The 133,033-nt window shown below is 41.1% G+C and overlaps 5 protein-coding genes across 9 annotated transcripts; 2 read left to right on the top strand and 3 right to left on the bottom strand.

Moving 5' to 3' along the window:
* Positions 1-6,411: 6,411 nt before the first annotated feature.
* LOC134621350 (semaphorin-5B-like) lies at positions 6,412-55,358 on the bottom strand. 3 transcript variants are annotated; one of them, XM_063467805.1, is made up of 23 exons: positions 55,257-55,358; positions 45,094-45,154; positions 32,428-32,616; positions 25,678-25,777; positions 25,176-25,221; positions 24,982-25,044; positions 24,728-24,826; positions 24,026-24,239; positions 23,648-23,933; positions 22,100-22,235; positions 20,497-20,704; positions 20,192-20,399; positions 19,518-19,635; positions 19,172-19,356; positions 18,814-18,957; positions 18,562-18,709; positions 17,525-17,750; positions 16,330-16,551; positions 13,517-13,687; positions 12,420-12,569; positions 12,065-12,100; positions 10,177-10,388; positions 6,412-10,076 (listed from the first exon to the last, which is right to left on the bottom strand). In XM_063467805.1, the coding sequence occupies exons 3-23, from the start codon at positions 32,570-32,572 to the stop codon at positions 9,915-9,917; spliced, it is 3,279 nt and encodes a 1,092-aa protein (XP_063323875.1). In that variant the 5' UTR covers positions 32,573-32,616; positions 45,094-45,154; positions 55,257-55,358; the 3' UTR covers positions 6,412-9,914. The 3 variants fall into 3 exon arrangements, with proteins under 3 accessions (XP_063323875.1, XP_063323877.1, XP_063323876.1); XM_063467807.1 differs by lacking the exon at positions 13,517-13,687; XM_063467806.1 differs by lacking the exon at positions 55,257-55,358 and having other exon boundaries at positions 45,094-45,182.
* A 2,229-nt stretch (positions 55,359-57,587) lies between these two features.
* Positions 57,588-68,685, top strand: kpnb3 (karyopherin (importin) beta 3). Its single transcript, XM_063467804.1, has 26 exons — positions 57,588-57,737; positions 59,900-59,980; positions 61,213-61,405; positions 61,619-61,721; positions 61,810-61,906; positions 62,041-62,145; positions 62,680-62,802; positions 62,893-63,013; positions 63,099-63,186; positions 63,325-63,431; positions 63,566-63,690; positions 63,819-63,908; positions 63,990-64,163; positions 64,254-64,472; positions 64,585-64,668; positions 64,756-64,888; positions 65,251-65,372; positions 65,458-65,554; positions 65,833-66,005; positions 66,109-66,220; positions 66,343-66,398; positions 66,501-66,623; positions 66,711-66,930; positions 67,020-67,248; positions 67,333-67,474; positions 67,561-68,685. The coding sequence occupies exons 1-26, from the start codon at positions 57,660-57,662 to the stop codon at positions 67,645-67,647; spliced, it is 3,282 nt and encodes a 1,093-aa protein (XP_063323874.1). The 5' UTR covers positions 57,588-57,659; the 3' UTR covers positions 67,648-68,685.
* Positions 68,686-69,342: 657 nt separating this feature from the next.
* Positions 69,343-78,419, bottom strand: atg13 (ATG13 autophagy related 13 homolog (S. cerevisiae)). Of its 2 annotated transcripts, XM_063467826.1 has the most exons (18): positions 78,266-78,419; positions 77,150-77,230; positions 76,800-76,880; positions 76,575-76,694; positions 76,347-76,393; positions 75,208-75,348; positions 75,066-75,106; positions 73,993-74,089; positions 73,777-73,884; positions 73,353-73,446; positions 73,047-73,145; positions 72,607-72,690; positions 71,694-71,794; positions 71,413-71,554; positions 71,252-71,329; positions 71,020-71,127; positions 70,750-70,878; positions 69,343-70,635 (listed from the first exon to the last, which is right to left on the bottom strand). In XM_063467826.1, the coding sequence occupies exons 2-18, from the start codon at positions 77,216-77,218 to the stop codon at positions 70,558-70,560; spliced, it is 1,617 nt and encodes a 538-aa protein (XP_063323896.1). In that variant the 5' UTR covers positions 77,219-77,230; positions 78,266-78,419; the 3' UTR covers positions 69,343-70,557. The 2 variants fall into 2 exon arrangements, with proteins under 2 accessions (XP_063323896.1, XP_063323897.1); XM_063467827.1 differs by lacking the exon at positions 73,047-73,145.
* A 208-nt stretch (positions 78,420-78,627) lies between these two features.
* Positions 78,628-81,142, top strand: harbi1 (harbinger transposase derived 1). Its single transcript, XM_063467839.1, has 7 exons — positions 78,628-78,698; positions 79,208-79,373; positions 79,458-79,660; positions 79,809-79,896; positions 80,014-80,221; positions 80,303-80,478; positions 80,925-81,142. The coding sequence occupies exons 2-7, from the start codon at positions 79,209-79,211 to the stop codon at positions 81,123-81,125; spliced, it is 1,041 nt and encodes a 346-aa protein (XP_063323909.1). The 5' UTR covers positions 78,628-78,698; position 79,208; the 3' UTR covers positions 81,126-81,142.
* Positions 81,143-84,232: 3,090 nt separating this feature from the next.
* On the bottom strand, positions 84,233-119,541 carry creb3l1 (cAMP responsive element binding protein 3-like 1). 2 transcript variants are annotated; one of them, XM_063467833.1, is made up of 13 exons: positions 119,203-119,541; positions 106,472-106,604; positions 103,436-103,522; positions 93,971-94,125; positions 93,793-93,874; positions 93,036-93,232; positions 92,228-92,374; positions 91,948-92,006; positions 88,360-88,428; positions 86,379-86,481; positions 85,674-85,839; positions 84,429-84,597; positions 84,233-84,340 (listed from the first exon to the last, which is right to left on the bottom strand). In XM_063467833.1, the coding sequence occupies exons 1-13, from the start codon at positions 119,311-119,313 to the stop codon at positions 84,304-84,306; spliced, it is 1,515 nt and encodes a 504-aa protein (XP_063323903.1). In that variant the 5' UTR covers positions 119,314-119,541; the 3' UTR covers positions 84,233-84,303. The 2 variants fall into 2 exon arrangements, with proteins under 2 accessions (XP_063323903.1, XP_063323904.1); XM_063467834.1 differs by lacking the exon at positions 103,436-103,522.
* Between the last annotated feature and the right edge of the window lie 13,492 nt (positions 119,542-133,033).

A 133,033-nucleotide genomic window follows, 5' to 3' on the forward strand; every position in this document is an offset into this window, starting at 1 on the left:
CCCAAGAAAGACTTGGGATTGTGAGAACTTAGAAAGGAACTGATATTTACACACTGTGTATGTTATCGACATATTAATGTTGAGCTAATACCAACTATTCATATTCTCTGCAAACCCCACTTTCATGTTGTTTCACGTTTTGCTCAGCAGATGGCAGTATAATCAAAGGGACCGTAACAAGGAACGAACACTGTTTATTGGACCCACCAGTAGGTTCAGGGGCCAACCCGTTCTCACTCCCAAATCGTAACATTTTACGCTAGGTGACAAATCGTCAACATATTACGTTTTCGGGCACCCAAGGCGTTCCTACGTCACGACATCGGAAAACTGCGGACACATGAGAACCGTTTGGATGCTTATTTTATTTTAATTTGCACACAGAAACAAAATAATTTCACAAAAATCAAAAACTACCAGGATCAAAATTATTATTAACCCCCCTGATGCTAACGGTTAGCTGTGTAATGTGTTGTCTCAGACAGAACTCCTGAGCAATCTCAGCCCATTCTCTTTCTCCTTGTTGTATATCTTTGCATACTTCAATCTGGCTTGAAGGTTTTTCTTGGTCTGAAACCTCACAGTCCACTCCTGTACAGGGTTCTAGTGATTTTTTTTATTTCTTCAAGACTATAATTCCCAACTTTGCTAAGTCATTCGCTGGTGTCCTGACACTTGTTCTGTCTTTAGACACATCTCTCACCAGTTTTCTTTTCAGTCTTTGAAATCATTTGTTTCCTACCTATTCCAGGCTTGTTCTGAACTGTGTCACTCTCTCAGCTTTTGCAATCAAAATCCTGATCATTTATACTTTTCTTTAAAGATTTAAGTTATTTCACTGGTACTCACAGTGTTTTAAATGCTGATGCTTAGCATCACTTGTGCTAGTTTTACATGAACAGGGTGTATGATCAAATATCATGCCACCATTTTTGTGCCAGAAATTTTACTAATGTCTAAATATCCAAGAGAAACAACAACATTTCGACATTTAGAACAACTATCGAACACACTGCATTGGTCTCATCAATTTACCATGATTAGTTTCAATGTTATGAGCACAAGTGTGGGAGCAGGTGAGGTGGAAAAACTTGAATTCTGGGATAACACAGAAGTTTGACATTGTTCAAGCCACTGCTGATTGGTCAAAAGCAGTAATATTACTATCTGTCACATAACCCGATCTTTGGGAGAAATCCGTGTGGTTCTATAACGTCACAGTGAGTCAGTAAATTACAGCACACATCAGTTATAGGTCAATGAAGTGGTCACAATCAATTTGATAGACTGTCCTGCATCTGAAACTGCAAAAACACAGATACATTTTAATTTACTAGAAGAGCTCTTGGTTCAGTTTGTCTAACTGCAAATAAAGATCACAGTTTTCCAACTGAGAATTGTGCCAAACGCTTTTTGGCTGTAAAATTTTGAGAGTAGATCTGCAACATTTTTGTTTCATAAGATAATTGAGTTTATGTTGTTATTAGATCATTTTAAATAATTTTCTAGCAAAATGTCACAACAGATGCATACAGTATGTTTTACTTGTATCTTCAGAGAAGCTTCAGCTTCAACAAAGAACATGTTATAGCGCAAGCGAGCTCCTCCATTAGTCAGCCCTCTGAGACACTGAGTGGTTCTTATCTGTTGTTTGGTTTTTTTTCCTCCAAGGTACCTGAATGCCTCTGCACTCACCTGGTCAATAACACAGTTATTGTATAGCCTGAGAATATCTTAGTCACTGTGCTTTTACAGCCATCTCTTCTCTCACGCGATCTCTTGTACCTGCAGGCATGCACCGCATGAAGCCTGGATGAAAACATAACGGTCCGCTGGCAAGGATAACAAAATCTAAGCAGAAACTTTATTTTTGGCTTCTGCAGAGGAAGCATGTGATGTATAGTGTCCCGGAGGGAAAAAAAAGGTATTGCTAATGTTCCTCTGTGTGTCAGTGAGTGGCACTTGTTTTTCATATACTGAAAAAAACAAAAAATACTTTGATACACTGATTTATGTTCTTTGATCAGAGAAACCTTCGAACAAGTGAACATAGCAGATTAACTGGCTTTAAAGTGGACAGATTACGTTGTTTTTGCTTCAATTTGGGATAATATGGATTGTATTATGGGATGTTAAGACAACCAGCTCTCTTATAGAGACTCAATCGCAGTTAAATATTTATGTATTTATGTAAGATTGGGGAAAAGCTCCATGAGTAAATGTCAAAGGTGGATTTCACACTTTAAATTATTAAACTGCTTGCATATGTCTGTGACTGAAACTATGGGTTAGGGTCTGCTACTGCTTATTAACTAAATGAGCAAACAAGAAATGATATCTGGCAACAAAAAAACCCTTCAAAGTCATTAAATCAGGGACCAACTAAGTGCAAACAGTGAATAACAACACCTTTATGAATAAATACTGCACAGCTACTTTATTAGTTACACCTTCTTAGTACTGGGTTGGGCCCCTGTTGCATTCAGAACTACCTTAATTCTTCACATTATAGATTCAACAAGGTGCTGGAAACATTTCTCCGAGATTTTGGTCCATGTCGACGTGATACCGTCACACAGTTGCTGGAGATTTGTTGGCTGCACATCCATCATGCAAATCTCCTGTTGCAGCACATCCTAAAGATGCTTTATTAGACCGAGATTGTGGTTAGTTTAAGAAACATGACCACGATTACTGAGATTATTTGAGTTGTGTGACTTGATGTGTTATCCTGCTGGAAGTAGCCATCAGAAAATGAGTACATTGTGGTCATGAAGGGACGAACATGGTTAGTAACAATACTCAGGTAGGTTTAAATCATTATCATTTGGGATTAAAGGACCCTAAAGGACCCAAAATGTGCCAAGAAAAGTTGCTTTCACATTGTTTATTGAACTTTTTTCGAGTCTTTATTGTTCAGTTTTGGTGAGATTGTGTAAAGAGACTGATTAGACAAACAGCTGTACCTAATAAAGTGACTAGTGAGCGCAGTTCATCTTCTTTGTACTGTGTAATATTTATGGACTCTACACTCCTCTTTTCCCGCTCCTAAATGGGAAGGGGTGGAAAAAGAAATTCACATGAATAAATAAATTAATATGCTGCGTGAGGGTTGACTATTTTGGTGACCCGGCGTTTTTTTAGCAGCAGATTAAACTCTCAGACAGCAGAGCAGAACTGTTCACTGGACTGTGAACAACAAACACTGGAGTGCCATCTATTCGGGGCAGTGATGTGAAGTAAAGCATTTGGGACTTGATGGGTAGACGCTGGTCTTTTATTAAAAATGTGAGCTAATCAGTGGTTGGTGCCTTTTGTAAATAGTTATTAAATGATTTAATATATTTAATAAAAACAGCGTATGTAAGTGCAAGTATGTATTCAAACAGGCAGGTGTTTATCCTGGCAAGCATAGAAACACCATGAATTTATTTAATGTGCACAAAAAGCACGCACATGTAGAAAACATCGTTGCGTATTACGTGTTTTAAAGATTTTTCTTTCCACACTTTTAATCATGTGTCATGTACTTTGGGGCAGGAAGGTGTGGCTGCTCCAACAGCACACATAGCTGTTACTGCAATGATCCAGCAGCACTGCTCTTACAGTGGGAAGCACAAACAGGATTACAGCCTCAGTCACAGAAAGCAGGATTTCTAAGAACTCGGCCTTGCGGCGCCTTTTATCTTACAGAAGCAATAATCCCACAAAGACCGCGGTAAATTAGCGGTGGGTAAGCAACAGACCTGACTGCAGCTTTGAAATTTTAGCTTTTGAAATTTGTCACTAATCAAGAGCTCTTCAGCGGTGACTATCCCAAGACCACATTCTGCATAAATCAACATTATGAAGGCATGCAGAGAGTGGTGCATACTGCTTACTGAGTTAACGCTACTTTTTTTGACATTGCATATTCTAATTGTTCACATGAGTACCAAAGGATGCCCAAGTACATTTCACACTGTCTGCCTGTGTACATTTACAGCAAAAGTATGCCATAAAAATAACGTTCAAGTGCTCGAAGTAAAGGTAGTAATAATAGTACTATTTACAGAAGTGCTAGGTAGGTAACAATGTCACACTATTAAGCATTATTAAGGTATTATAAAGTGCTCATCACTTATATATCATTACTCCTCCTTAGTATGCCATTTGTAAATACAGATATATTTATAAACATATCTGTATTTATAAAACAAACACACAGGAGGCGTAATAACATATAAATGATAAATTAAGCACCTGCTAATGCTTAATAATGTGACATTATTATACAGCAGTACTGAAATGGGTAATGCCACCAATTTACCACATTAAATGAAATTATGTCACTGAAGTTATTAACAGTCAGATTAACAGTGGTAGTTACTGGTTAATTACCAATGGCTAATACATCAGTATGTCCAGTTTTTTGACTCACAAAGATTTTTTTAATGCTAAAATTTATTAATTGTTATCCATGAAATTACAAATCTACTGTTTTAAGTAAAAGGTAAAGCACATTATTATTATTTTTTTTTTTATTTACTTGCCAAATTACAGTCATTTACTTGCATTCATGAACAGAAGAATTACTTTCAGTGATGAAACGTTATGCTTGATTAGTCCAGTAACATGCCCGAAACTGTAGATCCGGTTAAGCTGCACTGTGAATATACTGGTGCCAGATATTTAATCAAAGCTTTAGTCAAAAGCTTAGATGATTTCAAATTGCCCATTGTGAATTTTTTCAAAGTAAAAGTCTGCTTCTTTAACAGATTAGTAACGTGAGTAAGTAAACAAACGGAGGACATAGTGCAGATAACGTTTTCAGCTTTACTGGCACCTGCACCTTCCCTCCCTTCTCCACCTGCTCCTGTTGTTTGTATTATTTATCAGTTATACTCTGTTGACCTGCAAAGATAGAAACATATTCACCCTGGTATACAAAATGGTAAAGTTACCATTTTGACTTACCTGTAAGCTCGTCTGCTCTCAAACAACGTCAAATATTAAAGACATGAGGGAAGTGGAGGCAGTGAAGTCGCTAAAAGAAGAACACCTTGTGACCCTTTGCAGTCAAACGACTTGCAGGGAATAACACCTGAGTGCACAGAAAAGCTATATCAGCAATTATTTTTATGCCTTTGAGCCCATTTGTTTTATTTCTAGTCTATTTTGGGGGCTGGATAGTGATGTCACACTGTTTTCATGACTGTTCCTCTCTTATTTAAGCTTATATTTATTTGCCCAAGCCCATGCTTGGAGTTGGAGTGATTTTGTGTGACATCAGAAAGAAAACAAAGTAGCTGTGCTTGCTCATCACTTAGTCTTACCTCTAACTGTGCAGGGCTGTGGCCCCAGTTTGTCCCTACAAATGAGGTAAAGTGTGAGGGGGCGGCCGGGGGTGCATGACTCTTTTTAGGTACCAAAATTTACCAAAATCAACCACTTCAGAGGGTCTAATACAGGGGGACACATAGAGACTGCCTGGTTCTGCTTTCTCAGCGTTTGGCCTGGCACTCTGACAGCAGCATTTTTCCTAATAACATTCACAGCTGAAGAAACAATCATTTTTAGAAACCAAAGTGCTGACATTTCAGTGGTTCTCCACACCTCAGCTGGGAATATTGATTTTGGTTTAATACACAAAATAAATGTTATTACAGTTAAATCCTTTGTGCAGTTTTTTTCCCCCCAAATTCCAATATCTGTGATTTGAAATTGCAAAATGTGTCATCATCATGGTCAGTTTCTCCAGTTTGATCTCGTATCCTCGGGTACTACTGCCTGGACGTAATCTTACTCAGAAGCAAGGCTAAGGCTAGTGTGGGCATCATATTTCTTCTGATCTGTTGGGCATTCAGCAAATCCTCTAACCTCTAAACTTAAAGCTCCAGCCTATGTTGCCTTGTGCTCTATTCAACTTTGCTGTATCAGCTCAGTCTTCTTTAGTCTATTTGCAGACAGCTGTAAAGTCAGCATACTGTAGAGTGGTGTAGAAACATCCAAGATATTAAATCAATCAGAAAGATCGATTGAATAAAATAGTTCATTTGATCTTTTTGAACTGAATAGAACGGCATAAAGAGTCTTAAAACTGCACATTCCTGATCTTGTCGTCTGCAAGGCATACTAGGCATTTGCAATTTTTACTTCCTCATCCTTAAAAATCCTAAAATCCATTGTCTCCGTTTTAAAAGAAGACATTTGTAGTCCAAAATGAGCAGATTTTATCATGAATTTGAAATATTTTTTGCACTTATTTGATATATTTTTCAATAAATGGTGTGGTCGTTACCATATAGCAGTACTGTTATTCAATTTTTACCTGCTGGTGATGTGTGTGTGTGTGTGTGTGTGTGGGGGGGGGGGGGGGGGGGGGGAGCAATGACAATCAAACTATTGGCACCAAAGTGTATTTTTGTCATCTTCATTGTTTTTTTCAGTGTACATTATAGAAAAATATAGAGTAGCAAAAGTTCACAGTGTCCAAAAGGCAGTGTTAAGTCACATCAATCATATTTAACACAAGCATTTTTGGGAGCAAAACAAATCCATTTCGGGGATTTTTCTTAAAATATGAGGATAAATTGTGTCCAGTGTGAATCAGATTTGACACCAAAGCGGCCTTTAAATACAAAACTCACTTTCTCTGCCGCATACAGGGTAGGAACACCGTTTTTAAAAAGACATTTCCATTTTCTTGGTTAAATACATTCAAACATTTGTACACTTTACACAAACATGGACTGTATATTCATGAAAGAATGTCAGTACATGCAGTTACTTGTATATAAACACACTTATTGTACTATCGGGGCTTTTTGTTTCATGCTGTGTAAAAATGCTGAGAAACTGGTGCATTCACTTCTTGGTATTTACAAATTAGAGACACAAAATATGCAATATACGTTTTATCATTAACAACACAGTGCTTGGATTTAACACCAAAAAAAAATCACTTTACTTTATAGTAAAGTTTATTTGTTTTAAAATAAAAATATACAATTCGGTTCAAATTTGTTATGATTTAGAGGTTAAGGGTGCAAAGTGTTTTTGGTATTACTAGAAGCCAACACATTTTTTAATTTCCTCTCACAGTGACTTTTATGTGGGAAATTTTCAGCAGTAGAGTTTGAGGTTGGGCTTTAACTGAAATGTTTTCGGCAAATCAAAACAGAATCTGGCACAAATCATCAGGAAACTAGAGCCAGTGATCAACCAGTGCACCTCCAATCCAGTTACGTTAACAGCTTTTTCAGCTAAAAGCAACGATTTTGTTTCCATGTTCCTTTCCGATAACAGTGGAAAATTAACCGAGCAACCGTGCCAAAGATGCCCCTATTTATTTACCTAATAATTTCCCCAGGAAATGTATTACATTATATTTTATATTATGTAAAAAATGGCACATTGTAAGAAAAATTACCCACCATTTAAAGAAATAAGCAACAAATAGCTGAAAAACACATTTATACAAGTGTGTGCAATGTTGTCCAAGTAATGAGACACGCCATCACGAGACGAAACTTAAGTTACACTCACCAGCCACTTCATTAGATACACCTTACTTGTAATAAGTTCGACTCCCTTTTGCCTTTATAACTGTCTTAATTCCTTGTGGCATAGACTCACAAAGGAGCTGGAAGCATTCTTCAGAGATTGATGGGTACAGTGTAGCGATGAAGGGATGAACATGGTCAGCAACATTACTCAGGTTATGGAGTTTAAGCGAAAGACTATATTAAGGGGTCCAAAGTGTGACAAAAAATGTTCCCCACACAATTCTGCTACCTGCTGAGGTTTGATTAAAGGTAAATTCTGACCCTGCCATCTGAATGTTACAATACAAATTGAGATTCGTCAGATCAGGCAACATTTTTCCCATCTATTGCCCAATTTTGGTGAGCTTGTGTTAATTGTAGCCTCAGTTTTCTGTTCTTAGCTGACAGGACTGACATCCAGTGTGGTATTCTGCTGCTGTAGCCTATGCTCATCTGCATACTTGGTTTGAGTTACTGTTGCCTTCATCGTTCTTCCTCATCCTGTTGCTCAGTTTGAACTTCAGCAGCCTCACAATTTGATCAATATGGTTTGAATTAAGAGACGTGTAGGGAGAAACCAGTTATTTTCTACGTTGTCTTCCTCAATGGAAAACACCAACGTTTAAGCACATTTTATCATCTTAAAGTTTTACATTTTAAATTTGTGCAGAACCAAAACATAAACCAAAACATTTTTGTATTTTTGGGGGGCAGCAGTTGTTTCCCAGTCACTTCAGTATGTGCTATTAAATAAAAACAAAAATTGTAGCCACCATAAGCAAGTTAATCACAAAAAAGTTACATTTTGTTGCATGAAATTAATATTCATTTGAAAAGTCTAACACTGACTAATGAATTATTCACATTCTGTTGAAATATACATGAACAGCTGTATTGTTTTTGGTGATTTCTGAACAGTAGCCTTGTAAAATCGGGGCGGTACGCCCCCATATGTTTCCATAGCTGAATCAGCAGACAGAGACACCAGTACAAACAGTGACATCTGTGAACACCCCTAAAATAATTTGCTCATTCTGCTGATAGAAAAGTTGGCAAACATGCATTTTCTCTTTTTAACCAATGTACAGTACGAAGTCAAGCGTGTCAAAATGTCCTCTTCAGGATTGCTGTCCATCGTTTTGCCAGCTAAGTATGAAAATTAAAGCGAATAAGCTGTGAGTCTGTTAATTTCTTAGCTTTATTCAGAGTGGAGATGTTCCTTAATACCCATCATTTCATGGACCTGTTTTTTATCATGGAAATCAGTCTTTGCAAACTTAGTGTCCAAGCCGTCTAGAGAAGGTACTGGCCAAAATTGCATAAAGGCCTCATAACCAGCGTAAGAGTCCAGTGGATCCAGTTACACACAATATCAGCGGAGTTCAAGCCCTGGAGGTTTGGGTTCTGCTTTCTGGCACCCTGAGCACAACCAGGGCACTTCAGGGAGGGTGAAGTAAGTAGACGGGGGAGATCCCTGTAGATGGTGGTTTTATCAGAGAACAAACGAGCCTTAAAAAAAACAAAAAAACAAAACAAGTCCTCCTCTGGGAGGTAAAAGTTGATGCACTGTGGCTCACGAACAGATGCACGCACAACATCTGAAACAAGGGCCGGATCGATCGGACCACCCACAGCTCGTTCTTGGTTACTGGCTCATAGTCTCTGCAATCAGTAAACCAGTCACCTCTCATTCTGGCTCTAAGAAAACAGGCAGCTGCATGGTGAAGAAAAGGCGGAAACGAAAAGGTTGCCGGCTTTTGTGGGATACTGAAAGTACCGTCAAAATATAAGAATTTAAAGAACTTCCTATAGATGCGGAAAACTAAAAAGACACTCAAGATGTGCTCTCAGTAGCGCTTCTTTATATGTGAACTGTAATTTGGGATCACCTTTGTTTTGCTTCTTCCTTTATATTTACACAATTGACCTTATTTTGAAGATTATTAGTCCCCAAATCTGGGATTAATAAATTAAATCTTCCCTAGTTACAGCACCACACAGTCCACGTTGACTGACTGCGGGGTTTTTGGGCTGGCAGACATTTATTCTTGTTAGGGTAAAATGACAAATCGTGTAGGGAGATGGTGTGCAGACAGGTCAGATTTTTAACAGGAATTTTACATCTGAGTGATTTATACTCGAAATCTTTATAATCTCAGTGCTGTGGTCAAAAATGATATTGAGTTGTGACACACAGCTGGAACTGCTTTAAAGCAAAGAAATAGTCCAAAACCAAAATGACTTGCATGGCCAAATATTTGGGTATTTCATGAATAACTCTAATAGAAATCATTTTGGTGTTTACCTTAAGACTATTTAAGACTTTGCTCTGATTTCTGAATGATAAGCACATCATGGTGGATGAGTTTGTTGGCTGAAGGCCTCCTCTCAGCTGTGCATGTAGGTCCTGCAGGGCGAGTCTGGATGGAAGTCGTACTTGCTCAAACTGGAAGGGTAGTAGGTGGTGGCAAACATATTGCCTGAGGGCACCGGAGAGGGGAAATGGTTGCATGTCTCATCGTTCACATGAATGTTGTTCTTGTTCAGCATCTACAAAATGGCAAACCGTGTTTTATAAAAATCCTCACTTAAAAACCTTTAGAGTCTATAAACCATTTAGAAATGTATTTAAAGTAATGTACAAGCCTACCTTGAACTCCATGGGGATGTACTTCTCATTCTTTGGCGTGGCGTTGCCCTGCTTGTTGTAGGTGAGGTGGTTTGGTGTGCTCGGGTGGATAACCGCTGACTCTGCCGATGGTCGGTTCAGGTGGTGACAGTATGTGAAGGCCAGAGCTGACAGGAGGGCTGCTGCAAAGAAACTGGCTAAGCCCACAGCTGCCAGCTGGAACAAGGTAAAGGCTGTACACAGAGAGGCGGGGAGGGAAGAGTGCAGAAACAGAGCCATTGTTAAACCAGTGAGAAATGTAGCCTTGTAAGGGGATGGGTAATGATAGGCTGAGATGGCAAACAATCGAGGACACTAAATAACACTGATGAAGTTTTAAGTGAAGTTTGCCTCAAAATGTTACAAATGCACACAATATGATCCGCAAGCATAAACTAAGTTTACGAATGTGTGCAATTTGTGTGTAACTATTTGTGTGCACAGCTTATTTGCGTCTGAATCAGACGCAAATAAGCTGTTTGACCACACAGGATCAAACAGCTGTGTATCATTTTCTCTTGTAAAAAAGCTTCCTTCCTTCCAAATTCAAGAACACATTGACCTGGATTATATTGATATTCAAAATATACAGAATTTATATTTCCTAGTTTTCCACTTGAACGCAGCTTACATTTGTGGATCTGTGAAGAGCTGGCAGTGTGAAATTTTTCTCAAAAACCCAAGTGGGCATGTTGCGTGATCTGTGCGTATCGGGCGATTTGTATTTGTTCATGAATTTAAGGTTTCGTAAGCGTGTAATAAAAGTCACAAATATTTTTAAAGATTTGTACAAACAGGAAGGTTTTTGAAAGCGAAAATGATCAGATTTGTGAAGCTGAACTTAAATTCATTGTGTATAAATGATTGCGAAATGTGCGGCGGCCCTGAAAGGTCAAATGCATTGCAAGATAACCAAACAACAGCAAGTAGAAAAATGCTGCAAAAGCACACAAAACACAACAGAACAGAAATAGAAAAAAATAAATAAAATAAAGGAAGTTGAATAAAATAAAACAGGTTCGAAACAGAAAAAAAATTCTGATTCTAAAAAAAGAAAATGACAAAAAACTGTGACAGAACAGCTGCGGAAGCGAAAGCTAACAGTAAACAGCTAATAGCTAACATGTATGTACAGTTTTATATGAATCGTATGATTAAAACATTTTTTAATATTTTGCTTTTGCAGCTTTTTTTTTTTTTTAATTTGACAGTGTTTTCTTCAGTTGCATTTGACCTCTCAAGGCCACCATATCTTTATACTCCTTTGGGTATAAGCATTTGTAAAATAGTTTTACATGAGAACAAACTGCATTTGTGTGTGGCTCATTTATGAGTACACTGTACACATTTGCAAATCTTACTTTACGCTCGTGGGTCATGTCGTATGCATTTGCAACACTTTTGAGGTAAATTTTTCACTGTAATAGGAAATAGTCTGTCTAGAAGGTGGTGTAAAAAATTTGAGCTTTTGTTAGAAGGGAAAGAAAGCGAGGAACTAAAAGCAACTGATAGTTGATGTCACTACCTGAATGGGATCAATATCGATTCCACATTTTCGGCCAATCCCGTGCAACGAGGGGCCGAAGTCACAAACAAAAGTCAATATTGGTACCAACTGTGTGGTACACACCAGGAGAAGAAGAAAGCCAATAACTTTTACAAGAATGGCTAGTTGTTGCTACATCCTCCAATTAAACCGAGGAGATACTGATTTGGTTTGGATGCAACGCTGGAAGAAAGGCAGGAAACCCTGCAGATATTTCATGCTGGGAATTGAAGAGCGCAGGAGGTGTGTATGTGTGTAAGCTGGGAACAATGTGTAATTATTTGGGGGAGAGTGAACAGAAAGACATCAGTTGTTTTCACTCACTTCCACAGCTCTGGTCCTCCTGACCGGGCAAAATGACTGCAGAGAGACAGAAATGAAAAAAAAAAAAAAAAAGCCATCAATGTAGAGAAGAAGAAAAAAGAAAATCACAGCAGCTCCGAGAGATCAAACAAGACAAAAGTAGTTAATTTCTCACAAAGCCTTCCCTGTTCTCGAGGTAGGCACGCTGCTGACATCTCTGCTAATTCATCTTTTTAATTTTCTCCAAATGCAGAGTGAACAAGTCAGCATTTAGCGTGCCTGATTAAACTTTTCATGCGCACGCAAGTTAATTTTTCCAGCTTATATCTGCAACAGTCTGCAGCGGTCCTGTTTACATGTACGATCATGCGCTTACCCGGGACCTCGTGAGGCTGGCACGGCCTAGACTGGGTGACGTTGCCCTGGCAGAGACTGACCTCAGTCTCTTGGTTCTCATCGCAGTGGCGGGTGCGATGCTGCAGGCCCTCGTCGTCACAGTCCCCCCACTCTGTCCATTCACCCCAACCTGCAAACACAGGAATCAGGGAAAACAACAAACGTCCAAATGAGAAATGGGAAAATAAATGGGCATTTTTCCAATCACCAACAAACTCAACCTCCTCTGCAAGGAGAGGAACTGTGTGGTAAGTCACCAAGAGTGCAGCCTGAGGAGTTCTGGCCACAGTGCATCAGTGCAATGGTCATCATCATCAGTCAGCAACCTTGTGTGCCTCCCGGGATCGCTTTGTTTCCCGAACAAAAGCCTAAAATGGACGAGGAGTTGATTACACCGATTTGCCTCCCGTGTCTCTGCATTTTTTTCTTCTTTTCAAAGTCCAAGGGAATAAAGATATACAAGAAGCTGCTCCCATCCAAATTCAGGTCGATAGGGAAATTTGGGGCTATTTCATTAACTGTTTTTCCGTTCCTTCTCCGACCTTCAGACGACGCATGCTGGGAGAGGCTCCAACGGCCACATTGTTTTCCTTCTCATCATAAATATCGATTGGCCTGTGTGGCGGAGATTTCCCATCAGTGGCCAAAGAAGAAGCAGTTATTTAATCTAGGTAGACTGAGAGAATCTAGAGAGTATTTTTAATGGTGTAATAATTGTAATGAATTTTTAAAAATTTAGAAATTTGGATAAAGGGGTTGTTTGTAAGAAAGTTATAAGCTGACTTTTATCTTTAACTTCACAACATTAATGTTCAAATCAGATTAACTCAGCAGAAACTGTAGTCCTTTGTAGTGAATCCCCCCCCTAAGACACAGAAATTCATATTATAACTGCTGATAATATCTGTACCATAATTTACTCATCTTCACTTCAGTTAGAAAGCTTTTATCTTCAAACCTAGACACAGACAAAATCTGCTAGTGATGTAATATGTTCAACTGATCCATCTGTGACCATTACACATCTTTGGTTTGTCTGAAACCTTCCATAGTGCGGCTTCACATATCCCTTCATACCCTCACAGGCGTGTATATTACAAAGGGCCTCTTCAGTATGCAGGCCTATGCAGATATCTCCTCCGTTGGCAGGGGGTGGGCTGCTGCATGTCCGAGTCCTCTGGTAGTGCCCGCCTCCACAGCTGGACGTGCACTGGGACCAGGCAGACCAGCAAGACCAGGCTCCATTCACTAGATTTAGAAGAAAACCCCATAATAATGTAACACAATGTAATGCAAGCTAATGATGGTATATAAAAGTTTCATGTAGCTGTGACCTCAGTGCACAAGTGTTTTTAATTGGCATTTTTTCCACTGGCCACCAGGGGGAGATTCATATAGTAGCAAAAAGGCAGAGGTCTATAGGAAAGGACACTATTGCGGAGGGCCATGAGTACCAAAACGAATTAAATAAATATATCATTAAATAATAAATCAAATGTGCCATTAATAAATTAAAATTGGAAAAAAATATTTATTAAATGTTTTAAATTAAATGAATGCATATTCAATTATTTATATACTGAATTAATTAATGATTTAATGATTGATTATTTAATGAAACACAACAATAAATGAGACATACAACATACATTCATCTTGTAAACGATCGTCCCCACTAGAATAAAGACAGACAGGAAATCAATGTATGCAAGCTTTAGGATGTGGGTACCTAATGATTGTTAGCCGCTAACACATGAGCATGCAGTGACCACAGTTCTGCAGTCAGATCCACCACCCAATCAACATACATGCTCAGCTCTAGGCTTAATGCAATTGAACTTTATGTAAATAACTCTATTGTTAGAGAGCCTCTATCTATTGCCAGTAACTTAAACACTTTCTTTATTTCATCTGTTAAGGAGATCAGTCAGAGCTTTGACTCAGTCGTATGCTCTGATAATGTGAATGATGTTGGTCAAAATTTGTTCACCATCACTCATATGGTGAACACTGAAGTTGCTAAACTAATTACAGGTTTAAAACAATCAAAAGCACTTGATGTATATGGTATTAACACAAATTTCCTAAAGGAACATATGGATTTGCTTGTACGTCCAACAACTCATGTTTTGAATATGTCTTTCGAGCACTCCATTGTTCCAACAGATTGGAAAATTGCTGCAGTTACACCAATTTTCAAAGCAGGTGTGAAGACTGACATGGCTAATTATCACCCCATAAGCATACTCCCTGTCGTATCTAAAATAGCTGAGAAGTGGGTGGTTAAACTCCTCACTGCTCACCTAGAAAACACCCAACCCTCATTACATCCATTGCAGTTTGGCTTTCGGGCACATCACTCCACAGATACTGCCCTGTGTATGTTAGTGGAGAACTTGAAGAGCTTGCTGGACAAGAGTCCCTGTATTGGAGCTGTATTTTTAGATCTGAAGAAGGCTTTCGACTCTGTAAACCATCAGATATTGTTGTCCAGATTGACTCAGTTTAATATCTCCAGTCAGGCTCTTCAATGGTTTGCCTCATATCTCTCACACAGGAAACAGTGTGTGGTGTTGGATGGGGTTAAATCTCCATATTTAGACTGTGATACAGGGGTTCCTCAAGGATCTGTTCTTGGGCCCTTATTGTTCTCTCTCTTTATCAATAACTTACCTGAAGTCTGTCCAAATATATTTGCTCAAATGTATGCGGATGATGCAGTTATATATACGCAAGCAAATAGTGTCCAGCAGGTGGCAAAAGATCTTACAGCTGCTTTAGCATTAATGCATAGCTGGCTGGAGGACTCATGCCTAATGTTGAACACCTCAAAAACTGTCTGCATGTATTTTTCAAAACGCCCCTTAAACTTGAAGCAGTCAAACATATTCCTGGATGGAGTAGAGCTTGAATTAGCTCCAGAATTTAAATATCTTGGGGTCATTCTAGACCCAACATTATCCTTCAAAAGTCACATAAATAAAGTGTCCCAGGTACTTAAATTTAATAATTGAAATTTTAATCATATACGTAATAATTTAAATATGAATGTTGCAAAAACTTATTTTTACTCAATGATCATCTCTCATATGGACTATTGTTTGACGTCCTGGTCACTTGCTTGTCCAACAACACTTAAAACTATTGAAAACATTTATAAAAGAAGTTTAAAACTACTTGACAAAAAACTGACTCCCCACCACCACTGTCATGTGTTAAAAAAACATAAATTACTGAACTTCAATAACTTAGTGAAACTTAAAAGAGTGTGTTTAATATATAAAGTCTTACACTCCCTTGCTCCACCACCACTAAAGCAGTTCATTAGGCATAAAGAAAGCTCAGACAGGACCACTCGAGCTACAATCCGAGGAGACTTGTTTATACCCCACAGACGGACAGCATTTGGGCAGAACGTCCTTTCTGTCAAGGGTGGCCATCTGTGGAACAGTCTTCCTCAACCCATTAGAGAATGCTCTACATTCAATTCGTTTAAGGCAAAGGTTAAAAACTGGTTATGGACAAATCAAGTGTGTGATTATGTATAAGTTGTATAGTTTTAATGTTTTATTTGGGAACAGAATGGTGTGTATGTGTAAGTTTGGTGATGGAGTTTTTATTATGAATGAATGATGAATTTTTATGAATTATTATGTCTATTTTTTTATGCTTAAGGACAACAGATGGAAATTAGCCCTTGGCTATAATCTGGTATGTTTACATTCATGTAATTTTTTTTACATTTATGTTCATTAACATGCACTGTCCTAAATAAATAAATTAAATTATATTAAATGGGACCTCAGTGTCCAGCTGGTAATGTCACTGTGGTTGTGTCCACCATTTATATACAGTCTGTGAGGTACAGTGCACTAGAAGCTCTCTGTTACCTGGACACGGTTGAGTGTTGCAGTCCTGATACTCCACCGGCGATCCCACACAGGCGCTGGGGTTGATCCTCCCCTCTATCGTCAAGCAGCTGCGTTTCCGAGTTCGGAAGCCTCTGGAGCACTGCTGGGAACAGCTGGACCACGTTTCCCAGGATCCCCATCGGGCACCTTGTGGCTGGGATGAAGTTCGGACACTTGTCTTCATTAAGTCTTCAACCAAAGCTGGCAACAAATATAAAACACATTTTGTTCTCTATCTTAGAATCCAAACAAGGGAAACAAATTACACTAAAAAAATATACAAGCCGATCACAACATCTGCCACAATCTGCTGAACAAGTCAGAAATTTTCTCTGAATTCAAATCGGAGACACGCTATTGTATGGTTTTATTGCTAAGCTCAGCAGCCAGCCTGTTATGAAACAACAATTAGCGAGGTACAATGCAGGCACAAAATGAGCTAGATTTCCCTGTACGCTGACACACACATACAGCTGGTATACCCACAATTGCAAATTATTTACATATGAATCAGAAGCGCTTCCTGAGGCTTTTAAATGAGGCCACCAGAAACATTTCATTAAGACTTTCTTTTCTGAGGATGACAACTTGAGAGCAGTCACACAAGCTACGAAAAACAATGACATTTCCCACTTCCTCAGCTTTACTTATTTTGGAGTAAATACCCAAAGGGTGATACAATCCAGATTCTATGAGAGAGAAGAGAGAGAAGAGAAAAAAAAGAAAAGCTTAGATGACTCTGAGGGATGAAGGAAGAGGACATCTGCTTCCCCACAACAGTTCAATGATGTTTAATCAATCTGCTGACTGATGTCCACAGACAGGAAACCAGCTGTGTTTAGCGTGGCATACTGGGAGATATGCCACCAGCAGTGCTGATAAAAGCTCAGACAGATACAGCTCTAGGCAGATAGCGTGTGTACGACTGCTGTATGGAGTCGAAAAACTTCACAAAAATGATTCAAACCTTAAAAAATTTACCCCCGCTTACCCTCCCTGTGGAATCCAGGTACACCTGCATTCTAGCAGGTAATCACAGCAACAGCTGTGTTTGCACATTTACAATCAAGCACATCTGCTGTGACTTACAAACAGAAAATATGGCAACATTTCTAGTTTCCCTAAGTTGTTAAACTCGTTTTTCCACATCTCCCAGCTTATTTCCAGTACTCACAGTCAGTCTGGCAAGCTCCAGACCCGTCGTTGGGGCAGAAACGGGTCTCCACCTTCTTCCTGCCCAGCTGGAGCTGCTGGGGGTCCGGCAGAAGTGCCCGGCAGGTGTACCTGAATCTCTGCTCCTGCCGTGACCCGTCTTGGCTTACATTGACGGGCATCCACTGGGTCCAGGGGGTGTTACGACGAACTTCAGGGCAAGCCTCCAGGTTACAGGCTTTGTACTCCTGCAGAACAGGATGGAAACAGCTCATCAACTTTAAAGCTAATGAAAAGGCAAATCCCAGCAGGCTACAGCTACTGCTGTCTATCCTATCACAGCTACATCTCCCAATTGATAGCAGAGAGAGCCTGCTGCCTTATTATATCCTGCCAAACAACACAAACATTACAGTTTTCCTGGGAGGGGGCTCTATCATGCAGCAACTTACTGTATTTAATAGGACATAAACTTGAGCTTTATTGAATGCAATGAAGAACAAAACCCTTTTTAGACATGAGATTTCCCCAGTTGCAGACATTAAAGTTTAATGCAGAAGGACTTCCAGCCCTTTAATTGGGTAGTGCTCGGAAAGTTTTTCTCTGCACCAGCTAACTTTGACTAGCACTATTTTTTTTAATTTTGCCCTCAAAAAAGTAAATAAATAAATAATTCTGACAATACAAAATGAAAAAAAATGTAGAAGCTTTGTAGAAATAGAATAGCAGAGCAGATAGACTGGGTTGGATCAGATTTCCCAAGTGTTTCCAAAAAATGGCGGGGCTTCCACCTATCAGAGTTCAAATGTATACCTAATAAAGTGGCCTATGATGTGGACAGATAGACAGATGTTTTCCCCCAAGTCTAGCAGACTGAGACTGAGCAGAAAGAGCGGGGACTGTGTGTACCTGCCGTACAATCTGAGGTACTTGTGGGGAAAACAAACGTCCTTTATCTTGTTGTGTAATAAAAACAGACAAGAAGGTCACTCACGTCTGCAAATCAACTTGGATATTATTTTGCCTACTCGCTTCTCTTCACATATAGAGCAAAAATACCGTGGCACATCCAGGACAGCTGTTTCCGTTCTCACAGGTTCTGGTCCTGGAGTGGATCCCCCCACCACAGTCAGCACTGCAGTGAGCCCAGGGTCCCCACGCAGTCCACACTATGGGAAGTGGGCATGGCTTTTTCTCATTGCACAGCCTGGAAATACAAAGAGGAATGCGCACATGCACACTCACTCACACACAGAGCTTTGTAATGCAGTAATCGGGCCTGATCGCTAAATTCTGAAGTAACCTCCTCACCTCTCCTCCCGTCCCTGGCCGACACAGACTCTACCGCCGTGGCGAGGTGCGGGGTTATTGCAGGAGCGCTGCCTCACCTCAAACCCAATGCCGCAGCTGCTGCTACACTGGCCCCACGACGACCAGGGAGTCCAGCCACCATTCCTGAGAAAGAGAACGTAAGAAGGGCCTGATGTTTTAAAACGAATGTCTCCGTTTCTTAAGCAAACTCTCCTTTTATGAGTGTATTAGTTGTTAGAATATAGTTGAACATAAAGGACTATTTTTAGATTTACTTACATAACAGTGCATTTTGTCAAAGATTGATTTCAAAGGATTAATATGGGAATAATGGATGTCTGCATGAAAAGAAATATACCTGGAGCAGTTTGCCACCTGGATCGTCGGGCCCTTGCATTCAATCCCTCCACATCTGGCCACCGGTCCATCGCAAAAGCGCGACCGACACAAACAGCTGCTGATGGAGCCATCACCATCATCGTGGTTACAAGGCTGCCAAGGCTTCCACGGACCAAAACCACCATCCTGAGTCAGGTTCCTCACCTCCAGAGAGGATTAGAGAATCACATATGATAATTAGCATGTGATATTAGGCTAGTGATAATGAGTTTTTGTTTTTATTATCAAACAGGGAACTTGTGATGAAATTCTTATTAGAGGTGAGACAGTAAAGATCTATACAACAGACAAACCCAGTGTCTTACAGGGCATTCAGTGATGTTCTGCGTCCACTGGTTCATGTTGGAGCTCTCCTCGATGGTGGTGCACCGCTTCTGTTTATGATCCCAGCCACAGTAAGGGTCCCGGGCCTCCATGCAGGAGCTAACAGGTATTCAGATAGACTATCAGTGTCTGTAGATGCCTTTCTTTAGCAGTGTGCAGATTTTTAAGCGGACACAAAGTCGGACGATCTTCTGATTGTTGTGTTTCTGCTCATAAAAGATCTCCTGTTGTGTTTTGAGTGAGAAAGCTGTCAACTATTCCAGCAGTGTACTTATTGTCAACAAAATTCATAAAAGCCTGCTTGATATGTCTGCTCTGAGTCTTGCAGAACTGTACCCTGACAGTTCAAAATGTGTCTCTTTGTAGAGAAGATAAATAGGGCTCTTAACATAATCATCTTTGTCAGCATTTGTTCGCAGGCCCTTCAGACTTGGACACCCGCGTGTGTTTGTTAGATTTGCCCACTCATCACCAGCACCAGAAAATCAATATATGAGCAGGCTCACACAGACTAAAGGCTACAATTTTTCATTTGCTTTATGCTAAATATTTATACTCAGTCATATTTATGGTTCTTATGTTCATTAATCTGTAGGTATATTTGTTTCTATTTGGTATAAAGACTAAAAGCATTTTAGAAAATCTTGGACCAAACCGTTCAGTTGGGTAGCTGGAGCAGCGCTCTAATGGGATCTTCACCAATCTGTCATCGAGGCCCACAAACAATGATCTGTCATTGTGGAGGATTTGCAGACTCTTTATTGGCCCCACTTTCCCTTCGGGCAGGATCCTGAGCTCCTCCAGGTAGCAGTCATGCAGGCTTTTATTGGTTGTGGAGAGAGCCTTCAGAATGGTGCCATGTTCTTTTAAGACAATAGGAATAAGAGCAAGCTCCAGGGTGGCAGATAAAAAACCGGTTCGAGTGATTATTTTCTAATTTTTAATTAGAACGTGTCTCACCCGTGCCGATGTACATGACGTGGTAGAGAGAGTGTCGGCCCTGCACGATATCCACCACCAGCTTAGAGAAACGCAGGTTGTCCTGGGTGAGCAGGGGGTTGACGGTTACTGGCTGGACCACGTCGTTCATGAGGAAGAGCCGCTGGGCGTCCTGGAGGCTGCGCTCTGTCAGGTTTCCCCCATTGGCGCCCTCCTCTAATGTGCCACACTGAGCAGTCAAGAAGGAGGCAGCAGAAGGGCGTTTAGTGAAAGGGAAGCTTCTTATATTGTGTCTGTGAAGGTTCTTAGTCATCCAGGTCATCGTAGTCTAAGGAGCTTGGAAAGAAGCCCGTTTTCACACCTTGGCTCATGTGATTAGGTAGAGGATCATTAGGGGGTCCTTTTGTCCCTCTTAGGGGGACATTCCCACAGGGTTTAATCTGGGACTCTCCACCATTTGACCCTAGAACTGAAGAAGCTTCTCGGATGAGAGGTGAAACGTCTTCAAGCAACTTGAAGTCCAGACGCTTTTCTTTCCAAGCTCCTTAGACTTCTTATACTGTGTTATTATGGACAGTCTGCATAATTCATAATCCAGAAAACTCTTATTTGTAATATACTGGCCAATTATGCAGTCTCTTAGTTCTTCGTCTAGCTGAAACATGCATTTAAACACACGTCTCTTAAGATTCTCCACCTCAAAAGCCCATTTTCTTCTGATGAGCTGCTCCTCATTCAGTGTTTGTGCATTGCACCTCCATATAAGGCAGGGGTGTTAAACATAAGGCCTGGAGGCCCAGTAAAGATTAAAATTTGGCCCACTGGAAGGCGTTAGAAAATGTGGAGGAGAGATATTTGGTACTTTTAACTGTATTTTCATAAGTTTTATAGCTTTTTCAACTGATAAAGACCTCCCCTGCAGCCATGCATGCTACACCAAAGTAATGAAGTTATAAACAATTAAATGACAGAAAAGTTCCTGGTTTTTACAGTGTGTCCACAGTAAAAAAAAGAAAAGAAAAAAAAGGGTAAAGTCCGACGATGGATATCTTATTATCGTTAGGCATGTAAATAGTTTTGTGCATGCTAGCTTAATGGCAAACTTACAGGCAACAAATGCTTCATAAAAAAATTTGTTAAACTTTTTCTTGTTTTATATTTAAGGACAAAATTTCAGGCAAGATCATTACTGTTGCAAAAGGACTGTTAGCGACAGTGTTAATTTATATTAAATAAATGCAAGTTTAAAATTGCACATAGCTAAACACAAGCTTATATACAGACATTATACAACAGGAAATGTGACTACAGTTTCCCTGTAGCTCAAACTGAATAGCACTTTGCAGATGCATTGGGAAATTTGCCAAGCATTTATTTTGGGGACATGTATTTGTTGGAGCTGAGCAAAACTTCTCTGCTGCACTGCATTTAGATATCTGCAATCAGCACAGAGTGATGAAGTGGATGTCAGTCTTTTGAAAATTTCTTTACAAGCCTGGGCAACTGTGGCAAGATAAAGCTGTTTGCTTTAGTGTCCTCACCAACCTCATGTTCTCAGAGAAAAATACATATGTATAAAGAAGTCTGAATTCTTTGTCATTGTCCATGTTTTGAAATGAGTTACCTGAAAGTTGGGTATAGGGTTTGGAGTGGCCAGCCAAGCAGTGCGCGGGTTCTCCTGGTATCGAAATGGTCCATTGAAGGCTTGGGTGATGGCGCTCAGATTAAAAGCACAGACAGCAGAAGCTGATATGCTGTTTCTAGAGAAGCACAGGAAATTACAATGCTCAGGTCTTAGCTAATGAATGTGAAGGAAAGCAAACATTCTTGGGCACATCTCTACAGAAAAGCACATATTTCTTGAATTGTTAAATTCATAACAGTAAAATACAAACATAACCTTTTAGTTGCCTCAGCTGAAACTACTCTATGGATTAAACATTAGTGTAAAGGTGCATAGTCTTAAAGCAAGCCCCAAAGGCACAGCTGATACGCGAGAGGACACGTTTGCCAAAAAAAATTACCTTTCATACAAACATGATAAGAGAGATTAATAGTTAGTACTTTTGGTCAAAGTTTTATTAAAAAGCCTCAATGTGCTGTCTAGGTATATTAGCCAGGAAAAGACTAATGTACTCAATATCACTGTAACTTACCAAACCAAGTGTTTTTCACGAGGCTTTAAATAAGGCAATGTACAAGTGCCAAAATAATCCAGTTCCTTTAATGGCCAATGTGTTAACATTTACGACTTTAAAGAAGAAAAAAGAACATTTCTAGCACGGTATAATAACCTGTCTTGGTTTTTATAGACAATGACAAACTACATGGCAGCTGTCCAGGAACAAATGCTTTAAAGCTATGCGTAATTAAGGTTGTGTAGACCTGGAGTGACGGGTAGGTGCACAGACAACTGTAGCTGCTAGCTATAGTCTCACCTCAGCTAATTCATGCCCATATTTTCGACCAATTTTGTGAAATTATGTGACAGACAGTATTGCCTTCTGGGTAGTTCATTGTACTAACAGGCTGTCTAACTCTTTTATTGAGTTTCGAGTCAATTCTATGCCTTATTGATTGTATTTAGCACAAATTAGCTAATGATTACTGTTGCAAAAGGACCATTAGCGACAGTGTTAATTTATATTAAATAAATGCATGTTTAAAATTGAACATAGCAAAACACATGCTTATATACAGACATTGACAGTGTGTCAGTGTGGCAGCATGTGTGTCAGTGGAACACAATTTGCTAACCTAGCTAGCTTTCAATAGCTAGCTTAGCACTCCATCCTTGTGTCTATATTTAGTCACGTTAAGCAAGCTGGTAACAGCAAAAACACAAAATTTGTTGGTGAGGCTACAGTGAGTACATCTTTCTTTCATATCCTCCTGAGAACCGAGGAAAGTTTCTTTCATTGTAACTTTTTTTGTGATGTCCTGCCTATTTGGAGCTGAAAGAGGCCACCCAAACACATTTTTGAAAACAACAGGACTTATTAGGGTAGCTCAAATAAGTCAAAATATATTGACCAAAAACAAACGTCCATTAAAGAGGACATAAATGAACAGACTGGTTCTCAGGAGGATATACTCTATTTAGTACGCTCTGAGTTAACTGACTTTGGCATGTAAAGTCTATGAAATGACATTATTAACAAACAGAACTCACACATTAGTGGTAAAAATGCCATAAATCAGATCTTGCTCAGGTAAGTAGAAGGTGCTCTGGAGCTCGTTGTAGTAAAAGGGGATTTCTCCTGAGCGTGAGCAGTTGAGGCGAGCCTTCATGAAGGTGGTCCAGGTGTCCTCCAATAGAAAGCGTCCACCCATATCATTCTTACAGACCCGAGCCACTCGAGAGAACACCATTTTCCCACAGTCATTTTCCACCGCAGTTTCCCTCAGGAAGAAGTAGGCAAAACGACCAATCTCATAAACGGACACAAAATGAGGCTCTAGAAGAATAGAAGAGGCAGAGACACAGGTCAGCGTGATGGATCAACGAAAGAGTGATGAAAAGGACAAATCCGTGTGGTGCTTTGTTAACCGTTGAGCCATTTAGAGTTGTACTGGGCGGTGCGCAGGGGCGGCATGTTGCCCAGGCTCCTGTAGATCACTGGGTCACGTCCAGAGAAATCAATCACTGTGGCAGCATACAGCTCGCCCTTTTCTGTGATCATGGCAGTGGAGTTGTGACGCGGGTCGTAGGGACATCGGGCAACACCGTTCACAGTGTCTAACACCTGACTGAGGTTAGAAATCTGACGGAAAGAAGGGAAAACTGAACTAAGCATTTCCTGCTATTTTAGTGGATTGACAAGCAATTTTGTTCTTTCTGTTTTTATCGCTTTATTCACATTATTTCAAAACTTTTAATGAATTTCAAAACTTTTAATAATGTAATCTTCAGTTTCTACCATTTCCCAAATGCACAAAGCTGCTGAAGACATCTGAGGATCACAAAGGCACCAAAACTATTTATAATTACTAAATATAATTACAAAATATATAGAGAAAAGATAAATTAGCTAATCAAAGTGACTAGAAGAAAATGACTTTTATTGTCAGATTTCTTGATTTTATCCTTTTTAAATTCCATGTCCTTTTTCCATTTTACATTGGGATCTAGCAACTTATAATTGCCTTTCTTTTAATTACCCCAAAAGGATTTTAGACTATAAAATATGTATTTTCTTGTCATATAGTTTCATTAATTCTACTTAAGTGCAAAAACTGGCATTTTACTAACCTGCCTGGTTATGCAGACAGGGGTAAAAGCATTGGTCCCACATGTGAAGAGCGTCCTTCCGCTTATCAGCAAAACCCGTACATAGTTTTGGCATTCACCCTGCAGATAAATACACCAGAACTCAGTTTTACTGTTTCATGACATGTCATCAAAATTTCCAATATAATATAATCATATAATAACATAATCCAGTCTAACGTAATATGTTTCTGAATACACAGACAAATATCTGTATTTCAGTCACAGCACAATACCTCCGATTTGCCTTTGCTCTGACATGAGCGCTTTGTGTCTTCATCGGATGCCCATTCTGTTGCCTGAGGAGAAATGTTCAATTGTAGAATGTTTTTTTATATTGGACCTTTATATTTAATAACAGATACTGTTAAAATGTTTAAAAATAAAATGTCTTTGACAGTAGTTCATTTTTGTGTAGTCTTAACCTTACCTGTATGAGGGAGGTATTATTCAAACTCAGTCTGAAGAGGAAATTTCTGTAAAAGATATTTTATTTTAGAGCTAAAACAACAGACTGCTCACAATAGCAGTGTAAAGCATATAAATGTTATCCTCTAGTATTTCCCAACTTCTGTCCAGACACAGTTTGATCAAAACACATTTGTGGCGCCTGGGCAATATAACTGTATAGCTTGTGTTGCTGGATTTTTTCTTCTTCCTTTTGGGTCTTTTTACTCCATTTAAGAACTGTCTTTACCCTTTAGTGCTGTCTTTGGGCTTTTGGGACTTTGTGTTTTAATTAAAAAAAAATGTTGTTGTGTGTATTTCCCTTGTTTATGTCCAGAAATATCATCATGTAAGAATTGGGGGCTTGTCCAGGATATGAACGCTGGCACGCTTCTATGATGACACATCATGTATCCACTTTACACCACTGTATGCTAGTAACATGCTGTATGATTACTGTTTGAGTAATGCATGCTATTTGGTACCTTGCTCCTACAACAAGCTGGTTTCGTCTCAGGTCCAAAGCAAGTTGGGAGAAGTCCTTTGCACCTGGATGTGAGAACTCAGACACCCAAGACCTCAGTGCTGGATGTACAAAGAATCAAATGATGAGGAGTGAGGGAAAAAATAAGAAGGTGTTAGGAGAAAGAGTATAAAAGTAAGTGAAAAAGTGAAAAGAAAAGCAGGAGAGGATAACATGAAATATGAGAGACAAGAGAAGAAGAAGAAGAAGAAGATGAAAAAGATCCATTATCCAGTGTTTGCCTTTTGCCAGCTTTACAACTCATCTTTAATCTTAGGGCCTAAGACCAGAAAGGAGGCTTTTAAACAGACTGAAAGTACTGATTTATTTTCCAAAATTATAGGGTAGGACATAAAGATCTGGAAGTCTCCCAATTTTCATATTATATTACTTGTTCTAATTAATTAGCAATCTCTTGAAATAATTTATCTTGAATTCAGCAACATAAATTTACCATCACATAAGACTGCTCAATGTCAAAGTAATAAGATAAGTAAGGTATATCTGTCAGGTCTTTACTTTTTTCTCAACTTGTGCAGTTGTCTCAGATTTTTTTAAGGACACATTGCATACCATACTGAGATATTACAGACCTTTACATTGTAGCTCTTTGGGACACACCTTGTTGGTAGAAAATACAATTTTATGTCTTTCTATTAAACAAATGGGAACAAATTATTTGTTTTTTTTAACGGGTTGCTAGTCGCAAAGTGCCTAAAGATACACAAAGAACCACTTTAAATTTTGATCTTTCCTAAGTTGTCCATTGTGTGTAGACCAGTGGTTCTTAACCTGGGTTCGATCGAACCCTAGGGGTTCGGTGAGTCGGTCTCAGGGGTTCGGCAGAGCCTCAGCCGTGACATGCACGGCTCATTTTGTGCACCAGTAAAAAACATATCTATGTCTTGAAGTTGAAAAAAAATCATATTTTATTTTTCACTAAAGAGGGGTTCAGTGAATGCGCATATGAAACTGATGGGGTTCGGTACCTTCAACAAGGTTAAGAACCACTGGTGTAGACCCAACACTGGTTCATCGCTTGAGTAAGGTGCCTTTTTTGCCAGGTCAAGTACAAGGACTGGACTAAAAACATGTAAAAAAGACACCATCCAATCCTGAAGAAACATTGCTCAAAACCAATTTAAAAGATAACAAGTACAGTCAGGTCCATAAATATTGGGACATCGACACAATTCTAACATTTTTGGCTCTATACACAACCACAATGGATTCCAAATGAAACGAACAAGACATGCTTTAACTGCAGACTGTCAGCTTTTATTTGAGGGTATTTACATCCAAATCAGGTGAACAGTATAGGAATTATGACAGTTTGTATATGTGCCTCCCACTTCTTAAGGGACCAAAAGTAATGGGACAATTGGCTTCTCAGCTGTTCCATGGCCAGGTGTGTGTTATTCCCTCATTACCCCAATTACAATGAACAAATAAAAGGTCCAGAGTTCATTTCAAGTGTGCTGTTTGCTTTTTGAACCTGTTGCTGTCAACTGCCAGGATGAGATCCAAAGAGCTGTCACTACCAGTGAAGCAAGCCATCATTAGGCTGAAAAAGAAAACAAACCCATCAGAGAGATTGCAAAAACATCAGGCGTGGCCAAAACAACTGTTTAGAACATTCCCAAAAAGAAGGAACGCACTGGTGAGCTCAGCAACACCAAAAAACTAGGAAGACCACGGGACACAACTGTGGTGGATGACCAAAGAATCATTTCCCTGGTGAAGAAAACACCCTTCACAACAGTTGGCCAGATCAAGAACACTCTCTAGGAGGCAGGTGTATGTGCGTCAGAGTCAACAATCAAGAGAAGACTCCACCAGTGTGAATACAGAGGGTTCACCACAAGATGTAAACCTTTGGTGAGCCCCAAAAACAGGAAGGCCAGATTAGAGTTTGCCAAACGACATCTGAAAAAGCCATCGCAGTTCTGGAACAACATCCTATGGACAGATGATACCAACATCAACTTGTACCAGAGTGATGGGAAGAGAAGAGTATGGAGAAGGAAAGGAACTGCTCATGATCCTAAGCATACCACCTCATCAGTGAAGCATTGTGGTGGAAGTGTCATGGCGTGGGCATGTATGGCTGCCAGTGGAACTTGTTCTCTTGTATTTATTGATGATGTGACTGCTGACAAAAGCAGCACAATGAATTCTGAAGTGTTTCGTGCAATATTATCTGCTCATATTCAGACAAATGCTTCAAAACTCATTGGATGGCGCTTCACAGTGCAGGTGGACAACAACCCAAAGCATACTGCAAAAGCAACCAAAGCGTTTTTGAAGGGAAAGAAGTGGACTGTTTTGCAATGGCCAAGTCAATCACCTGACCTGAATCCGATTGAGCATGTATTTCACTTGCTGAAGACAAAACTGAAGGGAAAATGCCCCAAGAACAAGCAGGAACTGAAGACTGTTGCAGTAGAGGCCTGGCAGAGCATCACCAGGGATGAAACCCGGCGTCTGGTGATGTCTATGTGTTCCAGACTTCAGGCTGTGATTGACTGTAAAGGATTTGCAACCAAGTATTAAAAAATGAATGTTTGATTTATGGTTCTTATTCTGTCCCATTACTTTTGGTCCCTCAAGAAGTGGGAGGCACATTTGCAAACGTTGTAATTCCTACACCGTTCACCTGATTTGGATGTAAATACCCTCAAATAAAAGCTGACACTCTGCAGTTAAAGCATGTCTTGTTCGTTTCATTTGGAATCCATTGTGGTGGTGTATGGAGCCAAAAATGTTAGAATTGTGTCGATGTCCCAATATTTATGGACCTGACTGTATATCTGCCTCCCTTTAAGCAAAATATAAAGAAATGAGGGGTGGCTTAAGACTTTTCCATCTTCTCAAGAACTTTGTTTTGAAAGTTTCTTTATAACTTTAGTCTATCATGGTTGATATTACATGCCCTTAATTGAAAACCACCACCTGAGCAGTATGACAGCGAATCAGAACTGAACAGTAAATAAAGTTGCTTTAGCTGTTTTACATGAGCTTCGGGGAGGGCGAACAAACCACATACAAATTAATGCTTCCCGCAATGTTTCAGAGCAAATTACTGCTGCTGCCTCTCAGGAATAAATGCCTGTTCCTCTCATTTGATAGCCAGCTTGTGGGAAAAAAAATGTATCAACAACAAAAGCAGCACGGTTTGCCAGGCAAACACTTTGAGCTGAATGTAAACTGACATCCAGTCAAAATAATGACATCAAAGGCCCTTTCACAGTCATTAGACAGCTGAAGAAGAGCATTTAATGAGGCCATGCTGCAGACACAACATCAACACCTTTATTAATTTCACATATATCTTTACATTCAATTATTTTGCAGAAATTGCCAAGCACAGTTCCAACTTTCAACGTGTCTTTTGTAAACCTCGATGCATGAGATAAACACAATTCCAACAAATCCTTATTAATGCAAGTTAATTCCAACTAAGAGTTCATAGTGCTGCCAGATTTCACAACCTTATATTAAAGTCACGCTTCACACTTTGTATTGGTTAATCTTAATTAATGTCACATAAAACAACAAATTGAAAGGTTATGAGCAACCAGCGTGTCAAGATGCTTATTAGAAACTGAACTATCATTCTTGTCTGGTCTCAGTTCTGCTTTGAATAGCTCTGAAAGAGGGCAACAAAACAACATGAATACAAACCATCACTTGAACAGCAGTGATTTTCGGAGAGCTATTGAATCCAAATTGCTTTTGTGCACTTGCCTGTGTACATAATGAGCTGCTGCAAAGCGGACAAGTGCAGGCAGTCTAAGTCTCTCATTCAAAACACCAATCTGACAGCTGACAAGGAGAAGCGACTTGTTCTAATTTCTTGGACTTTCTCTTTTAAGTCCAAGAAATTAGTTAACTACAGGGAATCAGAAATCGACACTCATTCTTGCAACAAAAAAGCCAATTAACTAAGAGCGTCTAGTTTCATCGGCCTTATATTTCAGATTTCAGAACTGTCTACACTTTGCATTATGTAAGTTGGCGTCTGCTGCTTGTGAACTTCTTTGCATTTTAGCAATTTTATTTAACAAAATGAACAGACACAGGAAAGAAAATAAGATTACAGCAATCATCATTGTTATTACTGGACCTGGATCCTTTATTAGGGATACCTTGCTGGTGTCAGGTCAGACCTGCTCTTGGCTTCAGAAGAACTTTAATTCTTAATGGCATAAATTGAACAAGATGCTGGAAACATTCCTCGCAGATTTTAGACGTGATAGAGTCACACAGTTGCTAGATTTGAAATCAGTCTCAGATGATATGAGCTTTATCCTGCTGGAAGCAGCCATCAGACGATGGGTCTACTGTGGTTATACAAGGACAGACATGGTGAGCAGCAAGACTCAGGTAGGCTGTGGAGTTTAAACAATCAACTGGTATTAAGTGTACCACACCATTATACCACCACCAGTCTGACCCATTGTTACAAAGCAATGGGTCATCGTGGAAATGGAAATCGTGTTCTTTATGTCAAATTCTGACCCTACATTTAAATCAATACAAGCCACATCAGGCGATTTTCCAATGTTTCCACCTGTTGTTAATTTTGGTGATAATTGTAACCTCAGTTTCCTTTTCTTAGCTGACAGGAGGGTGCCCAACGTGGTCTTCTGCTGCTGCAGCAGATCTGAGTGCTTCTGAGGGTGCAAAGATGCTGTTCTGCATACCTTGGCTATTTGGGAAAATCCAGCAGATCAGCAGTTTCTGAAATAATCATCTTTCTCAATCATCTTTCTTCCCAATTCAGATGCTTGGTTTCTTTGGTCCGTTTCTTCTGATTTACTGTGTATTTCCTGTGTATTCTGTGCTTCCTTGTCTGCTCTTGTGTCATTTCCTGCTTTATTTTATTGTTTGTTGTTTTCTTGTGTTCTATTTACCTCTTGTCTTTGTCTTTTTCCACCACTACAATGCCCTAATTGCTTCCACCTGTTATCGTTTTACCTTGCTATACATGGTGGCTTTTTGTGTCTCCCTTTGTCAGTTGTTACTTTTTGGTTTCTTTAATGATTTTTACAATTTCTATATCAGTTAAAACTCACCTTTTGCTTGTTATATCATCTTCATTCTGTGTCCTGTGTTTTTCTCTTCTTTTCAGACGGAAACATAACTTGTCCAGGATAAGGATAATTATTATCTAATATTGCTGTTCCTTGTCTATTTCCATTTCCAGTGGCATTTAACAAACATAATTTCTCAAAAGCTGTAGACTATTGTGGGTTTTATGGTTGGTTACAATATGGCTGTGATAGCAACAGAATAAGCCGTGCAACAGCGTTTAGACAGCAGTGATTAGAGCAACAAAAGTTGGTGAAATGACATTCTAAAAGTTTAAAGCTTTTATGGATTTGGACAAGACTTTTGTGCAAGCACCCAGGCTGCTGTGCTGATAAATTTTCATGAGAACATTTTTTGAATGCAAACTAATCAATCGCTGTTGCTGTGGTGGTTATTGCTGAATATACAAACCCAATGAAAATCAGTTTTTAAAGAGCCGCGAATGAAATGTTGAGAGATGGCATTGATTTAAAGTTGGTGGATAAGTGAAGATTGTTATACAATTATGCAATCGTTATTTAACTTTACAAAGGACCATAAAATGTTTGTGACCCAACCAAAGCTCCTTCACAAAGATACCATTTCAGCTTCAGGGACTCTTTATTGTTTGTGTAGCAGGGTCTGGCCAGAGAACCTCCTTGTGTTTCCAAGAAAAAATTATACAAAGTTAAAGTAAACATTACCAAGGGATCTTTAAATCCATATATGTACGTTCTTATTCAGTGAAGCACTGGAGTAAAGGCACTGTTTAGCAGCCATGGTTTGACATGAGAGTATGATCAAAATGTAGGGCTGATAAAATCAGACCACACTGTTATTAGAAGGGGCAGACATACATACAGTTTTTTTATACTTTAATTTAAATCGAAAATGTATATCTTATGTAGCCTTTTGCATACAGTTGGTCCTCATACAACCCTTAACCCATAGCCTTTACGTCACTTATTCAAGCAAAAGATGCATTATGATTACCGTTTTACAATAAGGCTACCACACTGCTCGCTCACAACAACCTGCTTAAAGAGCCTGAATTTGAGAACTGTAGACAGTCTAGGAAACACATGCATGTCTACAAGTTTGCCTAATTCTCAACATCAGCATGACAACCCGATCGTTGTGTGACAAGGTTAAGATCGCTGATCTTGATGTTGGGTACGTGGACTAACCGGCTACATGTGAAAATCATCACTTTGAACGTGGGCTCAAAGAAACACGGCCTTTGTGTGCGTGACTCTTTTCAATTCGCTGACTTTCTCATATATTTGTGAGTGTGTATTCTTACATAAAAAAAAACAACACAAATTATGTTGTTTGAAAACAAATTGTCTTGTGGAAAATAGATACACTGTCCTCTTTTCACAATGGGTAAATGTGCAAGCAACGCAGTCTCTTACTTCAACTAAAAAAGTGTCTCCTTTCAGCATGAACTTTGGTGCTAGGTTGGGGCCTTTGTTCAGTTTGGCATGTGCACATAAGTTGCTACGATGGGGTGAGCCTAAACTAAAGTGATTAAAATGTACAAAGTTCCTGATTTTGCAAGCCTGCCTTCATTTTTGAGCCCTAACTTCATTCGTGGGCCTCCCTCCCCACTCTATGGGTGGTGTGTTTCTTTGCTCACCTTGGTAGGAAACAACAGGATGTTCCTTTCTGCTGCAGTCTGCAGGCTTGATGTGAGGCTCCTCTGACAGACACATGGATAAACAGATGACCAGCACAAGGCCACAGGGGGAGAGGGCCCATACCCCCCACCCAGATGTTACCATAGTTACAACCGCATCCAGTCTTCTATCAGGTCCTCAGGAATCACCTGTCAGAGCAGAAGTGATATCTGTCAATCAACCAGACAGTAATGGCAGGGAGAGTAAACCAATCAGCCTTGTGACAAATAAATATCCTTATATTTTTTGGCATTTAGATAATCACTCTAGAAAACTCAATACATCAGTGCTGGACTCTAAAAATCCATATCCACTCAGTAATAGCTTACACTTGCACACACTCTCTTCTCTCTGTCCTCCTGCCCATTCATCTAAATTAATTTTGCCAGTCGACCGGCCCCGCTGTCCCTCCTCAGTTTCTGTCTGTCTGCTTTTGGTGTCCATCGCCTCAGTGTCAGCAGGACTCGGTCATGGCTAATTCACCTCAAAAGGCCAGAGCCGCCAATCTTCACTAACGCCAGCTCTCAAACTTTGGGTGCCTCTTTCTGACTGAGGGGATCCATTCAGAGATGAGCCCCGGGCACAGAGCCAAACAGGAGGGTGTGCCACATGAAGGGTCGAATTCATTTTATATGAATCAGAATCTGCTCAAAGGTGATGATCTGATGGTGACTTTAGGCACAAAGATCAAAGGCTCTTTTATGTAGTTTACAAATTTCCATTCAGCTGCGTCAGACAAGTATCAGACTTTTGCTTTCTCACGTGCAGCACACAGAGGGATACTGGAGGCAGCGTTCAAGATACTCTATTTGGTATAAGTAAATGCAGCCAGATACTAGCTGTAGCATACATACTGACGCTTTGCATACGCTGGCAAGTTAGTTACAGGCTAATGTCTAATCCAAATGTGTTGGGTCTTTGTGTTTTCACGTGCACTTCTGTGGGGCTACGTCTAGAAAAGTTCACGGATGCCGTCCACGTGTGGAAATGGTTTACTTGTCCTGTCAGGATGAAGTGGATCAATGTAGGCATTGGGTCAGGCTGCTAAAGAAACAGCAGCAAGTCCGAAGAAGAGGCCACAATCTGACCTGCAGTGTCAGCAGATTAATTATTGCAAAATACAGATAAATGTCACTTTTTGCTCACCGCTGTGAGGTTGCTGACATGGGGACATCCAGGTCAAACATTCACGTTGTCTACTCAACTTGAGCACTCAAAGCCCTTTACACAACATGCTTCATTCACCCATTCACAGAAGCTTTTTTTCCAAGTACTTTCTATCTAACATTCACACTCCAATGGAGTGGACTCCATGAGCTGCAGTCATCCAAAATGGAGGACCATACTGTAAAAGAAATGAATGCTTCCTATTTGTTTGTATTGTTTTAAAGAAAACATGTCTGAACATAGAGAAATAAACTTGTTAGAAACCTTAAAAAGGCATTTTCTCATTTATTTAGAAATTCACAGACTGGAAACAGAGCAAGACAGGAGAGAAGAGTGACACCCACCAATAAAGGATGTTACTGTCACTTCTCAGTAGCTGTATGCATTCATCAAGGTATTTAACGTTTGCTAAATTTAAAAAAACATGTGGATGCAAACAAGGATAAAGACCTTTAAATGTTTTTGCATGTGAAATTACTCTATGTATGAGCTCTGAAATGGAAAAAATGTGTTTTGAATCATCTAATAAATTTCTGTTTTAAGCTCCATTCCTGTACTGGCCAGTGAACCATTCGGATGTGAGCAAGCGTTTAAGTAGCAGCTGAAGACTAACTAAAGGAGACACCTTCACCATGAGAGCATGTGAAATGCCTGAATCTAGCTACACTGTCGCCTGAGGGTTAGGCGGTACTAGAGCACAAATTTGACTCAGAAAATGTCTGAGCTGAGTGATAAATGAGTTTATGGAAAAGGCCATAATGTTCCAACTATGTATTGAAAACTTTTGAACATCCTCAACACTACAGGGCAGCATATTTCTTGCCCATTCACAGCGGCTTCTTTTTCTTTAACCCTTAAACCAGTTTCAGTGCAGCTGCTACGCACTACAAAGAATGGAGGCGGTGAATGTCTGCCTGTCTACTGCTCACTGGGAGGACTGAATACGTGTGGAGGCAGAGGTTTTTCAGCCTGCTGGGTCTTACATTGCTGCTTAATGAAGCGACAGGAGCAGAGCCTCCACCGCTGGCCTCGCCTTTGTTACGGGGCCACGGTCCTCTCACCGCGCAAAGGCTGGCCAGTGAGAGGCCTAATGTTCTGGGATTTGTCTATTCAGGCCAACGAGGGGGAGCGACAGTGGACGTCAGTCAGATTCTTCGGGGGCAGTAGGAAATGTGTGGACGCAGGCTCTCCCTTGGTGATTAGTGTTAGTTAAAGACAAAGAACGCATATTCATCATCCTCTGTCTACATGACAAAGTGTGCTAGGACCTCTGTATGGTTTGGTTAAGTTTAGTCAAGTAACACCCAGACTCTTTAGACACACTGTGAGCCCAACTATCTGCACCGATGTTTTCCATGAATGTTTTTAACTGTGCTTTAACAAAAGCATTGTGCTCCCTTCTTTGCTTCTGAGAGGGTAGTCACCTCTAATATGACCATGAAAGTTCACTTGTCACCAACGCTATTCCTAAGTACTGCCCCCCAAAGCTGTATGGCTGTGGCTGTATATTTGTCCTGTTTGCACATCTTATATATTAAATGTACCCTGTAACAGGGAAATTTGATTTCTTTCCAGAAATATCCTGAAGGTTTTACAGTAAGCCTGTTGGTATCCACAATAAAACTTTCAGTACTATGCTGTGTAGAATATAAGCTTTACAGTATGATGATGTCAGCTGGTTGACTTTCATTAGAGTCTTATTTGAGTATTGCAATCTCCAACATCATAGCTGTGTGTCCAACCATCTTTGTGAACTATAACAACATATTGCTAATACAACTTACATTCCTTGTACTGCCAGGTTACGGACTGTTGCCTCACCAACATTTTGACAGCTACAAAAGGTGGCCATACCAAATATTGACTACCGTACAGATTCCTTCTGTGTCTTATATACTGTAAATGTATACTGTAATGTTTAGTAAATCAGTCCATCTCTTTCCCAATTTTCCTGAAAAATATAAAGGAATGAGTAGAAATGCGGGGTGGCTAAAGGCTTTTATTCATATTGTATCTAAACAAACAAAAAATACATTTTTTCTGAAATGTTTCAACATAAGTCATATGAATTGAACATAATCTGAAAAAAAAAAAGGTAGGGCAGATTGCTGCTCCTCCCTGAGCCTGGTTCTGCTGGAGGTTTCCTGTTTAAATAGTAGTTTTCCTTCCCACTGTCGCCAAGTGCTTATTCATAGGGGGTGGTCTGACTGTTGGTGTTTTTTCTGTATTATTTCAGGGTCTTTACCTTATAAATATAAAGCGCCTTAAGGAGACTGTTGTGATTTGGCAGTATATAAAAAACATTGGATTAGCTGAGTTTAGTTGAAATCTGAAGTAAACAAATGACCGCATCAGTACAGAGGACATATGTTACACATAAAATAAGTAGATGGTCGTGTGATGCTTCTAAATGTGGCTTGAGTGATTAGATGTAATATTATGGACCCGACAGTGGCAGACGGACCTGAGCTACAGTCTTTGACTTTGTTATAGAAAGTTGGAAGTAAATTGCTTCAAAAATAAAATCAGAGAGCTGTTTTCCCAGAGACGGAGCGTATCTGAACATTCACTCACTCGTGTAGCTGGCTGCGATAGAAAAACACCATAAAGAAATAACAACTTGTGATGGGATTAGAAACACAGAGTCTGCAATTCATGTGACCGGTCTGTGTTTGGACTGTGTGGGAAAAAAAATCCCCCGGGAACACAAAGTGAACATGTGACCACCACACTGGAGCAACACAGCCAAGATTTTAAGGCAGGGCCATGTCAGTAAATAAAGCTGAGGACTGGGCCGCCCTGTATCAACACAGCTAAGCATGACAGGCGTATACTCAAACCCCTGCTGCCTGCCGATTTGTCTCTCCTACTTCACTGGTGCCTCTCCCTGTGATTCCTCTGCAACAGCAAAAGCTGATTCGAACATCTCGCGGACAAAACTACACACTACAAATCTAAGATGCTTGTGCGTCTGCTGAAACATGAAGATAACTTCATTTTCCTGCAGCAACTCCAAAACCTCACACAAAGACATTAAACTGTAACCTGTACTCAAATTTTGCAGCAGTATTTAAGGCTGAATATTTTTTCTGTATGCTTTTCATTTTATTGGGATGCCTTTTCAACATAGATGTTTTAGTAGATTAGATTTGCTCTGGAATTGTTTCACAATTGCAAACTACTGTATTGATCGTTCTGCAGCTTGTTGAGGCAAGACTGAATGAAATTGCATCTGTTAAATATTTAAAGGAGATACACAGCAATGCAATTAAGCATTTACTGCGTTATTACGTGAGCATCTATATGGATCCAAACAAGCGGTTAAGGATTGTGCTCGTTACTAGCAAATGTGACTTTGAAAGTAACTTCTCCTGACCAAAGTAGTCACTACAAGTGGCCTCAGAGTCATTAGCAGCCCTAGCCTGGGAGACGGGTCTGTTGTCCATCACGTCCTGCGATGTAAACCAACCCTGCAAACAGAATCAGCTCGTGGCTACCTTCCACTTTCACATCTGTGCCCATATATAGACTCTTTATCTGCCATTGTAATTTACTTTGACATTTATTGCCGGCACTTGAGTTGTATAAGTTTCTTAAGCTAAATAAAAAAACCAACTAAAAAATACTTGGCAAAAAAGGTTAAACTAATTCCCCTTACACATTCACACCAAATGGCACTCAGAGTCAATACAGAGCTTATTAAATGTGCTTGAACTTTTCCTGCAGTACAGATAGTTTGATTCTTATATTAAAATCTATCATGATATATGCAGGCCACTTTAATCGGTATATCTTGGTTGGAGCCACACTCTTGCCACTGTTGGTTCCAGAACGCACCTAATTCTTCACGGCTTAGATTCAACAAAGTGCTGGAAACACTTCTCAGGAATTCTGCTCCATATTAACACAGTAGCATCACAGAGGTGCTGCATATTTGTTGGCTGCACATCCATGATGGGAATCCCCCATTCTATCACATCCGAAAGGTGCTCTATTGGATTGAGAGCTGGTGTGTGTCAGGACTATGAATGCCATTTGAGTGCAGTGAACTCATTGTCATGTTCAACAGGTGATTTGAGCTTTTGAGGTGCTTCCAGCCATCAGAAGATGGGTACCCTGTGGTCATAAAGTGATGATCAGCAACAATACTCAAATAGGTTGTGGTGGATAACCAATGCTTGGTTAGAGTGTGCCCATGCACCATTACAGCACTGATAGAAGGATGGATCCATGCTTTCGTGTTGTTTACACTAAATTCTGAGTCTACCGTCCAAATGTCAAAACAGACCAGGCAACATTTTTCTAATCTTCTGTTGTCCAATTCTGGTGAGACCGTGCAAACTGTAGCCTCAGTTTCCTTTTCTTCTGCTGTAGTCTAGATGAGTACCGCAACATTAACAGACAGATACACAAAAAAAATCAAATGTCTGGCACAGCAGAAGACCAAGAGCTTGTCCCTCAGAGCAAATCATCACACGTTTGGAAATACTTTGGATTTAGGGCAAGTGATGTTAACTAATAATAAGTTACAGCGTCTGCACGATAACTTATTACAACTGCTTGAAAACGCACCACAAACTGCAGGATTATTAACGCATGAAGGCCAAGAGAAACAACGCAATATTTGCAAAAGTGGATCATCCGCCGTGCACTCAGGCGTCTGTAAAAGCAAGCCTGTATGCGCGTCTGCATATCCATCCAGCACACAAAGACCTATTGAAATCATCGAGGCAATCGGATGCTATTTGGCCAAAGATATGTGTCCACTAAACATGGTGAGTAATGAAGGATCATCGTGGACAAAAGATGTTTTCCCCTCATGCAATTAATTTTCTAAATTGGCAAAACCGACATTGTACACAAACTATCATAATGGTTTGGAAAAAACTGGAGTGGAAGACTTTTGCTTCTAGGATGCACTCAATCATCAGTGCAGGTCAAGTAAAAATAGGTTTTTGTGAAGATGTTTTAACTAACTGACTAACCAAGAAGTGCAGCACAATGTAAAAATGAAAGTAGTGCTTTGCTGATTTAATTTCATGTTAAGTTTTAGTAAAGTTCATTGCATTTACATAGTTTTGGTATTGTACATCAGCAGGAACGTAGCGGAACATGGACGTGAAAGCAGTGTTTACAAGACAGTACAATTAAAACATTTCTGTCACTAAAATGAAAGGATAAATAACTAAACTTAACTGTAATCTTAATATCGATCAGAATAATAGAGATAATCACAATTGTGCAGCTCTAGGTTATTTGAGTTACTGTTGCTTTCCTTTCAGGTTAAAGCAGTCTGGCCACTCTCCTCTGACCTCTGACATCAGCAAGGCATTTTCACCCAGAGACCTCCCGCTCATACTCAGAATGACCATGCCAAGTTCAGAATGAAAAATGTTGGAAATAAATTCCTTCTAAATGTGAAGGAGGCTAAATTTCAGACTTTTAACTATGCTTTTTTTTTTTTTTTCAAGTTTTCCTACTGATAAAGACACCCCTCCCCCCAATTAAGTAAAGCAATTTAACCTCAAAGTGTTGTGTTGACAGATTTCTTTCATTTACTGCAACAGGTACTTTAAAGTATAAATGCAACCTGTAAGCCATGAGATTTGGGGGGGGGGGGGAATCAACAACTTTGCAGAAGTGACCCACACGGGGTATTATTACAAACCTTCAAAAAGAGGCTGTGTCATGTCTTCAGAAGCCAGACAGTTTGTTTTCTTTCTCGGGTTGTTTGAAAATGTAAAAATGACCCAACGACTCCTTAGAAAAGTCAGGGGAAAAAAGCTCCCCCCCCCGTTCTCCTTCCCCTTACACGCTACAGCTACACAAGTAGAAGCCGCTGATGTTTCTCCCCTGGTTCAACATTTAAGTGGAAATGTGTGTAGTGACACACTGACAAGTGTTTGGACAGAGCAGCAGTGCCTCTGCAGCACTTTGTCACAGTTGTACAAACTTCACACAGCAGAGGCCTTTGTCAAATCCTCCATTTTTCTTTCTGGACTCTTTCCCTGCTGCTTTTTTTATTTTTTTTGCCTTCAAGTTTGTGAGATTTCTTGAATATAGTGATTTTTTTTTCTGTCTCTGAGCGACAACTACTTCTGCTGATGCCAGAGTGATTCGCAGTGATGTTCATGCAAAATTTAAGAAACATGGAACTTCCCCTCGCCTCTATTTGAGGAACCATGCAAGCTCACTTTGACTTTTTCCTCTTAGAAGAACTAAACAAGCGTATCCCGGAGAACTTAGGAGGACTCTGATAGAGGCCAAAGAGATGCCCCCTTTATGGAGTGTGGTCCGAGGGCTTGAGTTGACTCTAAGTAAAAGAACAAGGCATGGATGAACCTCTTTTGTGAGCCATGTGACCGGCAGGTTATTAAGCTTTAATACGTCAGCTCAGCAACTGTGAAGGGGCCGTTTCCTTTTCTGTCAGCATGAGTAACCTCTTCCCTCATTTCTTGCAAAACAGCTATTATAGGTAATTATCCATGTCGTGATCTGCCTACAAAAAGACGCACTACAGAAGACCTTGAAACTGCTTTTTAGCACTTCCGCCACACCGGCTACAAACCGAGCACCCGACAACACTGGGTGCGCGCGTTAAGTGTGCTTCATTAAAATCCAGACAAGTCCTCTTCACGGAGGAACTCTATGACAGCGAAATTAATTACGAGTAATTATTTCTTCATTCAGAAGCCCTGTAATTTGTTCCTGCGTGGCATCAAAAATAAAAGGAGGGAGTCCAGCATCTGACCCTTGTATATCAGCCTCTTGTCTAAACTCTCTCCACCCGAGTTTTTGGACAGCGTCCAACTATCATGAAAAGACAGAGTGAACACCAACCCCCCACCCCACTACACCCCACTACAAAAAAAAAAAAAAAAAAAACTGGATTCCAAACTCCAAATTCCTCCTTGAGTAAAAAAGAAAGAAAGGACAACATCGAAACAACACTGAATCAGATTGCTAAAATTCTCTTTCTGACTGCAGCTCCTGCTTGCCCTCACCTATAAGGAGCACTGATATTGATTACCAATGAAGTCAGTTGATGGAGATTTGTTAGCTGGAGCAAATGGACACTGAGAGGGCACCCAAAGTCCCTCCATCAAAATATTCAGAGAGGACCATTTCCGAGGCAGTGTTCTCAGCTCCTTCCTACCGGGGTGAATGGCCTCTCTGTGCAACCTGCCAACTATCTGCCAATGGCTGCTCTCTTTTACAAGTGAATAGACTGAGTTTAGCCACAGTTAAAAAGACACACTAACGTGCCATGGCTGCGCCACAATGGCCACCCGGGTAATTTGCCAAACCTAATGATGCCGGTTTGGCCCGGGCGAGAGGAGGTAGAGAGCAGGAATCCTAAAGAGGCACACAGCTGCACTGATCCCTCTCTTCCTATCTCTCTCCTCGCTCCTCCCCGTCTCCCTCCGTCCTCTTATCATGATCTCCATTTCTTTTGCTTTGCTTTTTTGCCAGATGACACGACTGGGATGTATAACCAAACACGTACAGCTGCAATCACTCTCTGTCAATACCCGCTGCCCCACTTGAAGGGAGCCGCTCTGTCAGTAGACATGATTGAAGATTATTGGTTGGACAGCTCATTCCCTGTAACATGAATTTCAATGTGAAGCCAGGGTGATGGAAAAATCACAAAAAACAAACAGGAAGAAAAAGCAAACGGCATCCAATGGCCTTAGCTACGCTTGAACGGTACCACAAAAACAATTTATTTAACATTTTTATGCATCAAACTTGTAGTTTTATCCATTAAGCAGTTGTTGAAGAGTTGTGGTGTCACTGATCAAGATGTTTATATCAATAATTGGTTAAATTACAGCCTATAGCTACTTTAATGCCAACCCTAATGCCATCTGCTCTATCAAGAGATGTATTTTTTACTTACTTAGCTCTGAATGGCAAAAAAGTTTGTAACAGTTCATGTAGTATGCATGACCGCTAATGATTATCTCAGAGTGGATGATGCAGAGACGGCGCTCCGCTCTAAGGCTTGTATTGATCTAAAAATTTTTAAAGACAGTAGTTGTGTTTCACTTCACGGCAAGACTGATAATCAATATTTAAGGAGCTGTGCAGAAGCTACAAACACTCTTGATATGGAGGAGATGGTTTACAAAGGTGCCAAACTGTGCCAAGAGTGCTAACCAACAGGGGTATTCAGCTGCATGTTAAGTTAATTTGTGATTCTAAATTACATCTAGGGTTGAATGTGGGCGTCAGTGTTAGACCTGTGACAAAGTGGTGAGCTGGCCAGGGTGTACCCTGCCTCTTGCTCTGTGACCTCTGGGACAACCTGAATTTGGAAGGCAGAAGATGGATGCATTCAACAAAAGTCCTCCCATAAAGAAAAGAAATACATTAATTCACATGTTATAAGAGCGCAGACAGCACCGATGTGTTAAATTGTACACATCCTTTATGAGTGTTTTAACATTTGGTATTAAAATCTTTTCCTCCAGGTGTCCAGTTGAACTCTGTGTACAGATTTTCCTGCTGGATGTCAAATCAACTTAATAAGGAAGGGCTAGATGAGAAAACAAAAAACAAAATGTTTTTCATGGTCAAATGTGCCCCAGACCGCCTCGGCAAATAGTCTGAGTGATCTGATCACAAAGAGTCTTAGCGCTTGTTTACATTTGTATTGACCACTGTCCACTTTTGATCTGATCAGCCAAGATGAACTTTAAACTCAAGTGTTAACAGGGTTTAGATTACAAAGTGCAGCTGCCAAAACAAATCATAGAGATCAATCCACACCTCTCTAATCTGTATTAAGAGTTCCTTCACATACTGAACAGTCATCTGTAGACAAAGAGCAGTATTCAGGCATAGAAAACATTCAGAAAGAATTTCAGAAAGAACATTTTTTGGTGAACTTCCAGCACTGAAAACAGGTCTACCAGGACTGAAGCAGACTGCTGGTCACAGAGCTATAGTTGTTGTTGTTATTATATTATTTCTGGCCTGGTTGGAGGAGATTTGTACAGTACTGGTAGTAGTAGTAGGAATTGTAGACACCATGGCCATAAGTCTCCAAAAGTTGATTTACGTGAAAAGGGAAAGACCATCTCTGAATCGAGGAGGGGGCCTAAAGGTACATCTTTCGCCATCTTACAATGCTGTGATTGCAGCCATTCCCCAACTCTCTGTGAATGGTACCCATGGCCATTGATCAGTGGTCTTTGATCAGTGGGTTTTGGTCAGTGGTTTTTGATCAATGGTCATGAGAATTTGCATAATTAAGATTAAGGAACTGACCTCCCAGCACATTGTTCCTTCAGTGGGCTGGTTTCAGTCATTATGCAAATGTACTGTTTATAAAATTGGGGAAACCTGCAGTCAGCTGAGACTGAAGAAGTCACTTGGATGAGTGACGAAACGTTTCTCCCACAAAACGCTACGTCCAGATGAACAGAATCAACTTTTGGAGATTTACTTTCCTGGATGATTGAGAATGCATCAAGACATGGCCATAAGTGCAGTCAAAACAAACTAATGTCAGACTCTTCCAAGCAATGCCTAGTGATTTGACTGGTAAACGACAGATGGTGCACAACGCTATGTTGGCAAATTAATAAAGTCTATCTAGATCCCAATCCACTCAAATTTTTCCCCCAAAAAATTCTTATTCATGCTGTAATGAAATACTAAAGGACAGCCAGCCTTTATGGTCAAAAGATGTAAAATAACGAAATTAATATTATGTCTTGAATGAATGGGCCGATATTAGCCAACAAATGAAATGAAATTTAAAAAGTAAAGAAGAGATATAAGAAACTTTAACCATGTTATGAGGATTGATGTTGCATAGTTTGTCCACCAGAGGGCACTCTGCAAACTACCCTGTTGGTAACACACGTGATTGGAACGCCACAAACACAATAACCAGATCATCTGACCAGAGTTGGGCAGAGTGTAACGCTTGAGTAGCTCAACTCTATGTCAGTCAAAAGCTGATTGGTTGACAAGCCAAAGGAGTGACAGGAGAAGCGTGAAAAAACATCAAAGACGGGTTTGACTTTGTTCGTTATAACCTTGCTCTTCTCCATGGCTGACCAATGGTACAACAACAGCACAAGCAAGAGTAGCCCTTGTTGTACCACAAACTTGGGACACTGCCTCCATCTGAGAAGAGATGATCTCTGCAGGTAGACGGGCAGCCTGTAGCTCCCTACAGTCTGCAGAGAGACATGCTGAGCTCCTAAAAGAGTAAATAAATAACTACACAATAATTTTAGGGAAATCTGTTTCTGTTTCATGTGACCTACAGAAAAAAATATTGCCTGTCATATCTGACTTTTAAATCACCAACTTCTGATATTGGTCCTAAAAGCCCTATATTGTCAAGGTTACTGTGTTCTACATATAAGCCCTTTACTGATAAAACTATATTCCTAATGAATCCATTTTGCAATCACCAACATTTTGATTATCAGCTTTAATTTCATTCATAGTAACTGATTAAAATGACTCGTAAATGTCTTACTCCCCAAAACTGTGCACGGCAAATACAAACTGAGTTAATATTATCATTCCAAATACGACTGTCTTGGGTTTTGAATTTCTTGGGTGGCTGACAGTCTGAGCATTTTAATTACTAATCCACTGCACATAACCGATGCTGCTGTCATGAAAAATCTCATAAGACCTGGTCCTTATAACCCACCAGAACATATTTGTGAAAATTATCATGGCTACTATTTTCCACCAACGACTAATTTCCATAAATCATGCTCATAGTGTAAAAACACCCCGAAGACATTAATCAGCAAACTGTTGGTGCTGTGATTAACTAGATGACAGCATGATGTCAGTAATTAATTGAAGAGTAAAAGGCGACTAATTGCAATTTTTAAAATATAAATAAATAAGCATGCTGCTCTGTGGGAAAACATCAAACAGGAACATTACACTCGCACATGTGCAACATGTGGCTTTTGCTTCAGAAAGGCTTCATTACTGAAGTGGGAAAAAAAAAACCCACGCACACATTCAGACATAATAACCCAGACTAAGGGTATTGATCCAGGGCTGGGAGTTTCCTCTGTCTCCCCTGCTTCTCTCCACCCCATTCCTCTGTCAGTTTTAGCACTTATGCTTTAACCAGAACAAAGGAAACATCCACTACACATTACACAAACACATCCCCACATGTAGCCTCCAAAGTCACAGCTAGGGTGATGTACGCTGAAGACGAGCGAGGGGGAAAAAAAGAGAGGAGGGGTAGGTGAAGGGTTATATTATAGATGATTAGAGAAGAAATGAGCCTGCAGTGACACGAAAACTGACAGGCAGGCAGAAAAAAGTAGACACAAAGACAGAAAGGACAGGACAACACAAAAGAATAAGCAGTTGCACTGATGCAGCCAATCTCCGCATGGGATACGTGAAAGCAACGCACACACGCTGCACAAATATCACACAGAAGAAAATAAACTTACTAGTTCACCATCAGCACCAGACAGATTCGGCAGATGAACGAGCGTGGCACAGATCCCGGCGCTTCACATGGTGGGAGAGAGCGAGAGACAGAGAGACAGAGAGAGAGAGAGAAAGGAAGAGGTATGAAAAACAAGAGAGGGAGAACTTGTTACACATCGGCACACAGTGGCACGCTGACCAGAGAGTGTGCAGGGAGGTGAGGGGAGGTAAAGGGGTGTGTGAGTGTGTGTGTGTGTTTGTGATGGGGGAAAATAAGGGAGGGGGGCAAAGAATTTCTATTTGTGCAGAGCAAACTGTTAACTCAATAGACAGAGATGTTCTGCCCTGTGTGAGATCCAGTTTTAGATTCTGTTAAAGAATTAGGTCACAGTATGGCGGGAGCCGGCTTGAGCGTTTGAATTAGTTGTGGTTTGTCCCTATTACAAGCTCAGTATTGCTGTGCTTTTGCACTGCATTTAAGACTGATGACTTATCGACATGTCCTGTTATTCACTTATAGTCACCTCAGACTGATGCACTGATGGAGAGCAGCTGATTAGCAGGCAAAGTAACTGCAGACCGACACCTCTTTATGAGTCCTAAAGAATAATCAGAAACACCAAGCTAGCATCTTGAGCATAGAGTGTATATAAAATATAGACATCATCACTGTGGTGTCACCTGTTGATTAACAACAGCGGGGAGTGTTTAAGCTTTTTGAAGCTGACTGTGAAAATGAAAACGCCGCTTGATTTGCGATGGGCACGTCGTTAGCCAATGAGCATGCCCGGGGTAAACCTCTTTTCTGGCTCTGATAATAACCATAATTTACAAAATGTACTTGATGTTTTGTTCAGAAGTGGACCTACCAGAAACACTATCCTCTATTTTAAGGCAGATTCCACTTTGGCTTCACTTTTCAGACTTGGAAGCTACGTGCATGTTTTATTCAGTCTATAATCTCAAGCTAAAGCAAATGGCATTTAAGGGCACACCTTTAATCTTGAGTTAAAGGGGCTGGCTTTGGATCAAAGCAGCCATACGCCAAATCAATCGATCATCTTATCACCCAAGCACAAATAACTCAAAAGCTGGTGAAAATCATGATTCCCAGATAGTATTGGTAAAATACATTAAAAGGACAAAACTAGCAATGAGAAAGCTGTGCGTGAGCCCACCATCGTGATCAATGGTAAATGGACTGGTACTTACATAGCTCTTCTTTCCTTTAACTGAGCACTCAAAGCCCTTTTGAGCACTTAAAACACTAGGAGTGCTCAAGAGATAAGTTGCACTTCTCTCCTTTGCCCTCTTTCATGTGTGCTCAGTGGAGCAGAAGAGATACACGTGGTGAAACGGCGAGCAGAGGAGAGCAGCAAAACATAAGCAGAGACTTCGCACGGAAATCAGATGAAAAAGGTGCACATAAAGGGTGAGCAGGTAACCAAGTGCTCAATTTCCAGACGGCAGCACCCTGGGTTCGAATCCAACCTGTGGCGCTTTGCCCTGCCACTTTCTTCACTTTCCTGTCTGTCTCTACTATCATTATCAAATAAAGGCAATTGGCAAAAAACAGTATAAAAAAAGGATTGTGTACTGAATTATTTGCTTTTTTTGGTGGAGGTGGAGGGGTGGTTTAACATTTAACTTTCGCTTTCTCTTTCACACTCTTATAACCATGAGAAAGGCCACCACAGGGAGGGACTAACACGTCCCTGGTACTACCAAAACGCTAACAGCGAAGCTTGAGTTACAAGACAGGTGGAGTGTGACTTCCAGACTCTGACTGGGACACCTGTCAATCAATGTGACCACACCCGTAACTCAGTTATGAAGGTGGATAAGTTATTAAAAAAATGCCCTTTTATTGCTGTAAATTTGAGCATTTAAACATGGTTTGAAACCACCTTAAACACGCACCAAGTGTTGCTGGGTTTGCTATATTATATAGTGTGGCAAAAACAATCAGCAGCAGATAGATAATGGATGATAGGAAAATGTTTAAATCTGGATTTGTATGGTGAGTCACTTCTATCTGAGAAGCATTCTGAAGTAAAAGAAAATGTTGTGTTTACGGCAAAACCTTTAACGTTAGTGCTAAGAATTAAAACACAGCGACGCACGCACTCTCAAACTAACTATTTACGCTTTAATCAGCAGGCACAAAGGCAGACAAAAAAGAGGTTAAGTGCGCTCAGCTACATCTGAAATCATCTGGATACTAAAGTGAGACTTGGTGTTGGTTGAACACAGCTGCAGTAGCACCGATGTGTAAATGAATCAGGAGACAGAGTCAACACCAAATTCCATTAGTTCAGACAAACATTTTGTTTGCCTAAACAAAGAAATTCAGACTTCCCTCTTGAGAGACCTGATGCCCAGCAGAAAACTGTGATAACATCCGCTAATAAATTTAACTGACTGTGACCCATTAAGGGCAAAAAAGTTCAAACACAAGCATGAGTACTTTACAACTAGCTGTGGATTTTTGTTGTCACTGGTATCAGATTGATACCAGTGCGATTAGATTGATGCTTATCATACCCCGAACACACTCTATGAAAAATATCTGAACCTTTTTTGTTAGTTACTTGTTAGTTAGACAGTAACTTGGTATCGGATCAATACCAGAGTATCACTAGTGGATACCTGGTAATTACACATGCCTTTGGCAGATCAAATGAACATGGAAGTAAGCAATGAGGAGTGGGAGGAATGTCCGGAAAGTAGGGCTGGGCCATATTATACCTTTCACGGTAATACCGGTATAATGTTAGGTAACGATAAGGAAATGAAATATCGTGCTAGAATATGGGTAAAACATGCATGCGCAGTGCCTTTGTTTTCATACGCTTATATGCACATGGCGAACAGGCATGGCGGCGACGGAGAATGAGAAGGGCGAAAGCGGATTGTCAAATGAATCAGATGAACCAAAATTGGTTTGTAAAAATGCTGCAACTTCAGTGGTGTGGAACTGGTTTGGTTTTCGTCCGTCAGATACACACCAAAGCTAAAATATTTGTAGAACATGCAGTTATAACTATACTTGTGGAGCCGCAAGTTTTCCTTTCTTTCGTCCACTTTTGTCTCTACGCAACGTTACTCTGCCTCGCCTCTCTCCTTCACTGAACACAACTCCCCCTCCCCCCATCGCTTCACCTGCAGGCAATGACAAGATGGATGTGGCAGCTATCAAAGAGGAGCTGGTCGGTAAAAAGAAAACATTTGGAGATTACTATTTTAGTGCTGTCAGTGTGACGTTAACGCCATAACTGCATTAACGGGGCAAATCTCTGTTAATGAGTTACCGCGGATCGCCCCATGCGTGGGGCTGGACGGCGTCAACGCGTTAACCGCGCTAACGCATTGACGCCTAAAATCCTTTCATTTTCTCAAAAAGTTGACAGTGTGCCTTATGTATGAATTCTGGTTGTGCTTATTGACCGCGAACCGATTTTATGTGGTACACAGCGCTCAGAAACCTTTCAAAAAGTGTTTTGCTACAACTTTGGTAAGCTACGAAGCTGCACTGCTTGATGGATTGTTGGAGCATTACGGCTATCGAGGAGCCTCGCGGATATTACCGTACTGCGTGTGTATAAGGACCATAAATGGCACCTGTTAAGAGACACGGTTACGAAGCAGATTTCAAACTCCAGGCTGTCAGTCACACAGTAGAACTTGGGAACAGAGCAGCTGTGAAATCTGTCTTTGTTATTATACTCAGCATCTTTTAGTTTACATTTTGACTGCACAATTGTGAGCTTTTTGTTATGCACAAAAACAACATTGTTTTATTTAATTTATGGAGCATTATTATTTAATAAATGCACTGATAATTTATTTCTGAGTAATTTCTTCATGTACATCTACACTGTATGTTAATAAAAGTGCCTGTGTGACATGTGGGACACAGCTTTGACTAAGAACTCTCTTTTTGTTCTTACTTTATGGCTTTAAAAAATATCGAGATATATATCGTATATCGCCATCCAGCTAAAAAATATCGAGATATGAATTTTGGGTCATATCGCCCAGTCCTACTGCATCCCTAATGACAAAAGTAGCAAACGCTGGGAGGAACTAACTAATGCAGTGATGCATTGTTTAGCCAGGGATATAATGCTCATTCAGCATGTGGAAAGAGAAGTCAATTATATCGTCAGTTATATTGTTATCGCAAATTTTTTAATATATATCATGATGAATATTTTTGGCCATATTGCCCTGCCCTACCGGAGAGTATACATAACTGTTCACTTAATACGAGATATAATTGTATATTATACAATTTATTACATTACCATAGACCACAGGTGTTGAACTCCAGCCTCGAGGGTCGGTGTCCTGCAGGTTTTAGATGTGTCCTTGATCCATCACAGCTGATTTAAATGGCTAAATTACCTCCTCAACATGTCTTGAAGTTCTCCAGAGGACTGGTAATTAACTAATCATGTGATTCAGGTGTGTTGATCCAGGGTGAGATCTAAAACCTGCAGGACACCGGCCCTCGAGGCCTGGAGTTCGACACCCCTGCCATAGACTATCAGCTACACACTCTCTCCCCTGATATTCCACCTGTCTGTCATCAATGCAAATCCACCACTGGTAATTTGACTCATTCTTTCTGGTCATGTAGTTATTGGAAGAGCATTTTTACTGTTACTCTGAAGCATTTGGAAAGAGTAGGGAACCAGACACATTTACAGCTATCCTTGGGGTGACCAGCGCTTTGACGTGTGTTAATAAGTATGAACAGATTGCAATCCACTTTGGAATGGCAATTGCAAGAAAGTTAATAGTACGGCAGTCGGGTGGAAAAAAAAGACTCTGCACTCACATTTGAGCTTTGGATGGGAAAAATTGTAAATATGTTGCATCTGGAGAGACTGAGGCTTCTCGGTGATATGAGACTCAATATATTCGAGAGATCCCGGCATTTTAATGGCATTTTTGAATGGGGAAAATTAGTATGCTGCGTGTGTGTGTGTTTGCTTGTGTCTTTACTGGGAAATACTCGAAGAAATAAAAAGAGGTAAGGGTATTTGTTTGAATAAAAATGCAGAAATCTACATCCAGTGCAGGAAATAAGATATATATTTTCCAATTCAACACGCGGCGTCTTTAAATTACAACCTTAGAAATGGCAATGCAGTCCAATCTTTCTGTTGTATTAATTTACATCTAATATCTTTGATGTTCCACTCTCCACCGCTGTGTGCTTTATGATCTTCGCCCGTCCAGGTTCCTTCAAACTTAGAAGCATAATCACATTCTTTCTGTCATTCCTGAAAGGTTTTTTGCTTCCTTATACATGTGTGATATTTGCTTAAGCAAGCAAACACAGCTGCTGGCATGCTATGGACAGCTTGCACCGTGCTGCCACTGACCACTGCTGAGTACAGGAAAGGCCGAAACCCACCCACCATAAAAATTCTGGGTATATCTAAGTACATCGTGAAATTTAAGCACTAATAAATGGAATGCAAAAAGGCATAAATGATCGCAAATACTGTTTCCGTCGTTAAAATGATAAATACAGAAATCTTCTGGCTGTAATGAGCCTGATCAGCGGGCTGTATGACGGACCAAGATCAAATAGCTCTCCTATGGATGCACACCATCATATCTGCGCAGTGCTTTACCAGCTCTGTGCGGACGCTCTATCAAGCCAGCAAGCAGGAAATATGACAGCGCCTCACACTGTTGACAGAGACAGCAGCCAGGCGCGGCTGTACAAGTGGCTGCCAATCTGATAAGGCGAAGGGGTGACCTCCTGTTCAGAAATTAATGGCACCGATAAATCAAACACACTGAAAAACGACAGGCTCGTTTAGCTTCTCGTGCGCCCGGCGGAGCCTAAGAGACAAATAACACTGTCCAGCCTCATCCCCAACTTTAACAGGGCAGGATATTCATCTCTCCCAGCCTCAGTCTCACCACAGCGGAGAACCAAACCCCCCACCACTACCACCACCACCACCCCACCCCCTGAGAGGATGAATGGCTCGCTCCTGTGCAAACTTCAGGATGACCTCCTCCGGCTGTGTTTTTGCTGCCCTTCCTGTCAGCGCTGAGGCTGAAAGATTGCAGGCACGGTGAGGCGGCAGGGGAGCCCTCAGCGAAAGCCGAAGCAGCACCGGTGAAAAACGACCAGCTCGGAACATTATAGAGGACAGTGGGCTTTGGGTGGGGGCTAAAAGACAGCCAACAAACTGTCAGCTAAACAAGTGAATATGAACTTCTGTATCATCTTGAATATAATGGTTCAAAGCGCCTTCAGTGGCTTGGGATTCCCAGCATTCTTTAAAAGCATCTTAGTCTCAGTGTATTTGCTATATTAAAGTTTAGTATGTGGTACGTTTGAACATTTTTGCACATATTTGCTCGCTTTTTACCCTCTTTGATGAACATTTAATCATTTAACCTGTTGTTAATTTGAAATCGTTGCATATGTAAGTCACCTTAAATGCAATTTTTAAATGCTATGCCATTCAGAATATGCCTATTTTTAATTATGAATGTGTAAGGCTATTTTATGTCAGCAAAAACTTCAACTAGCAGCTCAGGTTGACCGAGCAAAAGTCAGTGGACTGATCCCCAACTACTACAATCCATGTGCTTCACTGGGCAAGATACTGAACCTCAAGTTGCCCTAGATGCATCCATCTGAGTGTGTGTGTGTGTGTGTGTGTGTGTGTGTGTGTGTGTGTGTGTGTGTGTGTGTGTGTGTGTGCGTGTGTGTGTGTGTGTGTGCGTGGGTGAATGAGACTTTGAGTGCTCAAACTGAGTAGAAAGGCACTATATAAGTGCCACTCTGTTTACTGTTGGATAAATATGCGCTCATAAGTTTAGAAGTACTTTATTTATCCCATATTTGGAAATTCTGGCATCATTATGTCAAAATTTTTCTGACGTGCCCTTTTAGAGGCGTCATCTGCGCTTGTAAAGTCAACCAAAATGGTTCGATAACAAAATAAAAACCTATTTTTTCCATGTTTTTGTGTCTTTAATCTCAGAATATTTTCAGATTCTCTTCTTACAAATTGATTTTGTATTATTTTATCATATTTTAACTTCATAATATTAGACAATATTACATTTTTGTACCACATTAATATCAGGGCAGCTCCAGGACTTCCTTGTGAATTTACGAAGTTAATCTCAGAAAATGTTTTTGTTTAAATATTACACAACTTTTTTTTAACTTATGTTTCTGAATCAATTTGCTTTTATGCACTCGTTATCCACTCCTGTGTTTATGTGACTTGTGGCACTTGTAGATGAACTCATGGAAATTAGATCTTGGCGTTGGTTACATTTAGTAAAATCAACTTCAGCAGCTCAAACTTGAACTAGCAAACTTATTTTCCAGTCATGCACGCTGACATCTGTCCCGCAGCTTGTCTGAGGTATTAGAAAGCATTACTTTCAGTGTCAATTAAACTGCGAGTTATGTTCAAAATCAACTTATTGATCATTTTGTTGATAAGAAATCTATCACGGAGCAAAACTAAATTTGCCTATGATCACATTTCCTCCAAACTTATTAGCAAATATTAGCACTGAATATCACAATATCAACACTCTAATATTGTCACAATCAATTAATCCAAACACAGCAGCCAATCCCCAATGGGCTCCATTAATCAAAGACCAGCTGCAGAGGAGGGCTACAGTGGTAACCCAACAACTCTTAACCCCCAAAACCAGCGCCACCGCCACCCCCCCACCTCCACCACCGCCACCCACGTCACCGCCTTCAATGGACTCCTTGTGCAGCACATAGGGCTCCACTGTGAAGCACGTCTGCGTGTCACAAAGAAATATTGACGTTAAACACTTCAAACATTCAGTTCGTTCCGCTTTAAACACTGGCTGTGTTGATTTTCGAAAACCCTGCAGTCACCGAGGTTTACCTTTCTACTGGAGCTATAAAAAAAGACTCACACACACAAGAAGAAACAGGGGCTAGGTCCAGTTTAGAGGTTAGAGAAGAAACCCACTGACACTTACGGTGAGTCACTGAGCAACATTCTGGGAAATTTGCTAAAATCAGATCTCAAACACATGTAGATTAGCATAAGTCGTGTTTGGGTCCAACCTAGATTAGCATGCAGCTGGTCTTGTTCTGTCAAAAACAGAGTCTGGCAGCTTTTAAAATATCATGTTTACTCTTCATATCTTGTTTATTTACTTGTGCAGAAATAGAAATGCAAAAATGAGAGATGGTTTTAGCAGCTGCAAACTTTTTTTTGCTATTTATCGGGTAAACTTCGGGAGGGTAAGCATCTCGCACAGCGGCACGAAATCTCTTACCAAAATTCACATGCCATCGGAAGGTCGCTGCTTTTCATTTCCAGAAAACTTTCTGCTCTTCCTCATAATTACCACCATTGTCCTACAATGCAAGGCACAAAATGCAGAGATTTTTACCAAGGTTTTTTAAATAAATAAAGGTTAGGCACACAGACACAGTCTCAGTCTGTCCATCAGGGCTTCGGGAATAAACTTGCTCATTTGCTCTTTTTCCACTCCAGCCCAACCTCATGACACTGTGGAGGTCTGTGGGTAACAAATTCAGGGATCCAGTTTAATGACTGAATGCCACTTCCATTTCAGGGGTTATACATTAGCAGCAGAAGGGCTGTTGCATACAGTCAGGGCTCTGAGAAGCCCTGTCTCTATTTAGTGCTGAGGCAGAAAGAAAAATTAATTAACAACTAAAACTGTTATTTATTTGAGTATTATATAGCAATAAACACATTTAATACTTCCTGCACAGTCTAACTGTAAAGCTTGTCATAGATTTGACATGTTTGACTCCGCTGCCTGCTGTCAGTCACACATTTAACCCAGCAGTAATCATAATAATGATAGCAGCACGTTCGTAAACTTAGAATCTGAACAGTCTGTCTCGAGGAAATATCTGTTAAGTTCTCGGCCTTTTTTTCCTTCTTCTGTCACATGGATCTCTTTTTATTTAATTCAGTTTTATTCATAGCGCCAAATCACAACAACAGTTGCCTCAAGGTGCTTTGTATTGTAAGGTAAAGACCCTACAATAATACAGATAAAACCCCAACAATCAGACAACCCCCTAGGAGCAAACACTTGGTGACAGTGGGAAGCAAAAACTCCCTTTTAACAGGAAGAAACCATTGGCAGAATCAGGCACATGAACAAGTTTTTCAGCATCACTCTGAAACAGAAATTTTAGAGATATTGTGCAAATTAAAAAAAAAAAAGCAGTCCTATAACCTAACCTTATAACAATAACAATACAATAACCACCTTGTGTTTCTGCCCCATCTTCAATGACAGCAACAACAACAACAACAACAACAACAATAGTGCAGGCAAGATGGAAGTCATGGTGTGCTCTCCTCCCAAGACGGTGCTACAAAAGTTGTTTTAATGTATTTTTGCAGTGGTTTGCAGTTGTCTGCAGTTTGTTTGGCAGGTACTTTTGTACAAATCAACTACTTTCAGAAGGCTGGATACACTCTGAAGCAAAACCCATTTGTCAGTGTCCTAAAAGGAAAATATTCACTCACTATATCATCTACAGGCACCAGGTTCACAGTCCGAGGTGTATACTGACTGAACACCTGGAGGAAAATTACGGGCTGATGTGAAGCCAATCCATCATGTTATCCACTTGCAGTACAGTCACTGTAGCTTTACTGTTGCACATCAGTCCACCAGGAATGTAGTCTACTTCTAAAGTTTGGTTAACCGGTTAAAAATAAATCCTGCACCGACGACACTGTCTAATTTTACTGGTGTCCTAATCTTTCTAAAGATATTAAAAATGCATTCACAGCAAGTGATGCAGTGTTAAGAAGTTCTGACTTACAGAACAAATAATTTCATCAAACTGTCAACTTCAAAGCTTTAGTACTTAATGCTTCCAACATGTGATTTAAATAAGAAAATATTAGAGCCGAATTTGAGGGGGAACTCCAACTAAAGGATACTTCACGGTTTTAAACTGAAATATGCTTTCCAGCTTTCCAGGCAGCCCGCCAATACAAATTTTACATTTGTAAATGGAGTTCGGCGCTAATTCGTTCAACGCATTAACGACGGGCTGATGAATTCCACGAGCTTGTCTATGAAATAAAGTTTAAAAATGGAACAAAAAAAGAAAAAAATGTTAATGGAAGCTCGAGCTTACCTCTCACCTTTGGGTCATCACAGGATTCACGGTGAGGGAAGTTATGCGGGCTCAGAGACAGATGCAGGACTCGCTGCAGACCCGCCGTCCACAGCTGTGCACTCTGCAGCAGCCCTGTGATGGCAGGGCGAGGCAGGCTCAGACCACTAGGGGCGCTGTGTGATAAACTGAGTGGTTTCAACGTTTAATACCGCAATAAGTGTGATTTGATAGGCGTCTTTATGCATGAAGGAAAACAAAAAGAGAAAGAAAACAAGAAGAAGTTATGTTGCTTATTTTTTTTATATAAAAGTCAGTCTCAGGCCCGTATTGAGTCATTATTTGTCCAATGACTTCCCAGAGCCGGTAGCCAATGTGAGTCTGTGACACTGTATTGCAGAACATTTTCTCCAATAAGACAAACCTCGCTTTTTAAAGAAACTTTAAAAACTTTACAAAAAAAGTGGATCCACTTAGTCAGGAAGGTTGTGCTAAAATTAGTCTTGGCTATGGATTGTCCAAGGGTTGTCTTCTCTTTCTTGATAGAAGGCATGTGCCACTTATTACTGGCACATGGATGAGCTCATTGAGAAAAAGAAAAATACAATCAAGAAACCACTGAGCAGAGCTTGGCTGCCACCTAGCGGGAGAACATTACGCAATCCCACTGAAAAACATAAACCTAATCATGTACTCTATGTAAACAATGACTGCATCTAAAGGACTACAGTTTGCATTTCAGATAAGATATGAATATTTCCAAAAGCCTCAAACACGTTTTTCAATTAAAATAATCAATTAAATGTTGGAACGAGCAGCTGCAATGCAAAGTTCACTTACTGGAACTTTAACATTATGCACTCCATACTGTACATAAATGCCACTATGCCACTTGTTTTGCACATTTCCAACTGCCGACCTCTGTATATTTTATTTTTATTTAATTTTATATATATATGTATACACACGCACACACATAGATATACATATTTACTATACATATTCAGTAATGTGCATACACTTTATATTTGTACATATATTTATTGTTATAATCCTCAGATTTACCCATTCTTATATTTTGTTTGTTCTTACGTTATTGTATTGTATTTTGCACGCCTCTGTTGCTTGTGAAGCTTGTACACAAGAATTTCACTCACATGTGCTGTACCAGTGTACCTGCACATGTGATGTGACAATAAAAGTGATTTTATTTGATTTGATTTGAAAACATAAACAGATAAAAACTCAGTCAGAAATAGAACAAGTTCAACATATAATACAGTTAATGTAAGATAAAAAAAAATGAGACAATTTACCTTGCAATCTGTATTCAGGTGTTTCTTCTGTATACACTATAAATATAAAAATGCAATTTTCAACCATAGTTTGGCTTTAAATCTAGAATAATTTCTTTCTTACCTATTTCTACTTGCAAGATGTGAATGCTTTTGGACTTGTAATGGTAGATGTTCAACATAAAAAAGCATGTGAGCATATACATATGACATAACTAAATGAATGAATGAATGTTGGGAAACATGACAGAACAAAAAACTAAACAACTACAAATCTAATAGGGCAACAAGTGTATTGTTTTTCTGCCTCTTCTTCTTCTCATTCTTTATGATCTGCATATAATACTAATCATCATCATCATCATATTATAGCACTTTTTTCCTGAAATTACAACGTAATAAATAAAGCCTGAACCATAAAATAATTGCCAGAAAACTATTTATGTATTTATGGTATTTTAAAAAAAACTGGACTGTTCCTTGAACCTTCTGACTAATAAAAAAATGAATTAAATATTACTTTGCATTTATGAGTTATAATCTGCATCTGGTATTGTTGTGCAATTTATTTAGGTTTTCGTGAAGAAGAAAAAAATCATACGGATTATCCACAGGTCTCAAAAACTCCTGTATAAACTATGATGCATTTGGCTTCATATGGTTAATTCTAACAATATGCAGTGACTGAGGAAGCATTAAGTTCAATTTAGAAAATAAAGGAGAATATATTCATCGTTCAGTCCTATCTAATCGCAGTTTTTAGTATATCTAACTGAGTAAACCTGTTTGCTTTTTTAGCTGTGATAACGTGTATGTGTTGATGAGCTGTTGCTCTGATTGTTTCTATTTTCTCAGCCATGACGTAATAAACTCCCGCGCTTTAGTAATTCACCGGTAGCTAATAGAAACAACGCATTCACGTTCCCTGTGTCGATTTCAACCAATAGACACAGAGAGTGCGTGCCAGCCAATGGCGAGCGCATGCCTAAGGTCTTCGATCCAATGACCTCTGAGTAAGGTCGATAAAGCTAGCCAATAAGACGCTAGCAGCATTGTGTGACCGAGGCAGGGTCTGCCGGGTTCATTTCGCCGCTCCTCCACCCGGCTGCTCTTTTTGGATCTCACTGCAATGGCGGAACAGCAGCAGTTCTACCTCTTGCTGGGTAACTTGATGAGCCCTGACAACAACGTCAGGAAACAGGCAGAGGTAAGAAGAGAAAAAAAACAGTTTTTAGTGGCTGACAAGTTCGGCGAATGCTGGAAGTCGTGTGGCCAAGTTAGCAGAAGCTAACCACTTAGCTGTCCAGCCTGGCCGCGCGCAGGCTCTCACGTCAAGCTCGGTAGCCCACGTGCGCTGTGAAGCCGAGTACTAGTCAGCTAACGCTAACTACCACCATGTTGCGTAGTTATACGTGGACATAATTTCGATGTCACAGATACCAGCGCTGTCGTGACACCATGTAGCCGTACGTGTCTCGGCAAAGCTCGGGCTGTTCGGTAAAAAGTGAACGGACCCGTTTGTCGGAACCAGCCTCCAAACCTCCAGCTGACAGTGGCGCCTGTAGAGTACAGGAAGTAGCAGCAAGCTAATGAGCTACCCACAGGGCTGCTACGTTTGTTAGCTAGCACGCTAGGGCTCAGCACATTGGCTTGCTAAAATATTAAAGCGGAATATTGAGACTGAACGTGGCACATATGCTGAGTTACTGCTGCGTTGATAAACAAACCCTCAAAGGGATAGGCTGTAGATGGTGAGGTAGTTCATTCAAAGGGGCGAGTACTTATGCAATGGCCTCCGGTCGTGTTAACTAAAAGTCAAGTCTTAACCAGACAGTTTTAAACTAGCTGCCGTGTTTCCCTTCGTGAAGCTGATCATCTCAGTTTCAGACACGTCAGTAGCTAGGCTCGTCTCCCCGGATTAGTTTCTCTCAGAGGATTTGTTTAGGCTGTGTCTAGCTCGCCTATTCACTCTGCCCCCCTCACAACCACCATTATTAGCCTCTTGTCGCCGCAGAGCATTGTTACCAGCGTCCCCCCCTCCCTCTCGGGCACCCCGACTTTTGGATGAGGTGGTTGAATCTTATCACACACCACCTCTCTCTACCAGTCAGCGTTTTTCTTTGATAAACTCAGACTGTCTGCCGGGATGCTAAGCTCATTGGAATTCATCCTTTATAGGAACTCCTCCCGTTCTGTTTTACTCACATAATAGGAATTGATCCACCTGTATGGGACCTAAACTCACATTTTGACAGTTGAAAGATACAGTTACCATTTTTTATTTTTTTTTTTGTAGTTAATCCCATCACTGATTCATCCAAGTGGTGGTATTGTGAGAAGCCATGAAGTGCATTTGAATTTGTGTGGCAACCAAACTCATTTAGGCTTTAGGTGGACAAATGGATTAGTGCAGTAGTTCAAGTCAGGTTATAAGAGGAGTGGACTTTGCAGATTGATTTGCAGGTAATTCAAGGGTTGCTCAACCTGAGCGCTTGGTCATTCTGATTCTAATTGTTTGGGATTTGATTTCAGCCCAGTCCGTTGGCACATCTGTGCTCCTCCCTGTCTCGTTTTGTCAGTTCGGGAATCCATTGAAGGTGGCTCTCCCGTGCAGTTGTGTTAACAGTTCGTACTCGATCCTTCCACATGATGGGGATGCTGAAACTACATGCACATAGTGACTTTTACCAGAGCGCACACCAGAGGTTTCACTGTATCCCTGTGGAGTCTCATTTAACTTGGGTAAACCAGCTTAACAATGGTAAAATAAATGGGTGGCTCTTGTGTATGAACCCATTAGGGCTTATGTTCAATTTATATACATATTCAGTACACTTGCACACATGTCACACTTTTACTGCTCATTAAAATACTGATTATCTTTATAGCAAATATCAGTGATGTACAGGGTTTTTCCTGGCTCAGAACTGGACATTTGGGGTGTGATTATACAAAGAAACACAATGTGAGTTGAGGCAGAGTGTGTTACCTTACCTAACAGATGTCTATGTATTTTCCTGTTTTTTTGCCATTTTATAAGGAAAATATATTCATGCTTCTGTAGCTTAACCCTCAGTATAAAGGGGAAAAGTGAATATTCAGTCCTGCCTTTATATTTCAGGAAATCCCTGATATGACCTCACTGGACAGTCCTTATCATTTTGACCACAGCATCTGTTTAAGCTTGAGTGTTTGTTTTTGTTTGTTTTTTTTGTTTTGTTTTGTTTTGGGTTTTTTTTTGGGGGGGGGGGGGGGGGGATGTTTCTTTGTAACTGCAGTAAAGGGAACATGATGCTGTATTAGCAGTAGAAATTCATGTTGTGCATGGCCTGTCTGATCCTAACCGCGGTGCTTTCATTTTCTTTTCAGGAGACCTACGACAATATTCCAGGCCAGAATAAGGTCACATTCTTGCTACAAGCTGTCAGAGATGCGTCTGCTGCAGAGGAGGTTTGTACACGGACTGTGAACATATCTGTGGCATGACATGGTGAATTTTTTCAGCCTGAAGCAGGGGAACTGCGAAAACTTGGCCACTTAAGAGCCCATCTGAGACATTTATGATCTGCCGTATTGTACTCAATGAAGTCTTGACACACCCAAAAGAGACAATTTAGGCCAAAGGTCAGACAAAGTTGATGTAATTCTTTCACCTTTAAAATCTTAAGTTGTCAACAAATGTTGTGTATGAAATTTGTTTTTCACTCGTTCACATCTCCGTGGGTTTTTCGGGTGCTGTGTCACAGTTAATGAGACATTACATGCTAAATAAATGGATGACGTGCATTTTTGCCATATATGAATAATGTACTGAGTGGGTTTTAATACACGCAATAACTTGGAAAAACATCATCCAAAGTAATCAGGGATGCGCTCCAGCCTCTGTCAGAATCTAATAAAAGGATGGTGAAATATTAAATCCAAATATTCTAGCAGTGTTTATATTTTTTTTTATATATTTTTATGTTTTGTTTTTTTTTTTGTTTTTTTTTTTTTTGTTAATAAGCTCCTCATAATCTTGTCAAAGGGATACTTTGCATTATACTGAGTGTAGTAATTATTACCCATTCAGACAGCAGTACACATGGGAAAGAGTGATGCAACGCGTGACACTGAAGCCTGCAATACCTTTTATCTCTTTAAAAGGTGCAACATTGCTGGCATTTCAAGTATGTAGTCCGGCTATCACATGTGAGGCCTCGACGCTGCCTGACTACGGCTTGTTGTGAGTCACAGTTCTGGCATTCAGGCAGTCATGTTTACTCTGAATCCACCAGCTGCTTGGGCCCTCATGCTTCCTCTGCTTTACTTTACCTCAAGGCTGATATTTTTAGAGGCTTGAAATGGGAGCAGGCAGAGAGGTGCTTGGCCCAGGGAGAGTGACTCTGCCATTCTAAGACACTCGGTCTGGTTTTATTTTTATTTTTTTATTCCCCTTAATGACCACTCACTCTAAAGGTTTCGGTTTACCAAACGGGTAACATGTTTTTGCAGAAGGAAACAATTTGTTTCACAACACTTGTTAATGAGAGAGCGTAAACTATCAAACTAGCTGGTCCAGTAAGCCAACTGCCCAACTAAACTGAAAAATGAACACTTGTGTATGGGTGTCTGACATGACTGTTGTTTAGGTATGACGTCATGTTGAAAGCAGCATTGTATTTATTTTTTTGCCCCCACAGGTCAAACAGATGGCAGCAGTGCTGCTGCGGCGGCTCCTGTCTTCCTCTTTTGAGGAGATCTACCCAGGCCTGACCCTGGAGATGCAGACAGCCATCAAGACAGAGCTGCTGACGGGCATCCAACAAGAGACCTCCCCAACCATCCGCAAGAAGATCTGCGACATTGCAGCCGAGCTGTCCCGGAACTTGATCGGTGATTATTTTATTTTTTCTTTCTTTCTTCTCACTCTGTTCTGGTGGCTGTTGATTAAATGCTGAGGATAAGCCATGACTCAGTATTTCCCATGTTATGCAGGAATAATGGGCAAACATTCTCATGGGTCATTAATGAAATTCTCAGATGTTGATCAAATAACATTCAAAGTGGAAATTACTGAGTAACGTTTGGTGTTTTTGTTTAATGTAGACGACGATGGGAATAACCAGTGGCCAGAGGTGCTCAAGTTTCTGTTCGATTCTGTCAATGCTGAGAATGTCGGACTCCGAGAAGCTGCCTTGCACATATTCTGGTGAGCTCCTGTTGCATGATGAATTCAAACTCTTACTCAGGCGGATGCACTGATGGCTGACTGATGTCTTCCAATGATATCTTTCTAGGAACTTTCCAGGAATCTTTGGCAACCAGCAGCAGCATTATATGGAGGTTATCAAGCGCATGCTTGTTCAGTGCATGCAGGACCAGGCAAACCCACAGGTAAGGGTTTAGGATGGGGCGTGGCCTGGTAGCTGAAACGTGATGTCATTTAACTATGTGTGGATCTTTCTTTCATATCACACACCTCTGTTCCCTTTCTTAGCTGCTTTTATTTATTTAAATTAATCTCACAGATTCGTACCCTGGCAGCTCGTGCTGCAGCATCTTTTGTTCTGTCCAATGAAAGCAACACAGCTCTGCTGAAACACTTTGCTGATCTCCTGCCGGGAATCCTGCAGGTAAGCTATAACACATTGGTGTCTTTGTGTGATTTCAGATCGGATCACTTTGTACTGTAGATACGGAACCCGTCAGTACTTGTTTTTGCACCGGTAATGGCTTCTGAGCACTAAGAGCATCAGTCATTTAAGATCTATTAATTAAAGTTTAATGTCGGATATCTGCAAATGGAGGCTGGAACTTCAAAGTAAATGCTCTACTGCTTACTTGGAGTGACATAATGTTTTCATACTGTTATGATCGATTCTGATGACAGTCTCTGCATTGAGAGGTTATTGAAGTCATGTGAAAGCAAATACACATGCAAGTGTTTGGTAGCTTTTGTTCCTGCAGGTTATAATGATGCAGCATCATTATGAAATATTGGACACCTTGGATCCTGTAGCAAATCTTCTATTGCAGTAGCATATTTTGTGTTTGACTCATAAAGGTGGAAGAGGAAGTCAGGACTTCAGAATGTGGCATTAACTTTGCCACACCTGTTGAATATATTTGCATTACAAACCTACCTGTTTGTCTGATTTACCCATCAGGCTGTGAATGAGTCATGCTACCAGGGAGATGACTCTGTGCTCAAGTCTCTGGTGGAAATTGCAGACACGGCACCCAAATACTTGAGACCCAACTTGGAGGAAACACTGCAGCTCTGTCTGAGGGTAAGCTGCAACCTCTAAATGGTGAATATCTCTTTACCACTGATCAAGACTCAAGGCATCGTTTCATGTGCAATTGTCCTGTCTCCTCAGCTGTGCGCTGATACCAACCTTACAAATATGCAACGGCAGCTGGCATTGGAAGTCATCGTCACGTTATCAGAGACGGCAGCGGCCATGCTAAGAAAACACACGGCCATTGTAGCACAGAGTGGTAAGAGTTTGATTCAGCAGCCTCTATAATGATGTGCCCAAATAAGATGAGTGGAGTAGTTTTGATAGAAGTCTATGTTTATTAGTGCCTCAGATGCTGGCTATGATGGTGGATCTCGAGGATGATGATGAGTGGGCGATGGCTGATGAGCTGGAAGATGAAGACTTTGACAGGTACGTCCTGATGCACTAATATATTTCCATCTTTGAGTGCCGGTACAGCATCTGCGTCCCCTACTTCTTAAAGTACTCTGAAGTTCAGTAAATGTGTGCATGTCCTTAAGTTCCTGGATGTTTCTTGTGCTTCACCAGTAACGCTGTGGCTGGGGAGAGCGCGCTCGATCGAATTGCCTGTGGTCTGGGAGGAAAGATCATTCTTCCCATGATCAAACAGCATATCATGCAGATGCTGCAGAATCGTAAGTAAAGCTGCACATTACTGCAGCACTAATTTAACTTTAATTAAGCTACCGTTTGTTTTCATACAGCAAAATTAACAGCTGCTTGGGTACTAAAGTGCTTAAATTTGTGTCAATTATGCATTTCCTGCTAGCTGACTGGAAGTATCGCCATGCTGGGCTAATGGCGCTGTCGGCCATCGGTGAGGGTTGCCACCAGCAGATGGAGGCCATCCTCCAAGAGATCGTCAGCTTTGTCCTCCTGTTCTGCGCCGACCCTGTAAGGAAACGGCAGCCATCGTATAAAAGTGCCACTCAGTTTACTTAACTGTCTTAATGGTTAGTTGATCAATGTTTAGTCGCATCATTTCCCATTTCTTAATCATTTGCTCTTTTTTTCCTTCCTAGCACCCAAGAGTGCGGTATGCTGCCTGCAATGCTATTGGACAAATGGCCACAGACTTTGCCCCCACCTTCCAAAAGAAATTCCATGATAAGGTATCTTAAGTGACTTAAACAGCTGTGCCAGCACTTTCATTTTCTTCATGGCTACAAAGACCGTTTGTTTATTCGTTTTAGGTGATCTCAGCCCTGCTGCAGACCATGGAGGACCAGAGTAACCCTCGGGTGCAGGCCCATGCTGCCGCCGCCCTCATAAACTTTACAGAGGACTGTCCTAAATCGCTGCTCATCCTTTATCTGGACAACTTGGTGCAGCACCTTCATGTCATCATGGTTGCCAAGCTGCAGGAGGTACAGTAAAGTGTTCGAGGAGACCGTGCATTCACAAAGTCGGTGTGTGTGTGTGGTCTGTCTCATGCAAATAATTTCTTCAACCTTCAGCTGATCCAGAAGGGCACGAAGCTGGTGCTGGAGCAGGTGGTGACATCCATCGCCTCAGTGGCCGACACCGCAGAGGAGAAGTTTGTGCCATATTACGACATGTTCATGCCCTCGCTCAAACACATTGTAGAAAACGCCGTGCAGAAGGAGCTCCGGCTGCTGCGCGGCAAGACCATAGAGTGCATCAGTCTCATCGGCCTGGCTGTCGGCAAGGAGAAGGTATACTTTGACCATCAAAGCATACCATGTGCCAAGATCCTAAGTCAAGGTTATTCCCTTTAAATTAATCTTTAACCCTCATATTCACACATCTTTCTCTCTGCTCTTATAGTTCATGCCAGATGCATCGGCTGTCATGCAACTGCTCCTCAAGACCCAGACTGACTTCAACGATCTGGAGGATGATGATCCCCAGGTAGGACGACTTGAACAGAACTTAAAACAATCTAGTTCAAGGTGGTGGTCACGCACAGTCAGCTGCTATGGTTTGTTCTCGGTTTAGATCTCCTACATGATCTCAGCCTGGGCGAGAATGTGCAAGATTCTGGGGAAGGAGTTTCAGCAGTATCTGCCGGTGGTGATGGGCCCCCTGATGAAGACTGCCTCTATCAAGCCTGAGGTGGCCCTGCTTGACAGTAAGTAACAGACAGCTGCCGCCTGCGCCACCTGCACTGACTTCTGATGCGTGTCCAGTTTGTTCTAGAAGCCTGAAATGAAGGTCTGCAGGCATTCAGATGAGGAAATACCAAAGCATGCTTTAAACCTGATCAATCCAGTGGTGAATAAAAGCTGCAGCCATGTACCTCTACCCACATTGCAACAAATCAGTGTCCGTAGATTAATAGTCACAAATCTCTCTGAAGAATATCTGCTCACTGTCATGTGTTCATATTTAATATTGCAGTAATGTGCTGCCTGCTGGGACTTCTATATGTGATTCTTGTATGTGTAATGTAAAGGATTCACTTAAAACTCTTTCACTTTTCTTCTTTTAAAGCCCAGGACATGGAGAACATATCAGAGGATGATGGCTGGGAGTTTGTCAACCTGGGAGACCAGCAGAGTTTTGGAATCAAGACAGCCGGCCTGGAGGAGAAGGCTACTGCCTGTCAGATGCTGGTGAGAAGAAAATGAGACTCAAGAATGTCCTGAGAAGCTGTGGATGTGGTCATCACTCACTCTTCCTCTTCTTTCTTTTTCTCAGGTGTGTTATGCCAAAGAGCTGAAGGAAGGTTTTGTTGAGTACACCGAGCAGGTGGTGAAGCTCATGGTTCCTCTGCTCAAGTTCTACTTTCATGATGATATCCTCTTGTTATGACATTTTGAACTGCAGTATAATTGAATGGTCTGATTCTTGTATAGCAATTTCCTATTCTCCCAGACCACTCAGTGCTTCATGATTTGGGGGGGGGGGGGGGTTTCAACCTTTAAAATAGTTTAGCTGGATTCAAACATTCAGGAGGAGGCAGCACGATCAGATTCCATGTTTAGATGGCAAAGTCTTCAGCATGAACCTCTTGATGGTTCCACTGTTCAGATTAAGTGAAAATACAGGTGACGTTGGCCTTAACTGTCTCACGTGTGCGGGTGGCAGCAGCTGAGTCCATGCCCCTGCTGCTGGAGTGTGCCCGGGTTCGAGGACCAGAATACCTCACCCAGATGTGGCACTTCATGTGCGACGCCCTCATCAAGGCCATCGGCACAGAGCCAGACTCGGATGTCCTGTCAGAAATCATGCATTCGTTTGCCAAGGTAGCTAAATTTTGGGCTTTTTTTTTTTTTTTTTTTTTTTTTTTTTTTTTCTTCTCTCCCCGTGAGCCATGTTGATTTGTGCACTGACAAGTGTTTGTTAAAGTGCATAGAGCTGATGGGAGACGGCTGTCTGAACAGCGAGCATTTCGAGGAGCTGGGCGGCATCCTGAAGGGGAAGCTGGAGGAGCACTTTAAGAACCAGGAGCTCAGGCAGGGTGAGACTTCAGAAACACAAATATTTTACCCATGACAAATGATATGTCACAAATACCATGAGGGCGTGATTATTTTAAACGCTGGTACAAAATCCTAACACGTACTTCATTGTGTTATCCAGCTAAGAGACAGGATGAAGATTATGATGAGCAGGTAGAGGAAACACTACAAGATGAGGTAAATATTTTTGCTTTGTGTGTTAACCTTCAAAAATGATGATGATGATGATGATGATGATGCAAGACACTCCAAGCCATCGTGGTGTTTGTCTTCTCCCAGGATGAGAACGATGTGTACATTCTGACCAAAGTATCTGACATCCTGCACTCGGTGTTCAGCAGTTACAAAGAGAAGGTGCTGCCTTGGTTTGAGCAGCTGCTGCAGCTCATTGTCCAGCTAATAGTGAGTGATTGCTGAGCACTGTTTTTAGTATAATATGTACATGGAAACTGGAAATGAATACTACTTAACTGTCTCACTTGTCTTCAGTGTCCTAACAGGCCCTGGGCTGACAGACAGTGGGGTCTGTGCATCTTTGACGATGTGGTGGAGCACTGCAGCCCCTCCTCGTTCAAATACGCAGAATATTTCTTGCGGCCGATGATCCAGTCACTCTGCGACACGAGCCCCGAGGTCCGGCAGGCAGCTGCCTACGGCGTCGGCGTCATGGCTCAGTTCGGAGGCGAGAACTACCGCCCCTTCTGCACAGGTATGACCTGGTCTTTACTTTACCTGCTGGCAGTTCAGTTGCTTAGCGACACCTACATGATGTGCTCTGGTCTTTCTTCTTCGTCACAGAGGCCCTCCCCCTGCTGGTCAGAGTCATCCAGGCAGCTGACTCGCGCTCAAAGGAAAACGTCAACGCTACAGAGAACTGCATCTCTGCTGTGGGAAAGCTCATGAGGTTCCGACCAGAGTGCGTCAACGTTAACGAGGTCCTTCCCCACTGGCTCAGCTGGCTACCGCTCAAAGAGGACAAAGAGGAGGCGGTCCACACTTTTGACTTCCTCTGTGACCTCATTGAGAGGTAGGGTACCGAGACTTCATTTTCCTGACTGTCTATGAACCCCCTCCACCCTGCACACCTGACCTCTCAATCCTTTCTCCACAGCAACAACCCGATTGTCCTCGGACCAGAGAACGCAAATCTTCCTAAAATTTTCTTCATCATAGCTGACGGAGTCGCAAATGAATCTATCAAGAGCGAAGACGCGTGCAGCAAGCGGCTTGCTAACGTGATCCGTCAAGTGCAGGTAAGCCAAGAAATGTAGACACAGCCCTCAAATCTACTTGATGTTTAAATGCTTTGCAGATTACCCATTCTTGTCATGTCTTCCAGACCTCAGCAGGATTGTGGACACAGTGCATATCGACACTCAACGAGACGCAGCAGAAAGCCATACAGGACCTCCTGAGTACTGCCTGAGCCTGAACCCTGCCTCCGTCACCTCCCTTCTCTTTAAAAATTAAAAATCAAGCCCATTAAGAAAAGTTGAACTCCTGAACCTCCTCCAAACACTCCCTCTTCTTCCTCCTGCTCTGATCTGTAGTGCATATGGATGCTGGCTTCACCCCATCCCCAGCCACAACCCCCTACCAACTACATAACTCCACCTACATTCAACTGACTTGGAGCAGGTTGGATATGAATGACGAAGGAGGACTCTGGCCATCTGCTTTAAAGACTTTTTACCTGTATTGACGGGAGTGGGATAAGAGTAAAAGGTTTTGTCTCATCACCGTTAAACGTCTTCTACTCAGATGTTTTTGTTTTCAACCATTCCCTGACATGTGACCGGTCTCGTCGCGCCCAGACTCAATCACCAAGTCGCCCTACACAAACTCATCGGACAGTCGGGCTCAGGAGGAGCTACAGTGGGGGGGACGTGGGGACAGGACAATTCTAGTGGACTGAGCAACTGAACGAGGTGGAAATGCACACTGGGCAATCACTGCCTGTCTCCTGTGAAATTAATATTAATTTTTTTTTTTGTATTTTTATTTTTATTCTTTTCTCGTTACATCACCCCAGCATTTCCTGGGGGGAAATGTCCTCTGACTACTGCAGCTCAGAGCTTTCAAAAGTAATGGCATGTTTAAGTGGCTAACCCTAGAAAATATTCATCGTTAGGAAATTTACGTCATCGTTGTCTGGGAGAGTTGATATCGACTTGAGCGAATTCCTCCATAGCCTTCCAGACAGCTGTTCACAGGAAGTGAAGCATTTGAACGGTTAATGGCCCTTTTTAGGTAGCAGCATAATGACTCGGGGCTCTCTAAGAAGTTGGTCACAGCCGTAAAGCCTGTGGCGCGTTGGTGAAATATGAAGTGTAGAATGAAATGTATTTGTTTAAGTACTACCTTACTCTTAACTTTACAGTTCTGACCCTTTGCAGTCCTGCAGGTATGTGATGGAAATCCAGAAACTACCAAGAATAAAACTACATTTGAGAATTCTGAAAAAGTGGTCTTTTCATTTTAATTCTGCTTGCAACTTCCAGTCATTTGGCATCTTGGACATCCAGGGGAAACTGTCATTACATGTCTACACGCGCATATTTTGAAGCTTTGTCTAAACTGGCTTTAATTTCGCAACACATAAGATGTTGATTCTGCCAGTGGTGTCCTGATTAACATTTTCTGTAAGCTGAAATTCAGTTCAATTCTAACCCAAAGTAGTTTACAGCCAGGATTTATTAAAAAAAAAAAAAATTGTTCAAACATGTGGAACAGCTGAAAGCAGTTTCTGTATAAAATCAATTTTTAAAAAAAAAAGAAATTTTCTCCCCATCTTGTGTCTCAGAGGTTTTGAAAGTTCCCCTTGAGGTTGTACTTCTCCAATTCAGTATACTTCGTCACAACTCAAACTCTTGCAGTGCGTTTACAGGTGCTGTTACACTGAAATGGCAAGCTATAACTGCTACCGTTTAAAAAAAAAAAAAAACTATATATATTTTTAAGTGTCTATCCATTATATTATGCACTTATATTTATTTTATTTATGTGTACACACACACACACACACACACACTCTCTTACTTTTAAATTATGAATTATTGGGTAATTCTGGATCCTGGTAAAACATCCCAGCCACTAAAGACACGAGTCACAGGTTTTCCATGTAGTTTGTACAGAGCTTTATTGGGACATCTACACCAAAAGAAAAGTTTAAAGCTTTCAACCAAACTGAACAGACATGGATGTTACCCTCTGAAGACAACTGGAAATGTTTCCCTCTTTTAATAAAAAAAGAAATCAAAATAAACATAAGCATGTCGAAGAGCGCACGGTAAACACCAGGCTACTGGAAAGCTCAAACTAACATCCTGCAATAAAATCCAGTATCCACGCAGGTTATGTTGACTTCTTGATTAAACTGGGGCTGGTTAAACCTCATGGTCATTTTCAAGGCTGCGATTTAAGATGGTGGTAAATTTTATTGAACTGGGGGGGTCCTTTATTCCCCTCGATTCACAATTACCAACCTTCCAAATGATCATTAAGTTTCAACAAAAATCGACATGTTATCGCAGGAGCGGGATGCTGTATTAGTTTCAGCTAGGAGTACGTGGTTTAACTGGCAACTGAGTGTTGTTGCAAAGCAAACTGAAGCGTGGAAATGTTTTCTGTACAGCAGTTAATTCACTTTACATTCCACTGGGGACATTTGCAAATGCTGAAGTTGGCAGTTTAAATCCCCAGACCAGCTGGGAAAACCTGCTGAGGGACATTGAAGCGAGCGCCGCCTTCGCTGTAAAGTCGAGCACAGAAATCCTCTTGCAAGGCCATGTGCAACTTTCTTTGTCCAGACCGGCTTTAAAGAGAAAACTCGTAATGTGAAACGTACTCATTCGACTTGTAGATCCATCAGCTTCAGCTCAGATATGATCAGCAAGGCCGTGGTGAGTTTAGTGTTCGGCGGTGAGCTACAGTTCTCAAGAATGCAGGTAGCCTGTCCTCGGATGTGGGCGGTTGTCTGAAGTGACTGAAAACGCCACGATCATCTGATTTGATTACACACTGAAGACGAGAGCCGATTTACACCACAGAGAAAATGAAGACCTTTGAGTTGGATCAACCCTACCGGACCACAGAGGGGGGTGTGTGTCAGTGTCACAGGAGATAACATAGTATTTACAGTGAAGATGTACAAGCTGTTAAGTGTACTTGACAGGAAGGAGAGGGAAATTTCACATTGAAACACGGTGATTTAGTCAGAGTAATTTTCACAGGACAAACAACCAGAGGAGCCTCCAGTCTGCTTCTCCCTTTCATTCATTTTTCAGTGTCCATTTCTTTGTCTTTGTCTCCTCAGGAAGTCCTTCTCACTCCTTGCCTACTGAAGCATGTCCACGAAGGCGTCGAACTCGTCTATGTTTTTCTCATAGACGCGCAGCTTCTCCGGCAGCGAGTCCTGCGGAGGGAGAACGCAAACTCACGTGACTACTGAGATTCATTTCCGTGCTGTCAATTCTGTAGGCGCCAAGAGCTTCGCCGTCAACACAATTGCAAATAAGAAGGTATTTACCAGGTCGTCAGCCATCGATTGGGAACTGATGTGAAGCGAGAGACTGGCCAGTTGTGGAGGATTCTGAAACTCTCTGTAGAAGGTGCCCAAATCCATTGGCAGCAAGTCGTCTTTAGAGAAGGCCGGACGCTAGGTAGACAGGAAGAGAAACCGCTTCAGCTTCATAATAAAACACCTGGAATCTCGTTTGCTTTAAATTGGACTTTTTTTTTGTTTTAACCCAGCTGTGCACTGTTTTTTTTTTCCTAATAAAAAAAAATAACTACATACAAAATCAACCATGACAAAGTCGTCTTGCTGCCCTGACCCCTCTGAGCCCTGAGAATGAAGGCTGCCCTGCAGAGGGGATGGGCAGGGAGGAGAATCTGGAGGGTGAACCTGAACACAAACGCACACGCACAGCAAAAAAGGTGTCAGCCTTAAAGTGAACCTCAACTGTACTTGTTGTGCAAGACAAGACGTTTGGGAGCATTATTTTTATCCACAATAACACTGAAGTTACCATAGGATCATTCTCCTCCGAGTCCAGGCCTCGAGGAGCAAACGCAGCAAATGGCAGGTCCAGACTGGCTGCTGTTATCTACATAGATACACACAGAGCAGGGTTCAGTGTGGTGGGTGACAAACTAAAATCGGTGTAAAAAGCAGCTTAAGATGACATACCTGTGTGCTGGGTTTATTAACAAAGGCTCCGACCTTCCTTGTGAACGCATTGAGCGACTCCACAGGGTCCGAGGGAGAAACGCTCCTCCGCCCTTCTTCTTTGCGTCCTTCTCCGCTCTGCGACAAGCCGTCATCATCGCCACTGAGAGGAGAGAGAGGGACAAGACAAGGACATTTAAATTTCAAAATGATTTAACAGAACTACGGACCAACACTGGAGTTCAGGGAATAAAAATAGGTTACAGTTTTCACTGGTTAATGCAAAGCCAGCGGACAATCACCTGCTGCTCGGTGTGTTGGGGGCATGCTCTACTGTCAGATGAACATCTGCTCCATGAGGAGGCATCAACAGAGCCCCGCCTTCCTTCCCCGCATGCAAGACCTAGAGAAGAAAAAGCAATGGCAGGGTTATGAGAGGACATAAACAAGAATCTTGATGGACATTGTTTAGTTATTTAAGAAGCTAATTAGGAAATAAAAAGAATCTTAATCAGTAAATAGAAGAAATCATAACTGCAGTCCTTCATTAGGCTTTCTGGAAAACAGAATATCAAACTATGCGAATTAACCACCATAACTTCATTATTTATAACAGTCAGTGGTGAAGTCTTTGCTTCACTGATCACATCGTCCTCATCATAAGTGGGACGTTTTATGCATTCCTGAAATCATCTCAGAAATGGAGTTCCACAGGGTTTGATTCTTAGTCCACTGCCATTTCTTTCTAATCATGTTTATTTCTAGTCAGTGTTTCAGCGTCAGTTTTCTTTTTATGTGGAACTAATTTTATGAACTTATTTACACTTTAATCATAGACTAGTTTTAAAATGTTGCGGTGATAGCCTTGCAGCAAGAAGGTCCTCTTACTATGACCTACAAATATGTAGGAAGTTGGAAGATTCTTGTTCAACAGCTGGCTCAAAAATTAAAAATAAAACACGGCTTTTTGTTTAGTGTAAAAAGTATGCCTGACCTCTTCCATCACAAACTACTGAGCTGAGAACTTTGATGTCTTTCCATGGCTGCCTCGGATCTTAAACCTTTATTTTCTGACACTTCTTCAGATCATTGTAACGGCTGGTGATTCTTGTTTAGTTGTTTCTGCTTCCGATTGTGTTCTTGTGAAGAGAAAAATAAACTAAAATCTGGGCATAAAACATAATTAACTTCTGATGGTGTGAATGGCGTTATCACCTGGTTTGGATTGGAAGCAGGGTGACAAAACTCTGCAGCTCCTGCTAGAGCCGTCGGCTGGTAGGATAACCTGGAGGCGTACAGCTGAACAGGAAGAGACACACACAAGAGGAACGATTAAGCATGGTGGAGTTCAGGTTTATCATATACTGTGTGACTTTTAAGAGACATGCTGAGCTGTCACAATGATAGATTTACTGAGGTGGTGCCATGTGATGTGGATGATCAAAAATGTCTAGTGATCAGCAGCAAACTGAAGCTGTGCACTGAACAAAGTAGTGGAAATTTAAACAGAAGATGGAAAGAACAGGATTAGATGAACACACGCCCAAAAGCAAATGTTAAGTCTGAGAAAACAGATCTGTTCAGTGCAGCATCAGGTTGTGTCTCACAAAAACACAAAGACTCACACTCCCTCCCAATGGTCAGTATAGACTCACAGTGTGAGTGACAAGTCCAGGAGCCAATGGGAGCTGCAGACTATCCAGCGGGAGGGGCTTGGGCAGTTTAGAGGGAGACGGGCTCAGCGTACACACACACTGAGCCAAAGCAGGCGCACACACACACACACACACACACACACACAGAGAGAGATAGAACGCACAACAAGACAACAGGAAAAGAGAAAAAAAAAGACAAGGAGAGAAAAAGAGAAAGCGAAATGAAAAACAGGAGTGAAAATGGAGAGAAGAATCCACAGGTTAAAGAAAGAGATGACGACGAGGGGCGAGGGAGCGTACGCTCACCTGAGAGGGAGGGGAGGTGGAGAAGGAGGTGGCGCAGACCTCCTGTGAGTCCTGAACGCCTGCAAACTGCCCTCCGTCCTCTTCATCGGGAGCCCTGCACACACAGAGATATTTGTAGTTGAAGTGCAGAGGCAGGAAAGTTATAAGCTGATGGCGGACATGTATACATTTGTTTCTATTACTGAAAGATAACAGAAAGCCTGAGGTCAAATGACACAGAGTGGTATTAGATTAAAGCGCTGTATGTTTTCCTTCTGATACACCGATTCGACTCTCATGGAGATAAAGGACAGGGAGATAAAGTGTGACCTCAGAATGATGGATTGCATCACCTTAAATCTGACTACTCAACTTCTGCACTTGGAGGTCATTTAAACTTCTCTGCAGTTGTGGGAGAGAAAACCAGACTGAGTGGCGAAGCTACCTGTAGTTGCACGGATGGCCCATGTTTGCTGGACGCTGGCTGCTGCAGGGAGGATCCACAAAGTGATCCACGATGATCCCCATGATGGGAGCCGACCTTTCGAATTGCCTGAAGAGGAGGACGGTTAAACTGCTCATAAGATGCGTTTCCCATTGGAATAAATATACAAGAACCTTCTCTGAAGGACAGCTGTTGTGGCTTTGATTTGTTGGTTACCTGTTAGACATGAATGCCAGATTGGTGCGGTAGGCGCACGAAAGTGTGATTGTACCGATAGGGGTGCCAACAACTCCAACGCGCACCGTTTGGAAACCTTAAAAACAAGCACAACATAAGCAAATGTAATCAGCCCTATAGTGTGAAAGTACTTAATGCAATACAGTAGTGATGAAAGCTTACTTTTGAAAAAATGTTAACAGTACAAGCAAATCAAACTGCTGTGTGCTAACTGGAGCAGAAAGCATGAAGAGACGTGTGTTGTTCAGTGTTTCTGTATTGATTTAACCACTGTCAGTCATGGAGCCGAGTTAGGCCTGATTTAGACTTCTGTGGTACACCATTGCAGAGCCCACATCGTAACCTATGTGACTGGCCGATGTCGTTGCAGACTTTTACGCTTGTGCGGGTGCATTACGTGTTAGTTACCACGAGTCCTTATGTTGATGCTGTGACTATTGTTCCTTATATATCTCTGGAAGTGCACGTCAGTTTTCATCATAGATTTCCCAGTGAAGCATAAATTGGTGATGCTTCAGCTGGAAAACACTGCGACATATGGCACAACCACAAACACCTCTGAACAACAGAAAGTACAACATAACCTGGCGCACACCTCCCTAGAAATTTAACTACATGTCAGGTTGTCGGTCATCGAGGTCATAGTAATCTAAGGAGCTTGGAAAGAAAAGCGACTGGACTTGAAGTTTCTTGAAGACGTTTCAACCTCTCATCCGAGAAGCTTCTTCAGTTCTAAGAGCAAACGGTGGCGAGTCCCAGGTATTGAAGCCCTAGTGTTGTTGTCCCTTAAAAGGATCGCTGACCCACTATTGATCATGTGCCTCATCACATGAGCCAAGGTCTAAAAAAGGGTCATTACATGTCAGGTTGGAGTCCACAACTACTGTGAATGGCCTGTTTAGCACCATTTAGCATTTACAGCTACTTTTTCAATGTAGTTTTGAATTTATCAGAGAAAGAACAACAATCATTGTCTCAATATAACGAATATTTAACAGTCGTAGGCTCTACAAAGCTTTTTCACAGAAGCTTAAATCAGGTCTTAAACTTACCTTCTCCTAATCCACTCAGCTGGACCTCTCCGAAGTAGATCCTAGACAGAAGAAGCAACACGCAGTTTAGAAGAATGGACTGAAAACAGCACAAAGATAAAAAGGAGTGAGATGATGCATTCTGGAAGTGAGGACAAATCACCTGTAGAGTATGACATAGTCGTGTCCCTGCTTTCTGGACAGTTTATAAGCAGGCGTGACTCTGGTGATGGCCAGCAGAGACTTCAGGAGGACAGACAGACGGTTATAGACTGCATATGACACCTTGATTTCCTTATCGCACCTGCAGCAGACAGAAAACACGGAGATGTGTTACAATACAGCCGCTTAAGAGGATTTTAAATGAAGACCAACTGAATATAAAAATATCTCTGCAAGGCAGCTCGTTTTCGTGTTTCCAGGTCTGCTTCTCCCCGACTACCTTTCTTTGATATCCCTCTCTAAATTTATCTTGTATGAATAAAGCAGTGTGGTGCTTGGGGAATGGAGACCATTACTGATCATTTTGACTGTACTTTCAAAAGCACAGGTGCACAGAGTAATACCAAAATTAAAACAGTGTTTTGTACAGTACTGGTGGACCTGACAGGGTGCCGACAGGCTCACTTTATCACCTACAGAAACAAAATAGTTCACACACAGTTTTCAAACGGAAACACTTCAGCAGTTAGGTCAAATTATCAATCAACTCTTCTAGTTTTAAAAGAAGTCTGATTTTAAAGAGGATTAAGGGAAGCTAATGCCACTCGTCACTGACCCACTTTACTGATGTGTTTATGACCTCAATCACTGTCTTCACATCTCACTGAATACAGCAAGACACTCATTTATTTTAAATTACGGTTCTCATTAGAGAAAAAAAGAGCCATAGACCAGAGTATGCTTACAGAGAACTCCCTTCTGATTTACAAGTTCCTACAATGAAATAAGCTTCAAGACACCAAGAAGGTGAGGGTCAAAATTCTCAGCTTGCGGATAGGACCTCATTGTCCATTAAAGTGGGTGATGTCCAATTGTTTATATACAAATTATTTTACTCAAACTGCTGGTTATTACTGTATTTCTGAGCTTCTTCATGACTTGGATGCTCACAAAGCTCTACGTTTAGTACGGGTGTCTGACAGCTTTGGCAGAGAGACTAGTACTGATTCAGATACTATAGTTAAAAGATTTGTGGTCCTGCTAGCTGATACTGTGCAAACATGGAGAAGCAAAATCAGCAACCCTGAACCACATGGCCTACAGAAGACTTTTACTAAAGCAAAAACAAAATTCACTCACTTTTCATTCATCTCCAGGCACCAAGTCTCTAACTCCATCGAGTCCCCCTGAGGGAAGACAAAGCAAAGAAAAACTAATGAACACAGTTACATTAAAGCGGCTGTATATTTAGTTAATGATGTGGTCTGGCTGGTGCTGCAAATGTGTAAAACAATGATAAATCCCAAAGCCCAGTTTTTACAAAACAAGAAAACAGGATGCAGGTTTTTTGTTTGTTTTTTTTTTTACCTCTGATGTCTTCAGAGAGATCTCAACACACATGGAGCGCCCGATGCCTGGAAGCTGGCCAGCCAGTGCCTTTTTGGCTTCATGGGTAACCTCTGGGATGTCTTTGATGGCCAAATTAAACTAGAAGGAATATTAACCTGAATATCCATAATCCATGCCATGAAAAGATCCACAGTTAACTTGAAACCCAAACAATCATGACAGAGAATGACTACGTTGTTTTACCCAGTCAGATCCAGTAGGCGATGATGACGAGCGAGTGCAGATCTTCTCTCCCAGTCTGGCTTGGACTATCACCTGGACAGTCTACAGATACACAAACAGGCTGCTCAAACAATGAGCTGGTTTTGCAGAAACAATCCATAGAAAATTGCTGACAAGCCTGTCCAAAATATAACAGGCACTGTTATGAAAGAGACGTATGCTGGAAAAGATTATTTTAATTCCAGTGCTTTGAGCCACACTAATAAAAACCTGGCTTTCCATTGTTTATTTATTTCACTTCTGAAGCCTCAAATTTCCATTTAGAAACCTGCAATTACAGATGTATAGAAAAAGTTATGTCAGTGTCTCACCTTAAGTGCAAAGAACTTAATAAACTTGTCTAAGTCCTTTTGATCCTGGGGCTTCAGGTCACTCTCCATATTGTTACAACCCTGCAAGATAGATGATCAATAGAAACTTATTGAGGCAACAAGGAAAATTATTGTGTTATAGCACAATAAAAAATAATACAGCCTACAACAAATAAGGAGGATAGTTACAGTAAAAGTGTAAAAGCACAGTGAGGGCCCTAAACTGTGGGAGTGCAAAACCTTTACATGTAAAACAATGATATAAACAAAGAAAGTAAAAGATAAGACTGAAATTGCACAAGTAGTGCAAATTACATTAACAAATACAATAATTAATAAGTAATATGTGCACTATAAATCTAAGAAACAGCTGCAAGAAGGTAAAATACAAAAATACACCTTCTTACAGCTTTTTAAAACAGATTTATGGTGTATACATTCAACCAAACAAGAGTGAGAAACAAAACGTAAACTATTCATGTACATACATGTGATTGCGCAATTACATGTGTTTAAGTAAAAGTGACTGAAAAGCCTAAACACTGGGGAAAAGCTGAATTCAACCCCCATTATCTCCCCATTGTCCACGTGTTGGGGGGTTTTCACGCCACAAACCCCCATTTCAGGACTACAGTTCCTAAGAAAATATCTCTATTACTTTAACAAAATAAGCATTTTTCACCACACTGGCAACAGTTTAGCGTTTTTAACTGAAAAACGTGGACAATATAGTAATAAATAAAAGGTATTAACAGGAAAACTTTATCACCGTGGTCTTAGCCCTCCAAACAACAGCGGACTAAAAAAATAATAATAAAAGCAGGCTAGCAGGTTAGGCCTCCACGTTGAAATTGTCCCAATTATAGTTAGAGGTCATGTTACAAAACAAAAAAGCCTGACAGCCTTATTACCCTTTACACAACAACCGATGGTAAATTCAAATTCTACAGTACCGTCTTTTTTTTGGACAACTACGAAAGGTTTAAGGTTCGCAAAGCCGAAGCTGTGAAGCATGAGGATACTGACCCACGGAGCAACTGGCGTTAGCCTGCAGCTAACACTAGCTGCCCGGCTCAATAACGTACTTTAACTTCATCGCGAAACAATAGTACTTACATTAGCTGTGACCTTAACAACGGAGCTTCAATAAAATGCAAGCCAGTTTAATGCAAGCGAGACCCAGAGCTGTGTCACACAGACATTTTATACGCCCATTTGAGATGTACACAACGTCAGCAGCTACTGTGCCACTTTTCTGTTTATCTTCTCCATGTCGACGTGTTTGTGTAGCGGCGTGTTCACCGCGGCGTTTTCGTTAAAATACAAAACTTCTACATTTAGAGTAAACCCCCCCCCCCAAGCTTTAGATAAAATAATCAGTTAGTATTTTTACGCGATTTGAAAAAAAATTATAACCACACTGAACTTGTATCTAAAACATAAACGCCAGTCTCTGTGGCGAATCTGCTAATTGAGAGCCGCAGGTTAACGTTAGCTATTTCAATGACTTGTTTTTTGGGCCCATAAATGCTTTATTTTTTATCTGAAGGTAAGAGTATTGTCGTTAATCGTGCAAAAATTATTTATCAGTGCTTTCAGTTCGATTTGCAACTGTCCCACTACTACATGACAGCAAAGTTGTCATCTCAAGTGAGCAAAGAAAAATAATAATAATAAAAAACGCAAGCTAGGGTAGCACGTTAGCACGCTGGCTTGACTTGGCTCACATGTACTGGAGCTATCCCTAAAGCTAATGATGGCTTGCTGATAATAACGTTTAAAACATCAGGACATTCCCCCCTAGTATTAAACTCTCGGTATTTAATGGGTTCTTGTATACAAAGAACGTGGTTTTCCTTATTAGCGAAAATATAATATCAACAAAATAGCACATTAATAATTGTAGCAATGTTTAGTGGAATAATATATGCTGTAGATTAATGTGTCGGAAATCTGTATGTAAAATTCCTCCCAGGTTTGAGGAAATAAGGCTATACCAAGTATTTAAATTGGGTTGCACTTAGTAGCAATTAAAAGGAAATGTTTTCTTATCCTCAGCATGGCCATCCCTATAGCCATCTTGGACTGTGATCTACTCCTGCATGGTCGAGGCCACAAGACCCTTGACCGCTTCGACCTGGACTCAGTCTCAGACAGTTTCCTCCTCACGCAATTTGGCTTCCCCAGAGGCTTTATCTTGTATCTGGTGGAATTACTCAGAGAGGTTTGTGGGCCTTCATGTCATGTTAAGAGATCAGTTTAACTTTGTCTTTATGAAATATGCAAACACTACTCTGTTGTGTTCCAGGGTCTATGCAGGCGAACCCAGCGCTCCAGAGCCATCAGTCCTGAGGTCCAGGTGCTGGCGGCACTGGGTTTCTACACATCAGGTTCATTCCAGACATCTATGGGGGATACGATAGGTATAAGCCAGGCGTCAATGTCGAGATGTGTGTCCAATGTGACGAGAGCCCTGGTGGAGAAAGCACCTCAGTTCATCACGTTCAACAGGTACGACGATGTTATGCCACTTGATGTCAGGCAGGAATGACAAAAAAAATTTGAAACTGTAACTTTGTGTTCCCAGAAACTTGTTTTTACTTCAAAATAAGTAAAAGAAAATCTCACTTGAATAATAATAATGATGTTTTCCAAACAGAGATTTAACCACCATAGAGCAGTCCTTCCGGGAGTTTCAGAGGGTCGCAGGATTTCCTGGAGTCCTGGGGGTGCTGGACTGTGTTCAGGTTCATTATATGATTTTGTGTAATTAGTGTGTGTATTTATGTGCGTGCACGCTCATGCACTCATTTGTTTCTACAGGGGTAACCTAATCATCTCTCTTACTTTAATTTAATTTCCAGGTGGCCATCAAAGCACCAAACAGCGAAGACTCCTCATATGTGAATAAGAAGGGCTTTCACTCTGTGGCCTGTCAGCTGGTTTGTGATCCCCGAGGACTGTTACTCAGCGCAGAAACACACTGGGCAGGTGGACTCCAGGACACTGTTGTTCTAGAAAGATCTGCTCTTTACAAACAGCTGCAGGACACAGAGCAGGGCTGGCTGCTGGGTGAGCTCTGGACTTTTTATTCCTTATTAGAAGTTAGCTTGTGGCGTTGGAGTGAGAGGTTATAAGTTTTCCGATTTTCAGGTGACAGCCGTTACCCTTTGAGGAAATGGCTGATGACGCCAGTTGACTGCCCAGAATCCCCTGCAGAGTTTCGATACAATCTGGCCCACGCGGCTACACGTGAGATCGTGGATCGAACCTTCAGAGCCATCCAAACCAGATTCAGATGTTTAGATGGCACCAAAGGATACTTACAGGTACTATATTCTATGGCAAATGTGTCACAGCCAATAATCAGGCCCAAACATATTAGTAGAAATAAACCATGAGACATTTTTAACCTCCAAACAGTATATTTATTTGACTAAAAAGCTGAAGGATGTTTCTCCAGTGTCCTCTTTTTTTTTTTTTATTTATCAGATGTCATAAAAGCCAATACTGATAGATTGGCAAATAGGTGATATCTGCCGATAACATCTGACAATCTGCTGAGTTCACGGTATTAGAATGATACACCATCAGTACCAGAGTCAAACAGGCCACGGTCATAACCGAAAATGAGACCTTTACCTTATTTGTGAGTGAAATATAGCAATGCATCTGGCGTAGTATTGCCAGTAATGAGTTGGTTTTTGCATCTGATAGAATATTTGCAGTGAACTGATTCAAACTGTAACCGCTACCCCTCCTCTCCTGTTTACAGTACTCTCCAGAGAGGAGTTCATCCATCCTGCTGGCCTGCTGTGTTCTCCACAACGCCTCCTTGCAGTCTGGATTAGACGCCTGGACTCTGGAAAGAACAGAGCCTCTCGAGCAGCCAAAGAGCCTCAACCAGAGACCCGAGGACCGTGACAGCCAGGCAGAGGATCTTCGAAGGCAGCTCATATTCAAACACTTCAGCTGAAGCTGTGGGGGTTAAAGGGGACGAAGACTGGGACCAGTGCAAAGCTCAATATCACAAGAAACACATTTAAAGCAAGAACGTCCACAGACATGCTGTTGCTGATGCAGTTTTTTAATATTTTGCTGGATTCTACTCTACTGACTATACTAAGATAACATAGATATATTTATGTATGGAGAAACATGCAAGACGCTATACAACAAACCAAGGCGACATATCCATACACATTTCAAATAACTGAACTCCCTGGAAATGCTTGATTATTCCCTCAGGACATTCAAATAGTTTCCAAATCTTCATGGAGTGGTTGGAATAATCAAGCACCTCCTGGTGTTTTACAACTATTCAAACTGTGCAACTGCTTCGTCATCCAGGTTTCTTTACAAGTTGAAAAAAAATCACCCACCCCGTTATTTATTTTTTTAAATCCCACCCCGCTAAGTTTCTTTTCCCCATTAGGTTCCACAGGTTAAGATCTTGGACTATGTCACAATACAAAAACAAGACCCTTATTTACAACAACTGCACATTAAGTTGTCTTTTTTTTTTTTTTTTTATGTACATCGGTGCATTAAGACTCACGGGTGAAAATGACAGGCTGCAGTCACATGATTTTCTTCTTTTTTTCTTTTTTTTGGAGCATGTGCGGCATGACGGAACAGTCACAACGTGAAACAGATACAGACGACGTGAGTAAGAAAAGCAGAAAATCTGTGGTGGCTAAATTTTTGGCGCTTAAAATTGATTTTGAAGTGGCAGAACGTTCTTAAAGGATTTAAATAATGGATAAGGCTTTTATTTTGAAGGAATACCAGTCATTAAGGGTGTTTTTTGAACCTTGTCAAAATAGTGGTGATGAAATAATAAGGATTTTTTTTGTCAGTTTTCAATCAAGTTATGTAATTAACAAAACTAGTGGTGTTTTACTGCCTGGAATGTATTAGTCATTTAAATGGCTTCATCAATATATACAAACTTTCTACAAACAGGAATAAATACAACATATACTGCTGTCGCACGACCACATTTTTATATCAGGATTGTTATACTTTTTGTGTTGTTTATTCAAAGTTTACTTTTTACATTTAATTACCAAAAAAAAAAAAATATAGAAATTACACTTTTTTCCCAAATATTTTGTTTTCTTATATTCTGGAGATTATTTTTGGTCAAATTACTGCGAGGAACCCTCAGAGATTTTCATGCGACAGCAGTGGAACATAAGCACTGTATTACAGTTAAAAGACAGAAACAGATCATGTCAAAGCTTTACACCTGATGAATCAGCATGTAAAACGTTACATCATCCTAAATGCCAAAACACAACGTAGCACTATTTCCTTGTTTCCTTTTTTTTGTGCATAAAATAAATATGCTCTTTTTTTGATGCTCAGAATATATTATAAGTTGTATTTTTATGCTTTTTTTAAAGGTTATTTAAAAAAAATGGAGACAATAAGATAAAGTAACTTTTTTTTTGATGCATAAATTAAATATGCTCTTTTTTTAATGCTGCAAATATATTACATATACATTTTATAATTTCATAAAAATACTTTTGTCATGTTTCCCCAACCTCTTTATGATCCCTCGGTATGAAAATATGATCTCTCTCCCAAAAGAAACCGAGCAGAATTTTGGTCAGAGCTGGAAAAAATAATTCAAATGTCAGATGCGGATGTAAAAAAGCTGAAGCGTAATGCAAATCATTTTTTTTCTTAAAGCCAGATAAAAGATCCACACCCTGTGTTGATTGCGCTAAGCTAAACTTTTTTTTGATCTGTAAGAGAGATCTTTGTCAAACAAGTTGCGACTGTTGTGATCTCAAATGCGTAAAGGAATGTGAAATAAAAAGGTTTCACCCAGATTAAAAAAAAGATGATTCATCCATTTTCTGCAACAGAATAAACAAATCGTTTAGTTAGAGGAACATTTTCAGGCCTGTGTTTCCATGTGGGACTTTAGGTGTAAGGCCAAGTTGGTCATATTCAACTGAGCGAAGTGGAAGGCACTTTCAGAATGGCATGGCTTCCAAAAGCATATGTTGATGCCTAGTTGGTGTTGGTGCTTACACATGCTGTTATCTATTTCACACTTGGCTTAAAAGTGTTTCCTATTACAAATGTTCCTATTAGGTCAACTGCTCTGCTCCACTCTGTGTGTACAGGAGGGGCTTTCACGTATACGGTGAAACAGAGAGCAGAGGAGAGATGACCTAAAAACACAACAGAGGCTCATACTGCGGAAAAATTACTATTTCTAAATGCATGGTAATTGGTAAATTTACACATTGATGACATATTAAGCAGATGCAGCCCTTCGTGCTTTGTTCACCACCCTAATGTGGTACATCAGGAGCATCTTGGAATAAAAGTACAAGAACTACATGATAAAAACTAGAATCCCACAGTGGATGTCAAGTTTTCACTGTTTTTAAATGTGCACTGGCTTTTTTTTTTACATTTCTTTCAGCCACATTCCCATAATTCTTTCTGTTTGCTCTTGCAAAAAGACCGTGTTGCTTTGCTTTGAACAGGAACGCTACACTTCATTTGTTTTGGGGAGGAATTAAATATATTTCTGGAAATGGGAAACAACTGTTTTAGATGGTCATCTTTAGGGCTGTCTGACAAAGTAACACAAAAGGTCTTTACGCATGATCACAACATAAGTGGCTCATATATGCCTTTCATTTTGGCAGCTGTGGCTATTTTGTGCTCATGGCCTGTTTAAGCCAATCAAATCTATAAGCTCTGACTGCAGGTTCTTTAAAGTTTAGTAAGGCGACTGTGTTTTTAATGTTTTGTGAGTTATAAACTATTTTTTAATAACTAAATATAAAAAAAGATTAGTTGAGTATTTAAAATGATGCAAGATTCTTTTTTGTGCATAACAATGGAGATTCCAGCACGAAGGTCTGTTTAAAATCGAACGTTCAAGTACAACAGAGTCTGTTAAAGCAGAGAAGTGAAGCTGTAGATAAAGGCATGGTAACAGAGGTGTAGGATGGGAGCCGTAATCAAAGCTCACTAGAGGAGATGATGATAATGGATTTTCTAACAAACTAACAGAAAATGTTTTTTGGTCCAGCTGGATGTTGATTTCAGCAACCTGGAGCATTGGGGTCCTTTGGAGGGATTCAGGGCTGAGAAGTTAGATGAGGAGAGGCTGAGCTGTGTCAGAAAAACTCAGAGTCTCCATCTGGTTTTGTTTCTCTGAGGAGAGGAGAAAGGCAGAGACGGCTGGTTAATGTTTGACAAGTGGCGTGTAAATATTGCAGCATACAGTGGAGTTTGTTTGTACCTCCGCTCTATCTTGGACCCGCTTGTCTGGTTGCTGTGGCCGTCAGCTGTGTATCGGCTGATCTGGTTGTGGGAGTGGCCTTCTGACTGTAGCCTCTCTCCTTCTGATGTCGCTAAACTCTCCTCCAGTGGAGCCTCTTCGTTGTAGAAGAGCAGGCTGCGGGAGCGGACTACGACACAGAAACATGCACCGTTCACTGGACATCCCTCGTGAGCCATCATTGCTTTTAATTATGTGAAACCAAAAGCCTTTTGTACATATTTCAAAAATATCTCCCATTTCCAACAACATCCCAGTTACATTTTTTAGTTCTTTCTCATAGTAAGGGTCAGGGCCTGAATATAAGACCCTGACCCTGGGCCATTTCAAATGATCATATATACATATAAATAACATCAGTGAAATCCACATTACTGAGATACACACATCACTTTTTAAACTTTCCAGCAACTGTGAAACAAAGGAAATTCTATGCTGAGTTTAAAGTCAACTGGATGAGCTTTTCTCATATTTTTTGCTAAAAGCTGTTTCCTATTGGTTGACTGCTCTGTTCTGTGTTTGGTGGGAGGGGCTTACACACGTGTGGTGAAACAGGGAGCAGAGGAGAAAATCTAATATGACCACAACTCTTAACACTGAATTGAAAACAGTCCGGATACTGAATTTTTGTTACTCCAGTTTTGTTTTAATTATTAACTTATGTGTTTTCCACTTTTAATTATTTGTATGGGGAACATATAACTGTGCCTTTCTCTCCCTGGACAGTTGCAGAGGAGTCTGGTCAATTTTAGGGGGTTAGAGCCTATTAAGCCTCACCGCTCAGAGGATGGTTGCTGGCAGAAGGAAGTTGCACTTAATTTGATGACAGCCTAACTTCTGGTTTCAGTAGGGCTTTCCCAGGAGTGAGTTGTTAAAGGAAGTGAATTTATAGGGAAGTGGAAAACAGCTCAGAAGGAAAATCCAAACCTGTATCCACTTTCCAAATGGGCTTTCATTTTGAAGAAAATTGTAACAGTATATATGAGAAGACGGAGAAAAATATATTTCTAAAATCTGATGCCGCTCTTTGCTCTGTCTAATAATTGTAAATGCTACAAGTTTACTCTTACTATCCAGAGGAGAACATTGAATGCATTAGACTGGAGCTACAAAAGGAAACTTCAGCAAAAGTTAGACACCTTTTGATGATGACAAATCTGCCATAAACACTAAAATGCTAAATACTGAACATATTTCTAGACCTACCCTGACTGGTGGTGTAGAGGTCCGCCGATGGAGAAGAATGAGAAGAGGGGGAGGACTGAGAAGAAGCGGGGGAGGAGGGCAAAGAGGAGGTGTGAGTGACCAGGGAGAGGGGAGAAATGCAGGGAGAGAAGGAGCCCAACACCAAGACAAAACACAGGGCCATCATCTGCGGAGAGAGGGGAATAACACTCGTGTTAATAATAATCACGAGAGCGCTCAGACCGTGATGCTCGTGATGTATTGGGCTCGTGCAAACACTTCAAACTTATTGAATTCTGAATTTCAGTGCATATTCCAAATTAAGAAAAGAAAAAAGAATCAAAAAACATTTTTTTAAACTTCTTAGACGGTAAAAGGAAAAAGAAGGAAAAATGGATCCATTCAACAGAGACTGATGGAAAAGAGGAGATGCATGTGATATACTCGCTCCATCATCAATATGAGTTTGCTTGATATGAGTAATATGACTGATAGGAGCCGATCATTATCATTGACCGCTTTAAGATGATTTAGCCAAACAAGAATGCATCTTCTAAACTTCAAATGGGAGGCAGGTAGGCTAACTTCATAGAGACATATTAATTGTAATATTTATACAGTTATAATATATCCAAATGCTGTCCAAAAGCAAATAAAATCACCTCAATTACAACAAAAATATTAACATAAATGTGTGTGAACAGCAACAGCGGCAGTAGTATTTACCATGAGGCATGTTCCTGTCTGAGTTGAGGCCATTTTACACGAACGGGGGACGACCTTCCCTGAAATCAGTGACTGAAGCTTCTGGAGCTGCTGTAGGAGAGACCTGGAGACAGGAACAGAGGCAGAGATTAAAGAACAAGAAGGGCAGTAGTCATTATTTAGTGGTACAGAGAAGACTTTGACTCTCACAGGTTGTGGCCTCAGAGCGTTTGGGAATTTCAATCTCTATAATATGTATATGGCTGCACCCACAATGTGCACGCATGACTTCGATCTCCACCCAACCCACAACAAAGGTCTCACACACACAAACTCAGACGTATAGTTTGTTTCCCCCGAAAGATGCGCAGCTCTCATTATCGGGTTTATTCTACATCAAAGAGAACTCTAACCACCTGATTTACTTTTGTTTTCCGTGTCTAACAAAACAAGCAGAGAGCAAAGCTAAGCTGAATAGAGTGCATGAATAAAACCACTAGAAAACAGCACATTAGTGGGATCTGGGGAGCAGGGCTCTGATGGTATGAGCTGTCTGTGGCTGTAAGGACACACTCTGACCACTAAGTGGAGACAGAGATCAAGTTTCTGACACACAAACACACACACACGCGCAATGCAAACCAGAAAGTCAGTTAAACGTTTAAAAAGTCAGAAACTAAGCCAGACGCTCAGTCATCTGTTGCTGCTTTTATAGTTTCAAATTTCCATGCTGAAATCGGTGACAGGCCCCAGAATAGAGCAGGGAAACTGCGACCTGTCAGCTGTAGTAAACTCATGGAGGGATGATGCTGACCTGCATCACTCGCACGAGTCTTTGATGTAAAACCACAGCTTAAGTTATTGCAGCTTAAAATACACGGCAGTGAGTGAGTAAACGTGTGTGAAAAAAGCAACAAGGACAATGGAAACGATTGCCAGGTAATTAAAATTCAGTGCTGGAAGCTAAGCTAAACTAAACATATCCTAAACGTTTGTCTGATGCGGATATGCAGACGCTAATCCAAATCCAACCCCGAGTGCGAGTTACACGACTAACAAACCGGTAGACCTAACCAAGTCCTGCGTGGATCCGACTAGACGGAAAGAAAACAGCACAGGGGAACAAAATGACCACTAATAACTGCATCTGGGACACTTTTAGGAACTGGGAGCTTAAATTTAGTGCGTTTGTTTAAAGCCTTTTTTTAAACTCACATTTACTCTTATGAGAGTGAACGGGGCTGTGTGCTGACTCACGTTTCCCAGTTTGCGCCAATTCATTGTTCCTCCCTGCAGTGGTTTAACATATTCATCGGTGTGCATGTGTGTGTGTGTGTGGCTGGAAGGGAGGGGGCTGCCTTCCATGATGAAAGCTGCTGTTAACTCGCCACTTTAATGACAGGCTGAGTGTGCCACAGACAGACAGACAGACAGACTCTCCTACCCCCTCCTCCTCAGCCATCCAACCCTCCACACCCACCCACCCTTCTAACCACCCACTCCAGGATAATAGCAGATTGGTTTCATATTGTTATAATAACAGAGGAGACAGCGGCACCTCGGTGAGTCTACGCTTTGCTTATAGAGCACAGATAAATTTCACTTCAGACTCCTTTAATTCTCTCACGCTGCATAGATATTAAAATCCCGTAAAGGTTTTACCCACAGAGCGCGTGTGAATGTGTGTGTGTGTGTGTGCATATGCTTGTGTATAAGCTACAGTCCTGTTTGTAGTTTTGCATCTTCATTCTCTCTGGGAGAAAAACGAGAACCATCTTTGTAAGGCCTTCTGCAGCTCGTCCGGCTCTCAGTTTACCAGGCTGCATTCTTTGCACACTTGTTGCTGCTCTCAGTGATCGCAATCCAAACATCATTACATGAATGGTGGGTTTGTATTACTGGTGTGTGGAGCCAGCATAAAACAGCTTCAGTCTGTTCAAAGCTGGAAGATAAAGTAAAGTATGCTGGCACACGTGTGCGTGCATGTGTGTGAAAACCTCACCTGTTGGCTGTCTCCAGGTGTTCTACTTTTCTCCACAGGTCGCTGTTTTCTGACGTGTAATTCTCCACCCTGATACACACACAGACAAAGATACACACATTGTTTTTATTGTCTTATCCCTGCACATGTTGCTCTAATGAAAAACAGCGTTATCCCCAAAGGCTGGAGTATCATGAAAGGTACATGTTGACCACTAATCCACAACATTTTGACCGGTAATTATCTGTTATTGTTGAGGGGGCACAAAAACTAAAATCTTCAGCCAAGTGAAAAACTTCTTCTTCTTCTTCTCTAGACTGCTCCCTTTCAGGTCAGCTGCTTCCATTTAACCCTATCCCGACACACCAACTCCCCTGCATGTCCTTCTACACTACATCCATGGATCCTAAAAGGTTAATTGTGTTCACCTGGACATAGTGTGTTCACTGGGAGAAAAGTTTTTTCACTCATCCAAGTGACTTCTTCAGTCTCAGCTGACTGAAGTTTTCTGCAACCTTATAAACAGTACATGCACAATGAGTGAAACTAGCTCCACTGGAGGACAATGGAAGATACAACCATGAATCTTCTATGTGGGTTTCCTCTTTTCCTCCTGCCTGGCATCTCTATCTTCAACATACTTTGAGCAATATAGCCACTATCCTGCCTCTGTTTATCCAGACCATCTCAGCTTGGCCTCTGTAGGTGGTTGAAGGTTGTAGTAGGAAGAGTGACTGTGGATCATCAAGTGACAAACTTCATAGCTGACAAATGAAGGCAATGCACAAGTGCCAAAAGCTGCAGTTCCCCTACTAGCCATGGCTGTTGCGCTCCTGAGCTTCCCCTCATTGCTCATTTTAGTGACTGAACTCTTGATAATCTGATAAATTTGGCTCTCCATCCTTGGATCCAAATGTGCCCCAATTAAAGCAATGGGCGGTCATCTTTTAGGTACAGTCTGTAGCTACGACATGATTTAACCTAGCCTAATCAGCTAACCTGACTTAAAAGGAGGTGAACAGCCGATTGCTGATTCATACCAGCTCTTCTAAGTTACTGCGCTAACAGCTGGATCTTTGGAAAAACTACATGATGCGAAACATGAAGGTCCTGATTCAGAACTATGAGGTCAATAAGTTTATCGTAACTGACAAAGCCTCTCAAATTCCTTTAACCAGCTCATCATTTCACAAGAAAAGAATCCTTGTACTTTAACCACTCCGTGGGTCCCAGTAATGTCAACACCATTTTTTTTTACTTTGCACAGTGTCAAACTAACATCTTTGAGAACACAAATATGTTACAAAGTTTAAGAAAAATGCCTCACTTGCAAGAGTTTCTCCCTACCCCGTTTTCCTCCTCTGTCTGTCTTCTACTAATCCTACTGATCTCCATTATCAGGGTAACGTCTCGCTAATCTCTCGCTTTCTTTAATCCTCCCGATCTCCCGCTGTGTGTTGCTTGGAATATAACTCATTCATGCACACTCCTTTGAGGAAAGCATCCCGCTGTTTTCTTTTTTAAAGGTTTGTCCAATAATCCCCTCCTCATGTCCGAAAAAAAAAATAGAAGGAGATGGATTTCTGTTTTTACGCACATCCTCTTATGTCTCTGCTGCTTTGGTTGCTTTGATTCAGTTAAAAGAGGCTGCACTCTGACACACCTCTCTCCCCTCGCTCTAATGGGATTAATGGGGCATTTTGTATACCTGTACAAATCTTTTTTGGCACTTGTATTTGTCGCAGTGGAAGCTGTGTAAAAGAAAACCCATATTTTCAACTCTATTTCACTGCCCCTGTCAGGAAAGTCAGTGAATCTGGCCCATGTGTTAAGCAGGTTATTGGAGTCCTGCCATAGCAAAGAATGGCTGGAATAATGGAAAGTAGAGAGGAGAGAAAAGCAGTCTCTGTTAAGTTTTGCTGTTCTTCAGTGAATCACAGTGGAGGAGACGAGTGCTGATGAAATGCTTTGTGCGTTTTGCTTTTTTAAAATTCTCTATCAGACACAAAGATATACCTATATATATATATATATATATATATATATATATATATATATATATATATATATATATATATATATATATATATATATTTATCTGACCTCACAAGGACCTGCGTTTGCCTCCCATTCCCTGGCAGAGCTCTTGCGTCTGTTACTGCGCTCAGCTCCAAAGCAGTTAGGGAAACCTCTAAATGCGAAAAAAAAAGAAATCTGGCTCTTGACTAAACTGCAACTGCCAAGCTCACTTCAGTGTTACACAACGCCACCGTTTTTTCTCTTTGGGCCCCTGAATTTTTCTGGGTTTTTTTTCTTTTTTTTCTTTGCCAGTCATGCATGCAATGACCAAAGACAAGATTTTGCATAAAGAGACATGTGGTTAGATTCATCTTGGGAATAAAACCCTACAAAGCTCTTTAACACTCTCAAATACATTGTAAGGTGAAAGACGTGGAAGATTCTGGTTAGATGCTGCTCTAACTAACCGTTCAAAGGGGGCCTGTTGTGCTTGTGCTAATTTTCTGTAATTTACACGATTCTAACATTTCAAATAATAAAACTTTTGGTTTCACATGGCTTTTTTTTTATCTCGCCTCTCTGCGATGTCATAGAGAGGGGATCACATGCAGCTCTAGCCATGGCCACAGAAGCCTGGTGCATCTGGCGTTAAAACCTTCTGTTTACAAGGGGAAGCCAATGATTAGAAAGCTGGCTTAAATGAGAAGGGGAAAGAGAACTAAAAGGTCTTGTTTTACTCAAAGAGTGAATTGAGGTGCTGCACCAAGGGCTGGCTTAACATTACTAAGGATTATTCTTCCCCCAAAGGGAGGTAGAAGGTAATCGTATCCATTTGTTTGTCTGCCTGTCTGTTTGTTAGCAGTCTAGCGTGCACAGTTTTCACGTTATCATTTTCAAATTTTGTGTGATGGTAGATACCAAAAACAGCTTGAGCTGATTTAATTGTGGTAAAAATCGGGTCAAGGTCACACCATGTGAAACTCATTAAAAACTTTGTATTAGCCACAGCTTCTTATGGATCGTCTTCAAACTTCACAACAATAAACGAGGCCTTGGGGAATATGAGTACCTACTGTAGGTTAGCTAAGTGTTTGACCTTCATTGTTAGGGCTCAAGGTCAAATAAGAATACATTATATGAAAGAGGATGGAGAGAGCAGTTCAACACACTTTTTATTTTTCAATACGACGCCCTGTGATTTCACAGTGACGCCTTAACAGGCTGATGTCAGCATTTTGTAATAGAAACTTCATAAAAATATAAGTTTTAGTAAAGCCCTTGCCCTCCGAAGGAAGCTGCACTCTCTGAGTGCTCTTGTTTTGAACTGTGAATCATGCTAAGCCAGTCTAGGAGAGTCATGCACAGCTGCTGGGCTGGCATGACAACAGCAGTCAGCAGTTGAGTCGAGTCAGCAGTTTAAGGTGTGAAAGTCTTCTAAGCAATGACAATAATGCTCTTAATATAATTTTAAGGAAACTACAATTATTTTATTTTTTTTAAAGGCTTTGGAAAGCACAGACGACAGTTACAAATGTAAACCAAAAGAAATGTGCATGGAGCGGAAAGATAAAAGATTTTTTCCAGCCTTACTTTTTCTCCAGACATTCCACATACTCTTTCTTCTTCCTCCGACTCTCCTGAGCTGAGATCTGGAGAAACGGGCACAAAACCAATCATTGCTGCACCACAAAACCACATTTCTAATTGGAGCAAAATTTTTGGTAAACGTGTTACTATTTCTGTTTGAAATAGTAACACAAGGCAGTCCAAGATTCTGGGAATAGCTCACATTTTTGTTTTTTTGGTTAATTAAATGTTCAGTTCAGCCGTGCACACTAACAGAAGACAAAAAGGTGCAGTGCCTGCTTACCTTATTTTTGATCTTTCGTCTGACTCTCTTCAGTGCCTTCTCTTCACTCTTCGTGAGAGGAAGTTTGTTAGGTACCGGGTAACCCTCCGCAACCAGGGTCCTCTTCTCTTCTTCTGTCAGCATGAGGGGTCCCGAACCCTGCAGTTTCTGCACAGTGAAACAAGCACTTCATCAGCGCATAATGCTAATAAGCTCTCATAATTCAGTCTCTTATTTATGTCGGTCTGCTTTTAATTTGCATGTTGACAGCGAGCACACCAAAATCTCACATCTCTCTGTGCTTTCTGATGTTGAGTCAAGTCAAAACAGGATTGCATTACACCCTGGTACAAGAACAACACTGTTGGAGTTTGTGCGATGGTTTAGCTGTTCACGTGTTTCATTAATAAAAAAGAAAAAAAGAAAAATGTTGCTGACACTGAACAATTGTGAGTAAACAAGATTGGGTCACGATGGCCTCAGTGCAAATGTGATTCATTTATTCTAAGAAAAGCTGCTGAATCAGACAAACAACGTCCAGACGGACGGATTTTCTGACTTTCTGTTCTTTCAGCAAATTATGGGATGTATTTAACCCCAAATTAAGCTGATTTACAGATCAAAATCCCAACTCTACAGTGTCTGCTTTCACAACAGAAGGGCAGCCTATGAAACTCACAGCGCTATATAAGGACACAGTCATTTGAACATTTCTTATAGCAAACACCAAACCACTGACACATTTAATCACCCACATGCGCTGCAGAACGGGCACGGAGAGGAAAAAACAACAACAAAGGGCACAGAGGGTAGGGGCTCTTTAACTCACATGCGGCGCGGTGAGGAGGGGCGAAGAGGAGATGGCCGAAGAAGATGAGGATGAGGACGAGGCGCGACCTCCTGGCCTCTGTTGTGGTTGAGGGGAAGACGGCGGCAGAGGGAGGTGTGGGGAGGAGGGGGGCAGTGAGCCATCACTGTCGCCGTGGTTACTGCTGGGAGGGGTGGGCGGCAGCTGGAGAGCATCATCTAAAAAGGAGCGCAGCACGTGAAAGGAATCAGTGCCTCTACTTTAAACAAATGACCACTGAAGATATTCATCGCTAATGTAAGGCCATTCTCCCAGACCCCAAATATTATACTGCTGTGATTATTGTGGCATATGCAGAGACAGCTCGGCGAGTATTTTTGCCCTGATTATGGTCTGTAAGGTAGTAGTGGCTCTAACGCTGGGGTGGGGTGGTTAAGCCCTCATTATATTTAAAGTGAAGGCTTTTGTTCCAACAGATGTTTGAGGTCATTTATTTTTTAATACTTTAGGTGAAAATGTGCACTAACGAACTCATTCAGCTGCTCACTTCCTTCACAAGGGGTCACCACAATGGGTGGATCCACATATTTGATTTGGCACAGATTTTTTAGACCAGATGCCCTTCCTGACTCAGCCCTCCCAGGGATTTGTGTCTCCTTCTGGTTTCAAACCAGGGATGTTAGGTAAATGTCTTAACCACTACACTATGAAGCCACTTCTAACATTAAAATAATCTGAGTCAGACAAACCACTATAGCACTGTGAGTGTGTCTGTTACCGCTGGGCAAGCTGAGGTACTGTCCAATCTCTCTGGGTTCATCTTTTATAGCAATGGGCTTCATATCCTCTTGACTGCGCTCCTGTAGAAACAACAAACATACCTGACATCAAAAACACCACCCATTTTATTTTTTTAAATGTTTCATCACTGAGACAAAGGACAGATGGATGCTAACCGTGTGTTTCCATGGTGAGCCTCTGTGTGGAGGGGCGGGGCTTAATATGAGAGGCGGGGCTTCCAAAGGCTGAGGATCTAACCTTTGGCCAACATCAGGCTCCTCCTGCTTCACCAAGATAGCTGACAGGTCCTGGCTGAAGCTCCACTCAAACTCTACAAAAATGACACCACAGACACAGGCAGGGTCACAAGGGGTTGGAGTCTATCCCATTTATCACGGTGAGAGGTAGAATACACCCGGGACAGACTGCCAATCTGTCGCAGGCGAACACATAGTGACAGGCAACCATTAACACCTACGGCCAATACTGAATCATCAACTAACCTAAACCCAAGGCATCTCTTTGGACTGTGGGAGGAAGCCAGAGTACCTGGAGAGAATATTTCACACAGAAAGGCCTTCTTGCTGTGAAAGAACGATGCTAACCACCACACGATCATGCTCCCCTAAAGTCATCCTCAGCTTTCTTATACTGAAGTATTTAATCTGAACCAAATGGTTTGATGTGTGAGAACAACAAAAACACAAAGAAAAAGCTAAAGCAGAGCAAAAAACTGCAGAAATACCTGCAGATGTTTTCCATGTGTCACAAGGGGAAGGGGGGGAACGGGCAATCACATTGTTTTGATGTCATAGCAGTGCAACATGGGAACACCGTCCCATCTACACAAACCCTGGCAAACCCTAACCCTAACCCTCATGACTCCAATACAACCATATACATACAACCACAATTGTACCCCAACCCTAACCCGACTATATGGTCCTGACTTTTGCATTCACAATTAAAGGCCACAGTGTTATTGTGACACAGACAATCCCAACTTAAGGTTCAATCGCTAACTTCTTCTTTCAACTATCAAATGAAATACCAGTGGCAATAATGAAAAACCACCACCAACAACAAAAAGTGTCAAGAATTCAAGAAAAGTGTTCCTATTCTTTAGAAAAGAAGGTTCCATCTGAGAAACTTGAGCAAAGTTGACTTTATTTCTCTTCAGGGAGGCTTTGCTGTAGGTCTTCCAACGGGAAGTAATTGACAGCTTCCAAATCACACTTTGAAGGAGCTCAAAATATCTGAGCTCTTCCTGACAAGGCTGGACAATGTCGTTCTGGCAACTGCGGTGCATAATTTCCCTCCAGCTAGTGTATATACCCTGAAATAAAAGATGGGCTGAACCAGCAACTCGCCCTCATTATGCTTCCTGGGAAGAGAAACAGTCGCCGCCTTTAAACACTGAAAATATGCATAATCGAGTGACCCGGCAATGAGGCGAGAGTGCAATTTCAAAGGAGGGTTCACCTAAACACGATGTGGGTATATTTCTAGAGGAGCACAGGTAAATCGTTGTTTAGTCTGCTTTGAAGTCCAGAAAGTATTTTTAGGAAGTTTTAGTGTGTCCGCAGAGATGCCAGTGCATCCAACCTCCTGAAATGACCTGAGGCAAGACAAAGCTGACAAGGCCTGACTAATATCGTGCTGCTTGTTAGTGATGTTACTGATGACAGCTAATGAGGAACTTCTTTCTTTCCACTCTGACAAGCCTCATATCTTTGCTGGACTGTTTCTTTTGTCTAAAACTTCTTAAACAGTGGTATGAAAGCAGCATTCAAACCTCTGAGACTGTTTTAACTAAACATTGAAGATTTTGAGCGATCTTAAGAAAAGGGGATTGACAAGACTGTCTTCAGACGACAAGAAAAAATTCACTGGAAGCTTTGTTAGATACTGCCATGACTCATGAGGGGTGCTGAGTCAGAAGGATCCTGCAAAGAGAAGAACGAAGAGTGGAAAGGATAAATAGATAAACAGCTGTAACCTCATCGACCTGTTCCTCACGTTTGCACCCCCGGGACCAGATTTCACATTCTTACCAGTACCTGAAGCAAGACGATCTAAAATAGACGTTGACTTTTATTTTTAAAGCCTTTTCTAAGCACAAGTTCTGCTAACTCCCACACAGCACAGTAGCCCTCTGGAGATATTTTGTCCCTGAAAGAGGGTCGGAGGGAAATCCACAAGAAAGTGTCGTGTCTCCTGAAGCCTGTCTCACAAAACAAAATGACCAAGTTAGCTGGATAACTGCACAGAACAAAACCTCAAACAGCTGTTTTGTTTTGTTTTGTTTGGCTACAGATTTGGTTGGTTCCAGATTTTCCAAGCTGGCCTATCCAACTAACAAGATTCCTGTTTGAGAGTCAGAATCCAGATGCTGCAATCAACAGCGTCATCTAATCCAAAGATACATTACTCGGTGGTCTTTTTCTTGCAGCTCAACTCTGACCTTTCCAAATAGTTGGCTTTAAAGTAGCGTTCCACCAATTTTGCACATGGAGTTTGGTTTACTCTGCATTAGAGGCAATTGTGCCAAATTCATCTCAGAAGTGTGTGGGGTGGGGCAAACGTTTAAATGGGACACATTGAGGTGGTACTTAAATATAACGGAAAACCAAACAAAACCTGAGTCAAGCCAAGTTGAGGCACTGGTTAAAAGAAACTGTCCTTGAAAGTGGTGTGCAATAATTTATAAGTCATGTGACACTGTGGTTGATGAAAGAGAAATCCAATCGTCAGTTGAATGTTTAGATTGAAAAAAAAATGGAGCCACTCAATCAATCCACTGTCTTCTGTTTCTCTCATTCGCAATCGTATGGCAAGTTGGCAGCTAACATAGGGTGAGAGGCGAGGTACACCCCCGACAGATGGCCGATCTGATGCTAACACAGAGAGACAAACAACCATTCACACTCACATTAACACCTATGGGCAATTTAGAATCACCAATTAACCTAACCCCACTAAGTGCATGTCTTTGAACTGTGGGAGGAAGCCGAGTACCTGGAGAGAACCCACACAGTCACTGCAAGAACATGCAAACTACACATGCCAAATGCCACACCTCAGCTTATGAAGGAAAGAAATAAAGAAAGAAAGATAAGTTTTGTCACCTTTTATTTGACCTAATGTCTCAGAATGGACGCATTGGTGACAGGGACCTCCTGGGCTCCATAGTTCTCGGGAGGCTGATCAGTGCTTAGGAAGCATTTCTTAGCCTTAGAAGACAGGTCCTGGTTGTGCCTTTTTCCTTTATCTTCACCTCTGCACATGCCCGCACCATCTTGTGCCTCTCTAACTTTGTCTCCAAACTGCTCAAACCTGAACTGTACCTCTAAAGTACCTATTTCTGAATCTACTCCTAAGAGTGAGTAAAGGTCTAAAAGTCTAAAAGGCTCCGCGAGCTTTCAAATGGAAATTTTCAATATAACTGTCCTGTTTATTTGAACAGCGCTTATAACCCTGGGACATACGAGTATGTCTAGCCAGAATTAAAGGGTCAGCTGCACATGCTTTGAATTAAGGCCCTTTAAAGGTGAGCTGCTCCACGGGGCATAATTAGGCAAAAGTCACGCATTAAAAGTTTTCTTCCTTCAACGTTAAAAGCGAAACCACGACACAACTTTTAAAGAGTTAACTGCGGGCAGACAGGGAGGAATGAGGATGTTTCATTATGTCAGCACTGACACACGAACGCCACGCCAGTGACTTTGATGTTTGTCGCATCAAACACACATCCTAAAGGCTCCCCTGGTATATTGAAAGAGGGCTTTTGCTTTTTCGTGCGTGCATCTGTGTGTGTGAACGTCACGTTAATCACATCCTGGTTTCCTAGCAACATTGTGCTGGTAAAAAACGAACTGAAGTTTACAAGCCGTGAGTGTGTGTGTGTGTGCGTGATTGGTGAGAGCAAAGAGGGGGGACGGAGGTGTATTCCCAATCAGACAGCTGCTTGCGTGCTTTTGTGTCTGTATCCTGTCCATCACTACAGCAGAGAGAGAATAAATCACATGGCTGCTGACTTTGGGCGTGTGGGTAACGCCCAAAGTCAGCAGCCATGTGAGGAATAAACACCGTTCCTCAGGGCAGTGAAAAACAATGATAAGAAGCATTATGAGCTACAATATATCTAAATCTACTTGCTGCTGATTATTTGAACCCAATAGTTCAATCACAGTGGGCACAAACATGGATAGCCATTTGCTTCTGAAATCACAAGGGTCTCTCAACCCTTTAAAAATCTGCCTTTTAGCCTATACTTGACTGAATGTTCAAAGCGATGCAGGCAATAGAGGAAAGAAGCGATTTATCAGAATTATTGCCATTAATGGACCGTGCATCATCTCAGTTTGTACATCGGTAGGTAGTACATGAGCGTAGAAAATTGGGCTTAATAAGTCCTATGTTATCACAACCGCAGCACTTCCTCCTTGAGCTGGAAGAGCTTAAGTCCAAGGCTGCAGCTAACAATCGCTGCGCTTTTATTCCTAATTTATTCAATTATTCTACACAAAAAAGGTCGTTAGGTCTGCGAATTGATGAAAAAAATCCCTGTTATTACTTCCTGAAGGCTGAGGTGACATCTCAAAATATCTTGTTTTGTCCCATCAACAGGCCCCCAACTCCTCAAAAGTCAGAAAAAACAGTTAAAAGCAGGAAATCCTAACATTTTGGATTTTTATCTGACTGCAGTGAAGCAAAAAGCAAATGCCTAATCAGTTAATCGCATTTTTCCACGCCACGGCATCACTGTAATAGACGTCTCTTTAGCAAGCGTAACTGCCATAGAAGTGATGATAATGATAATGTAGCTGGATAAAAACCTCCATTGGCAGTGCGAGGACCCCACCCCAAACAGCTCATTAGTCCCACTTTAGTATTTTTTTCCATGCTGCCCCGACTCCTGCATGATCTCACACTCATTACGGCTCAGTTACCTGTGAAAAATATCATTCGCCGCTAATGTTGCTGATTAGCAGCGTGAGCCTGAAATGTTTTAGGAAATCAACGAGCGCACAAAAGAAATCAGGAGGAAGACAGGAATCCAGTTTTGGGGGTGGATCCGAGATTTACCTATGCCACACATCCTGCCTATCAGAAAGAGGCCTCTCCTTAATGAGGCCAGTCCTGCTGCTCGCCTGAGCCTCGTTAAGCCTCCTGCCCTCGTTAAGCCCTCTAACACTGTTTTTTTAATGAATACCAGAAGCTCTTAGCTTTTAGCCAATGCATAAGAAAATGGTCCTGAACACGGAGAGACCACTGTGATATTTCCACTGACATCACAGTGACACACTTGTCTAAATGTAAATGTAAGGTTTAGGACAAGTAAAACCAATTGTTTCACTATCCACGTTTTGGAATTTCGTTGAATGTTGTTAATTAAAAAAAAGAAAGAAAGCTTAAAAGGTCTTCCTGTCTGGGTAAATTGCTGTAAGCTCAGGTAAGAAATCCGGCGTTAATGACCAAACGGCTCCTGGCAGTCATCACAGGGGGTTAATGGAGGAGAGGTGGTTGCTGTGTTTGATCTCAGCGGGGCAGCAGTAGCATTAAAACATTCAATGGATCAGCGCAAAAAGGAGCTGCAGTAAAACACGCGGCTTCTCTTTAACCGAATAAGAGGCACAACAACAACAACAAAGACCACACGCTGAGAGGAAGAAAGAAAGTTTAAAATGACCACAGACAATCTGTACGCTGTTGTGTTCTGCTGGAAGCAGTGTGAGTCCCGCAGTAACAACAAAGCAAGGCAGCCAAGTGACCCTTGAAGACCTCCAGGAACCACCAAACCACATTTGATCACTACTGATTTTAAGCAGCAGAGCCTTCAACTTTTAGGCCCCTCTTCTATGGGACCAGCTCCCAGTTTAGATTCAGGAGACAGACACCGTCTCTACTTTTAAGATTAGGCTTAAAACTTTCCTTTTTGACAAAGCTTGTAGTTAGGGCTGGATCAGGTGACCCTGAATCCTCCCTTATTGATGTTCCAATAGCCCTAAGCTGCTGGAGACTTCCCATGATGCACTGAGTGGTTCTTCTTCACTCACCTCTTTTAACTCTCTGTGTTTATAAGTTAATCATTAGTTATTATTAATCTCTGCCTCTCTTCCACAGTGTGTTTTTTGTCATGTTGCAGATGACTGTCCCTCTCTGAGCTTGGTTCTGCCAAAGGTTTCTTCCTGTTAAGAGGGAGTTTTTTCTTCCCACTGTCGCCAAGTGCTTTTTCATAGGAGGTTATCTGATTGTTCTGGTTTTCTTGTATTATTGTAGGGTCTTTACCACCTTACAACAGGTGTTCCAAACATAAGGCCCATAATCTGGCCAAAGACAGCTTTGGAAAATGTGAAGGAGATAATAAAGTTTGGACTTTTAACAGCATTTTTATGTATTTTACAGCTTGTCCTCCTGATAAAGCTGTCCACCACAGCCATTCAGATAAACAATTAAATGACAGAAAAATTGATTTTTTTCACTGTGGGCTACATAAATTTTGAATTTTTACACTGTGCTCACAGTGCAATAAATAAATACATAAATAAGACAGGACATTTTTGTGAATTAACAGTCTGGGCAGTCAGCTGCCAAAACTTTGGCTGTAATTTTACACATTTATTTCTTACAGTTTAAGCCCAAACAGTCGTGCTGACAGATTTCTTTTGTTTACTACAGCAGCATTTCTTTATCATGTACAAAAACTAAAAATGTGCTGGTGAAATCGCACTTCTGTTTTTTACATTGAGATAACTGGGAGATTAAATTGAAGTTAAACTTCTTTACACTGATAGAGAGGGCAGTTTCACCAGTGTGCCTCACCTAAAATCAAAGTGGACCATGATGTAAAATGAGTTTGAGGTGACTGCTGTTGCAATTTGGTGCTATATAAATAAAATAGGATTGAACTGACTTGATTTGTTGGGAACCGCCCAAATAGGAGGACATCATAATCTTTTATTGTTACAGTGATACGTTGCTGTTGTAGACTGAGGCTAAGTAAGCACTACCTGATTTCTTGATTTCCATATAAACCGTAATGACCTTCCATCTATTGTGTGCTGTGTTCACTGTATGTGATGGGTACTTTAAGACAAAAGTGGCCTGGATGCAGTTCATCAGGCTAATATCTGATCTCACTTTTATCAACCACTGTGCAATTCAAGCAATGCAACATGGGTGATACTTGCTGAGGCAATAGGGGCAACTTTTTCTGAGTGTCTTTATCAGGACGCTTCTCGTATAAACAGCCCAGCAGTGGGTGTCAAATAAGTCTGATCTTGTCTGTGAGTGGTACATGATCCTTGCATCCACTGTTTTACCCATCATTGTAATTCTAATTGGACCTTCTTGTCCAACAAAGCACACTAAGATCCACAAATCCCTTCATTCAGAACTGACGGGCTTTCTGAAAGGTCAAGAACGTCTAACACCTCTTGGTGCCTAATTAACCTGACTCATCGTGACAAACAAGCAGCTGCTCTACTGCCGTGCTCTCGTTTGAAGCTGGAAAGGCCTGCGAGGATGTGCGCATCTTTGGCAAGGCTGCAAGGATTAGAGTTTGATTCTGGGAACTGAGATACTAGGATTTATGACCAAGGCTTGCCGTCTCAGAAACATTTTAGCATGCATGCTAAATGGCCTGGAATCTCACAAGACACCACATGTGCATTTTTTATTATTATTATCAAAGTCCCCTTCTCCAAACTGCATAAGCAATACCACACAGCAATGGAACTGTGCGCAGAAGTTCAACCCTGAAAAGTCATTCATGCAGCGATACCACAGAACTTCTCAGATGCAGCAGTCTTGTCAAAACACTGCTACATGCCAATATGACAGCTAATAGTCCAGGAGTGCCACAACATATCTGTCATTGTGAAAAGTGTCAAATCTAGAAGTGAAAATTGAGCATTCAACAAGTGGCCTAATCTGACATGCAGCTCTTTAGGCACAGCACTGTGCATAAAACAGAGCCTAATATAATAGCTAATGCTAAAAAAAACTTTAAAAAGCTTCTTAAACCGCTGAGACAACATGTATAACCAGCTGCATGCAAGACAGTTTTCTTTCACTGCCGCTGCACACAGTAAAACCCCTTTTGGTCATCCTCTCCAGTATAACCACGTTAAGGTTAAAAGGAAATGCTGGAAAACAGGGACTAAATCCGTTTTATGATTATTTATAACACATTGCTGGGTTTGCCATTTGCTTGCCAGAGACGCTTTGGAGACCTTTTTAACATTCATGCAAAAGCAGAGAAGAACACAAGATGCTGTCGTCCTAAAAGAAAAGCAAAGCAACATTAACATAGTCTTGAAGCGTCTTATTTTTGTGCCAGTGTACGAGCGGAAAAGGCATGTTAGGACACAGTTGGTTAAGCGATATTGTACCATTTCCCTTTAAAACTTTCAAACGCTGCCTCTAGAGTGAAATATTAAGGCACCATGCAGCAGATGCGGGTTGTAAAATGCATGCATGCACATGTCCAATAACAAATGCATACAACGTGGGTTTGTCAATGTGTGTGTGCACCATATGTGAACTGATAGTGCTCCAACTGCACAGTGAAGAAATAAAGAAAAGAATATCCACAAAGTACCATGAAATCAAAACTAAGCAATTTTTTTAATTTATTGTGCAATATCAAATATTTAATGCTGTATTTCTTTTCCATTTTCCTGTTTGGGTTTGAATCACTGTGCAGATATTCATATTTTGTTTGAAGTTTGGACCGACCGGAGTGATTGTCACTGTAAACTGATTTATTCAGCCTGATATTACTTCATCCTTTGTCCCTCTCTCTTTCTCTAGCAAAGTATTATCTATCCATCAAGGATTGTGCTTTTTTTTCAAGAAAATGTGGCATTTTGGCAGTGCAGGTAATTTGATATTTATACGAATGAAGTGGATTTTATTGGATTACAGGAGACAGAGAAGCAAAAGAAGATAAACAGGCATCAGAAAGACAGAGAAAGGGAGAGAGAACGAAAAAGATAACCTGACAGAAGAGAGAGAGAGAGTTTCCGCTGGCTCCGGCTAAAGCTGCAGACTTAAAACCATACGCTTGTCATAGTGTTGTGTGCGTCTGTGTGTGTGTGTGTGTGTGTCTATGTGTGTGTGTGTCTGTGTGTGTTAGGTGGGCAGGGCTTAGCTGGAGGAAAGCTGCTCATACTGGGTTCATACAGCAGGATCCCCGGGACAAACGGAGAACAAACAGCACGCAGACAGACGGCGCGAGAGCGAGACAGGTAGAGACGCAGACAGGGAGGAGAAGATAATGAGGAAGATGAGTCAGGAATAGACAGAGGAAGGTGAAGAAAGCAGGACTCGGAATATGCAACATTTCTCCTCCACTTGCACACAAAGTGCAAGTGGATCGTTAAGCCAATGATCATGTATTATATATGACAGGCAGTGGATTGAGCCAATCGAAGTGCACGACAGTTGACAGGCAGCAGAGCGGGTCAGGCTGCCTGCTAAGTGTTATATCAGGCAGAAACCTGAGCCAACCAGATAACCAGGGGACAGCCAGCGTGATAAAGAGCCAGACTAAACATCAGCAGGAGAGTTTTGCTTGGCTCTGAGCGGTTTAAAAAGAAGCCAAGGCTAAGAAATAATGAAAAGATCAAACTTACCAGAGTCTTGGTCCATTTTGACTGACAGGGCTGGGCTCTGGGGGGCTGAGTCTTCACTCAAGGAGTAGCTGTGCTCTGCTTGAATATCTGTGAGATTAACAAGGCCGTCTCACAAGGATGGAAAATGTAGCAGTGCAAGCTCTGTGTGTGCATATTTGAGAGCTTTCTCATCTTCTCAGTCAATTGTTTTCAGTTCCAATTTTTAAAAATAATTCAGTCATACTCTCTGTCATGTAAATACAGAGTTATAACATGACAGCACGATTACAGAAAGAAGCCACAAAGCCAGTTCAGTGCCCGACACCTCATGAATGAGGTGTGTCACTGCAGTGCTTTTCCGGTCTCTTGGCTGCATCAGTGATAGCTATTAAGACATATTTTGTCATTAAGGCCTTAATCGATGATGATCATGAGAGCACGGGTTCCTCATGAATGCTGCCCCTCAATATTCATGATTTTCTTTAATTAGACAGAAAAATCTGCTGGGAATTTCATTATGTCCAAGATTTAAGACTCTCACAATTACTCCCAGTGCTGTGCATAAGTCTCGAGCTACTTCTCATTTCTTTATAGTTTGCTTCCAAGGAGCGATAGTTCTCCAAGGTCTTTCAACAATTTCCCTTTGGCTCCCTTTTGACCCATTATCAGTCCAGTCCTGACTATTGTCAGAGGAATGTTTTGTTTATTAAGCCATGTAACACTGACCAATGAATCACTCAACCACAAAAGGGCACTCAACTCAAAGGATGAACCAGTGTTAATCCTACAAATAAGAAAAAATTTAGCAAAGAATCCATTTTAAATTGTATCTTTAGGCACTTTGTTGCTAGGAGACTGTCACAAAAACACATCATTTGTTCCCATTTCTTCATAGTTAAATCTATGAAGAATGTCAACGATAACACAGGATTAAAAAAGTATTGTTGCACCAACAAGCTGATTCCCAAAGAGCTATTAGCTGAAAATTTGCCATATCTCATCATGAAGTTGAGTGTATCCTTAAAATCTTGAGGAAATAATTGAGAACAAAAGAAGAAGAAGGAGCAGACCTAAAAAAATCACTTTGGATGAACAGTATCTGAAACTCATGTCTGTAGGAAAAAGGAAAAATCCAGCAAAGACCTGACACAGGACTTGAGAGATGATACTGAACTTTTAGGTGATCAGCTATTGTTCAGCGAAGGCTCATTACAAATTGTCTCAGTGGAAGGATAACAAGGAAGTCATTAAGAAGTCATTCTTAAGAAAGAGAAACGAGGAGAAAAGGGTGACATATGCCAAATTACACAAGAACTGGACCGAAAATCAGTGGCAACAGGTCTGATGGAGTGATGAATTCAAACGTGGTTCGAATCATTGTCAAGATATGTGGAAGAGGTTATGAGAGAGGTACAACAGTGAGTGTCTACAGTCATCTGTAAAACACGGTGGAGGCCCTATCATGGTTTGGGGCTGAATATCAACCAGTGGTGCTGGAGTTCCTGCCGAAACTGATGCAATTATGACCACAGAAATGTACCATCAGATTGTTATTCACCATCTGAAAAGCAACTAATCAGGAACAGCTTCACTGTTCAGTATGACAATGATCCAAAACACACTATCAGTGCAGTAAAAGTATACAGTACCAGTCATGGATTGACCTCCCCAGAGCTCAGGCCTCAACATTACTGAAACTGTGTGGGAACATCTTGACAGAGGACAGAGGAAAAGGCAGCCAACGTTCAAAGAAGAGGTTTGAATGTCCTTCAACAAGCCTTGAGAACTATTCCTGAAGACTACTTAAAGAAATTAAAGGAAAGCTGACTAAAAGAGTTCAGAATAAAGGTGGTCATACCAAATAGTGACTATCAAACTCATTAGAATAAACTTTTCCAGAGTACTAAAAGTACTATTTTCTGGATAAATGTATACATTTATGATGCTATGCACATATCCACACGTAGCACATATACATATGTCCACACATAGTCAGAGTGCTGTTAAGACTTTAATGTAAAAGTGACTCAGGCGTTCTTGAGACATGATAATAACATAACATCCTGCTTTTTGTCCTTTCTTCTAATCATTCTAATGACTTTGTGACTATGGCAACAACTATTAGTGACACTCATTTGTCTCAAGTGATGAGCTGATGACAGCTTCCACAGGCTGTGAGCGCCTATATTGCAATAACTTTGAGCTGATAAACAAGATCCAGTAACAAGCGAGTTTAATCTGTTCCGTTCTGCACGCAGGAGTTCTGGAAGTCAGACTTTGGCAACAGAAGCTGGCTCTCATATCATGAAATTTGAACTCTTGGGCACAGAAGGAGCCAGCGCTGATGTCAGTGAGAAGGCTTTTGAGTCAACCCAAGTAATGAGACTGGGGACTTTTCTCCCCAAAGGTTGGCTAAAGCCGGGTATGCAATGATATGGTTGCCACAGTTGAGCTAGTTCTGACCTTTAGACAGGTTTGAACTGCGAACTTCTTACAGTGGCTTTTCCCATAGCCACTGATGTGACTGGTTCCAACTTTCTAACTTGTGCCCAGCAATTCTGGCCCTGGCGCCAGTCATTTGGTGAAAATGTATGAAACTGGTTCTAGAGTAGGCACCAGCATTGGTGCTTCATTGGTGAAAAAGAGGTAAATGTGCAGTTCTGGGCTGCCCTCAATGAACAAAGACCAACAAAAAAGAACTGCGGTGCTTTCTTGTGTCACGGCTCCAGACATCTGTTATTACTGCGCCAAAGAAGAGGACAAAGAATGGAAACACACAGCAAATGAATTGCAGCAACTGGCCTTAGCTTACAGTTCAATAGCTATTATCATCGTACCAGCATACTTAAGTCCAACCTGGTGCTTTACCCATGTGTATTCAATCCAAGGACCAATCAGTGCTCCTGGCATTACTGGTGATTACGGAAAACAAGTGAGAACTAAACAACTAAAAGGGATGATACGGAGCAAAAAAAACCCCCAGCCATAAGGAGCTGTGTGTGGGTGTGTGACAGGTGGATTTGGATTATCTCCCATAATAAAACAAGAGGAGCTCACCTGGGCTGCTGTCCATGTCAATGTGTAAAAATGAAGGTCTTTCTGCCAGTAGGGGTCGCTCTAATACATGGTCGTCGAAGAAACTGTTAAATAATTCACTGCTGAAGTCGTCCATCTGGTCACCTGAGAAAGGCTGGAAAACATATACAGAAACAGACACAGACAAATGAGTATTTAGCTGACGTTACTTTATAAAACCACTCTGGTACAATGAACCTTATGCAATTCAATGTTCAATGAAAAGCACAAGGATAAAGACAAGGGAAGATGGGCTCAAGGTATGGCGCTCAAATGCTTTTCTTTCTCCAACCAACAGTGCAAATCTGAAAACATCCAGCTTTCAGTGATATAAAAAAGACAAAAGTGGCAAACCTTAGATAAGCTGGGACAAGAAAATAGCTGGAAAATTACTTCATTTTCTGCAAATCGACTCATCAAATAATGGACCTATAGTTTCAGTTCTACGACAGACTTATCTCTCAGTGTCAGGAACAAGACAACATAGGCTGTGTTGATGGCATGAAGAGTCAGTCAATGGGAAACAGCATTGACAGATTAATCCTCTAGTCTGGATGAATGAGTCACTGAGCAGAGAGAGACGGTGTTCTGGAAGCAAGGGACAGCACGGTGCTCTGATTTCACTGGTTTATGCACACATAAATACGCATACACACACACACACGATATGAGTCACCCTGGTCTTCAGAAAACATGGGAAAAGCAGAACCAAAGCCTATGCGCACATACACATGGGTTGGTTGGAAACCCATCAACACACTGCTTGGAGGCTCTTCAGACACAGTGACAGAAATAACTTGATTTAATTAGCAAGAAACACAAAAGTTGATTTACATGTTTTATTCCTGGAAATTAGCTTAAGCGAGGCTCCCAAGAACTGCCAGAAGTGTCACAGCAGATAAAATCAGTCCAGGAGCAACAATAAAGACATGGTAGGGATAATAAATACAAGGCTTACCTCAATATTTCAAATACTAACAATGGATCATATGCATGGAGGGAAAGAGCTTGTAAGAACTGTAACAAACCGACTGAGGGCTACCAACGGAGCTGACATAAACACTAAGTTTTAGAGCATATTTTAAATTTGATGGGTAAACATGACTTTCTAAGCCTTCCTGTTATGATTAGATTCCTGTGTCTGTCTATTATGGGGGAATTTTTTTTCCCTGTGAATTAATACTATCAGATAGAGCTCACATGAGCAATTTACTTTTAACAGATTTAACCTCTTCAAAAGTAAATCTGACTTTTATTAATTGGCTTTATTCAAATGTTGCTAAATGCATCCATCAAAAAACATAAAAAAAAACAACCTTCAGAGCTCGCTTAATAACCATGACTGCATGTGAAAGTGGGGGTGGAAGTGTATTTGAACTTCGGGGTATGTACTGATGAACGGACATCCTCCTTCAGGATTTTCTGGTAAAGCGCAGAATTCGTGGTTGCATCAATTACAGCAAGTCATCCGGAAGCAGCAAAGCAGCTACAGACGATCACACTACCATCACCATGTTTAACTGTTGTTATGGTGTTCCTTTTATGAAATGCTGTGTTAGTTTTATGCAGACGTAACAGGACTCAAACCTTTCAAAAAGTCCAACTTTTGACTCATCAGAGTATTTTCCCAAAAGTCTCTCAGATCATCAGGATTATTTCAAGATGAATCATGAACTTCGACCTTAACTGATGCAAGTGAGACCTGCAGTTCCTTAGATCTTGTTCTGGGTTCTTTTGTGACCTCCTGGATGAGTCGTCGATGCACTCTTGAAGTCATTTTGTCAAGCGGTCATCTCCTGGGAAGGTTCACCACTGATCCAGGTATTCTCCATTTGTGGATAATGGCTGTCACTGTGGTTCACTGGAGTCCCAAAGCCACAGAAATGACTTTATAACCCTTTTCAGACTTATAGATGTCAATGACTTTGTTTCTTATCTGTTTCTTTAGATCAAGCCTATTTTGCTTTATCAGACATGTTGTATTTAAATGATTTCGTGACTCAAGAGGACTGGCAGCAATCAGGACGGAGTGTGACTGGTGAAATTAAACTCAAGTTTCTAAGAAAAATGTGGTTAATAACTGTTAATTCATGATTTAACAATGAGGGAAATTACTTTTTTCACAGGGGGACAGTTAGGTTTGGATTCTTTTCCCTTTAATAACTGAAATCAACATTTAAAAACGGTTTTATATTTTATATTTACTCAGGTAATCTTTGGCTGATATTAAAATTTGTTTGATGATCTGAAACATATAATTGTGACATTGGAAATGGGGCAAATACTTTTTGCTGGGGGGTAAATTATGTAAGCATAGCACATGAAAAATATCTGATCTTGTGAATTGTGTCGATTTCTAAAACAGGAAGTAGGGAGGAAGGTTCGGGATCTGGAGGTTCAGCAGACATGCAGCAGATGTACAGGTGCAAATGAAAATTTAAAAGATCTCTGCTACACTGAGGTGCTCCGGGTGGCCTTGACAGTAAGCCAGGAAATAGTCCTGCACACAACGGCAACTGTAATTATATGTATTTCTGTCCTATATCAACACATGCATCTTTTAAACCCACCTACGCATGTGTGAGTCATGGTCCGCTGGAGTCAAAAAAAAAAAAAAAAGATAAAAGGAAGTCCGTGAACCAGATCAATTTTTGTACCTGAACCTCAAGGCTCACTGAACCTCCAGGCAAAAAAGAAGTGTGTACATACGCAAGAACCCAAATGATATATAGCTCACGCTATGATATGAAAAGTTTAGTTGGTTCCAAATCAGCGTGCAAACAACAGCACAGTTTGTCCAGGACAGTGGCTCCAGCTCCATCAAATAAAAACCTTTCTGTTCCATATTCACATTCTCAATGTCGCTCTCTTTTAATCTTGTGTTTTGAATTCATCCATACTTTCACTTCCTTTACTACCTATCCACCTCTGGGTTTGCCCTATCTTAAGGCAAACGACTGGGTAAACCCTGGACAGGTTGCCAGAAAGGCAGACATGAACCCAGAACCTTCTAGCTACAGGGAGACAGTGCTAACCACTACATGACTGTGCTGCCTATTATAAACTCAGCAAACTCCTTCTGTTTATAGTCATGCGAATTCCAATAAAAACGCAGTCGCTGCTTAGTGCAGTTGAAGCCAAGACAGCATAAGCCAAGCCTCAGGTCAAAAACATCTATGAACAAGAAGTAAAGTCAAGGTTTCTGTAGCAGTGAACCTGCGGGGTCTTGGCCACCCGTCGTCCTCCCTGTGGCTTTTGTGCAGTTTTCCCGAGGCGCACAGTCTTTCACTGCAGACCTCCTGCAGTAAAGGACTGTGTTTAGCAAGGCCTGGCGGTTGCTCTTTTGACATGGATGGTCCAAAACACCCTCTAGTGTGAGCCTAACTCAGTGGTGAAATACAATGCAGAAGGTGCAGTCATCTCATCATTTTCCCTTTTGAATATAACTCACGTATACAGTAATCCAAAATGACAAGATATTAGCTCATATCTTAGTATCAGTCTAGCATACACTCAGTGATCCTCTTTCACATGTGCATACTCGCCCATTCATACACACATACAGGAATAGCATATGCATCGTGACAAGAGAAGCCCTGTTCTCCTGTTGCACTAAATGCCATCAAAATATCCGTTTAAGTAACCTCGACACTGCCCCTTTAATACTGCTCCATTAGGGAATATAGGTCACATTTAAAACCGCCCTATTCAAAAACAAATCGAGAAAAGTTTCCTAATTGCCGTCATAATGGGAGTGATGTAGAGAGAGGGACAGAGAAAAAGCAGAGAAAGGTCCATAATTGAAGCATTATGCATCTAAAATTAGTTCTAGTAGCTGCATTAGCTCAACAGTGTCAGCCAATATGTGGTTTTCTCTTTATTCTGCTATACTGTGTTGGGTCTTACTTCATATTCGTCTATATTTGGCTTTAGTTTTGCATTCAGCTGCAAGAGCAACTCTATTTTTGGGGGTTGGTTTGTTTTCCACTTGCTTACCTCCAACACACCTGGAGCCTTCGATGCAGCTTTCACCCAATACAAGCACAATCCTGTGTGAGGTTAATCTTTTGCTTATCCATCACCTGGCATTGGGTTGATGTATGCACGGCCACGCTGACTTTTTTTTCCCCCTGCACCCTGCACATTCAAGTATTCTGGCTGATAAGACTTTTTCCTCTTGTGGCTGGACATGTGCAGACTCCTTTCACTAGAAAAACAATGGGAAATCTGCAGTTTCAAGACTCGGCTAAGTTTCATCCTTCCAGGTAAACCTTAAAGGTAAACAAACCTGGAGGGTGAATTTCACGTGCAATGGAATAGGCTGCAAGAGGGGTGTGGCGATGACGACTTAAGAAGTCTTTCATTTTAATGTTAATAAATGTTTTTCCAGTTTGTGTAGAGTGTAGATGTATACACCACAATACTGAGCCAAATGTAATAACTGAAATAATCAGATGCTGCCAAAGGTCCCTGCATCTCAACACAGCAGCAGCAGCAGCAACAACCTCCTTTACAACCATTCATCCCTCAAACCACCATGTAAAGAGCTGCTGACACAAATAATACTCCATGGAGAAAGCCAAGCTGTTGTTGTGGCAGCTACACAGTTAACTTGTGGGCCACGAGTAAATTTATGCACGCAGATAAAGCAATGTTTTTGTGTCCCACCAATCCGTTTTCAGACTAAAGGTCAATATTCAGTTGACAATTTCTCTGAGCTAAATGCACCGATGCTAATCTGCATCACACCTGCACTACCTGACATTCAAATGGCAAACGCACCGGCAACATTTCCCATTCCTAGAACTGCCTTCTTTGCAATTAATTTATTATCGCAATGAACTGTTTTATCATCTGTACCGAGAACACCCTGTGTAGCGCAGCCACACTAGAAGCATACTTATATTATTGGGGAGCTTAATAAACACAGAGTGGCTTCGGGTTCGATGCTCGATCCTCAAAAAGCTGCAGCCAGTGTGAACGGAGGAGCCGAAGTCTGAACCTGTTATTACCTGAAACGCTTCCCCTCTCTGCTGGGAAAAGATCCACTTTAGGGAAGAAAACAGTGTTAAAAAGCAGTTGACAAGTTTTATAGCTCATTTCAGGGCTGATGTGTCATTAGAGGGGACAAAGCTGAGAGATAAACCACACAAAGAGAGCTGGGAAAGACAGAGGCATGGGGTAATTATAAATGTAGAGAGCAGCTCTGCTATGCCTGTAATTAACAGTGTGGAGTCTTAACACATCTCTCTCTTCTCTCTTTCATTCAGCTACCTCGCTGGTTCAGGTGAAGATGGCAGAAAAAAAAATGGACCAAACTGCCTAGCCACTAGTCAGCGGTAGTAGAGTTCACAGGCAAAAAGAACCACCTCCTATATCTTTACGAGGACTGAAAGCACAGACTTAAACTGGATCACTGAGGCCAAAAACTGTATGTCATTATGGAGGGAATACAGCAGTGGAAAGTATCGTAAAAATCTTCAGAACAACATGTAAAAGGCCAAAGGAAAATACGCTGAAAGAAAAATATCTTTATGAAGTCATGTAGCCTTGTAGACTGTCACTGACAATCATGTGGATTTGATCACAGGCTTCATATAAAAGTTGGATGTAGCCGCTGTGACATCCCCCAGCGGTTTGTGGACTACTGTGTTGAGGCCTCCCATCAAGCATACTGGCTGTCACCATGAAATTTAGATGAAACGGTGGAGCGCTACGTTTCTGCTAACTTTAGTAAACTTGTTTAGCCAGGTGCAAGAGACACAGAGACTGATACCTGCTATTAATGTTGACAAAGGAGATTTACTTACTTTATAAAAGGAATGTTTTGAAAGCTTAAGCCCTTTTATTTACTAGATAATTACATTCAAATTCACCAGCACCACAGACTCGGTCTGTAGTCTTGTTCATTGATTCAAATTAGTGAAGCTACAGCTCACAACTGCAGCCACCTGTCAATCAAGTGGGCCAAGCTACTCATTAAGTTAAATGCACAAGTCATATAGAGGTGGTGACCTCACACTGGGGCGGTTCAAGTAATAATAATAACAACTGTACCGCATTAAAACATTCACAGCAGGTGGGATATCCGGTCTTTAAGTGATGACCTGATGAACCCTGCTTCCGGGTCCAAACTACTCTGCATTTATTAAGGCTGTTGTGATTTTTAACATGGTTTAATGCTTTATATTTTGTTCTATTTAATCTGAACAAGCCCCTAAAAAAGTCAGTGATCACTGTAGGCCTCTCTCGGTTTTTATCATCACTATTCATTTTAAAGCTCAGTTTTTAAAACCTTACAATGTAACTACAGCCCAGCCCAAGCAGCAGTATATTAATGACTAACCTTATATTGCAGTTGTTCTCCTGACTGAAGTTTGGCCTGTTAACAGCATCCTGCCATGCAGTTACATTTGTTCCTAACCATCGGGAGCCCTCATTGAGTGGGAAAAAAGTTAGCGTTTATCCTCCAGCTTCACTGTGTTTATATTATGCTAACCATAGCTGTGTAGCTAGCCACCACACAGCACATCATTACATACCAGCTAGCCCAACTTCAGTAACCCTACAAACGCCACTGCTGTTTAGTTTTCTGTCTTCATTTATGTCGGAAGTGATACCAGAGCTGTGCATTTTAATTTTTGCTGTGATGGTTAAGCTGCCGGATCCTTCATGGTTCGTGCACGTTGAAGCTCAGTTTGCTCTTCGTGGCATTTCAGCCATCGACACGAAATACCGTCATGTCGTGGCCTCGCTGGATCCACTGTCCACCCGCCGTGTGATGACCCTTCTCCAGGATCCCCCCACCCAAAGGAAATACACCGCTCTCAAGGCGCTGCTGCTGCGGTGCTACTCCCTCTCAAATGCAGAGCGGCCCGAGAATCTCTCTCTCGGGCCTGGGTGATGGTACCGCACTCAAGCTCATGGAGAGCACGCCTTGCTAGGAACGGATGACGGCAGATTCCTCTTTACTCACGTCTTCCTCCGACAGTTGCCGGTGCGAGCTGGCCTCGCCAACTTCCCGATGCTGGCTGCGAAGGATTACCACTCACTTGCAGAAGAAGTGGATCGCATTCTCCTGGCTACTAGGAGGTTCGGCATCCAGGCAATAGTTCCCGACTCACCGATGGCATCTCCCGCGCCCCCACCGATTCTCAACAACTCATCAATGGTGGCTGGGATCGCGACACGGCGGCACCAGCGTGCCTTTGCAGTTTTAAGGCCGAGGGAAATGAGTCCGCCAGCGCTCTGTAGCGGCCGTGACCGCTGGGGATAAGGAAAAGCTACTCTTCATAGAGGACTCACACTCAGGGAGACGTTTTCTGGTTGACTCCGGCTCCCAGAAGAGCCTCGGGAACTCTCATGTTGTCTTTGCATACCTCCACAATGGTATATTATTTAATCTTAAAAAAAATTGGAGATTTCCCACATACCACCAGAGAGAGCCCAACCACACTTTTATAAAGACTGAGATAACGTAAGGAACTCGGTCAATCGAGAGGGAGTCGATGCTTCTCCACATTGAAGGGAGCCAGTTGAGGTGGTCTGGGTATTTCACATGGACATTTCCTGGACGAGGTGGTTGGGGCATGTCTTACTGGGAGGAGGTCCCGGGGCAGACCTACAACACGCTGGGGGGATCATATCTCTTAGCTTTCCTGGGAACAACTCAGTGTCTCCCAGATAAGGTGGAAGAGGTGGCTGGGGAGAGGGAAGGCTGGGAGTCTCTACCTAGACTGCAGCCCCCACGACCCAGACCCAGATGAGTGGCAGAAAAGAACGGATGGATAGATAGATGGATGTTATATTGAAATTCACTTCCATTCAGTTGTCCTGAAGGGGGAATTCAGCAAGAGAGAGAAAAATCTTATTTTTTACTGTAAACATGTTTATTTCTGCTCTAAATTTGGACATTTTAAAATGGAAGTCTATGGAAAGTCACATCCTGTACCAACCTCAAGTGGCCATCTGTGATGGCACGACTTTTAAGTCTCGAGGTTTGAATAGAATAGAATAACTTTATTATCCACATCAATGGAAAATTGTCTTCGGGTCCCCAAGCCATAAACAAATCAATCAATTCATACATACACACATATAAAACTGACACTTGGATTTGATGAATAACGTTTATAATAGCCTATGCAAGAAAGTATTTCTTGTGTATCATAAGCAAATTAATAGGTAAAACATAATGACTACTTGTAATCAAAGCTTCCAGACTTCATTAATCCACGCTTTAGCTAATCATGAAGTAATACAACTACTATTAAATGTATCAAACCTGCTGCATTCTGCAGGAATATTACGCAGACCTCCTCTCCGATTATGCACTTCTGCGCCACTGCCTCAGCGACGGTTGTTAGCATTAGCTCAAACTCTCACATAATTGCTGGCAGTAACCTGGACAGTTTTAGGTCCAAAACCCTGCAGGACTAAGGTCCATTATAATGAATCCCACAGTGAAATAAATCTGGTTCTCATACCCGACCATGCGCATGACTTATGCCTTCTAAAAATAAGAAAAAAATCCTGACAAAGTGAAGAAATAAATTTCTTCCTGATGCATTTGTTTAAAGTGTTTCCTATAAATGAGTTATATGAGCCGCACGTGTGTTTCATGTGTCTAGTCTATGTTTAGCTTTCTCTGATTTAAGCCTCCTGCAGGCTCTTGATTTTTTTTTTCCTTACGTAAAAGCAGGGATTATTTTGCATGCTTAAAAAAAAAGAAAAAAGAAATACCAAAAAATTCCTGGTTGCTCCAGTCTGTAGGAGATATTTCCTAGATTAAAGGAATTTCTTCCATCTTTATCACGAAACAGGTGAAATTATCCTTCACTGCACTGGCAGAGTTTTCAAACAGGTTTTAAAATTCAATAAAATACTGAATGACTGGCCGAGACCTTTTTTTTTTTTTCGTGTAAAATGAAACTGCATTTTTGAGAGACCTGGAAACATCATGTCATTATCCTGTAACGCTGGCTGCCGCAGATAAGAAAATGGTAATGTTCTCTACTGTATTTGGCTTCATGTGGTGATGTGTGGCTGCAGTGGGTTGGCTGGATTTGGCCTCACTTGAACTACATTTGTGAGCAAGAGAAAAGGGAGCTGTGGTTATTGTGTGTGTGTGTGTGTGTGTGTGTGTGTGTGTGTGTGTGTGTGTGTGTGTGTCTGTGAGACAGACATGAAATGAGCTATAGTTCTCAATAAAACAGCAGAAGAGTATTTTTCCTTCTCTTCTCACACACACACACACACATGCGCAAACACACACACACACACACTTTGCTGCATGCCTGCACACATTCCTTCTGGCAGCTGAGCGGCCAATGGGCAGCCAGTACGCAAATAAGTTGGGCGTGTCCTTTTAAAGCTGGAGTACAGGGTCTGAATGGAGAGTAGAATAGAATAAAATAAAAAAATAAATAAAAAAGAATTGAGTGTGGATGGAGAGGAAGGTGAAAAGACTAGAGCAGAAAGAAGCTTTACAGCCTGAATATTCAACAGTGTTACTGCCTGAGCTCAATTTGTGTGATTTTCTACTTCAAAAAACAGCATATCATACTAATTATATATATATATATATATATATATATATATATATATATATATATATATACATATACATAGTGTATATAGTGATTTCTATGTCAGTTTATCCATTACTCATTTTAGTTTTGTAATATTTTAAGTGATATAGTTAAACAGCATCTTTAAAGTGAGCACTTGTTGCTTCTGTTGTCATGTGTGAGAGTAATCTGGATACATTTGGGTTTAGGGACCGGTGGATTAACCAAGATGTATACTAGAAATTTTCCATCTTGCCTTTTGAACAATTTATAAGCAAAAGATTTTAAAAATTAATCAATCATTTTTATTTTATTAATTAATAGCAGACATAGTAAAAAAAAAAAAAACTTCAATGGCTTTACTTCTCTTTATTCATACTTGAAGTTGTTAGCAGGCTGCATTGTTGTTGCCATAGTTACAACTTCTTTACCCCTGCGTTATGTGGCTGTGGGTCATATGACTACGAAATAAAATAAAAGACACATTAATCCATTCTGAGAAAATAATTAGCTGTGCCTCTAATCTCATTTCCTTTAGGATTAAGGAGAACATTTATGAGTTGCTGGCAGGTGGTAATTTGGTGCTCTCTATGCATGATCAAAGCATCTGTTCAGGTTTAACAGTAGCCGAAGGACACTCCCATTTAACCGTGCCTCTTGTGTTTTAAAGTGATTCGCGCTTAATGTTTACGTGTCTTAATTTTTCTTTCTTGTTCCTATTCAGTAGTAATCAGACGAAGAGCTGACGAGGGTTTCTTGTACAAACACCTTATGTTTGGAAATTTGAGGAATTTGCTTGCGTCACGATCGCATTATATGAGTTCAAAATGATAAATCAATAAAACTCCACGTCTGTGCTCATATTTGGTCGCACTCTGCTCTTTGTCAGGCCCGGCAAATTCATTTCACGGGCAGTAATTTGCAGTAAATTGTCCCATTAGCTGACAATCGATTTTTGTTTTGTCTTGCTGCCCACACCTATTTCTTGCACCCACTGGCTATTAAAAGCTATATACTGTAAAAAGGTAAATAAAAAGCAGAACAAAAAATGTTTAAACCCCTACTGGACTGGACCACAGTGCACAGCCTATTAAAAACCAAAGAGCTGAGGTCTCCCTGCATCCAAGCAGTGAGCCTTCCAGCTTTTAACACATTATTAAAAACGTGTCCATTGTGGTAATAAATGCCACTTAAAATATATATATATATATAAAAACAGAGCTCTCTGCTCATCTCTGCACAAACCACAATCTCAAACAATTCTGTACATAAACATAGAAGAATCGTAATTTTTATTTTAAATGAGAATAAAAAGACAACAAGTAACATGAAAGACTTGTTAACTGCAACTAAGTTGGTTGAGACTAAAATGGAGCCAAAAAGGAGTAAATATGCAATTTCCTACTATGGCTAGGAAAGCAAAAAAAAAACAACAACAACAAAAGCACATTACTGTGGGTTTAAATAAGAACTCATTTATTACAGAAAAGTAATAGAGTTATATACACCTGAAAAAAAGCTAAATAAATAAAAGGAAAAATGAACCAACGGCATGCAGAACTCTCAGCTCAGATTGCAGACTTGAGAGAGACTGAAATTTCGGTTAATCAGCCATCCTTTCCCATGTCCTCTGTGGTGCAGCCCAGCCTAGTGGCTTCACAGCAGAGTGGACTACTTTATTTAGAACAGTGTTGTGGGGTTTTAAACCACGAGCAGACTGCTCGGCTGACTCACCGACTAGAATAGAGGTCTGCCTAAAAAACCTGTGGCGTTTAAAAAAAGAAAAGTGGGGATGACACAAAGTGGAAAAAGAGTGAGCGAATGAAGGGAAACAAAGACAAAAGATGCTGCTCTTAACAGAGTCTGCCCTCTGTGGTTTGCAGCAATTAAGTCCCTGAAGGGAAGGGTGCAGGAACTCTCTGGAGCACGGCGCACCTTCACTGTACTTGGCGAGGATGAATGCGTCCCGCCATGCTCACAGGCTTTTATCGATCCTCTCATCACTATTAACTCTGACTGTGTTTACATTCAACAGTGTGGCTAAAAAAAAGTGCAGAACCAGAAACACGAGCTCGGCTGCCAGCGTTAAACGGACAAGCTCCACATAACAACGACTCACTATTCATGGAGCAATTTGAACCCTTGATTCTTTATCAAATCCTGGCTTGCTGTCGCAACACTTTTGCTACATCAAGAAATCTACTGTTGGTGCTACTGATGAACAACCATGATTCTGCACAGCCACATCCTGTTGTTTGTAATAGTGACAGACGAGGTGTCTCTGCAAGGATGGGGATGTGCTCAGAGCACTGAGGGAAACAGGTGCCGTTGGACTCGCAGGTGTGCGGGGGTTTAAGTCGCCATGAGTGATGATGACCAGCCCCAATCCTAACCCCATGTGTCTGAGAAGCAAAAAATGTTTGTTTGTTTGTTTTTTAAATCAGAAAGATTGCCAAAAAATTAAATAAATAAAATAACAATACAAATAAAAAATACAGTGATAGCACAGAATTGGCATTATGGTTATCACTGATGACTCCACAGGGTTGCATAAAAAGACAGATTTCCAATCTGTCTTTTTATGCAACCCTGAAATTATAAGATTATTTTTGCAACAGGATGAAGCCATCAAGAGATAAATACAATAATTAGGTAGATTACAATAAAGGAGGGATTAAAGACTATTTTCTTTTTTTCTTTATAAAATGATTCAGATTTAATGAAATAAAAACACTTGAGATTGTAGTGAAAGAGTTAGTACACTGACACTCACAAACTAAATTAATAGTCAGGTGTGCTGGTGAATGCTGCAACATCTGCCAGCTGAACACACACACACGCAAGTTAACCAGTAACACCCCAGCCTGTGTGTGTTCCCGATCTCGCAAACACATTAGTTTACACAATTAAACACACACACACACCCCTACACACGTACACACATGGGGTTATGAGCACAGGTTACGAGCCCCGGATGTCTGTCAGGATCTAACAGCTACACCGCCCTCCTGAGGTCCGGCTCCGGGCGGAACAGGCAGTGTAGGTGCGTTTGATTTTAACGTAGATGGCAAGAAAAAAAAGCTAGAAAGAGAAAGAGCACTAAGAGTTTAATAAAAATGTAATTAAAAAAAAAAAAAGCCTCACCACATTAGTGAGAAAATCTCCGTCGCTGAGTTCCTCCAGGTCCAACAGGTTGGTCCCTCCGGACGGATAGAGTTTCTCCGCTGTTAAACTGTCTAAGATAGAGTCCATCATGACTGCCTGCGTCTGTCTGCAGCTCACCGGACGGATGGACAGCTGTGCGCGTCTTTAAGTCAGACCATTAAAAAGCGGGCAGTTTGTTTTCACACGTCCTCGCACCGCCTGTGTGTGACTCCAGCTGCTGCTGCTGCTCTCTCTCTCTCTCACTGTCAGCGCTGACAAATGTCAAATTTTCACATCCTCCTCCAGTTGCGTGTCGCTGAGACGTCGGCGCTTCTTCCAGCTCTCTCCTCGCGTGCGCCGCCTCAGCCACTCGCCGATGAATATTCAGAGAAGCCCCGCCCACGTGACGTCCAAAAAAAGAACACGCCCACAAAACAAAGTTGTAGTCGCTTATTCGCTCATTAACAAAAAGGAAGAAAAGAAGAAGACTACGCGACCCATTTAGGGCTTTAGATCTGGGGTGTCAAACATAAGGTCTGGGGTCCAGGAGTGGCCCAACACAGACTCCAATCTGGCCCACTGGATGGCTGCAGAAAATGTGAAAGTTTTACTACTGATAAAGACCTCCTCAGTTGCCATACATACTACACCACAGTAATTAAGTACACACACACACAAATATATATACATATATATATATATATATATATTAGGGGTGCAACAATACATGTATTGATATTGAACCATTCGATACAGTGCTTTCGGTTCGGTACGCATATGTATCGAACAATACTCAATTTTTTATTTATTTTATCAACTTTTCTTCTGACGATGCTGTCTGTGTTGAGCGCTCAGTGGATCTGCGTTCGACTGCTCCGCCTAGGCTGCACTGTCGAGTGCAGATCCACTGAGCGCAGCGCAAGCTAGCAAGACAGAAGCTAAGCTCGTTGCAACATGGCAACTGCCTCAACGCTACCCGAAATTGAACCTCCCCCACCCTCATTCAGATCTGGCGTTTGGAACTATTTTGGTCTTCATGTGAAGTATGACCCTGATGGTAAGCGCGTCATGGACAAAAGTAAAACAATATGTCGGATGTGCCACGCAATGCTCAATTGGTGGGAACTAGTGCATTAGCGCAGTTAGCTTGTTAACGTGTTGACGCCGTCCAGCCCCACGCACGGGTTATCCGCGGTAACTTGTTAACGGAGATTTGCCGCGTTATGGCGTTAATGTCATTTTAACGAGATTAACGCTGACAGCACTAGTGGGAACACAACGAATATGACTGCACATTTACGCCGACATCATCGTAGTGCAAAGACAAGTGGAAGCAGACAAAAACAACAAGCACGCATGCTACAAACTTTACCCGAGTCATTTAGACAGCCGTTAGCACATGATTCTCCTTATGGGGACCTGATATGTTTAATATGCTGCTGAGAATATACCCCAGAAGAAGCGTATAGTATAGCTTTTATTTTGGAAAGAGCCATTTCTCTGTAATAAACTCTCTTTTTCAAAGATGAGGGATTTCTTGATCAGATAGATTTTTTTTATTATTATTATTTTGTTGTTTCAGCAACATTAAATTTAAAAACTGTACTTTTGAGTTAAAATATATATTTATAATTTTAATAAATGACAAATTAAAAAGGCATGAACATTTTTTTGTATCGAAAAAATATCGAACCGTGACACCAAAGTATCGAACCGAACCGTGAATTTTGTGTGTCGTTGCACCCCTAATATATATATATATATATATATATATATATATATATATATATATATATATACATATACACATACTTCCATTCCTCTTCACCATCTACACTGCAGACTTCTCCCACAACTCCACACAGTGCTCCCTGCAGAAGTTCTCTGGTGACTCTGCAATAGTCGGCCTCATCACTGATGGGGAAGACAAGGAGTACAGAGAACTTACCCATGACTTTGTGGACTGGTGCCAGCAGAACTACCTCCAGATCAATGCCAGTAAAACCAAGGAGCTGGTGGTAGACTTCCGCAGGCACAAACATCCTCCACTGCAACCACTAAACATTCAAGGTATGGACACTGAGGCTGTGGACAGCTTCAGGTACCTTGGTGTTTATCTGAACAATAAATTGGACTGGACTCATAATTCAGATGCCCTCTACAGAAAAGGGCAGAGCAAGCTGTACCTGCTGCGGAGACCCAGGTCTTTTGGAGTGAAGGGCCCACTCCTGATGACCTTCTATGACTTTGTGGTGGCCTCAGCCATATTTTACGGTGTGGTCTGCTGGGGTGGCAGCATCTCTGCCGGGGACAGGAAGAGACTGAACGGACTGATCCAGAGGGCCAGCAGAGATTTGATCAGCTAGAGTAAGTGAAATCCTTTTCAATTTTTTTTGCACTAAATAGAATCTGTAATATTACCCAATTTACATCTAACTGAGTTATTATCCACTTATCATGAAAGTTCTGTGAATATACGCAGCTTCAGTATCAATAAACAAACAGCACACACAGTATATGATCCACCTGCAGACATCTTTGAGCATGAAATACATGCAGAGATCCATGCCTATCTTTGAGAATGTGTATTTTTGTGGAGATGAAACTGGGAAAAAGACAAGTGACTATAAAGGCTGTTTTGAAACCTCAAGATACTCCCTGCAGCTATCACACACACACACACACACACACACACACACACACACACACACACACACACACACACACACACACACACACACACACACACACACATGTCTGGTTTGCTATCCTCGTGGGGACATCCCATTGACATAATGCTTTCCCTAGCCCCTTACCCTAACCCTAACCATTAAAAATGAATGCCTAACCCTAACCCTTACCCTAAACCTAACCATAACCTAATTGTAACCCTGACAGTAAAACCGCATTTTGAGTGTGAAAATTGCTTTCAACCCCGAGGGGACCTGGATTTTGGTCCCCACGGTGCAGAAAGTCCCCACCAGGATAGTAAAAGTCAGATTTTGGTCCCCACCAGGATAGTACGAACCCGTACACACATACACACACACACACACACACACACACACACACACACACAAAGTGGGAATGAAACAGATATTTCTCTTCACTCCACCATGATTGCTCAGGCTCGCCTGTCTCATTTCATCCCTCTCATTCTGTCCCAGATTGTTTCTCCTCTAAGACACAGATTGAAATACAGCATGGCAAAAGAAACCCTGTTCATTGTTTCAGAGGTGCACAATGCGTGTGTGCTGCAACTCCGACCTGTCCCATGATCTGGCTAGATTTTAAGTGCATGTCATCTGTTTTGTAGGATTAGTACCAGTAGTAGTAGTAGTTGTTATGGTTAAATGCCCTATGGACCACTTGGTCATCCATGATTTAGATTCACCTAAAAATATCTCAAAACGCCTTTTAAATTGGCATAACAATAAAGCCAACCGATGTTAGTGAAAGTGTTTTTGTGTGTGATGTCTGTACAGCTATTGTATGGATTGCGATGGTTGTTTTTAGGACAACCTTATAATAATAAATTTCAGTAGCCCATAAATGCATGAACTAGTTTTTGGCATCTCTCTGTGACAGGATGTTTCTAATTTTAGAGATATTGTCCAAATGCAAGAAAGCAGTGCTACACGTTTGTTTAATATGTGCATTGAAGGACATATCCTGGTCAAAAACGACTCCAAGATTCCCCACAGTATTAGTGAGGGCCAAGGTAATGCCATCCAGAGTAAGCATCTGGTTACACACCATGGTTCTAAGACTTTTAGGCCTGAGTACAATAACCTCAGTTTTATCTGAATTTAGAAGCAGAAAATTAGAGGTCAACAAGTCTTTATGTCTTTAAGAAATTCTTGCAGTTTAACTAATTGATGTGTGTTATCTGGCTTAATGGTTAGATAAAGCTGGGTATCATCTGCATAGCAGTGAAAATGTATACTATGCCTTCTAATGATACTGCCTAAGGCAGGGGTGTCCAAACTCCGGCCCAATTGGCCCGCAAGTAATTTTATAAATAGAATAGAATATGGCCCGCACTTCAACTTTTGCTTGAGTGCATTGCACTTCTTAGTTTTAACACCAGGGGGAGCTACTGTTGATCAAGGCAGTTGCTCCACCAAAAAGGACAATCACAGAAGAAATTTACCTCAGGTTACTAAACATGGCAGAACCAAAGAAGCGAAAGGTAGAAAGTGAGTGCAGAAAATTTCAGACACGGTGGGAGAGTAAATATTTCTTCAAAGAATTCAAGGGGAAGTGTGTCTGTTTGATCTGCACTGAAACTGTGGCAGTTATGAAAGAGTATAATGTACGACGTCATTATGAAACCAGACATCAGGCCTATGCATCCTACACTGCTGCGAGAGCAGAAATTAAAGCAAAGGGTAGCTCTCCTGCAGGGTCATCAACAGTATTTTTTCGTGCTCAAAAGGTCCAGGAAAAGGCTCCAATAGCCAGCTATGAGGTCGCCCAACTCATCGCAAAACATGGCAAGCCTTTTTCAGATGGAGACCTCATAAAACTCGGCCTCGTTAAAGTCACTGAAATAATGTGCCTGGAAAAAGTGCAGGACTTCAACAACGTCAGCATGTCCAGAAGTACAGTTGTGCGACGCATTGCAGACTCGTCAGCCAACATTAAACTGCAGCTGTGTGATAAAGCTGTGCTTTTGATTTTTACTCCATGGCATAGATGAGAGCACCGATGCCACAGACACCGCACAGCTGCTAATTTTTTTTGCGGGGAGTGGACGAGAGCACGAGCACTTTAGGTGAGTAAAAAATATATTCCACAGTACCCGTGTGTTAATAAGCAGGTACACATGCTTCAAATATCAATAATGCGCATCAATTCTGTCACTACCCTGCTTTTGCGCACCACTTTCTTATGTGTTTTTCTTGTTAACACACAGAGTACACACCGCTGTGCACAGCGCACGCACACGCAAAGTCAGCTGATCTCATCTGATGCAGATTTGCTCCTTGATCAAGTGACATTTGTCCGGATTTTTAGCACGAGTGGCGTACGATCAGCACCGCAGCTGGATGGCCCGAATTACATACCCAGCGCAGCTGATACTCACCAGAATAATTTAATAAAAATATATGCACTCCTGTTATTAAGTCCAGTTCAGTCTGTTAATGTTGATAACGGTTTCAAACGAACGTTAATAGATGTTTTGCTAAGCCTAATAACTTAATAGCCAAATAACAAACTTGAAATTTACCCGTCCCATTTTCCCCTTTGTTTTTTTCTCTGTACAGTAAATCTTCTGGGGCTGCTGTTCTGAGAATGAGCTACCAAAGCTTTTTCTGAATAAATCAATAAAGATACATATGGAAAGCTGTGATGAAGGCAGTTTTGTCTTTAATTATATTCAACAATATAACATATTTGACCACTTTTAAGTGATTTTTCTAACTTTAATACACTAAAGTTAAGGTTATATACTATAATTTCTAGTAAGTGGCCCAGCCCCTCCTATATTTTTATGTATGTGGCCCTCAGTGAAAAAAGTTTGGACACCCCTGGCCTAAGGGAAGCATGTATAGCGTAAATAGAATTAGTCCCGGCACAGAACCCTGTGGAACTCCATAATTAACCTTAGTGTGTCATAAGTCTGTTAAATACCTTTAATTCCTACAGCATGCTCTAATGTCTTTAATAAAATGTTATGGTCAGCAGTACTGAGTGCTGTGCTGAGGTCAAGCAGGACAAGCACAGAGATGAGTCCACAGCCAGAGGCCATAAGAAGAACATTTGTAACCTTCACTAAAGCTGTTTCTGAACTGTGATGTGCTCTGAATTCCGGCTGAAACTCTTCAAATAAACCTTCTCTCTTCTGACTCTCTTAAGATTTTTTGAGATTAAAGGAAATTTGGAGATTGACCTATAATTAGCTAAGACAGCTGGGTCAAGTGATGTTTTTCTAAGTAATGGATCACTGGAATGGAATACTGACACGTTTAAAGGCCTGTGGTATGCAGCCCATTAATTAGATAGACTGATCATATTTAAGATCAGTCTATCTAATTAAAAATCCCATACCAATCTGAAACAAAATCTGCCATTGAAACTGCAAACAAACAGAGCACTATAATACAATACAATGTTTTTTGAGGGTACACTCCCCAGACCTCAAGTCAGATTTGGCCCCTATCCACGCAGTGACTACTGCCTTATACACATCAGCCTTTATAATTGATAGAAAGAGAAAGCTGAATATAACACGTCAGCAATTTAGTACATTTCCAGTGTTGTTTGGATTGTTTTTGAACCCAAACGAGGATTTGTCATTCATGAAAATAATAACTCACCAGAACTTCATGGGGCCCTGAGGATTATTAGCACAGATTTAGGACAATGTTTAAACGTGATGTATTGTTCATATTGAGGTCATTGCAAAGGGTGTGGTGGAGGTTAAGAGACACGTGCTCTTCAGAATGGACCACACTGATTATCATCAGGTATTTCTGTGTTTGTTTTATGTTCCATTTCAAACAATAGTTTGTTATGTAATGATCTCTTACTCTCCGGGCTTCTTTCACCTGACTCTGGTTTTCCTTTTTTCCCTGCTTTTTTCCTTATCTATCATTTCTTCCCTCTCTGCGCCCCTTCCTTATCCCTTCTCATTCTTCTTTTCTCCTTCCACATATCACTTTACGGATGGTGTCCCACCCCAAGGTACAAGGTGTCTCTGTTTTTCTGTCTCTCACACACGCACTGGCGTTATATAACTGTGGTGACCTTTCGTTTACTCGAGCAGGGCCCTTTTAAACCTACAAATACCTAATTCACAATTGAAGCTATATTGTGGGAGGTTTTGACCACAGGTGGAGTTTTAATGCTCTTGTTGCAGTAGTTGATAATGGAGTAATGGGCCAAAGAGTTGATTAAAACTGCAAAATGTAGATATTTTTGCAAGAGTACATATAAAAAAAACTAAAAAAAACCCCACCCATCTCGCCCCTGCGGGCGGTTTTATCCTTCAAGCTCGGGTCCTCTACCAGAGGCCTGGGAGCTTGAGGGTTCTGCGCAGTATCTTAGCTGTTCCCAGGACTGCGCTCTTCTGGACAGAGATCTCCAATGTTGCTCCCGGGATCTGCTGGAGCCACTCGCCTATCTTGGGAGTCACCGCACCTAGTGCTCCGATTACCACGGGGACCACCGTTACCTTCACCCTCCACATCCTATATATATATATATATATATATATATATATATATATATATATATATATATATATACATATACATACATATATGCGGGCGGTCTTCATCCGTCTTCATCTTTCAAGCTCAGGTCCTCTTACCTTCACCCTCCACATCTTCTTGAGCTTTTGTCTCAGCCCTCGGTACCTGTTGCTATCATTTGGTATAGCTACATCTATCACTACGGCCATCTTCCTCTGCTTGTCCACCACTGCTATGTCCGGTTGGTTGGCCATCACTAGTTTGTCTGTATGTATCTGGAAGTCCCACAGGATCTTGGCTCGGTCATTCTTGGACCATGCTAGAGGGCATGTCCCATTTTGATATAATCTCCTGATTGACTCTGGCATTGAAAAAGAAAAAGAAAAGAAAAGAAAAAACAACATTTTGTATAATTCTAGCAAATTTGAACATATGACCACCTTTATTCTTCAGCAAAGCCTGAACTCTCTGAGTCAGCTTTGGTACAAAAATACCATTTTATGTATGTCATATTGTCTTGTCTGTTTTTCAAAGATTTAACTAAAGAAATGGGAACAAACGATACATGTTTGTGATGGGCTGGTAGTAACAAAGTGCCAAAAGATATAATTTTAAAATGGTTCTTTGCTAAGTTGTCTGATATTTTAGGCACAACATTGGTTCATCCCTTGAGTTAGATAACTCAACACTTGAGTTAGATAACGAAACTTTGAAAGACCTTCGGGAAGAACGATTGCTCAAAACCACTTAAAAAAATTATAAAAAAATTCCGACTTGAAAGCAGAAACAGTAAACAGTTGCCCTGCTTTGGCCCTCTTGATAGAATAATCTGTCTCTTTACCTGTTAAATGGTCTTGTTTTTACCAGACGACTTTGCCTACCATGAATGTATATTGTGTGTTTTTCAGACCTTTTCAGTAAAATACAGCCGTCTGCCTGATGAAAGTGCTTAAACCAAAGCCTTGGGCTCTTCTAATTTTTCTATTTTGTGCCGACATGTCTCGTCTGCCCTCCGTCCACCAGCCTTTGATTCTGAAATCGATTTCAGTGCCCATCTTTGAAGGATGTCTCAATTCCTAAAGTACATTTCCACCAGAGAGGAGCAAGAAGAGAGGATGTTTGCCTGTTGAACTATCCATTGCAGGACTGTTTTTGGCTCCTGTGAAAGAGAAGCAAACAACTCGACCCATTATGTGACTTTCTGAATAGAATAAGGAGCATGCTTTTGTAAAAATCCTTATTTCCTCTGTCTAAAACAAGCTGAAAACAAGATAAATTGCAGGGAATGAGAAGCCAGAGTCAATCTCCTGATTGACTCTGGCAATGAAAAAGACAAAGCAAAGAAAAGAAAAAACAACAACAGATGGATGGAGGTTTTGTGTTCACAACCAGAGCTCTGTGCCTGAGATGACCTGGTATGAGATGACCATAGTGGGGATATCTCCTCTCACTGGTGTCCTAGTGACCTAAGAGTAGAAAAAAAAGGCTGACACTGAACCTTTAGAGCAGCCTGAAGCCCGAGGTTTTGCCTCACAAGGTGTATACATTGACATCATTATTTATTTAAACTTGGCCATATTTAATATTAGCAACCACTGTTATAATAGTATAAATATGACAGATAATAAGAAAAAAGAAGATTACCTCTGATAATCAATTACAAATCTAAATCACTGCTATCTCAAATCACTGCTAATCCCTTAGCAGTGATTTAAATATTTCTAAACTGCAGCTTATGGATGTAAACAATCATCATATTAGCAAAGTCTGAAAAACTCGCTTTGATCAGCAGATTTGAGACATCTTTTGTGGATACAACGTGTTCACTTCACCTGGAAACAGCAGAGTGAGAGACAAATAAAGTTTAACATTTAATTTAACATTAATATATTCAAAGTAGGTGAATAATCTTACTTTTAAGGTATACATTTATATGTGATTAAAGTTTAAGTTGGTCTAACAGCAACACATCTCAGTACAAACTTAAAAGAAACTCAAAGCCTGCTTAAATGCACGAGCTTCCCTGTTGGCTGTCTATCTGCTAACGACAGGCAGCTTGTGATTGGCTGTTTCTATAATGATGCAGGTATGACTCATGTTCTATTCTGAGTCAGAGTTGAAGAGGGGTCCTGACCTTTCATCTCCTTGGTGACCGTTGTGATGTCACCACACCTCCTTGCTGTCATCATCCTCTTCTGGCTCCCTCTGTCTCTGTCACTAATCCACACAGGTCGGTTGGCATCACAGGCGAGGAGAGCAGTGACATAAAAGCTCAAAGGCAGAGGACATTCAGTTTATCTCTGCGTGAGTAAATGATGTGCCCACTCTCCACCACACAGTCACTACCAGGCAATTACTATTAACCCTGCCTCTGCTGACCCTGATAACAGGCCTGAGCGCATTCATTCATGGCCAGTAGACACGAGAGGCTGTCCACTGTTGATTTTCATTAATATCCAGTCATGCTTTTTTATCACTTACTTTCTTATCCAAGTCTGTTGATGTTAAACTACAGTGTCAGAGCTGGTAGTGAAAATACTGAAAGCAATGAGTGAAAATAAATAAGGGAAAATATATTTGGTACATAAACAAACAAATTAAATAAATTGTGCACCTGAACTTTTGCCCTTTGCCGGGAGGGATAGGTTCCATCCCCCCATCATGATAAACTGCATAAGCAGTTAAAAATATGGATGGAGGAAAATAATACAGGAAAAAATGGAAACAACAGGTACAAACAGGGAAAATAAATCATAACAAATGTATGTTAACACAAAGGCAATCTCAACAAGAAATGCAGTGGAGGAGTGGTTCATAGTTTTGCCTCACTGCCAGAAATTCCTGGGTTCAAATCCACCGTCTGACCATTTTCTCTATGTGGGGTTTGCATGTTCTCACGGTGTCTGCGTGGATACTCCGGCTTCCTCCCACAGTCCGAAGACATGCAGTGTCTTTGGACTGTGGGGTTGTTTTGATTGGTGATTATAAGTGGGCCACATGTGTTAATGCGACAGATCAGTGACACATCCGGGGTGTGCCCAGCCTGTTGCTCTATGGCAGCTGGAATCTGCTCCAGCGCCCCAGAATTGGATAAGCAGAAGAAAATGAATGATTGGAGTTAATGCCTACAAAATTATTTTAGTGCACATAATGGCCTGATAATTTATCTGTTGAGATGATTATTATTTCTAATTTTGTCACTTTCTGTGCTCCGTACCCACTGACCAATATGTCACAATCTATGCCCAACTAGTGCCACAAGTAATGTATTGAGAGATGAGAGTTGAGCATATCAGTCGTTTGGACTCACAACACCTAAAAATTAAAATATGCGCTCCTCCTTAGTTTACAAGAAAAATCACAGGTGCTTTAGTTTGTCCCAACAATCCTTCTGTCATCTTGATCAGTAACAATGACAGAAATATAAACAGGTAATCACAGAATGATCATTAACTGAATATCTTTTCACTGTAAACAGCATAACACTGAGGGTTTATGAGAAGAAAATCTAATTATAACTTTAAAGCTAAGATCTGTAATTCTCTGAAGATGTTGATCTCTGTGTTTATATATAAAGCATATGGGGTTCTGTGGCTGCTTGTTGGTGGCAACTGGGTGGAGCAGTTGATGGTCACGGGGTGGACAGAGCGGAGTGATGGAGAGCAAGCACATATCCAATTTTCCATTATGTCTGTACGAATAGCCGGAGATAGATTGGTGAGTATGAGCAGTGAAGTCTGTAAGAAGCCCAGTATTTTTCCTCCCTGTTGGAGTCTGACTTATTTTCTGTCTCTCACAGTCTTGCTTTGCACCGTCTGCCTTTTTTAGATGTCTCTCGCTGATCATAAAGTTCAGAAGTTCATACAAAAGGGGAGATGCATAGGAAAAAGCACAGAGACATGGTCGAGTAATGCCAAGACTGTAATGAAAGCCAGCCTCATTCTTCACACACTGTTACATCATCCACACACTCCAACAACAAAGCCAAGTCAAAGTGTTTCTCACACACTGATGAACTCTGCTGACTGGAAGGATTCCAGTGTTGATGAATAAATTATAAATGGAAACATTAAAGCACAAAAATGACCTTGTAAAAATAAATATGTGATTTTCAGTCTTCCCGTGGCAAAGATATTGGCATTATCTTCTGCTATACTAGTCTTTCTCTTTTCAGGGAAGTTTTTTCCACAAGATTTTACGATTTACTGACAAAAAACCCTGTAAAGGGATTGAGGTCAGGTCTTTGTGGGGGTCACTCAACTCCTTCCACACCAAAGTGGGTGGTTAAATATGTAATGTGGTCTTGCACATTTGCAAGACCATGATGTCTGCACCAAACCAAATGACTGTACCGCCCCCTGCTGGTGGGTGGAACATATTTTAAAAAACAAAATTTTTTTGTGAATAGAAAATAAATGCAAACGCTTGTGTTTGCACCTAGTAAACATACATACTAGACTAATAGCGTTAACATATTGTATTTGTTTTTTCAGTCATCCTACATCATTCTAGGGTATCTAAAGTTCAGTCTGATTATCTCTAGAGCCACTCCTAATGCCTATAACCACTGGGACCACTTTGGACTTTACCTTCCACATCTGCTCCAGTTGGTACTTCTCTATTATCTCATGCTCCTTCTTCCCGATGTTGCTGATAGATTGCCACATCTATCACAGTTGTGGTCTTCTGCTCCTTGTCAACCATCACTGTGTCTGGTTGGTTGACCAGTAGCCGTTTGTCTTTTTTTAACTGGAAGTCCCACAGGACCTTAGCCCTGTTGTTCTCAACTACCTTTGGGGGTGTCTCCCATCAGGATTTGGGGACTTCTGGTCCATATGGGGCAGACATGTTCCTGTACACTATCCCGGCCACTTGGTTGTGCCTCTCAGTGTTCATGGTTCTTACATTCTGCTACTTTATACAGGATAGTCTTCAGGGCACCTTTGCACAGTCTGCAGCTTGGGTCCGGCCAGAACTGGCAGATTTTTGACTCGATGGATCTTTCTTCTGAGGCCTGTTCTTGTGCTGCCATGATCAGAGCCTCTCTGCTCTACTTTAAGCCACTGGTACCTACTTCCTTAATCTGTCAATGGTACATCCCATGCAGGACTTGGTCATCTTTGACAATTCCTCCTCCTTTACTTCATCACCATCTGTCTTCAGCTGCCTCAGGCTTTCTTGGAGTAGCTCATCTCAGGTGGATGTTTCTGATGTATTTATGGATGCTGACACTTTCTAATCATCTCCTTCCCTCTTTCTTTATTGCCTCAGGCTGGACTTTAGAGGGAGACCTCTCTGTGTTGTGAAATGCTTTTGTGTCTTTACATAAGTGGCATCCATCTCCTCTGGTGGTCAGATTCCAACTGAGTATCTGATGAATGATGGCTTGGATTCTCCTGTCTTACCTTTTCAAGGTATTTGGCTGTGGCTAACCTTTGTGCATCTTTATCATTGCTTCCATTGGCCTTTGGGATACCCATTTACTTGTAAATGTCCTGTATATCTGCTATCCTCCCTTCTGGTAGCTCCACCCATTCAGTCTGGATCACCTCTCCTCTCTTTACAACCCTTCGACCACATTTATCCAGTCCAAATTAAATCCTGATGTTCTCGTTGTAGATCCTCGTTAGATAGATCAGTGAGTTAATGTTTCGGTCACTCCTGGGATGCAACGTGATGTCATCCATTTGCAGGTAGTAGCTCACGGTCACTCCACTCCTGAATCTATAACTGGATCCACTCTCAGTGATGAGCTGGCTTATGTGGTTGAGGCCTATGCAGAACAGCAGTAGGGGCATTGGAGCTGGTCTCCAGTGTTGTCTTCCACAGTCCCATTAAGTTCTGAATAAATGTTATTAGTGTACTATTAGCCTTTACAAGTATCCATATGTGGGGCACTGAGTCGTAGGCTTTCTAGCAGTCAGTTCAGACACCACTCAAGTGTATTGCAGCAACTCATGTGATTAGCTGATTGTGTACATGCCTAGACATGGGCATTTTGATCTCATGATCAAAATGGGAAAGAAACGTGATTTTACTGATTTGAGTTTACAGGAAATCAACTTTTTTTTACATTACATTACATTTTTTACAACTCTGAATTTACAAAGCAGATGGGCTACAGCAGCAAAACTGAGGCTACAATTTGCACAGGCTCAAAAAAAAAAACAACTGGACAAATGTTACCTGGTCTGATGAATATTGATTAACATGAAAGTATGTTGGAAAGGTACATGTACATTCTGCATTGTACCGATAATTCAGTGGTAGTTTAATGGGGTGAACGATATTTTTTTTATGTATTATTTAAATGCCACAGCAGATCTTAGTTGCTGCTAACCATTTCCGTGCCTTTATGACCACACTGAACTCATTTTCTGATAGCAGCATAACACATGATGTGTGACAGAGCTCAGATCATCTCAAACTGGTTTCCTTAACATGGCATTGAGTTTACTGTACTCAAATGGCCTCCACAGTCATCAGATCTCAATCCAACAGAACACATTTGTGATGTGGTGGAGCAACAGATTCACAGAGTTGACAAATTTGCAGCAACTGTGATGCTGTCATGGTAATGGATCAAAAGAGTCAGTGAAGAATGCTTCCAGTAGCTTTTTGAATGTATGCTA

Source organism: Pelmatolapia mariae, linkage group LG23 (assembly GCF_036321145.2).
Source record: "Pelmatolapia mariae isolate MD_Pm_ZW linkage group LG23, Pm_UMD_F_2, whole genome shotgun sequence".
Taxonomy (NCBI): Eukaryota; Metazoa; Chordata; class Actinopteri; order Cichliformes; family Cichlidae; genus Pelmatolapia; species Pelmatolapia mariae.

Bases quoted from the DNA above. Each gene is read 5' to 3' on its own strand.
- LOC134621350 (XM_063467805.1), bottom strand. From the start codon at position 32,572: ATGGTAACATCTGGGTGGGGGGTATGGGCCCTCTCCCCCTGTGGCCTT. The intron at 25,222-25,677 runs GTACCAAATAGC...TATCTTTTACAG, and splicing joins CAGCTTGTTGTAGGAGCAAG to AAATTTCCTCTTCAGACTGA. The intron at 12,101-12,419 runs GTAAGCGCATGA...GTCTCTCTGCAG, and splicing joins CCAGCCTCACGAGGTCCCGG to TCATTTTGCCCGGTCAGGAG.
- kpnb3 (XM_063467804.1), top strand. From the start codon at position 57,660: ATGGCGGAACAGCAGCAGTTCTACCTCTTGCTGGGTAACTTGATGAGC. The intron at 63,909-63,989 runs GTATCTTAAGTG...TATTCGTTTTAG, and splicing joins AAAAGAAATTCCATGATAAG to GTGATCTCAGCCCTGCTGCA. The intron at 66,624-66,710 runs GTGAGTGATTGC...ACTTGTCTTCAG, and splicing joins AGCTCATTGTCCAGCTAATA to TGTCCTAACAGGCCCTGGGC.
- atg13 (XM_063467826.1), bottom strand. From the start codon at position 77,218: ATGGAGAGTGACCTGAAGCCCCAGGATCAAAAGGACTTAGACAAGTTT. The intron at 76,394-76,574 runs GTAAAAAAAAAA...GTCTTCCCTCAG, and splicing joins TCTCTCTGAAGACATCAGAG to GGGGACTCGATGGAGTTAGA. The intron at 72,691-73,046 runs GTGAGTCTATAC...CTTCCTGTTCAG, and splicing joins CTGGACTTGTCACTCACACT to CTGTACGCCTCCAGGTTATC.
- harbi1 (XM_063467839.1), top strand. From the start codon at position 79,209: ATGGCCATCCCTATAGCCATCTTGGACTGTGATCTACTCCTGCATGGT. The intron at 79,374-79,457 runs GTTTGTGGGCCT...GTTGTGTTCCAG, and splicing joins TGGTGGAATTACTCAGAGAG to GGTCTATGCAGGCGAACCCA. The intron at 80,479-80,924 runs GTACTATATTCT...TCCTGTTTACAG, and splicing joins GCACCAAAGGATACTTACAG to TACTCTCCAGAGAGGAGTTC.
- creb3l1 (XM_063467833.1), bottom strand. From the start codon at position 119,313: ATGATGGACTCTATCTTAGACAGTTTAACAGCGGAGAAACTCTATCCG. The intron at 93,233-93,792 runs GTAACAGACACA...GCTCCTTTTTAG, and splicing joins GTACCTCAGCTTGCCCAGCG to ATGATGCTCTCCAGCTGCCG. The intron at 92,375-93,035 runs GTGAGTTAAAGA...TTCACTGTGCAG, and splicing joins CCCTCCTCACCGCGCCGCAT to AAACTGCAGGGTTCGGGACC.